The 144179-nt window shown below is 42.9% G+C and overlaps 1 gene segment (V, D, J or C); it reads left to right on the top strand.

Annotated features, from left to right (window-relative positions):
• Nucleotides 1-83797: 83797 nt before the first annotated feature.
• Nucleotides 83798-143105, top strand: LOC139235404 (Ig heavy chain C region-like). The segment is given in 8 exon segments: nucleotides 83798-83854; nucleotides 110641-110656; nucleotides 130906-131206; nucleotides 131697-131752; nucleotides 138471-138770; nucleotides 139227-139544; nucleotides 141506-141814; nucleotides 142714-143105. Coding segments are annotated over 8 exon segments (1749 nt in total).
• The last annotated feature ends 1074 nt before the right edge of the window (nucleotides 143106-144179 follow it).

Genomic DNA, 144179 nt, shown 5'->3' with positions numbered 1-144179 from the left:
TGCCTTCCAGTGTCCATCCAAAGTGCCAATGTGTGAGGGTATGCAGTGATTGTTGTCAGCCTATTCAACCTTGGGGGCATCATAGTCCCTTTAGCAGACTTGGCCTTTGCTGCTGTGGTGAGTGGACAGTGACCAGTGGAAGGAGCCCAGGACAGTGAGGTTAACTGCAGTCTGCCCACCAGCAGCCCAGCCTTGGTCAGCTGACACCCCCACAGTGAGCAGCTGGAATGTGCACCCTCTCCTGGTCTGCACTGGGGAGCAAGGGAGGTCAAGGGTCAGCACAAAATGTCATCAACCTTGACCTCCAGCCTCTCTCCCTCAGGAGAATCAAGTTGCATTGACGTCATGATGTCATCACGTTCCAGCGCACGTAACACTCGGCCCCCACAGTTCCGGCGAATTCAGTCACCATTGGGTGGAAGCTACTGTCAATCAGGCCGTGGGCTCTAGTCACATGCCCCTGGACCATAGACTGCCCAACGGCTGGAGGCGGAGAGAAGATTCCGGAACGGGGAGGCGGCGGGCAGCTCAGGGGAGCCTGGACCTGGCGGGGGGGCTTTCTAAACACCCGGGTTAGGCCTCAGGGCCCAAGCAAGAACCTGCAGCTGCGGCGTTTGCCCCGAGCTCGAGTGTGTCAGATGCTTCACGGAGGCGGTCGGAGATTGTAGGGGCGGGGAAGGATGTGGATCTGCGTGTGGGCCGGGGAGCCTAACATACATTTGTTGTAGGCCTCAGACTCCAATCACAGCCCACAGGCCCCGGCTATGCCCGGCGGTGGCAGGCCCGGCTTAGCGGGGTCACTGGCCACCGTCTAGCACAGGGCGGGGTCACAGCACATGCGCGACCACCTTGCCCAGGAACAATAAGTTGGCGGGCCTTCAAGGTCCCAGTGCCCGCGAGATGGAGTAACCTGGGCATCAGGCTCTTCATCACCTCACAACAATAACCTAGGCAACAGGCTCTTCATCCCCTCACAAAAATAACCTAGGCAACAGGCTCTTCATCTCCTCACAACAGTAACCTGGGCAACAAGCGTGTCATCACCTCACAACACCATCCTGGGCAACAGTTACAACATTAGCCTCGATTTATATAGTGCCTTCAACGTAGTAAATCGTCCAAGGGCACTTCATAGGAACGTTATTGGAGAATAATTTGATACCGAAGCGTAGAAACATAGAAAGTAGGTGCAGGAGTAGGCCATTCGCCTCTTTGAGCCTGCATCTCCATTTAATATGATCATGGCTGATCATGCAACTTCAGTACCCCATTCCTGCATTCTCTCCATATCTCTTGATCCCTTTAGTCATAAGGGCCACATCTAACTCCATTTTCAATATGTCCAACGAATCGGATTCAAAACTTTCTGTGGTAGATAATTCTACAGGTTCACAACACACTGGGTGAAAAAGGTTCTCCTCATCTCAGAAGAACATAAGAACATAAGAATTAGGAAGAGGAGTAGGCCATCTAGCCCCTCGAGCCTGCTCCGCCATTCAACAAGATCATGGCTGATCTGGCCATGGACTCAGCTCCACTTACCCGCTCGCTCCCCATAACCCTTAATTCCCTTATTGGTTAAAGATCTATCTATCTGTGATTTGACTACATTCAATAAGCTAGCCTCAACTGCTTCCTTGGGCAGGGAATTCCACAGATTCACAACCCTCTTGGAGAAGAAATTCCCTCTCAACTCAGTTTTAAATTGTCTCCCCCGTATTTTGATGCTGTGCCCCCTAGTTTGAGTCTCCCCGACCAGTGGATACAACCTCTCTGCCTCTATCTTGTCTATCCGTTTTATTTTCTTAAATGTTTCTATAAGATCACACCTCATCCTTCTGATCTCCAACGAGTACAGACCCAGTCTACTCAATCCATCATCATAGGTTAACCCCCTCATCTCCGGAATCAGCCTAGTGAATTGTCTCTGTAACCCCTTCAAAGCTAGTATATCCTTCCTTAAGTAAGGTGACCAAACCTGCTCGCAGTACTCCTGGTGCGGCCTCACCAATACCCTATACAGTGTGAGCAGGACCTCCCTGCTTTTGTACTCCATCCCTCTTGCAATGAAGGCCAACATTACATTCGCCTTCCTGATTACCTGCAGCACCTGCAAACTAACTTTTTGGGATTCATGCACAAGGACCCACAGGTCCCTCTGCAGCGCAGCATGTTGTAATTTCTCCCCATTCAAATAATATTCCCTTTTATTGTTTTTTTTTCCAAGGTGGATGACCTCACACTTTCCGGCTTACCCCTTATCCTTAGACTGTGCCCCCTGGTTCTGGACTTCCCCAACATCGGGAACATTCTTCCTGCATCTAACCTGTCCGGTCCAGTCAGATTTTTATATGTTTCTATGAGATCCCCTCATTCTTCTAAATTCCAGTGAGTATAAGCCAAGACGATCCAATCTTTTCTCTTATGTCAGTCCTGCCATCCCTGGAATCAGTCTGGTCGACCTTCGCTGCACTCCGTCAATAGCAAAAACGTTTTTCATCAGATTAGGAGACCAACACTGCACACAATAGTCAAGATATCGTCTCACCAAGTCCCTGTACAACTGCAGTAAAACCTCACTGCTCCTATACTCAAATCCCCTCGCTATGAAGGCCAGCATACCATTTGCTTTCTTTACTGCATACTTTACCTGCATGCCTATCTTCAATGATTGATGAACCATGACACCCAGGTCTTTTTACACCTCCCCTTTTACTGATCTGTCACCATTCAGATAATAATCTGCCTTCCTGTTTTTGCTACTAAAGTGGATAGCCTTAAATTTATCCCCATTATATTTCATCTGACATGCATTTGCCCATTCACCGAACCAGCCACTGTCCCCCTGCAGCCTCTTAGCTTCCTCCTCGCAGCTCGCACTGCCACCCAGCTTAGTGTCATCTGCAAACTTGGAGATATTACATTCAATTCCTTCGTCTAAATCATTAATGTATATTGTAAATAGCTGCGGTACCAGCACTGAACCCTATGACACCCCACTAGTCACTGCTTGCCATTTTAAATTGGACTCGTTTATTCTGACTCTTTGCTTCCTGTCTGCCAACCAGTTCTCTATCCACGTCAATGCATTACCCACAATACCATGTGCCTTAATTTTGGACACTAATCTCTTGTGTGGGACGTTGTCAAAAGCCTCTTGAAAGTCCAAATACATCACATCCACTGGTTCTCCCTTGTCCACTCTGCGAGTTACATCTTCAAAAAACTCTAGAAGATTTTTCAAGCATGATTTCCCTTTCATAAATCCATGCTGACTTGGATTCATCCTGTCACTGCTTTCCAAATGCGCTGCTATTACATCTTTAATAATTGATTCCAGCATTGTCCCCACCAACGATGTCAGGCTAATCGATCTATAATTCCCTGTTTTCTCGCTCCTTCCTTTTTTAAAAAGTGAGGTTACATTAACTCCCCTCCAATCATTAGGAACTGAACCAGAGTCAATGGAATATTGGAAAATGACCACCAATGCATCAACATTTTCTAGGGCCACTTCCTTAAGTACTCAGGGATGCAGACTATCAGGCCGTGGGGATTTATCGGCCTTCAGTCCCTTCAATTTCCCTAACACTATTTCCTGATTATTAAGGATTTCCCTCAGTTCCCCCTTCTCGCTAGACCCTCGGTTCCCTAGTATTTTCGTGAGGTTTCTCGTGTCTTCCTTAATACAGACAGAACCATAGTATTGGTTCAGTTCGTCTGCCATTTCCTTTTTCCACATTATGAAGTCACCTGATTCTGACTGCAAGGGACCTACATTAGTCTTCACTAATCTTTTTCTCTTCACTAATCTACAGAAGCTTTTACAGTCAGTTTGTATGTTCTCTGCAAGCTTACTCTCATACCTCTATTTCACTCCTCCTAATTAAACCCTTGGTCCTCCTCTGCTGAATTCTAAATTTCTCCCAGTCATCAGGTTTGCTGTTTTTTCTGGCCAATTTAGATGCATCTTGCTTGGATTTAACCCTATCCTTAAGTTCGCTATCTAGCCACGGTAGAGCCACCTTCCCTGTTTTATTTTTACTCCAGACAGGGATGTACAATTGTTTAAGTTCATCTATGTGATATTTAAATGTCTGCCATTGCCTATCCACCGTCAACTCTTTAAGTATCATTTTCCAGTCGATCCCAGCAAGTTCACGTCTCATACCGTCGAAGTTTCCTTTCATTAAGTTCAGGATCCTAGCCTCTGAATTAACTGTGTCACTCTCCATCTTAATAAAGAATTCTACCACATTATGGTCACTCTACCCCAAGGGGCCCGGCACGACCAGATTGCTAATTTATCCTCTCTCGCTACACATCACCCAATCTGGGATGTCCTGCTCTCCAGTTGGTTCCTCGACATGTTGGTCTAGAAACCATCCATTATACACTCTAGAGGATTTACTGTGATTGAAAGGCTGCATTCGAGGGAGCAGGGTGCGGCAGCACGGTCCCGGCCTGCAAGACCATCAGCAGGCCGGGGCCATCAGATGTAACTGCGTGCGGCGGTGGCATACCACTGCAGGAGGTCGACGGCTGTGAAGCCAGGTCGCTCATCGCAGTGCGAGCAGGCACAGCAGGAGGGGCCAAGGAGCTGCAAGAGATTGTAGAGGGAAGTGACCCGGGCCCAGGAGAGGCGTGAGTCTGGGGCCCAGAAGAGGCGAGTGCCCAGAGGCAGCATGGACCTGCCCACACTGCTACTTGTGTGCACGCTAGGTCCGTGCTGCAGAGCTGCTCTCCAGTCGTCTGAGGTAATCATTGCCAATTGACCAAGACCTAGCTCTATCAAGCCTGTGTGGTGGCTGGGGTGCAACGGCTATCACACGTTAAAAACATCCAAGCACAGGCATCGTCCACCCTCCAAAGCGTAGTTCGGGATCTGGAATATTAGGTCCTTCATTGAAACACCTGTGAACTCAACCCTTTTTGGCGCAGAAGCAAGTCAGCCTCGCTTCGAGGGACTGCCTATGGTGATGCTACACTCCAGGAAATCCTCCTCCACAGTATTGCTACCAGTTTGGTTAGCCCAATCAAATTATGGCTTAATGTCACCCATGATAACTTCTTTACCCTTATTGCACGTGTCCCTAATTTCCTGTTTTGTGCCATCCCCAAACTCCCTACTACTGTTTGATTGTCTGCACACAACTCCCACTAATTGTTTCTGCCCTTTGGTGTTTCGCAGCTGTATCCAGAAAGATAAAACATCATCCACGCTAATATCCTTCCTTATTATTGCGTTAATATCCTCTTTAACCAGTAACGCTACCCCACCTCCTTTTCCTTCCTGCCTGTCCTTCCTGAATATTGATTACCCCTGGATGTTGAGTTCCCAGCCTTGGTTACCCTGGAGCCATGTCTCCGTAATCCCAATTACATCATATCCGTTAACAGCTACCTGCGCAGTCAATTCATCCACCTTATTACGAATGCTTCTCGCACTGAGAATCCGAGCATTCAGGCTTGTTTTTTAACAATCTTTGTCCTTTTAGAATCATGTTGTAGTGTGCCCTTTTGTAGGCCCTTTTTGATTTTTGCCCTTGATTTCTCTGCCCTCCACTCTTGCATTTCTCCTTCCTACCTTTTGCTTCTGCCCCTTTTTATTTCCCTCTGCCTCCCTGCACAGATTCCCATTCCCCTGCATTGTAGTTTAAACACTGCCCATTTAGAATCATAGATTTAGAATGATAGAATCATATAAATTTATAGCACGGAAGGAGGCCATTTCAGCCCACCGTGTCCGTGCCGGCCGACACAGAGCTATGCAGCCTAATCCCACTCTGCAGCTCTTGGTCCGTTGCCTTGTAGCTTATGGCACTTCAAGTGCACATCCAAGTACTTTTTAAATGTGCTGATTGTTTCTGCTTCGACCATCCTTTCAGGCAGTGAGTTCCAGACCCCCACCAGCCTCTGGGTGAAGACATTTCCCCTCAAATCCCCTCTAAACCTCCTACCTGCAGAGGAAAGGAGTTCTAGAGCTTTAGGCCGAGGCAGCAGAAGGCAGGACCACCGATGGTTACGCGATTATAATTACGGTTCCTCAAGAGGGCAGAATTTGAGAAGCACAGATATATGGGGAGGGGGTGGGCTTTTGAGCCTGAAGGATATTACTGAGATAGGGAGGGACGAGGCCACGGAGAGATTTGTAAATATGATAAGAATTTTGAAATGATGCGTTGCATACCAGGGAGCCAATGTAGGTCACATGGATGTTGGGTGAACAGGACTTGGTGCGAGTTAGGACACGGGCTGCCGAGTTTTGGATGAGCTCGGGTTTACTTCGTGTAGAACATGGGAGGCCAGCCAGGAGTGTGTTGGAATAGTCAAATCGAGAGGTAACAAAGGCATGGTTGAGAGCTTCTGCAGCAGATGAGCTGCGGCAGGGGTGGAGACGGACAATATTATGGGGGTGGAAATAGGTGGTTTTGTTTAAGGTGCGGATATGTGTTCGGAAGATCATTTCAGGGTGAAAGTATGCGAACAGTCTCGTTCAGCCTCGGCCAGATGCTAGAGAGAGGGATGCAGTCAGTGACGAGTGAATGGAGTTTGTGATGGGGACAAAAGACAATGGCTTCAGTCTTCCCAATATTTAATTGGGGAAAATTTCTGCTCACCTGGTACTGGATGTTGTACAAGCAGTCTGACAATTTAGAGACTATGGAGGGGTCGAGAGAAGTGGTGGTGAGATACAGCTGGGCCTCGTTAGAATCATAGAATGGTTACAGCACAGAAGGAGGCCATTCGGCCTGTCGAACCCGTGCCGGATCTCTGCAAGAGCACTTCAGCTAGTCCCACTCACCTGCCTTTTCCCTGTAGCCCGAAAAATTTCTCTCCTTCAGATACATATCCAACTCCCTTTTGAAACCAGTGACTGAGTGAACCTCCACCATCCCTTCAGGCAGTGCATTCCAGATCCTAACCACTCGCTGTGTAAAAATGTTTTTTCTCATGTTGCCTGTGGTTGTTTTGCCAATCACCTTAAATCTGTGTCCTCTGGTTCTCTAACCTTCCACCAATGGGAACAGTTTCCCTCTAACTACTCTGTCCAGACCCCTCATGATTTTCAACACCTCTATCAAATCTTCTCTGCTCTAAGGAGAAAGCCCCAGCTTCTCCAGTTTATCCACGTTACTGAAGGCCCTCATCCCTGGAATCATTATCGTACATCTTTTCTACACTCTCTCTAAGCCCTTCACATCCTTCCTAAAATGCGGTGATCAGAATTGGATACACTACTCCAGTTGAGGCCGAATCAATGTTTTATACATGTTCATCTTAATTTCCACACTTTTGTACTCTATACCTCTATTCATGAAGCCCAAGCTCCCGTAAGTTTTTTTTAACTGCTTTCATAACCTGTCCTGCCACCTTCAACGATCTGTGCACATAAACCGTTAGATCTCTCAGATGTATTCTCGACCTGACATCTGTCATACGCACTCTTTTTCGGCTTCACCTTACTCCCAGACCGCATGTGATGTTCGCGGCCTAGAGAAGTCCATGGGCCATGTATATATTCAGTGTGAGAGGTTGCAGCCCCTGAATAGTTACCTGAAGGGGCCGCTCCTCAACTCTTGGTTACACGTGAGCCCCGTGCTCCTAATCTTTGGCCGCTTGGTGCTGAGGGGGGTTGGTAAGACGGAGGATTTTCTCCTGGACCTGTTCTTGGGCCTGGCTCAAACAGCAACTTGTAGGTCCGGTGTGGGCGAGGCCCAGAGGTGGATCACTTTAGCTGCCTGCCTCTCTTCCACGGTCAAGAAAGGAGGGAGAGAGAAAACGGGAAACTACAGAACAGTTAACCTGACATCAGTCCTTGGGAAAATGCTGGAATCCATTACTACAGAAGTGGTAACAGAGCTTTTAGAAAATCATGGTATGATTAGGCAGAGTCAATGTGAATTTATGAAAGGTAATCGTGTTTAATACAGTTATTAATTTTTTTGAGGATGTAACTAGCAGGGTGGATGAAGAGGAACCAGTGGATGTAATATTTTAGAATTTCCAAAAAGCATTTGATGTGCCACATAAAATGCAACTTAAGAGCTCATGGAGTTGTGGGTAATATATTAGTATGGATAGAGGATTGGTTAACGGATGGAAAACAGAGAGTAGGGATAAACGGGTCATTTTCCAGTTGGGAGGCTGTGACTAGTGAGGTGCCAGCACTTTACCTGAACTATTTACAGTCTATATTAATGACCAAGTGCATTGTATACAGGATTGCTGACGATTCAAATCCAGAAGGGAAAGTACGTTGTGAGGACGACGCAAAGAGCTGCAGAGGGATATGGACAGGTTAAGTGAGTGGGCATTAAGGTGGCAGATGAAGTATAATGTGTGGAAATGTGAGTTCATTCACTTTGTTAGCAAGAATAGAAAAACAGAATATTTTATTAATGGTGAAAAACTAATAAATGTTTTTAGGTGTCCTTGCACAGGAAACTCAGAGAGCTGGCATGCAGGTCCAGCAAGCAATTAGGAAAGCATGTTGGCCTTGATTGCCAGGTGGTTGGAATACAAGACTTACAAAGTCTTGCTACAATTGTAAAAGGCCTTGGTGAGACCACACCTGCAGTATAATGCACAGTTCTGGTCTCCTTAATCTGAGGGAGTGCAACAAAGGTTTGTCAGACTGATTAACGGGATGGGAGATTCTCCTAAGAGGAGAGATTGAGCAGAACGAGCCTATACTCTCTGGTGTTAATATGAACGAGAGGTGATTTCATTGAAACATATACAATTCTGACGGGGTTTGAAAGGATGGATGCTGAGAGGTTGTTTCCTCCGGCTGGAAAGGCTGGAACTAGGAGGCATAGTCTCAGGATAAGGGGTAGGCCATATAAGACTGAGATGAGGAGGAATGTCCTCACTCAGAGATTTGCAAATATTTGGAATTCTCTATCCCAAAGGATTGTGAGTGCTGAGGTGTTGAATATAGTAAAGAATGAGACAGGTAGAATTTTGGAATCTCGGGAAATCAAAAGATATAGAGAGAGGGCAAGAAAGTGGAGTGATGGTCAATGATCAACCATGATCTTATTAAATGACGGAGCAGGCTCGAGGGGCTGTATGGCCTATTCCTGTGCCAAATTCTTGTGGTCGTTTGTGTTGTCGGTGCCCGGATGGCCCTGGAGAGAGAGCATGCATTGTGCACTGGTTCCTTAATGCCTTCCACGACCAATGGTAACTCAGGGTATGGAGGGTCTCATACACACTGGGAATTACATTCAGGTTTCATTGGGAAGGTTCCCTTTGCTTTTGTTGCTTATGTTGACTTATTCTAGTTTAATTGGAACACATGTTTGTGGGAACGAGAGAGGAAAGAATATTCCATAGGAACTAGAATTGTCTGTTTAGATTTTCTATCCTGGACTTTTGTAAACTTAATTTTCGCGTGTTAGAAGGGGAGGATTTACAGACCAGAAATTTAAACCAATCAAGATCTGACAGTCACTCGATTCATCAGGACCTGAATATCATCAGCCTTTGAATGTGGAACAAGAAATGTTTGCCTATTCTGTTCGTGGGAAAATATTTCAAACATCAGTGTGACTGGAAAATCACCGAGACATGCACACACACCCGAGTGAGAATGTTCCAGTGAAATGACTGTGGAAAAAGCTTTAATCTTTTATACTGCGTGAAAAATATTCCACCATTCGCAGCGGGGAGTTCTACACTCACTGGTTCCCCTCCCCTGAATGTACTGACTCGGGCTGGGTTCAGTTCTACACTCACTGGTACCCCTCCCCTGAAGATACTGACTCTGACTGGGTTCAGTTCTACACTCACTGGTTCCCCTCCCCTGAAGGTACTGACTCTGGCTGGGTTCACTTCTGCACTCGCTGGTTCCCCTTCCATAAAGCTGCTGAATCTGCATGGGTTCAGTTCTACACTCACTGATTCCCCTCCCCTGAAGGTGCTGACTCTGGCTGGGTTCAGTTCAACACTCACTGGTTCCCCTCCCTCTTTGCCCCTGAAGGTGCCGACTCTGTCTCCATTCCTCTTCCCAATACTCTGTCTTTCACTATAAGCTTTCGCTCTGTAATTTTGGTGAGGTGCTCTCCTCAACTAATCACCAAAGTGCGGTTATTTACAGACTTTCCATGATTCACTTCCTGTCCTGGAGTTTGCCATGGGGCCGCTTTTTTGTGCTTCCGGCTGGGACGATGCAGGAGAAACCTGGAACTGGCGATTGAGGGGTGGATAATGTTAGATACAGAGTAAAGCTCCATCTTCACTGCCCCAGCAAACACACCCAGGGTACGTACAGCACGGGGTTGGGTGCAGAGTAAAGCTCCCTCTACACTGTCCCATCAAACACTCCCAGGGCAGGTACAGCGCGGGGTTAGATACAGAGTAAAACTCCCTCTACACTACCACATCAAACACTCCCAGGGTAGGTACAGCACGTGTTAGATACGAAGTAAAGCTCCCTCTACAGTGTCCCATCAAACACTCCCAGGACACGAACAGCACGGGCTTAAATACAGAGTAAAAATCAATCTGCACTGTCCGATCGGACATCCCAGGGCTGGTACAGCACGGGTTAGATACAGAGCAAAACTCCATATACACTGGCCCATGAAACACTAACCAGGGCAGGTACAGCACGCGTTAGATACAAAGCAAAGCTCCATCTACACTGCCCCAACAAACATTCCCTGGGTAGGTACAGCACGGTGTTAGATACAGAGTAAAGTTTCCTCTGCACTGTCCCATTAAACACTCACAGGAATGGTACTGCACGGGTTAGATACTGACACCAATCCCCACCTGTCTGATATAAACCAACCCCACAGTCACTGACACCAATCCCCTCCCGTCTGAAATAAACCAACCCACAGTCAGTGACACCAATACCCTCCTCTCTGATATAAATCAACCCCTCAGTCACTGACACCAATCCCCTCCTGTCTGATATATACCAACCCCACAGTCACTGACACTAATCCTCTCCTGTCTGATATAAACCAACCCCACAGTAACTGACACCAATCCCCTCCTGTCTGATACAAACCAACCCCACAGTCATTGACACCAATCCCCTCCTGTCTGATATAAACCAACCCCACAGTCACTGACACCAATCGCCTCCTGTCTCATATAAACCAACCCCACAGGCCCAGAAGGATTAAACTCAGCCCGTTACCTGGATTGGACTTGTCTCCAGAGCAGGAGTGCAGCAGCATAGAATGGCATTTGTGAGTTTGGTAAGTGGGTGAGTTTTAAGGGTTATTCTCTTTAAATCATTTAGAGGCTGGAGTAAATTGTTAGTGGCAATTGCCAGTAGCTTCGAAGTAAGTAGCAGTTTAATTTAAAAGGGAAACGTTAAATAGTTGGGAATCTTTCAGATTTAGACAGAGAAAAACAAGGTAACTGTCTAGTAGGAGGCAATTAGCAGTTAGTTAAAACAAGTTCTGTAAACGACTGACCAGTAGTGAGTCATCTGACCTAGATACAGTTTAAAAAGAGGCAGCTCGTGCAGAGCACGGAGTGCAGCAGCATAGAGTGGCATTTATGAGTTTGGTAAGTGGGTGAGTTCGGGCAAGTTGGGGTGGCTGGTGCTGTTTTGTCTTATTTTTCCTACCAGTGCTGACACTAGAGCAGCTGACAAGGAGTGCAAGAGTAGGAGACGGAGGCCCAGAGTCAAGCCCAACCAGCTGCAGACTTGATGGAGGGGTGTGAAATCGAAAGGTGACGTCACAGCCTAGCTGGTAAGTGGTTGGCTGTTCGACTGGTAAGTATAACTCTGTTTTAGACTAACTTTTAGATTGGTTTAATTGGCAGCGAACTACTAAGCAGCTGTTTGGTGTTTAAGTAAATTTTAGTAAGTAAATTAATTTAAGGGTTAAGTCATGGCAGGAGAGCTCGGACCCATGTTATGCTCCTCCAGTGCTATGTGGGAAATCAGGGACGCTTCCAGGGGAAGGCACCAGCAGCCAGGTTAATGGCAGCATGTGTGGCTCTGCTGCACAGAACGGCGGGAAAAAGAGTGGGAGAGCTAAAGTGATAGGGAACTCTATTGTAATGGGAATAGATAGGAGTTTCTGCGGCTGCAATCGAGACTCCAGGATGGTATGTTGCCTCCCTGGTGCAAGGGTCAAGGATGTCTCGGAGCGGCTGCAGAGCTTTCTGGAGAGGGAGAGTGAACACCAGTTGTCGTGATACATGTAGGTACCAGCGATATAGGTAAGAAGCAGGAAGAGGTCCTACAAGCTGAATTTAGGGAGCTAGGAGTTAAATTAAAAAGTAGGACCTCAAAGGTAGGAATCTCTGGATTGCTAGCAGTGCCGCGTGCTAATCAGAGTAGAGGGAGCAGGAGAGTTAGAATAAATACGTGGCTTGAGCAGTGGTGCAAGAGGGAGGGATTCAAAATCCTGGGACATTGGAACCAGTTCTGGGGGAAGTGGGACCTGTACAAAAGGGACAGTCTGCACTTGGGCAAGACTGGAACTGATCTCCTAGGGGTAACATTTGCTAATGCAATTCGGGAGTGTTTAAAATAATATGGAAGGAGGATGGGAACTTGTGCAGCGAGACAGGGCGAAGTAATATGGAGCCAGAAACAGACGGTAGAAAGGTAAAAAGCAATAGTGGAAGGCCGAGTAAACAAAGGCAAGAAACAAAAAGGGCCATACTACATCATAATTCTAAAAGGACAAAGGGTGTTAAAAAAAACAAGCGTGAATGCTTTGTCTTTTAATGCAAGGAGTATCCATAATAAGGTGAATGAATTAACTGTGCAAATAGACGTTAACGGATATTATATGATTGGGATTACAGAGCCGTGGCTCCAGGATAATCAGAGCTGGGAACTCAACATCCAAGAGTATTCAACATTCAGGAAGGATAGAATAAAAGGAAAAGGAGGTGGGGTAGAATTGCTGGTCAAAGAGGAGATTAATGCAGTAGTTAGGAAGGACATTAGCTTGGATGATGTGGAATCGATATGGTTAGAGCTGCAGAACATCAAAGGGCAAAAAATATTAGTGGTAGTTGTCTACAGACCTCCAAACAGTAGCAGTGATGTTGGGGATGGATTCAAACAGGAAATTAGGGGTGCATGCAATAAAGGTGCAGCAGTTATCATGGGTAACTTTAATATGCATGTAGATTGTGCTAACCAAACTGGAAGCAATACGGTGGAGGAGGATTTCCTGGAGTGCATAAGGGTTGGTTTTCTAGGCCGGAATGTCGAGGAACCAACTAGGGGGGAGGCCATCTTAGACTGGGTGTTGTGTAATGAGAGACGATTAATTAGCAATCTTGTTGTGCGAGGCCCTTTGAGAAAGAGTGACCTTAATATGGTGTAATTCTACATTAGGATGGAGAATGAAACAATTAATTCAGAGACCATTGTCCAGAACTTAAAGAAGGGTAACTTTGAAGGTATTGGGCGTGAATTGGCTAGGATAGATTGGCGAATGATACTTAAGGGGTTGACTTTGGATGGGCAATGGCAGACATTTAGAGACCGCAACAAATGTACATCCCTGTCTGGCGTAAGATTAAAAAAGGGAAGGTGGCTCAACCGTGGCTATCAAGGGAAATCAGGGATAGTATTAAAACCAAACAAGTGGCACACAAATTGGCCAGAAATAGCAGCGAACCCGGGACTGGGAGAAATTTAGAACTCAGCAGAGGAGGACAAAGGGTTTGATTAAGGCAGGTAAAATAGAGTACGAGAGGAAGCTTGCAAGGAACATTAAGGCGGACTGCAAAAACGTCTTTAGATATCTAAAGAGAAAAAGGTTAGTAAAGACCAGCGTAGTTACCCTGCAGTCAGAATCAGGGGAAGTCATAACTGGGAACAAAGAAATGGCAGATCAATTGAACAAGTACTTTGGTTCGGTATTCACGAAGAAGAACACAAACAACCTTCCGGATATAAAAGGGGTCAGAGGGTCTGGTAAGAAGGAGGAGGGTCTGGTAAGAAGGAGGAACTGAGGGAAATCTTTATTAGTCGGGAAATTGTGTTGGGGAAATTGATGGGATTGAAGGCAGATAAATCCCCATGACCTGATGGACTGCATCCCAGAGTATTTAAGGAGGTGGCCTTGGAAATAGCGGATGCATTGACAGTCATTTTCCAACATTCCATAGACTCTGGATCAGTTCCTATGGAATGGAGGGTAGCCAATGTAACCACACTTTTTAAGAAAGGAGAAAGAGAGAAAACAGGGAATTGTAGACTAGTCAGCCTGACATCGGTAGTGTGTAAAATGATGGACTCAATTATTAAGGATTTCATAGCAGCGCATTTGGAAAGAGGTGACATGATAGGTCCAAGTCAGCATGGATTTGTGAAAGGGAAATCCTGCTTGACAAATCTTCTCGAATTTTTTGAGGATGTTTCCAGTAGAGTGGACAAGGGAGAACGAGTTGATGTGGTGTATTTGGACTTTCAGATGCCTTTCGACGAGGTCCCACACAAGAGCAAAGTTAAAGCACATGGGATTGGGGGTAGTGTGCTGACGTGGATTGAGAACTGGTTGGCAGACAGGAAGCAAAGAGTAGGAGTAAATGGGTACTTTTCAGAATGGCAGTCAGTGACTTGTGGGATACCGCAAGGTTCTGTGCTGGGGCCCCATCTGTTTACATTGTACATTAATGATTTAGACGAGGGGACTAAATGTGGTATCTCCAAATTTGCGGATGATACTAAGTTGGGTGGCAATGTGAGCTGTGAGGAGGATGCTATGAGGCTGCAGATTGACTTGGATAGGTTAGGTGAGTGGGCAAATGCATGGCAGATGAAGTATAATGTGCATAAATGTGAGATTATCCACTTTGGTGGTAAAAACAGAGAGACAGACTATTATCGGAATGGTGACAGGTTAGGAATAGGGGAGGTGCAACGAGACCTGGGTGTCATGGTACATCAGTCATTGAAGGTTGGCATGCAGGTACAGCAGGCGGTCGAGAAAGCCAATGGCATGTTGGCCTTCATAGCGAGGGGATTTGAGTACAGGGGCAGGAATGTGTTACTATAGTTGTAGTATGTGTTACTATATTGGTGAGGCCACACCTGGAGTATTGTGTACAGTTTTGGTCTCCAAACGTGAGGAAGGACATTCTTGCTATTGAGGGAGTGCAGCGAAGGTTCACCAGACTGATTCCCGGGATGGCGGGACTGACATATCAAGAAAGACTGGATCAACTGGGCATGTATTCACTGGAGTTCAGAAGAATGAGAGGGGAACTCATCGAAATGTTTAAAATTTTGATGGGTTTAAACAGGTTGGATGAAGGAAGAATGTTCAAAAATGTTGGGGAAGTCCAGAACCAGGGTTCACAGTCTAAGGATAAGGGGTAAGCCATTTAGGACCGAGATGAGAAGAAATGTCTTCACCCAGAGCGTGGTGAACCTGTGGAATTCTCTACCACAGTAAGTTGTTGTGGCCAATTCACTAAATATACTCAAAAATGTGTTAGATGTAGTCCTTACTACTTTGGGGATAAAGGTGTAAAGCAAGAAAACAGGAATGGGGTACTGAAGTTACATGTTCAGCCATGAACTCACTGAATGGCGGTGCAGGCTCGAAGGGCCGAATGGCCTACTCCTGCACCTATTTTCTATGTTTCTATGTTACTATTCCCCTGCCGAGGAGATTGCTGCACCAGATGGAGGGGCAACATTTGGGACATTGATTCCCCACCAATTCCGATTCCCCTTCTTTCTGGTGGATAATGGAGGGGCCGCTGTGTGTAATGTACAAGTCAGTAAGCATTGTCAGCAAGGATTAATCAGCACTTTCTCATTGGAGATGTGCATCAGTGAATCCTTTCAGACACTGAATTCAGAACAGACAATTCTCTTTTCTATGGAACATTCTTTCCTCTCTTGTTCCCCCAAACCTGTAAATCCCCATCCCACACACTCTCCTTCCTCCCTGTGCTGAATTCCAAACCCATCGCACCATCTCCGACGTTTCTTTCCTGCACTCCCAGTTTTCTCCTTCCCTCTGCTCTGGATGGGTTCAGTTCTTCACCCGCTGTGTGCAGAGTGAGAATAAAATCAATGAGTCAATGGTTTTATCTCATGGTCACTGGGACACGAAATCCCTGCCCACTCTTCATTCCAGTACCAAGATGGCCGCACTGCGAGGGGAACCATTCGCTCTTTCCTTCACCAAGATGGCTGTCCGTAACGGGCCTGTCACCAATAAAAATCCTCACGTGCGCCGTCGGATGGAACATAGACCGGGCCGCTGGTTCACTTTCAGGCCTTGAGGCTGTTCTCCAACTTTATAAATCGTGCGGTGCGGCCTACCCGCAGTTTACTAATCACCCGCTCCCGCCCGCCCACACTATTTTGCTTGTGTTTTATTGCCCGCGTTGCTCAATATCCAAATCTGGAAACACAGAATGAGCAATTCAGATCTCATTGAAAGCTAAATGATTCTGAGGGGGGTTGACATGTTGGATGCTGAGAGGTTCTTTCCCCTGGCTGGAGAGTCTACATCTAGAGGGCATAGTTTCAGGATAAGTGGCGGGCCATTTAAGACAGAGAAGAGGATGAATTTCATCATTCAGAGCATTGTGAATCTTTGAAATTCTCAATCCAAAGGCCTGTGGATGTTGAGTTGTTGAGTGTATTCAAGGCTGAGATAGATAGATGTTTGGACTGTAGGATAATCAAGGGATATGGGGATATTGCAGCAAAGTGGAGTTGAGGTAGATGATCAACCATGATCTTATTGAATGGCGGAGCAGGCTCGAGGGACCGTCTGGCCTACTCCTATTCCTAATTCTTATGTTCTTATATAACTTCACACCTTCCCAATAAAACCTCCTCAGAATTGAAAACGCTAATTGTGTCCTTTGTCGCTTAACTCCCCCTGATCTCTTGGCCCTCTTGTGGTTTGCTCTGAGAAACTCCTCTGGGTGACCGTCACTGGGAGAATGTAAGTTGTTGTGTGTGGAATTATATAATCATGTTTAAAAAACTCTGGCGCCTGCAGTATAGGAATAGTGCAATCAAGCAGACGCAACCTGGATTCATGAAGGAGAAATCATGTTGAACTAATTTACTGGAATTCTTTGAGGATATAACGAGCATGGTGGATAGAGGTGTACCGATGCATGCGGTGTATTTAGATTTCCAAAAGGCATTCGATAAGTTGGCACACAAAAGGTGACTGCAGAAGATAAAGGCACGTGGAGTCAGAGGAAATGTATTAGCATGGATCGAGAATTGGCTGGTGAACAGAAAGCAGCGAGTCGGGATAATTGTGTCCTTTTCGAGATAATTGTGTCCTTTTCGAGTTGGAAGTCGATGGTTAGTGGTGTGCCACAGGGATCGGTGCTGGGACCACAACTGTTTACAATATACATAGATGACCTGGAAGAGGGGACAGAGTGTAGTATAACAAAATGTGCAGAAGACACAAAGATTAGTTGGAAAGTGGGTTGTGTAGAGGACACATGAGAGGCTGCAAAGAGATTTAGATAGGTTAAGCGAATGGGCTAATGTTTGGCAGATGGAATATAACGTCGGAAAATGTGAGATCATCCACCTTGGGAAAAAAACAGTAAAAGGGAATATTATTTGAACGGGGAGAAATTACAACATGCTGCGATGCAGAGGGATCTGGGGGTCCTTGTGCATGAATCCCAAAAAGTTAGTTTGCAGGTGCAGCAGGTAATCAGGAAGGCGAATGGAATGTTGGCCTTCATTGCGAGCGGGATGGAGTACAAAAGCAGCGAGGTCCTGCTGCAACTGTACAGGGTATTAGTGAGACCTGGAGCACTGCGTGTAGTTTTGGTCACCTTACTTAAGGAAGGATATACTAGCTTTGGAGGGGGTACAGAGACGATTCACTAGGCTGATTCTGGAGATGAGAGGGTTACCTTATGATGATAGATTGAGTAGACTGGGTCTTTACTCGTTGGAGTTCAGAAGGATGAGAGCTGATCGTTTTGAAACATTTAAAATAATGAAAGGGAGAGACAAGATAGAGGCAGAGTGGTTGTTTCCACTGGTCAGGGAGATTAGAACTAGGGGGCACAGCCTCATAATACGGGGGAGCCAATTTAAAACCGAGCTGAGAAGGAATTTCTTCTCGCAGAGGGTTGTGAATCTGTGGAATTCTCTGCCCAAGGAAGCAGTTGAGGCGAGCTAATTGAATGTATTCAAATCTCAGATAGATAGATTTTTAACCAATAAGGGAATAAGGATTACGGGGAGCGGGCGAGTAAGTGGAGCTGAGTCCACGGCCAGATCAGCCATGATCTTGTTGAATGGCAGAGCAGGCTCGAGGGGCTCGATGGCCTACTCCTGTTCCAATTTCTTCTGTTCTTATGTTCTTATGTTCAGTTGATGTTTATGATCAGCAGGTGGCGACAGTGAGTTTATTGAAACAGGAATCATGCAGAGGCTGCTGTTGCTGAGCAGATGCGTCACAGTCTGCATGGTCAGAACAAGTTATATAATTGTTATCAATCAATAATTACAAATACTCAGAATTCTGCTCAGTCTAATTTTAAAAGATCATTCGTCCTTATCATTAATCTGATAGAACAATAGAGATTGAATTAATTTCAAACCAGACTTTAAGATGTATATCAAGGCCGTGAAGATGGTGCAGAAAAGATTTACTAGAATTCTGCCAGGAATGTGATATTTCAGTCATGCAGAGACGAGGAAAACTGGAATTGAGCAGAGAAGGTTAAAGGATGATTTAATAAAAATGATTAAAACGATGAAAAGTTGTGACAGAATCATTGAGGTTTATGACACAGAGGGAGGTCTTTGTGCCCATCATGTCCGTGCCGGCCGAAATACAACGATGCGGCCGAATCACACTTTCCATTGGTCCATAGCTTTGTATGTTATGGCACCTCAAGTGCATATGCAGGTACTTTTTCAATGATATGAGGATTTCTGCCTGTACCTCCCTTTTTGGCAGTGAGTTCCAGACCTCCTCCATCCGCTCGAATCGTTCCAGCAATTACTTTACATCTATTTTCCCAGGTTATTGACCACTCTGCTCAGGGAAATAGTTCCTTCCTTGCAACTCTATCTCGGCCCCTTATACTAGAAACATAGAAACGTAGACATTTACAGCGCTGATGGAGGCCATTTCGGTCCATCGTGTCCACGCCGATTGACAAAGAGCTGCACAGGCCTTGGTCAGCAATCCTAAAATTTACATATAAACCTATGAAGAATGATCGAAAGGCAAAGAGCACCCAGCCCAACCAGTCCGCCCCACACAACTGTGACACCTCTTATACTAAAACATTCTACACTCCACCTCAACAGGAGCTATGTGATCTCAAAACCAGAGGCAAAAAACAGAAACAATCCTAGGCCAATTTAGGGAGAAAAAATCTGGGAAAATTACTCTCTGACCCATCCAAGTGATCGAAATTATTCGGAGAGATCACCCTGGCCGAATTCTGTTCCCCACAGTACTTACGATTATATCTGCTCCGTCCAACAAAAGGTCGTCCAGTCTACTCCCAGCTATCAGCTCTCGGTCTGTAACCTTTAAGTTCCCATCCAATCATCTCTTAAAAGTGGAGAGGTTCTCTGCATTCACCACTCTTCCAGGCATAGAGTTCCCGATCCCCAGAACCCTTTATGTAAAGAAACCCCCCTTTCAAATCCCCTCTGAACATTCCACCAACCATCTAAAAAGTATGCCTCCTCGTAATAGATTGCTCCACCAATGGAAATAGGCCCTTACTATCCACTATGTCCAGGCCCCTCAATATTTTGTACACTTCAATGAGGTCTCCACTCAACATCCTCTGTTTCAATGAGAACAAATCCAGCCTATCCAATCTGTCCTCATAATTAAGATTCTCCATTCCAGGCAGCAAACTAGTAAATTTCACCTGCACCCTCTCCAGTGAAATCAGAAATCACGTCCTTCCTATAACATAGCTATTAGAACTGCACATAGTACTCCAGCTGTGGCCTAACCAAAGTAGTATACACTTTAAGCATAACCTTCCTGCTCTTATATTCTATGCCTTGGCCAATAAAGGCAAGCATTCCATATGCATTATTGACCACCTTATCCACTTGGCCTGCTACTTTCAGGGGTCTGTGACAAGCACTCCATGGTCCCTTTGTTCATCTACACTATTAAGTGGCCTACCGCTTAATGTGTATACCCTTTCCTTATTAGCTCTCCCAAAATGCATCACTTCACACTTCTCTGAAATAAATTCCATTTGCCACTGCTCTGCCCACCTGACCAGTAGATTGATATCCTCCTGCAGCACATGACTTTCCTGTTCATTATCAACCACACAGCCAATTTTAGTGTCGTCTGCAAAATTCTTAATCATACTCCCTATATTCAAATTTAATCGTTGATGGTGTAGTGTATGGAGAAAGAGTCTGACTGAACACTGTTAGCTCAAAAGTAAAGTGTGAACTTAATCTTTTATTGCAGGTCTCCAGAATGCTTCTCCAACCTGTGAAGCCTTCTTAAATACCTGCGTTCCCAAGGAATTATGGGATCCCTTGGGACTCCGGGGAATGAGCCCTCTGGTGGTTGTACAGTATAGATACAAGTCCACAAATATAACAACACTCCCGCCCAAAGTCAATCGGGTAACTATTTACAATGTGAGTCGATCTGGGTCCCTTTTTGCCCTGGTTGATCATCTCGATGTGAAAGCTGGTGTTGTTGCTGTTGAATCATTTGTTGGGCCCTCGCTGGGCTCTGTGCAGCTGGCCTTGCTGGGCTGCCTAGTGTGTTGGGCTCTGCAGGGCTAGTGTGGATGATGGGTTCTGCTTCGTGGTCAACCGTGGTGTCATTTGTCACTGGCGTATATGTTAGGGGTCTACAAATGTAGGGTCCAAGGTGGGTTGCTCAGGGTAGTCCATGAATGTGAGTTTGGTTTGGTCCAAGTGTTTCCGGTGAATGAGTCCATTTGAAAGTTTGACCCGAAAAACACTGCTTCCCTCTTTGGCCACGACAGTTACGGAAAGCCACTTGGGACCTTGTCCATAATGTAATACAAATACAGGATCAATGACTTCAATCTCGCGTGACACATTTCCACTATCATGGTTTGCACATTGTTGAAGCCGCCTGCTCTCTACTTCTTCATGTAGATCAGGGTGAACAAACGAGAGCCTTGTCTTAAGTGCTCTTTTCATGAGCAGTTCAGCAGGTGGGATCCCAGTGAGTGAGTGGGGTCGCGTGCAGTCGCTAAGCAGGACTCGGGATAGGCGAGTCTGCAGTGAGCCTTCAGTTACCCTCTTCAAGCCTTGCTTGATGGTTTGCACTGCTCTCTCTGCCTGACCATTGGACGCTGGTTTAAACGTGGCAGATGTGACATGTTTGATCCCGTTACTCAGCACTGGTAAAACATGGCCCGCTGTCGCTCACCAGAACATTGGGTAAGCCGTGAATGGCAAACATGTCCTGCAGGCTTTCAGTGGTGGCAGCGGACATGCTAGCCGACATTATCTCACATTCAATCCACTTGGAGTACACATCTACAACCACACGGAACATTTTAACCAAGAACAGGCCTGCGTAGTCGACGTGTACCCTAGACCACGGTTTGGAGGGCCAAGACCATAAACTTAGCGGCGCATCCCTGGGTACATTGCTTAACTGCGAGCATGTACTACATCTGTGAACTCAGGATTCTAAATCCGCATCGATACCGGGCCACCACACGTGAGATCTGGCTATCGCTTTCATCATTATGATGCCTGGGTGGGTACTGTGAAGGTCATTGATGAACGTGTCTCTGTCCTTCTTCGGGACCACTACTCGATTGCCCCACAGAAGGCAGTCTGCCTGTATAGACATTTCATCTTCGCGCTGCTGGAATGGGTTTATCTCTTCCTGCATTTCCACTGGGACACTGGACCAGCTCCCGTGAAGCACACAGCTTTTGACTAGAGATAATACGGGTTCCTGGCTTGTCCAGGTTTTGATCTGCTGGGCAGTGACGGGTGATTGCTCACTCTCAAATGCTTCCATTACCATGGCTGGATCTGCAGGCTGCATCATTTCCACCCTCGTGATGGGCAACGGCACCTACTGAGATCATCGGCGCATTTTTCATGGCATAATTGTATGCAGACAACGTGAGCGCCCATCTCTGGATGCGGGCCGATGCGTTGGTATTTATCCCATTACTCTCGGAAACCAGGGATATAAGTGGCTTATGGGCAGTTTCCAATTCGAATTTTAGCCCAGACATGTGTTGATGCTTTTTTTTTACCATTGACATACGCTAACGCTTCCTTTTTAATCATGCTGTAGCCTCTCTCGGCCTTAGACAGACTTCTGGATGCATAAGCAACCATTTGCAGTTTCCCGAAATCATTAGCTTGTTGCAATACACACCCGATGCCATATGACGACGCATCACATGCTAGTACCAAATGCTTACATGGATCAAACAACACAAACAATTTGTTTGAGCACAATAATTTTCTCGCTTTTACTTGGCTTTTCCCCAAACCCATTCGCCCCCTTTTCGTAGGAAGAACTGTAGGAGTTTTAGCAGTGTGGTGAGACCTGGTAGGAAGTTATCAAAGTAGTTCAAGAGTCCCAAGAACGACCGCAGTTTGGTCACGTTCTGTGGGCTCGGTGCATTCTCGATTGCAGTCACTTCGAGCGTTTTAACCTGAGCCCCACACGGTTGAGTCGACGAAGAACCTCCTCCAGGTTCTGCAGGTGCTCGACTGTGATCCAACCTGTGACCAAGATTTCGTCCTGGAAGACCATGGTTTGCGGGACCGACTTCAGTAAACTTTCCATGTTTCTCTGGAATATTGCCGCCGCTGATTAAATTCCAAATGGACATCTGTTATAAACAAAAAGACCTTTGTGCGTGTTGATGCAGGTGAGGGCCTTCGATGATTCCTCCAGTTCCTGCATCATGTAGGCTGAAGTCAGATCCAGCTTCGTGAACGTCTTTCCTGCCGCCAGCGTTGCAAAGAGGTCGTCGGCTTTTGATAGTGGTATTGGTCCTGCAGGGAGAAACGATTGATAGTTACTTTGTAATCACCATAGATTCTGACGGTGCCATCCCCCATGAGGACTGGGACAATAGGACTGGCCCACGCACTGAACTCGATCGATGAAATGATGCCCTCTCTTTGTGGCCGGTCTAGCTCGATCTCTCCCCTTTCTCTCATTATGTACGGTACTTCTCTCGACTTGTGATGGATGGGTCGCGCCCCCGGAATTAGGTGGATCTGCATTTTTGCTCCTTGGAATTTCCCGAAGCCCGGTTCGAACAACGAAGGATATTTGTTTAAGACCTGGGCACAGGAAGTGTCGTCAGCGGGTGATAGCGCTCGGATGTCGTCCGAGTTCCAGCATATCTTTCCAAGCCAGCTCCTGCCGAGCAGCGTGGTACCATCGCCAGAGTGGTAGCTTGTGCACCGCTCAATCGTTAGAAACCTTTACGGTAGCACTGCCGATTACAGGAATCAGTTCTTTTGTGTAAGTTCTTAGTTTCCTGCGAATTGGAGTTAAGACTAGCCTTGAGGCCTTGTTGCACCACAACCTTTCAAAAGTCTTTTTGCCCATAATGCACTGGCTTGCACCCGCGTCCAGCTTCCTTGACACCGGGAGTCCATTTAGTTCAACATTCAGCGTTATCAGGGGACAATTCGTGGTGAATGTGTGCACCTCATGTACCTCTGCCTCCTCTATCTGAAGCTCTGCTTCGTCATGATCCTCCTCTGTAACCTGGTGGTTTGCAGGTTTAACAGGCTGAGCAGCTCACCTGCACACTCGTCGGAGGTGTCCCATTGTTCCACAGCCCTTGCAAACTTATCCTTTGAATCGGCATGAATGGAAACGATGATCACCCCCGCAGTGCCACAAGGTGTTAATGGCCTTGCATTCATCACCCTTGATGTTAGACTCTGAGACATCTGCCGACATGTAGCTGCAGGTATGTGTGACCTGTCCTGTACGTTCCGTTTCGAAAACAACGTGACTTTGTTCATCATACTTGTAGCAGCACTAACTGTATCTCGTCGCCAGTTCAGTGTATGGAGAAAGAGTCAGACTGAACACTGTGAGCTCAAAATGAAGTGTGACCTTAGTCTTTTATTGCACAGTGCCTCTCCAACCTGTGAAGCCTTCTTAAATACCTGTGTTTCCAAGGGATTATGGGATCCCTTGGGACTCCGTGAAATGAGCTCTTTGGTGGCTGTACAGAGTAAATACAAGTCCACATATAAAACAGATATATACCACAAAAACCAAGGGACCGAGTACTGAGCCCAGCGGAAACCCACTGGAAACATCCTTCCAGTCAAATGAAATCCATCAATCATTACCCTTTGCTTCCTACCTCCAAGCCAATTTTGCATACAACTTGCCACTTTGCCCTGAATTGCCATACTCTTTATACTTCATTGCATTTTTTGAGGAGGTAACCAAAAGGGTCGATCTTCCCTTAAGAAATCCGTGCTGGCTGTTCCTAACTAATCCTTGCCTTCCAAGTGTAGATTCATCCTGTCTTTTAGGACTTTTTTCCAATAATTTTCCTTCCACAATAATCTTGTACACGTCAATTAAATCTCTCCTCAGCCTCTTCTGTTTCAAACGAAACAACTCCAGCCTGTCCAATCCTTCCTCATGGCAAATATTCTCCAGTCCTGGCAACATCCTCTTCAATCTCCTCTGTACCCTCTATAGTGCAATCACATCTTTCCTGTAATGTGGTGACCAGAACTGCACACTGTGGCCGAACTAGTGTTTTATATTGTTAATCCCTAATCACGCTGCTCTTATATTCTATGCCATGACCACTAAAGGCACGTATTCTGTATTCCTTTTTAAAACACCGTATCTATCTAGCCTGCTACTTTCAGGGATCTGTGAACCTGTACTCCAAGGTCCTCGAAAACTGGGGCAGTTTGGGTCTCCTTATCTAAGGAAGGATATACTTGCCTTGGTGGTGGTGCAACTGAGGGTCACTAGATTGAATCCTGGGATGAGAGAGAGCTGTCTTATGATGAGAGATTGTACAGAATGGGCCTAAGCTCTCTGCAGTTTAAAAGAATGAGTGGTGCTCTCATTGAAAGATACAGGATTCCGAAGGGGATTGACAGGTTAGATGCTGAGAGGTTGTTTCCCCTGGCTGGAGAGTCTACATCGAGAGGGTATAGTTTCAGGATAAGGGGCGGGCCAATTAAGTCAGAGAAGAGGATGAATTCCATCACTCAGAGCGTTGTGAAGCTTTGAAATTCTCAATCCAAAGGACTGTGGATGCTGAGTCGTTGAGTATATTCAAGGCTGAGATAGATATATTTTTGGACTGTTGGAGAATCAAGGGATATGGGGATAATGCAGCAAGGTGGAGTTGAGGTTGATGATCAGCCATGATCTTATTGAATGATGGAGCAGGCTCGTGGGGCAGTATGGCCTAATCCTGCTCCTAAATCTTATGTTCCATACAACTTCACACCCTCCCAAGAAAACCCCCTCAGAATTGATAACACGAATTGTGTCCTTTCCCCCTGATCTCTTGACCCTCTTGTGGCTTGCTCTGAGAAACACCTCTGGATGAACGTCACTGGGAAAATGTAAGTTGTTGTGTGTAGAATTAATAATCATGTTTAAAAAACTCTGGCCCCTGCAGTAGATGTTTATCACCAGCAGAGGGCGAAAATGAGCTGATTGAAACTTTATTCATGCAGAGGCTGCTGTTGCTGAGCAGATAAGTCACAATCTGCATTGTTAGAACAAGTTATATAATTGTTATCAATCAATAATTACTAATACTGAGATTATTGCTCAGTCCAATTTTAAGAGAACATGCATACTTAGAATGAATCTGGTGGAACAATAGAGATTGAATTAATTTCAATCCAGACTTTGGAAAGTATTTCAAGGCCTTAAGATGGTGCAGAAGAGAATAACTAGAATTCTGACATGAATGAGGTATTTCAGTTATGCAGAGACTAGGGAAAATGGGATTGATCAGAGAAGGTTGAAGAATGATATAATAGAGGTGATTAAAATGATGAAAGGTTGTGACAGAATCATAGATGTTTACAACACAGAGGACGGCAATTGCACCCATCGTGTCTCTGCCTCCCGAGAAACAGCCATCCGGCCTAATCGCACTTTCCAGCTCTTGGTCCATAGCCCTTTAGGTTACGGCACCTCACGTCCATATCCAGGTATTTTTCAATGAGATGAGGGTTTCTGCCTGTACCTCCCTTTCAGGCAGTGAGTTCCAGACTCCTACCACCTTCTGGATGAAAAGTATTTCTCCCCAATCCCTTATAAGCCTTCTACTAATTACTTTACATCCATTCTCCCTGGTTATTGACGACTCTGCTGAGCGAAATAGCTCCTTCCTATCCACTCTATCTCGGCCCTATATAATCTTGAACATGTCAATTAAATCTCCCCTCAGCCTGCTCTGTTCCAAAGAAAACAACTCCAGCCTAACCAATCTTTCCCCATAGGTAACATTCTCCAGTCCAGGCGACATCCTCGTTCATCTCCTCTATACCCTCTCTAGTGCAATCACATCTTTCCTATAATGTGGTGACCAGAACTGAATGCCTTACTAGTGGCCTTACTAGTGTTTTATGGATTTAATGCATAACCTCTCTTCTCTTATATTCTATGCCACGACTAATAAAGGCACGTGTTCCTTTTTAACCACCTTATCTACCTGTCCTGCTACCTTCATGGATCTTTGGACCTGCACTCCAGAGTCGTGGAGCATTGGGCCGTTTGTGTCTCATTACCTAAGGAAATATATACTTGCCTTACTGGTCGTGCAACGGAGGTTCACTAGATTGAATCCTGGGATGAGAGATATGTTTTATGATGAGAGATTGTATAGAATGGGCCTATGCTCTCTGCAGTGTAGAAGAATGAGAGATGCTCTCATTGAAAGGTGCAATATTCTGAAGAGTAATGACAGGGTAGATGCGGAGAGGTTGTTTCCCCTGGCTGGAGAGTCTAGAACGAGAGGGCATTGTTTCAGGATAAGGGGTCGTCCATTTAAGACAGAGAAGAGGATGAATTTCTTCACTCAGAGGGTTGTGAGTCTTTGAAATTCTCAATGCAAAGGACTGTGGATGCTGAGTCGTTGAGTATATTCAAGGCTGAGATAGATAGATTTTTGGACTGTAGGAGAATCAAGGGATATGGGGATAATGCAGCAAAGTGGAGTTGAGGTCAATGATAAACCATGATCTTATTGAATGGCGGAGCAGGCTCGAGGGGCCGTATGGCCGACTCCTGCTCCTAAATCTTATGTTCTTATATAACTTCACACCTTCCCATGAAAACCTCCTCAGAATTGATAACACGAATTGTGTCCTTTCTACCTTAACTCCCCCTCATCTCTTGGCCCTCTTGTGGTTTGCTCTGAGAAACACCTCTGGGCTAACGTCACTTGGAAAATGCAAGTTGTTGTATGTGGAAATGAATAAACATATTTAAAAAACTATGGCGCCTGCAGTAGTTGTACATGATCAGCAGGTGGCGAGAGTGAGCTTATTGAAACAGGAAACGTGCAGAGGCTGCTGTTGCTGAGCAGACAAGTCACCATCTGCATTGTCAGAACAAGTTATATCGTCTTTATCAATTAATAATTCCTAATACTCAGATTACTGCTCAGTCCAATTTTAAGAGAGCAAGAATCCTTATAATTGATCTAATGGAACAATAGAGATTGAATTAATTTCAGTCCAGACTTTGGGAAATATGTCATGGCCTTGAAGACGGTGCAGAACAGATTAAAAACAGAAACATAGAAGATAGGTGCAGGAGTAGGCCTTTCGGCCCTTCGAGCCTGCACCACCATTCAATAAGATCATGGCTGATCGTTCACCTCAGTACCCCTTTCCTGCTTTCTCTCCATACCTCTTGAGTCCCTTAGCTGTAAGGGTCATATCTAACCCCCTCTTGAATATATCCAATGAACTGGCATCAACAACTCTCTGCGGCAGGGAATTCCACAGGTTAACAACTCTCTGAGTGAAGAAATTTTTCCTCAGCTCAGTCCTAAATGGCTTACCCCTTATCCTAAGACTTTGTCCCCTGGTTCTGGACTTCCCCAACATCGGGAACATTCTACCCGCATCTAACCTGTCCCATCCCTTCAGAATTGGGGCAACTTCATGCCCTAAAATTGCTTCACAGGAGCGTTATCAAACAAATTGTGGCACCGAGCCACAGAATGAGATATTGGGACAGGTGATCAAAAGCTTGGTCAAAGAGATAGGTTTTACGGAGCGTCTTAAAGAAGGGAAGACAGATGAAGAGTGTTAGGGAGGGAATTCCAGAGCTTAGGGCCTTGGCAGCTGAAGGCACGGCGATGGTGGGGTGATTCAAATCACGGATGCTCAAGAGTCAAATATAGGAGGAGCGCGGAGCTCCTTGGAGGGTTGTGGGGCATAACACAGCGGTTCCTACATGGAGCTTCAGCACGGCAAGCGAGCAGAGGAAACATTTCAAGGACACCCAAAAGGCCCCCTTGATAAAGTGTAACATCCCCACCAGCACCTAGAACTCTCTGGCCAAAGACCACCCTAAGTGGAGGAAGAGCATTCGGGAGGGCGCTGAGCACCTCGAGTCTCATCGCCGAGAGCATGTAGAAACCAAGCGTGGACAGCAGAAAGAGCATGCGGCAAACCAGACTCCTTACCCACCCTTTCCTTCAACCACTGTCTGACCACCTGCGACAGAGACTGTAGGTCCCGCATCGGACTTTCCAGTCACCCGAGAACTCACTTTTAGAGTGGAAGCAAGTCATTCTCGACTAAAATTCTACCAGGAATGAGGTATTTCAGTTATGCAGAGACTAGAGAAATTGGGATTGAGCAGGGAAGGTTAAAGGTTGATTTAATAGAGGTGATTAAAATGCTGAAAGGTGGCGATAGAATCATAGACATTTACATCACATGAGACCCTGTCTCAGTTTATATTCCACTAGACCCAGTCTCTGGTTTAATACACTAGACCTTGACTCTGTTTATATTCTACTAGACCTTGTCTCTCTTTATAATACACTAGACCCTGTCTCTGTTTATTTTACACTAGGCCCTGACACTGTTTATATTACACTAGACCCTGTCTCGGTTTATTTCACACTCGGCCCTGACACTGTTTATATTACACTAGACCCTGTCTCTGTTTATATTATACTAGACTCTATCACTGTTTATATTACACAACATCTTGTCTCTGTTTATATTACACTAGACTCTGTCTCTGTTAAAATTACACTGGGCCCTGTCTCAGTTATTACTGCCCTAGACCATGTGTGAAATATTATACAGTATAACCTGCCCCTGTTCATATTGCACTCGACTTTGTCCTAGTTATTACTGCACGAGACCATGCATCTATTTATAATATGCAAGGCTGTGTCTTAGTTACATTTATTGAGGTGATTAAAATGATGAGAGGTGGTGATAGAATCATAGACGTTTACATTACACGAGACCCTGTCTCTGTTTACATTACGCTAAACACTCTCTCTCTGTTTATCTTACAAGAAAACCTGTCTCAGTTATTACTGCACTATAACATGACTCTGTTTATACATTGTGCGGTAGCATAGTAGTTATGATACTGGACAAATCCACAGATCTAGAAGAATAATCTAGAGACGTGATTTCAAATCCAGCCACAACAGCTGGGCGAATTTAAATTCAGTTAAATGAATATAAAATTGGAATCATAAGCTAATATGAGTAATGCTGACCATGAAACTACCGGATTGTCCTTTAGGGAATGAAATCTGCCATCCTTACCCGGTCTGGCCTATATGTGACCCACAGTAAGGGTCTCTTAAATGCCCTCTGGAATGACCCAGCAAGCCACTCAGTTGTATCAAACCGCTAGAACAAAGTCAGCACTGAGTACTTTCACCACACGCACTGCAGCGGTTCAAGAAGGCGGCTCAGCACCACCTTCTCAAGGGCAAGTAGGGATGGGCAATAAATGCTAGCCTTACCAGTGAAATCCAGAAGCCATGACGAATAAATAAAAATGATTACATTAGGCAGTACCTCAGTGATTACAGCAAAATTATATTTATTATACAGCAGTACCTGTCTCATTTATTACTACACTATACCGTATCTCTGCTTATATTACACAAGGCCCTGTCTTTGTTTATATTACACTAGGCCATGTCTCTTTATATTATTCTAGACACTGTCTCTTTATATTATTCTAGACCCTGTCTCTGTTTATAATACACTAGACCCTGTCTCTGTTATTACTGCACTAGAACGTGTCTCTGTTTATATTACACTAGATCCTGTCTCAGTTATTACTGCACTAGAAGTTGTCTCTGTTTATATTACACTAGACCCTGTCTCTGTAAGATAGAGAGACAGATGATAGATAGATACTGATAATCGTCAAGATATATATTTGCGTGTGTGAGAGAATGCAATTATTTTTTTTTTCTTAGGAAAACATTTATTCTTGTTAACAGCTATCAGCAGCAGTGGGCAATGTTATAATGATCTGGTATTGTGACGGTAATATTTGTGTTGAGAGGATGGGGTGAATCTTGTAACAATCTCCCAGAGATGGACCGGGATTGAGGGACAGGACTGAAGGTGAGCAATTCACTGCACTTTGCATTACTTAGTGGCACTCTGTGTGTTAAATGTTACTAGTTCACACTTGTGTTGCCCTGTGCCAATTGCTCACAGTTTTTAATGTTAAGGATTGTTTTTCCTGCAGTATTTTCCATTCAGCTTTCACATGACCCACTGACTGTGTCAGACAGAGCCTGGAACAGTGACCTCACAGCACCGCCGGATGGGCAGCCGCAGGTTCCTAATGTCCACTCAGTTCAACAGCTCTCAGTTTGTTGAGAGGAACATAAAAAACACACACAAGGTGTTTGCTATATAAGAACATAAGAACTAGGAGCAGGAGTTATCCATTCGGCCCCTCAAGCCTGCGCCGCCATTCAGTCAGCTTATGGCTGATCTGATATTGGCCTCAACTCTACTTTCCTGCCTGTACCCCTAACCCTTGACTCCTCTGTAGTTCAAGAATCCGTCTGTCTCAGCCTTGAATGTATTCAATGACCCAGCTTCTACAGCTTTCTGAGGTAGAGAATTTCTCAGATCCGCGACCCTCTGATAGAAGAAATTCCTCCTCATCTCCGTGATAAATGGGTGACCCCTTATTTTGAAACTGTGCCCCCTAGTTCATGATTCCCCAACGAGGGGAAATATCCTCTCAGCATCTGCCCTGCCAAGACCCCTCAGAATCGTATATCCACCAATAAGATCACCTCATATTCTTCTAAACACCAATGAGTACAGGCCCAACCTGCTCAAAATTTCCTCATAAGGCAACACTTTCATTTCAGGAATTAACCTCATGAACCTTCTCTGAACTGCCTCCAATGCAAGTATGTACTTTCTTAAATAAGGAGACGACAACTGTACGCAGTACTCCAGGTGTGGTCTCACCAACACCCTGTGCAGTTGGAACAGGACTTCCCTACTTTTATACTCCATCCCCCTTGCAACAAAGCTCAACATACCATTTGCCTTCCTGATTACTTGCTGTACCTGCATGCTAACTGTTTGTGTTTCATGTACAAGGACACCAAAATCCCTCTGTCGCGCAGCATTCTGTAGACTCTCTCCATTTAATCAATATTTCCCTTTTCTATTCTTCCTACCTAAGTTGATATCCTCACATTTTCCCACATTATACGCCAGCTGCCATTTTTTTTGTCCACTCACTCAGCTTGTCTATATCCCTTTGCAGACTCTTTGTGTTCTCTTCAAAACTTGCATTCCCACCCATCTTTGTATAATCAGCAAATTTGGCAACATTACATTGTCATTTAATCCAAGTCATTAATATAGATTGTAAATATTTGCGGCCCCAGCATTGATCCCTGTGTGACCTCACTAGTTACAGTTGCCAACCTGAAAATGACCATTTTATCCCAACCCTGTTTTCTGTTAGTTAACAAATCCTCCATCCATATTACCCCCAAAACCATGACCTCTTATCTTGCGTAGTAACATTTATGTGGCACCTTATTGAATGCCTTTTGGAAATCCAAATACACTCCATCTACCAGTTCCCCTTCATCCACCCTGCTCGTTATATCTCAAATAATTCTAATAAATTTATCAAACACGATTTCCCTTTCATAAAACCAAGCTTATGCTGCTTGATTGCAATTATGATTTTCTAAATATCCTGCTACGACTTAATATATTTAAGGTGGACTTCGATAGATTTTTGAATGACAAGGGTGTGAAGGGTTATGGGGAGCGGGCAAGGAGGTGGAGCTGAGCTAGCAACAGATCAGCCATGATCTTATTAAATGGCGGAGCGGGCACGAGGGGCCAAATAGACTGCTCCTGCTTCTATTTCTTATGTTCTTACGACACATCGGGCCTGCTCCGCCATTCAATAAGATGATGGCTGATCCGATCATGGATTGAGGTCCACTTCCCTGTCCACTCCCCATAACCCCATATTCCCTTATTGTTTAAGAAACTGTGTATTTCTGTCTTAAATTTATTCAATGTCCCGGCTTCCACAGCTCTCTGAGGCAGCGAATTCCACAGATTTACAGCCATTTGCGGGAAGAAATTCCTCTTCATCTCAGTTTTAAATGGGCTGCCTCTTATTCTAAGATCTTGCCCTTTAGTTCTAGTTTGACGGAAAAAAAATCAAAGATCAAGTTATTATTTAAATGAAGAAAAATTGCAAAGTGCCACAGTATAGCGGGACCTGGGGGCACTTGTGCAATAAACGCAGAAGATTAGTATGCAGGTAGAGCAAGTGATCATGAAGGCAATCGAATCTTGGTCTTTGTCGCAAAGGGAATGGACTATAAAAGCAGGGAACGCTTGCTGCAGTTGTACAGGGTATTGGTGAGGCCACACCTAGAATACTGTGTGCAGTTTTGGTTTCCATATTTACGACCGGATGAACTTGCTTTGGAGGCAGTTCAGAGGAGGTTCACAAGGTTGATTCCGGAGATGAGGGGTTGATTATCAGGAAAGGCTAAGTAGTTTGGGCCTCTACTCATTGGAGTTCAAAAGAATGAGAGGTGATCTTATCGAAACGTATAATATTATGGGGGGCTTGACATAGTAGATGCAGAGAGGATGTTTCCACTGATAGGGGAGACTAGAATTGGAACTAGCGGTTTTCAGTCAGAACTTAAAACTGACTGCAAAAGCTTCTATCGATAGGTGAAGAGAAAGAAATTAGTTAATACAAACGTAGATCCCTTGCAGTCAGATTCAGGTGAATTTATAATGGGGAACAAAGAAATGGCAGACCAGTTGAACAAATGCTTTGGTTCTGTCTTCAAGAAGGAAGACACAAATAACCTTCATGAAATACTGGGGGAACGAGGGTCTAGTGAGAAGGTTATTAGGTGGGAAATTGTGTTGAGAAATTGATGGTGTTGAAGGCCGATAAGTTCCCGGGGCCTGATAGTCTGCATCCTGGAGTACTTAAGGAAGTGGCCCTCGAAATAGTGGGTACATTGGTGATCATTTTCCAACAGTCTATCGACTTTGGATCAATTCCTATGAACTGGAGGGTAGCTAATGTAATGACACTTTTTAACAAAGTAGGGGAGAGAAAACTGGTAATTATGGACCGGTTAGCATGCCATCAGTAGTGGAGAAAATGTTGGAATGAATCATTAAAGATGAAATAGCAGCGCATTTGGAAAGCAGTGTCAGGATCGGTACAAGTCAGCATGGATTTAGGAAAGGGAAATCATGCTTGACAAATTGTCTAGAATTTTTTGAGGATGTAATAATAGAGTAGACAAGGAAGAAGCAGTGTATGTGGTGCATTTGGAATTTCAAAAGGCTTTTGACAAGGTCCTACACAAGAGATTGGGGCGCAAAATTAAAGCGCATGGTATTGGGGGTAATGTACTTACGTGGATAGAGAACTGGTTGGCAGACAGGAAGCAGAGAGTCGGAATAAATGGTCTTTTTCAGAATAGCAGGCAATGACTAGTGGGGTGCTACAGGGCTCAGTGGTGGGACCCCAACAATTTACAATATACATCAATGATTTAGATGAAGGAATTGAGTGTAATATCTCCAAGTTTGCAGATGACACTAAGGTGGGTGGCGGTTTGAACTGTGAGGAGGATGCTAAAAGACGACAGGGTGACTTGGACAGGTTAGGTAAGTGGGCAAGTGCATGGCAGATGCAGTATAATGTGGATAAATGTGACGTTATCCACTTTGGTGTCAAAAACACGAAGGCAGAATATCATCTGAATGGCGGGGGATTAGGAAAAGGGGAGTTGCAACGAGACCTGGGTGTCATGGTACGTCTGTCATTGAAAGTTTGCATGCAGGTGCAGCAGGTGGTCAAGAAGGCAAATGGTACGTTGGCCTTCATAGCGAGGGGATTTGTGAATAGGAGCAGGGAGGTCTTACCGCAGTTGTACAGGGCCTTGGTGAGGCCTCACCTGGAATATTGTGTTCAGTTTTGTTCTCCTAATCTGAGGAAGGACATTTGGCTATTGAGGGAGTGCAGCGAAGCTTCACCAGACTGATTCCCGGGTTGACAGGACTGACATATGAGGAGAGACTGGATCGACTGAGCCTGTATTCACTGGAGTTCAGAAGGATGAGAGGGGATCTCACAGAAACATGTAAAATTCTGACGGGAATGCACAGGTTGAATGCAGGAAGAATGTTCCCGATGTTGGCGAAGTCCAGAACCAGGGGACAAAGTTCACGGATAAGGGGTAAGCCATTTCGGACAGAGATGAGGAGAAGCTTCTTCACTCAGAGAGTTGTTAACATGTGGAATTCTCGACCATAGAGAGTTGTTGATGCCAGTTCATTGGATATATTCAAGGGAAAGTTAGATATGTCCCTTAAGGCTAAAGGGATCAAGGGGTATGGAGAGAAAGCAGGAACGGGATACTGAGGAGAATGATCAGCCATGATCTTATTGAATGGTAGTGCAGGCTCAAAGGGCCGAAATGCCTACTCCTGCACCTATTGTCTATGTTTCTATGTTTCTATACTTTTATAATAAGGGGCCGCCCATTTAAAACTGAGATGAGGAGGAATTTTTTATCTCAGACGGTTGTAAATCTGTGAAATTCGCTATCTCAGAGAGCTGTGGAAGCTGGGTCACTGTATAAATTTAAGACCGGGATAGACAGTTTCTTAACTGATAAGGTAATAAAGGGGTTATGGAAAGCGGGGAGGGAAGTGGAGCTGAGTCCCTGATCGGAGCAGCTCTGATTATATTAAATGGCGGAGCAGGCTTGAGGGGCTGCATGCCCTAGTCCTGCTACGTTTTCTTACGTTCTTATGTAATTGGCTATAGGTACAGGATCGAGAGGCAGACCATCCTCCTCGTGTTCCTATGCTCCTGTCTAATAGAGGAGGGGAGTGTGGTGTTACAAGAGAAGAAATGGGATCTGGTTTAAGAATAACATCGGGAAGAGATCACAACAGAAGCGAGGTCTGGTGTAAAAATAAAGGGGTGGAAGAGGACTGAAAGCTGAAAGTTGATGTGAACCTCTTTGTGGCCTTGAGAAAACCTGCGGACCCTTGGTATTAAATGGTGCAGCAGGCTCGAGGGCCCTTTTGACCTACAACTGCTCCTATTTCTTATGTTCTTATGTTTTTATTACAGGTGATGAATCCTGCAACAGGGTTACCGCCCGAGCGTGACGATGAAAATGACTCCCAGGGTTCTTAGTGTAACCGCAACAAAGGGAGTTTCTTGTGTTAAAGCAGTCGGTTCAGTACCTTCTCCAGAAGGGACAGAAACTCCACTGGGAGAACATACTGGATTATTTTGCCCCGTATTTCCATTCTAAAGCAAGGACGTTATTGCTAAATGTTTATAAATCACAGGTTCGGCCCCAGCTGCAGTATTCGGCCCACTTCTGTAGTCTAAACTTTAATGTATGAAGCCTTGAAAGACTGATAAAGAGAGAAAGAGACGTAAAAAGAGGAGACACGAGATGGTGGGATATAAAAGCTGAGAAATAGAATCACAGAATGATACAGCACAGCAAGAGGCCGTTCAGCCCATCGTGCCTGTGCCGGCTGTTTGAAAGAGCGATCCAATTAGTCCCCCACCCCTGCTCTTTCCCCATAGCCCTGTGATGTTCTCCCTTCATGTATCTGCCCAATTCCCATTCGAGAGTTATTACTGAATCTGCTTCCACCACCCTGTCAGGCAGTGCGTTCCATTTCACAACAACTCGCCGCGTAAAGAAAAACATCACCATATAAAATGAAAGGGAGCGAGTGACTATCTCCCGGCTTCAGAGAGCAGAGGGAGCTCAGTGACCGATCCACACACACCGCCAGTCATTTCCAGAATGGACACTCTGAACAACAGGCTCATTTGCAAATGTCACCGCAATGTGTGGCTCTGCACCGACTCCCTGTCCAGATATAGATCTCTTGTCAGATGTTTCCACCAGATTGCGGCCCGTGTGTTTATTTACTGCTCAGAAGTGAGATGTGCGGTTTGGAGCCGGCAGCACAGAAACAGGAAGTTGTGTTGCCTGAGACTGAAATAACGTCAATTTGATGTTATCACCATGAACAGGCTTCCGGTCTGTGAGGGAGGCCTCACCCTGACAGCACCAAGACCCACAGAACAGATTGCCATTCATCTCAACATTACATTCACCTCTATTCTCATTTTAAAGATTAACACCCAAGAAATTATTTGGGGTTTAACACGGTCACCAAGGAGCGAGATGGACTGAATGTGATCACTGGGATAAAAGAGGGGCGATAAAAATGAATTTACCCCAAACAATGCTATTGGAAAATAGAAGGTTTTAGGTAATTTAGATGCTCTCTGAGAGATAGAGAGGGAGAGATAGGCGAGAGGTAGAGTGCGTTAGGTGTTCTCTGAGGCAAAGGCCGCTACATCTTTTAAGGGACAAAATAAAAACAGAAAACACTTTAAATCTCACCTGGTCAGGCAGCATCTGTGGAGAGAGAAACAGAGTTAACGGTTCAGAGAGAGGAGAGAGGTTGTGTGAGTTCGGTGATGTCTGAGAGAGGAAGACAGAGAGGAGATGTGTTAAGTCTGAGGCAGAGAGGAGAGAGGTTATGCGCGTGAGGCACTCTTTGAGACAAAGGCCGCTACATGTTTTAAGGATTAAAACAAAAACAGAAAATACTGGAAATCTCAGTGGGTCAGGCAGGAGAGAGAAACAGAGTTAACGTTTCAGGTCGATGACCCTTCATCAGAACATCTTTCAAGGGGACGGTGGAACAATTGTCTGAAGCAAGTATGATACCAAGCTATGCAGAAAGAGCGGACCAGCATAATTAGATTTGGGTTATTCCAGTACAGGTCCACTACAGATGCGGTGGGCCAAATGGCCTATTTCTGCGCAGTGAGCTACCAAGATTCTATGGTACAATATGAGGAAGGGAAGGGACGTATTTGGACATCCCGATTAAGACCTCTCGCTCTCCCAGCGCAAAATAATTTATTTCACTACCCCGTGAATAACTGGACTTTCGCTTTTGTTAATTACCAACATTTTAACACCATTTCTTGTATGTGGAGCACATTGATGTGTTTGTGGAGCACACTGATGTGTGTGTGTGGAACACGTTGATGTGTGTGTGGAGCACATTGATATGTGTATGCAACACATTGATATGTGTGTGTGGGGCACATTGATGTGTGTGTGGGGTACATTGATATGTATGTGTGGAAATATTGATGTGTCTTTGTGACACAGATTGATATGTCGGTGGAGCACATTGATGTGTGTGTGGAGCACGTTGATATGTGTGTGTGGAGCATATTAATGTTTGTGTATGGAACACATTGATGTGTGTGTGGAACACATTGATGTGTGCAGGGAACATTATTGTGTGTGTTGATCATGCTGATGTGTGTGGAACACATTGATGTGTGTGTTGCTGTCCATGTGCTGATATTTCTCCTTCTTCGGCGTGGAAATGCATCATTTGAACATCATTCAAAAGAAAATGCATCAATTAGAAAGAAAGACTTGCATTTACACAGGTCCTTTCACCACTTGAGCACGTCCCAAAGCGCTTTACCGCCAATGAAATTACTTGAAGTGTAGTCACTGTTGTAATGCAGGAAACATGGCAGCCAAATTGAGTGCAGCAAGCTCACACAAGCTGCAAGTGATCAATGAGCAGATAATCGATTTTCTCTGTGTAGTTCGTTGACTGGAAGTTATTGAACCGGACACTGGGGAGAAATCACCTGTTCTTCTGCACAATCATGCCATGGGACCTTTTAAGTAGATCTGAGGGGGCAGATGGGGCCTCGGGTTAACTTCTCAACCCAAAGACGGCAACTCCGACAGTGCTGCACTCCCTCAATACTGGCACCAGGAGTGATGTGCCTGGACTTTGCGCTCAAGTCTATGGATTGTGAGTTTATCCCAAAACTATCTTAGACCAAGGGGAAAGTGAGATACACTGAGCCTCGGCTGACACAAACAGACGTTGTCCTGTGCAGTGCAATGAACACATGCCCCCGGGTAATATAAACAGAGACAGGGTCTAACGTAATATAAGCAGAGACAGGGTCTAGTGTAATATAAACATGGACAAGGTCTAGTGTAATATAAACAGGGACAGGGTCTAGTGTAACATAAACAGTAACAGGGTACAATATAATATAAACAGAGACAGCTTGTAGTGTAAATTAAACAGTGACAGGGTCTAGTGTAATATAAACAGAGGCAGAGTCTAGTGTAATATAAACAGAGACAGGGTCCAGTATAATATAAACAGAGGCAGGTTGTAGTGTAATATAAACATTGACAGGGTCTAGTGTAATATAAACATTGATAGGGTCTAGTGTAATATAAACAGAGACAGGGTCTCGTGTAATATACACAGAGCCAGAGTCTAGTGTAATATAAACAGAGACAGAGTCTAGTGTAATATAAACAGAGACAGAGCCCAGGGTAATATAAACAGAGACAGGGTCTAGTGTAATATAAACAGAGACAGGGCCCAGGTTAATATAAACAGAGACAGGGTCCAGTGTAATTTAAACAGAGACAGGGTCCAGTGTAATATAAACAGAGACAGGGCCCCGTCTAATATAAACAGAGACAGGGTCTAGTGTAATTTAAACAGAGACAGGGCTTAATACAATATAAACAGAGACAGTGCCTAGAATAGCAGAAACTGAGACATGGCCTTGCGCAGTCATAGCTGTGCCCTCTGTTTAATGGCCCTGCTGCACGTGGAAACATTTTCACAGAATCGCAGGGCCCGAATTTGTTGGACTTATTGCCAGCTGCCACCGCGTTTTCTCCGCGCTCTCCCTGTATTTTGGGTGCCCTCCTCTCTGAGCGATTTTGATGAGGTCGCAACACCAACAAAAGACTTCCTGCCCGCTCCCTCCCGAGATTGGTCCAGCCAGTCCTCCACTGCGGCAGCAGAAGAGACTGTCGCATGTAGGCAGTTCTTACCTGAATGGTAAGTATGGAGACTTGCAAGAAAAGGTTAGTGCACTTGTTTTCTTCATTGCTTTTGTAGCCATTTTGTTGGTCCTCTGAAGAATTTGTAATAGTTTCCATTTCATTTGTTGAAATTTTTTTGTCCCGTTACCCCCTCCGTGGGCTGGACTCTATCCACGGCGTTGCTTTGCCAAGGATCGCATTTACCAGCCAGGATCCGAACCACGGCCCGCTGCTGCCTAGGATCGGCGTGTAAGGCCAATTTTTATCCACTGGGCATTATTTTTCCCATTTTTCCACCAAACTTTCACCCTGCACCGTGAGGAAATTCGTAGTCCTTTCAACGTTACATGGGCGGTATTTAGCTTTGACCAAACTGGGCCCATAGATTAGTACAGCACGGACAGTGGCAATTCAGCCAATAGAGTCTGAGCCGGTTCTTCCCAATACCAATCAAATTAGTCTCACTCCACCACTCTTTTGCTATATCCCTGCATTTTTCTCCTTCAGGTATTTATACAATTTCATTTTGAAAGTTAGTCTTGAATCTGTATCTACCACCCTATCAGGCAGTACACTCCAAATCCTAATCAGTGGTTGCATAAATAAGTTTGTCCATATATTGCCTCTGGTTCTTTTGTCAATCAGCTTACATCTGAAACAGTTTCTATTTATTTAGTCTATCTAAACCCTTGATGATTTTAAACACATCTATCAAATCTCCTCTTACTTCTCTCCTCTAAGGAGTAGAATCCCATCTTCTCCTGTCTCTCCACAATGACTGAACTCCTTCATGCCTGGTACTCAACTCGTGAATCACCTCTTAACCTTCTCTACTCCAAGGAGAATAACCACAGCTTATCTAGTTTCAGAATATATGAACGCCCGGTGAAGGAATTGGGTGCAGAAAATTCCAGCTGAGGAATCGTCATCGATGGAAACAGAAACACTGCAAAGGGAAAAATAGGAATCACTTGGGCTGAGAGAATGATGAAGGGAGGGAGGACTGGAGCAAGCGAGGGGTGGAGTGATGGAGGGAGGGAGGGGTGGGTGCAGGTAAGGAGCGATTGATGGAGGGAGCGATGGAGGGAGGGAGGGATGGGTGCAGGTAAGGAGCGAGTGATGGAGGGAGTGTTGGAGGTATGGAGGATGGGTGCGATGAAGGGAGAGAGGGATGGAGAGATGGGTGGAGGGTGAGAGGGATGGTGAGAGGGAGTGATGGACTATCTCCCAATTAACCTGAGCAAAACTCTCCATGATTTTGAACACTTCTATTAAGTGGCCCAAACCTGCTCGGCTCTAAGGAGAACAGTCCCAGCTTCCAGCTGCTCTGATGGTGTAGCTCACAGAGGGTAAAACTCAGGTTCCGTGAGTCCTTCTGCCTGGGGCACTTCGAGATGTTCCTTGCGGAATTGCCGACACTTTTATATGGACCCAGTGTAAATCCTAGTGTGGGAATGACATCCCAGGCAAGAAAAGAGAACTGGCCCCTGATAATAAATGGATCAGTGTAATTCTGGTCTCAGGCCCTCAACTTCAGACACGATGAGCTGAATGGAAATTTAAAAAAATACAAGCTGTGATATGTTCTTGCCTCGGCTCAGTGTGGTCGCTCTCGGCTCCTGACTCAGAATGTCACAGACACTAAACCCACTCCAGAGACCTGAGCACAAAATCTATGCCGACATGCGCAGTGCCAGTACTGAGGTCGTGCTGCACGGTCATATGTGCCATCTTTCGGGGCAGACATTAAACTGAGGCCCATATTCCAACTCAGTTGGATTTAAAGGACTCATGGCACTCTGTTAAAGAGCAGAGGAGTTCTCCATGGTTTCAAGGTCAAATATGTAACCCTCAAGCAACTTCTGAAAAATTGTTTATCTGATCATTATTTCATTGCTTTTTCTGGTCTCTTGCTGTGCACAAATTGGCTGCCCCATTTTCTACATTGCAACAGTTACCACACTTCCAAAGTAATTAATTGGCTGTAAAGCACTTTGTGACAACATGAAGTCATGATAGGCGATATATAAATGCACGCTGTTGCTAAATTTCAACATTTGAAAATACAATTTGCATTATGTGAAAAGTTCAGATATTAAAGTGATTGTAGGACACTCCTCTGGTCACTGGTTTAACTTGTTTAGTTTCAAAAGGTTAAATCCTCCACAAAATGGAGATCCAGTGGAATAGCAGCCTGTTCATAGATGATCCCAGCAGCAGAATATTTCGAACTGAATTATTCATTTTAATATTTATTCGCTTTGATAAAAATCACATCTGTTTTAATTGAACAAAACTGAAGCCAACATCACTGTTCGACATATTTCTATTAATGTTGTATCAACTGTCAATATTCTTTAAATAATTGCTTGTTGTGAGTTGAAACTAATCAATAACTGACTCTGTTAATCTGATTCTGCTGCCATGAACACTTCATGGGAACCAGTGAGTCGTTTATGTAAATAATCAGAGAAATAGAAGTCCCAGATTAGAGTATTGAGCGACGGAAACACAATAAATGTGTCCCCACCAACACAGCACAGAAATAAAGATAGAGAGAAATGCAAATCTCTCAACAGATTCCAGCAACAATTGTTTTTTGGTACATTTCACTAAATTATAGGAGAATAAAGTAAAGATGATACCCACGGACAAAATGGGGAAAGATTCTAATCACCGTACACAGCAACATCACAACTGTGACAGTGGAGATTTCCTGTATCCTCTCCCTCTCCTATTTCCACTTTCCATCTTGTCCCTCAAGAAGAGATAATTGGCCTTCCCGCACAACTAGATGTCAACATCTAACAAAGGTTTTCCTTGAGCCCCAATGATATGCCTCGGAACAAATTGATTGGGTTGCACAGAAGGAGCATTCATCCAAAATATGACACGTGTATTAAATTATCTGGGATTGTTTGATGGAACAGTGCAGAGGGATCTTTACACTGTATTTAACCCGTGCTATACCTGCCCTGGGTGTGTTTGATGGGACCGTGTAGAGGGAGCTTTACTCTGTTTCTAACACCGTGTTGTACCTGCCCTGGGTGTGTTTGATGGGAACATGCAGAGGAAGATTTACTCTGTTTGCAACCCGTGCTGCACCGGCGCTGGGAATGTTTGATGGGACGGTGTAGAGGGAGAATTACTCTGTATCTGACATATGCTGTACCTGCCCTGGGAGTTACTGGGTTGAGTGTAGTAATAGCTGAGGCAGGGTGCAGTGTAATATAAACACTGACATGGTGAATTATAATAAAAGCAGAAACAGGGTCTAGTTGAATAGAAACAGAGGCATGGTCTCGTGCAGTAATAATGGTGACAGGGTCTAGACTAACATAAACAGAGACATGGTCTAGTTTAGTAATGTGAAAGGATGGGTCCAGTGTAATATAAACAGTGTCCTTGTCTAGTTTAATATAAACAGATTCAGGTTATTGTGTAATAGAAACAAAGGCATGGCACATTCCAGCAATATCTGAGTCAGAGCCTAGAATAATATTAGTAGCTCTACTGCAAATTACTGAGGTGGAGCCTTGTGTCGTAATTACTGATACAGTGATACTTTAATTGGTTCCTGGCATGTGGGTGTGGGTGCCGCTGACGAGGCTAACATTGATTCTCTATCCATAATTGGCCTTGAGAAGGAGGTCATGTGCGGCCACCTTGAACCGCTGCTCTCCGTGTGGTGAAGGGACCCCCACAGTGTTAGGGAGTGGGTTCCATGAATTATACCCAGCGACGATGAAGGGACGGTAATAAATTTCCTAGTCAGGATGTTGTGTAATTTGGAGGGAACTTTGAGGTGGTGGTGTTCCCACGAGGCTACTGCACTTGTCCTTGTAGGTTGAAGAAATCGTAGGTTTGGAAACTGCTGTCGAAGATGTCTTTGCGAGATGTTGCAATATATCGTGTAGATAGTAATCTCTGCAGACATGGTGTGCCGGTGGTGGAGGGAATAAATATTTAACGTGGTGGATGGGGTAATATAAACTGGAGCAGGGTCTAGGGTATTAATAACTGAGACAGGCTCTGATGTATTACAAAATCATAGAATAGTTACAGCACAGAAGAGGGCCATTAGGCCCATGTTGCCCGTGCCGCTCTCTGCGAGAGTATTTCAGCTAGTCCACACTCCACCCTTTCCCGTAGCCCTGTGAATTTTCTTCCTGCAGGTACTTACCCAGTTCTCTTTGCAATGCCATGATTGACTCTGCCTCCACCACCCTTTCAGGTAGTGCATTCCAGATCCTAACCGCTCGCTGTTTAAAAACGTTTTCCTCATGTCGCCTTTGGCTCTGCTGCCAATCACCTTAAATCTGTGGTCCTCTGTTCTCGACCCTTCCGCCAATGGGAACAGTTTCTCTCTATCTATTCTGTCTTGACAGTTTATTTTTCTGAACACCTTTATCAAATCTGCTCTCAATCTTTTCTATTCTACAGAGAACAACCCCAGCTTCCCAGACTACCACGTAACCGAAGTCCTTTATCCCTGGACTCACACTTGTAAATATTTTATGAACTCTCTCTAAGGCCTTCACATCTTTCCTAAAATGAGGTGCCCAGAATTGGACCCAATACTCTAGTTGAGGCTGAACCAGTGTTTTATAAATATTCATCATAACATCCTTTCGTTTGTATTCTCTGCCTCTAATTATGAAGCCCATGGTACCGTATGCTTTTTAGCCACATTCTCAGCCGCCTCTGCCACATTCAATGAGTTGTGCATGTATACCCCCAGTTCACTGCGTTCATGCATCCTTTAGAATCGTATCCTTTAGTTTATTTTGCCTCTCCTCGTTCTTCTTACCAAAATTTATCACTTCACAATTTTCTGCGTTTAATTTGCCACGTGTCCACCCATTCCACCAGCATGTCAATGCCATCTTGCAGTCATTATTATCCTCCTCACTGTTCACTATGCTTTCAAGTTTGATGCCATCTGTAAATTTTAAAATTGTGCCCGTACACCCAAGTCTAAGTAATGAATATGAATCATGAAAAACAGTGTTCCTAATGACAACCGCTGCGAAACTCCACTATATACCTTCCTCCAATCCCCAAAAAAAACACTACTCTCTGATTCCTGTCACTCAGCCAATTTCATACCCTGCCGCCACTGTCCCTTTTATTCTATAGGATTCAACTTTTCTGCAAAGGATATTTTCAAGATACTTTATCAAACGCCTTTTGGAAGTCCACCACATCAACCATATAAACTGAGACTCGGTCTTGTGCAGTAAAAACTGCGACAGAGTCTGGTGTAATGAGAGAAACCATAATTGCAGATTTATTAACCGTATGCCAGGTACAGGTGCAGTTTCATGTTGGCCATCACTTGCACCAATAATCATACACTCGAGGTGTATAACAGGGCATTCTGTCTGGCGGTGAGGTGATCACTGGACAAAGAAGCTCAGAGACTGGTGGTGGCCTGCTCATTATCCTCGGTGTGAATTAATCCCCTTTCCCACTGAACACTGCAAACAGACATGGTCACCTTGGTAACGGAATGGTCAGTGTGACATCACTTTCTAAAGCAGAACACGCAAGACAATGTGTTATCAATAAATATTAAAGGTAATAAACGACCTACCATTAGCTGCAGAATAACATTTAAAGGAAAAAAAGTAATGGTTGAAGCTAATCATTTATCTTTGTTGATAGCACTTGCACATATTATACACACACACATACACAGACACACACACACACACACACACACACACACACATGCACACACGCACACATACACACACACATCATAGGCAGTCCCTCGGAATCGAGGAAGACTTGCATTCACTTTAAAAATGAGACCTTAGGTGGCTGAACAGTCCAATACGAGAACCACAGTTCCTGTCACTGGTGGGACAGAGAGCCGTTGAGGGAAAGGGGCGACGTGGTGTGGGACAGGTTTGCCGCACGTTCTTTCCGCTGCCTGTGCTTGCTTTCTGCATGCTCTCAGCGATAAGACTCGAGGTGCTCGGCACATTCCCGCATGCACTTCCTCCACATAGGGCAGTCTTTTGTCTTTGGCCCTGCTGTATGCCTCAGAGACATGGACCATGTCGAGTAGAACCCTCAAGCCGCTGGAGAAATACCACCAACGATGTTTCCGCAAGATCCTGAAAATCTCTTAGGAGGACAGACGCACCAACGTTAGCGTCCTCGACCAGGCCAACATCCCCATCATTGCAGCACTGACCACACTTGATCAGCTCCGCTGGGCAGGCCACACTGTTCGCATGCCAGACACTAGACTCCCAAAGCATGCACTCTGCTCGGAACTCACGTCAAACGAGCGAAAGGTGGGCACTGGAAGCGTTACAAGGACACCCTCAACGCCTCTCTGAAAAGGTACACACACACAGACACATATAGCGAACACTTTGTGTGTGCTATTTTCAGTTGTTCATCTTAACCAAATGAGCGATACAGTTTTTGAAGACATTAGGACCCTGAGGCCGCCCATCCAGTGGTGCTGTGAGGTCACGGTTCCAGGCTCCATCTGACACAACCAGTGGGTCACGTGACAGCTCCAGAGAAAATATTGCAGGAAAAACAATTCTTATCATTAATTAACTGAGAGAAATTGGCACAGCACACCACAAGTGTTAATTAGTAACCTTTAACACACAGTGTGCCACTAAGTAGTGCAAAGTGCAGTGCACTATTGCCCACATTCAGTCTTGTCCCTCAATACCAGTCCATCTCTGGGAGATTGTTACAAGATTCACTCCATCCTTTCAGCACAAATATTAACGACATGACACCAGATCAATTAGACATTGCACACAACCTTTGATAGCTGTTAAGGAATCGAAACATATGTTCCAACCAAAAAAGTATTGCATCCTCCTACCCACACACATGTATATCTTTATTTATATTAATATCTCTCCAGCGTCTATATATCTTCTGTGTTGCTTTGGCATTCTCGTGTCCTGGCATGCAAACTATGTGGCCTGCCCAGCGGAGCTGATCAAGTGTGGTCAGTTCTTCAATGTTGGGGATGTTGGCCTGGTCGCGGACGTTACAAGGACACGCTCAAAGCCTCCCTGATAAGGTGCAACATCCCCACTGACACCTGAGAGTCCCAGGCCAAAAACCGTGCTAAGTGGAGAAAGTGCATCCGGGAGGGTGCTGAGCTACTGGAGTCTCATCGCGGAGAGCATGCAGAAATCAAGTGCAGGCAGTGGAAAGAGCGCATGGCAAACCATTCCCACCCATCTCTTCCTTCAATGACTATCTGTCCCACTGTGACAGAGACTGTAATTCCTGTAATTGGACTGTTCAGCCACCTAAGAACTGATTTTAAGAGTGGAAGCAAGTCTCCCTTGATTCCGAGCAACTGCCTATAATGATGGTCTTCTGTCTAGCTAACAGACGCATGGTCAAGTGCCGAAATAACTGAGACAGGGTCCGTTGTGCAATAAATTGAAATATAGAGCCTGGAGTGGGTGTTTATCCCAAAAATATCTGAGACCGAGACAAAAGTGAGACATACTGAGCATCGTCTCACACAAACAAACATTTTCCTGTGAAGCGCAATGGATATATGGCCCAGTGTAACATAAAGCGACACAGGGCCAAGTGTAACATCAAAGGATACAGGGCCTCGTGTAATATAAACAGAGACAGGTTATAGTGTCATTTAAACAGAGACAGAGCCCAGTGAAATTTAAGCAGACAAGGCGTAGTGTAATATAAACAGAGACATGATGTAGTGAAATTTAAACAAAGACAGGGTCTAGTGTAATATAAACATGGACAAGGTATAGTGTATTAAAAACGGAGACATTGCCTCGTGTAATATAAACTTAAGAACACAAGAACATAAGAAATAGGAGCAGCAAGAGACCACCTGACCGCTCGAGCCTGCTCCGCCATTGAATAAGCTCATGGCTGATCAGATCATTGACTCAGCTCCACTTCTCTGCCTGCCCCCCTTAACCCTTTATTCCCTGATCACACAAAGATCTGTCTATCACCGCCTTAAATATATTCAATAACCTAGCCTCCACAGCTATTTCATAGATTTACAACCCACTGAGAGAAGAAATTCCTCCTCATCTCAATTTTAAATAGGCGGCCCCTTATTCTGAGACTATGTCCCCTTGCTTTATGTTGCCCTGTGAATGGAAATATCCTCTCTGCATCCACTCTGCCAAGCCCCCTGATTATCTTATACGTTTCGATAAGATCACCTCTCATTCTTCTGAATTCCAATGAATAGAGGCCCAACCTACTCAACCTTTCCTCATAAGTCAAACCCCTCTTCCCCGAAATCAACGTAGTGAACCTTTTCTGAACGGGCTCCGAAGCAAGTAAATCGTTTCTTAAATATGGAAACCAAAACTGCACGCAGTATTCCAGGTGTGGCATCACCGATACCTTATGGTGTTGGTTCAATGGTGTAATGGTGAGCACTCTGGACTTTGAATTCAACAATCCGTGTTCAAATCTTAAGATAGATATAGCTGTAGAAAGCCATCCCTGCTTTTATACTCCATCCCCTTTGCAATAAAGGCCAAGATACTATTGGCCTTCCTGATCACTTGCTGTACCTGCATAGTATCCTTTTGTCTTTCATGCACAAGTACCCTCCGGTCCCGCAGTCCTGCGACAATTTGCAATTTTTCTCCATTTAAATAATAACTTGCTCTTTGTTTTTTTCTGCCAAAGTGCATGAACTCGCACTTTCCAACATTATACACCATCTGCCAAATTTTTGACCACTAACTTAGCCTGTCTGTGAACTTTTGCAGATTTCTTGTGTCCTCCTCACACATTGCTTTTCCTCCCATCTTTGTATCATCAACAAACTTGGCATCGTTACACTCAGTCCCTTCTTCCAAATCATTTATTTAGATTGTACACTGATCCCTGCGGCACCACACTAGTTACTGGTTGCCAAACAGAGAATGAACCATTTATCCCGACACTCTATTTTCTGTTAGTTAGCCAATCCGCTATCCATGCTAATATATTACCCCGAACCCCGTGAACTTTTATCTTGTGCAGTAACCTTTTACGTGGCACCTTGTCAAATGCCTTCTGGAAGTCCAAACGCACCACATCCACTCGTTGCGCTTTATCCTCCCTGTTCGTTACATCCTCAAAGAACTCCAGCAAATTTATCAATCATAAATCCATGCTGACTCTGCCTGACCGAATTTTGCTTTTCCAAATGTCCTGCTACTGCTTCTTTAATAATGAGCTCCAACATTTTCCCAACTACAGATGTTAGGCTAACTGGTCTATAGTTTCCTGTTTTTTGTCTGATTCCTTTTTTAAATAGTGGCGTTACATTTGCAGTTTTGCAATCTGCTGGGACCTCCTCAGACTTCGGGCAATTTTGGTAAATTACAAGCAATGCATCCACAAACCCTGCCGGTACTTTTCTTAAGCCTCTAGGCTGCAAATCATCAGGTCCAGGGGAATTATCTGCCTTTAGTCCCAATATCCTACTGAGTACCACCTCCTTAGTGATTGTGATGGTCATTCGTAGATTAGTAGAGCACAGAAGGTGGCAATTCAGCCCATAGAGTCTGTGCCGGCTCTTTTGAAGAACAATCCAGTTAGTATCACTCAACCGCTCTTTCGCTATATCACTGCATTTTTATCTCCTTCAAGTATTTACACAATTTAATTTTGAAGGCTACTATTCAATCTATATCTACCACCCTATCAGGCAGTGCACTCCAAATCCTAACCAGTGGCCGCGTAAAGAAGTTTGTCCACATATCGCGTTTGGTTCTTTTGTCAATCACCTCACACCTGCAAAAGCTTCTATTTATTTACTCTATCTAAACTCTTGATGATTTTAATCTGGTCTTTCAAATCTGCTCTTAGACTTCTCTCCTCTAAGGAGGAGAATCGCATCTTTTCCTATCTCTCCACATTAACTGACGGCCCTCATCCCTGGTAACATTCTATTAAAGATGCCCTTAACCTTGTCCACTCCAAGGAGAACAATCCCATCTATTCCTGTCTCTCCACATTAATTGAAGTGCTTCATTCCCGCTGCTATTCCACTGAATTTCCTCTTAACCTTCTCTACTCCAAGGAAAACAACCCCAGCTTCTCCAGTCTTTCCACATAATTTTAATCCCCCATCCCTGATGCATTTCCAGTAATTCTCTTGTGCACCCTCCCGAAAGTCTTCACGTCCTTCCTAAAGTGTGGTGCCCAGAATTGGACACAATCCTCCAGCTGGGGCCGAACTCGTGGTTCTTGTCTTTCATCCTTGGTGCCAATCTGGTAAATCTCCCCTCACCCTTCTCTGCTGTAAGAAGAACAGTCCCAGATTCTACAAGATGTCCGTGTAACGAGAGCTTGCGTCCTACCTTCCAGTACACACAATGTCATCGAGCTCCAGGCAGGAACTGGCCCATCTTCAATAGCGAGAAGGGGCAGGAAAAAGGAGCAGCTGAAAGTCGCGGATGTCTAAAAACAATTTTTCAAACTGTTACCCTTATTTATTTAATTTATAAGCAGAAAAGGTATCCTCACTGCCCCAGCTAGAACTTCTACCCGGTGCCAGTTCCCCAGCCAACTCCCTCTCCGGAAAGGTCACCATTTCATTTCTTGTCAGTCTTTTTAGGTGGGGAGGTGGTGGGAGGTTAAATATAAATATTTGCCATCGCTCGCTCTTTTATTTTTTAATATATATGAAAGCCCGGTGAAGGAATTGGGTGCAGAAAATTCCAGGTGAGGAATCCTCATCGATGGAATCAGAAACACTCAAAAGGGAAAAATAAGAATCTGTTGGGCTGAGGGAGGGATGGAGGGACGGACGAGTGGAGCAAGTAGGGGTGGAGTGATGGAGGGGTGGTGGGAATGGACGGAGGGAGGGATGGGTGCAGGGAGGGAGTGATTGATGTAGGGAGGGATTGAGGAAGGGGGGAGTGGAGCAAGGGAGGATTGATGTGAAGAATGGGTTTAGTGTGGACAGAGGCAGGGAGCGGTGGATCCAGGGAGGGAGCGATTGATGGGAGGGGGGATGCTGGGATGAAGGGAAGGAGGGATGAAGGGAGGGAGGGAAGGAGATACGGGTGGATGGAGGAAGGGATGGTAGGAGGGAGTGATGTAATATCTCCCAGTTTACCCGATCAAAACTCTTCATAATTTTTAGCACCTCAATTAAGTGGCACATAACCTGCTCGGCTCTAAGGAGAACACTCCCAGCTTCCAGCTACTTTGATTGTGCAGCTCACACATTGTAAAACTCAAGTTCCGTGAGTCCTTTTGCCTCGGGCACTTCCAGATGTACCCTGCGGAATCGCTGACACTTTTATTTCGACCCAGTGGAAATCCCAGTGTGGGAATGACATCCCAGGCAAGATAAGAGAACTCGCCCCTGATAATAAATGGAGCGGTGTAAGACTGGGCTCAGGTCTTGAACTTCAGACACGATGAGCTGAATGGCAACATTTTAAAATACAATCTGTGATATGTTCAAGCCTCGGTTCAGTGGGATCACTTTCGCCTCTGACTCAGAAGGTCACAGATACTAAACCCCACTCCAGAGACCTGAGCCCTTAAGCTGTGCTGACACATCCGATGCCAGTACTGAGGGAATGCTGCATGGTCAGATGTGCCGTCTTTTGGGGCAGGCATTAAACTGAGGCCCCAGCTTCCCACTCAGCTGGATATAAAGGACTAATGGTACTATCCTAAAGAGCAGAGGAGTTCTCCACGGTTTCCCGCGCAAAAACCTATCCCTCAACCAACATCTGATAAATAGATTATCCGATCATTATTTCATTGGTGTTTGTGGGATCTTGCTGTGCATAAATTGGCTGCCACCTTTCCTACATTACAACAGTGACCACACTTCCGGAAAAAATAATTGGCTGTAAAGCTGTTTGGGACAACATGAGGTCAGGAAAGTCGCTGCAAGGTGTTTCTAAATGTCAACATTTGAAAATAGACGTTCCGATATGTGAAAAGCTCAGATATTACTGTGATTGTCGGGCACTCCTCTGGTCACTGGTTTAACTTATTATTTTCAATGGGTTAAATCTTCCAATAGATGGAGATCCAGTGGAATATCAGCCTGTTCAGGGATGTTCCACAGATTTCAGCTGCAGAACTTTCAGAACTGAATTATTCATTTTGCAATTTATTCCCTTTGATATGAAACACATCTGCTCTAATTGAACAAAACTGAAGCCAAATTCACAGATCGAGATATGTATATATCTGTGTACCAAATGTCAATATTCTTAAAATAAGCCCTTGTTGTGAGATGAAACGAATCAATAAGTGACTCTGTTGATCTGATTTTGCTGCCATGAACACTTCATGGGAATCAGTGAGACGTTTATGTAAATAAACACAGAAATAGAAGTCCCAGATTAGAGCATTGAGCGACAGAAACACAATAAATGTTTCCCCACCAACACAGCACAGAAGTAAAGATAGAGAGAAATGCAAATCTCTCAACAGATTCCAGCAACAATTGTTTTTTGGTACATTTTTCTAAATTATAGGAGAATAAAGTAAAGATTATCCCCACGGTCAGAATTGGGAAAGATTCTATTCACCATATATAGTGACATCACAAATGTGACAGTGGAGATTTCCTGTGTCCTCTCCCTCCCCTGTTTCCACTTTATGTCTTGTCTCTCAAGAATGGATAATTGGCCTCCCCCCCACAACTCGATGTCAATATCTAACAAACGTTTTCCTTGAGCCCTACTGAAATGCTTCGAACCATGTTGATGATAGTGCGCAGAGGTAGCTTTAATCCAAAATGTGACATGTGTATGAAATGATCTGGGAGTTTTTGATGGGACAAAGTAGAGAGATCTTTACACTGTATCTAACCCGTGCTGTACCGGCGCTGGGAATGTTTGATGGAACGGTGTAGAGGGAGCTTTACTCTGTATCTAACCCGTGCCGTACCTGCCCTGGGAATGTTTGATGGGACAGTGGGACAGAGAGCTTTATTCTGTATCTAACCCGAGCTGTACCTACCCTGGGAGTGTTTGATGGAACGGTGTAACGTTAGCATTACTCTGGATCTGACACATGCTGTACACGCCCTGTGAGTTACAGAGTTTAGTACAGTAATAACAGAGACAGGATCTTATTGAATATAAACAGAGGCATGGCCGAGTTTTTTAACATGAAAGAATGGGGCTAGTGTAATAAAAACAGTGTCTTTGTCTCGTTTATTATAAGCAGAGACATGGTTCTAAGTAATAGGAACAAAGGCATGGCATATTCCAGTAATATCTGAGACACGGCATAGTACAATATTAATAGCTCTAGTGCAATAATAACTGAGATAGGACATAGTGCAGTAATTATTGATACAGCGACAGTGTTTTATTCATGCCTGGCATGTGGGTGTCGCTGGCAAGGCCAACATTGAATGCCTAACCCTAATTGGACTTGAATATCAGGTGTTGAACTGCGACCTTGAACCGCTTGCAGTCCGTGTGGTGAAGGTACTCCCACAGTGTTAAGGAGGGGGTTCCACGAATTTGACCCAGCAATTATGAAGGAACCGTAATAAATTTCCAAGTCAGAATGGTGTGTGACTTGGAGGGGTACGTGGAGGTGATGGTGTTCCCATGAGCCCGCTGCTCTTGTCCTTCTAGGTGGAAGAGGTCATAGGTTTGGAAAGTGCTGTCGAAGATGTCTTGGCGAGTTGCTGCAATGCATCTTGTAGATAATACTCACTGCAGACAAGGTCCGCCGATGGTTGAGGTAGTGAATTTTTAATGGATGGTGCAATATAAACAGGAACAGTGTCTAGTATACTAATAACTGAGACAGGCTCTGGTGTAATTATACAATCATAGAATGGTCATAGCACATAAAAGTGCCATTGGACCCATATAGCCCGTGCCGCTCTCTGCAAGAGTATTTCAGTTCGTCTATTCCCACGTCCTTTCCCGTAGCCCTGTGAATTTTCTTCCTTCAGCTACATATCCAAATCCATTTGTAATGCCATGATTGACTCTGCCTCCACCACCCTTTCAGACAGTGCATTCCAGATCCTAACCGCTCGCTGCTTAAAAACTCTTTCCCCATGTCGCCTTTGGTGCTCCTGCCAATCACCTTAAATCTGTGTCCTCTGTTCTCGACTCTTACGCCAATGGGAACAGTTTCTCGGCAGCTACTCTGTCTAGACCCCTAATGATTCTGAATAACTCTCTCAAATTTCATCTCAACCTTCTCTGCTCTAGGAAGAACAACCCCAGCTTCTCCAGTCTGTCAACAAAACTGAAGTACCTTATCCCTGTAACCACACGTAAATCTTTTCTGCAACCTATCTCAGGCCTTCACATACTTCCTAAAGTGCAGTGCCCAGAATTGGACACAATACTGAATTGCGGACTAACCAGTGTTTTATACAGGTTGATCATTGCTTTTGTATTCTATGCCTCTATTAATGAAGCCCAGGATCCCGTATGCTTTTTAAAGCACTTTCTCAACCTGCCCTGCCACCTTCGATAATTTGTGCACACATATCCCCAGGTCGTTCTGTTCATCACGCGCTTTAGAATTCTACTCTTCCGTTTATTTTGCCTCTCCTTCTTCCTATCAAAATGTATCACTTAAAAATGTTTTCCGTTTTATTTGACACGTGTCCACCCATTCCACCAGCACATCTATGTCCTCTTGCAGCCATCACTATCCTCTTCACTGTTCACTATGCTTCCAAGCTTTGAGTCATCTGAAAATTTTGAAATTGTACCCCAGATACCAAAATCCATGTCATGAATATAAATCAAAAGAAGCAGAGTTCCTAGTACCAGTCGCTGCGGAACACCACTGTATAACTTACCCTCGTCCAAAAAAATCTACTCTTTGATTCCTGACACTCAACCAATTTCATATCCATGCTGCCACTGTCCTTTTTATTCTATTGGCTTCAACTTTGCTGGTAAGGAAGTGGACCACAGCAAACATATAAACTAAGACTGGCTCTTGTCCAGTAAAAACTGCGACGGGGTTAGGTTTAATGAGAGAAGCAATAAGTTAGATAATTACAGATTTGCTAACCTCATGCCAGGTACAGGTGCATTTTCATTTTTACCATCACTTACACTTTGGAAGTAAATCTCAGGAGCATCTGTGTGCTGATGAGGTGATCACAGGACAGTAAAGCGCAGAGACTGCTCATTATCCTCGGTGTGATTTAATCCCCTTTCCCACTGAATACTGCGGACAGACTTGGTCACCTAGGTAAAGGAATGGTCAGTGTGACAACGCTTTCTAAACAAGAGCACACAAGACAGTGGGTTATCAATAAATGGCAAAGGTATTAACGACCTGCAATTGCATTTTGAATACAATAAAATGCTGAAAAACAATGGTTGAAGCTTATCATTTATCTTTGTGGAATGCATACATTATGAATGATGTGTTTTGTACACACACATACACACACATACAGACACACATACTCTTTTCAGTTGTTCATCTGAACCAGATGAGACATTTTTTCCGGTGGATGTTAGGACCACGCGGCCGCCCATCCGACAGTGCTGTGACGTCACGGTCCTAGCTCTGTCTGACGCAATCAATGGGTCACGTGACAGCTAAATTGCAAACACTGGAGGAAAAACAATCCTTAACATTAAAGAACAGGGAGGAATTGGCACAGGAGAACACACGTGTGAATTAGTAACCTTTAACACACATAGTGCCACTAAGTAGTGCAAAGTGCAGTGAATTGCTGACCTTCAATCCTGTCCCTCAATCCCAGTCCCAGTTCTGGAAGATTCTTACAAAATTCACCCCATCCTCTCAACACCAATATAACCGACACAATAACAGACCAATTAGTAATTGCACATAGCTGTTGATAGCTGTTAACAAAATTAAACATATACTTCAAACCAAAAAACATTGTATCCTCACACCCACACACACATACATCTTTATTTATATTAATATCTATCGATCCCACTTTAAATCTTCTGCCGATGTAACAGACGCATGGTCAAGTACAGAAATAACTGAAGCAGGGTCTGTTGTATAATAAATAGAGGAAGCGTCCAGTGCACTAATATTGTAGACATGGTCTAGTGTAATATGAAGAGGGATGGGGTATATTATAGTATATTTCAGACATGGTCTATGTCAGAAATAACGGATACAGGGTGTAATGTAATATAAACAGAGATAGGGGCGAGTATAATATACACATAGGCAGGGTCTAGCGTAATATAAAGAGAGACAGGGTATAGTGTAATATAAACAGGGACAGAGTCTAGTGTAATATAAAGAGCGGCAAGGTTTATTGTAAAATAAACAGGGACAGGGCCTTGTGTAATATAAACAGAGACACGGTCTACTGCAATATAAACAGGGACAGGGCCTTGTGTAAATTAAACTGAGATAGGGTCTAATATAATATAAACAAAGACACGGTGTAGAGTGATAGAAAGAGAGACAGGGTCTAGTGTAATATAAACAGAAACAAGGTCTAATATAATATAAATAGAGACAGGGTGTAGAGTGATATAAACAGAAACAGGGTCGAGTGTAATATAAACAGAGACTGGGTCTATTGCAGTAATAACTGTAACAGGGTCCAGGGTCTCAATTACCAAGACAGGGACTGCAGGGTGGAAGAGTAAACTGACCACAGAACCGAGGTAAGGGGGCCATTCAAGTGGGGGAGCAAAACGAAATGTTGGGTGGGAAAGCAAATTGTGAGGAAGACACTAAAAAATCTGCAAGAGGATCTAGACGAGCTAAGTGAGTGGGCAAAAATTTGTCTCATGATGTATAATGTGGGAAAATGTGAGGTTGTCCACTTTGGCAGAAAAAATAAAAAATAAAATTATAATTTAAATGGAGAAAAATTGCTAAGTGCTGCGGTAAAGAAGGACCCTGAGGGTCCTTGTGCATGAACCACAAAAAGTTAGTATGCAGATAAAGCAAATAATCAGGAAGGTAAATGGAATTTTGGCCTTTATTGCAAGGGGGATAGAGTATAAAAGCAGAGATGTCCTGCTACAACTGTACACTGTATTGGTGAGGCCAAACCTGGAGTACTGCTTACAGTTTGGGTCTCCGCATTTAAGGAGGGATATACTTGCATTGGAGGCTGTTCAGATAAGGTTCACTAGGTTGATTCCGAAGATGAGGTGGTTGTCTTATGAAGAAAGGTTGAGTAGGTTGGGCCTATACTTGTTGGAATTCAGAAGAATGAGAGGTGTTTTTATCGAAACATATAAGATAATGAAGGGGTTCGACAAGATGGATGAAGAGAGGATATTTCCACTCATAGGGGAAACTAAACCTAGGGGGCTTATTCTCAGAATATGGGGCTACCCAGTTCAAATTGAGATAAGGAGGAATTTCTTCTCTTGGAGGGTTGTGAAGCTGTGGAATTCTGTGCTAGAAAGAGCTGTGGAGGCTGGGTCATTGAATATATGTGAGACGGAGATGGACAGATCTTAGAGCGATAAGGGAATAAAGGGTTATGGGAACTGGCAGGGAAGTGGAGCTGGGTCCATTATCAGATCAGCCATGACTAAATGGCAATGCAGGCTCAAGGAGCCAAATGGCCTCGTCCTGCTCCTATTTCTTATTTTCTAATATTCTTATGTCCTAGCGTGATTTAAAAAGATTCCTTGTCCATTGCAATAATAACTGCGGCAGGATCTAGTGTTTTATAAATAGAGACGGGTCTTAGTGTAATATGAACCTAGACATGATGTAGTTATAGAATAACAGAATAGAGAATGATACAGTAGATAACGTGCACATTCAGCCCACTTGTGCCTGCGCCGGCACTAAGCTGAAACAGCTAAGCAATTAGTCCCACTCCCCTTGCTGTTTCCCAATATCCCTGCATTTTTTCAAATACCATTATTTACCCAATTCCCCTTTGAAACTTATTACCGGAACTGCTTCCAGCACCCTATCAGGTAGTGGATTCAAGATCATAACAGCTCGTTGTGTATTTCTTTTTCCTCATTTCGCCTCTGGTTCTTTTGCCAAGTTCCTTAAATCTGTATCCTCTAGTTACAGACCGGTCAGCCAATGAAAAATGATCTTCTTATTTATAGTGTCAGACCCATTCCCGATCTTGAACATGTTTATCAAGCTCACTTTAGCCTTCTCTGCGCGAATGACAACAATACCAATGCCCCGAGTGTCTTCACTTTACTGAAGTCTTTAATCCAAAGTACTATTCTAGTAACTTTCCGCTGCACCATTGCCAAGGCCGTTCAATCGTTCCTAAATATGGCGCTCACAAAAAACAATGCCTTCCAGATGCTTAGCAATACGTTCCTTGCATTTGCACCCTATATCTCTATTTATAAAAACGAAAGATAAGGTATACATTCTGCAATTCAGATCAGAACAACTTGCTATATCAAAACATCTCCTCATCTCCCTTCTGTTATTTTTTTGCAAAGGATCTTAAATCTGTGCCCTCTGGTTACCGACACTCCTGTCAGTGTAAACAGTGTCTCACTATTAACCCTATCAAATCACTTCATAAAGGGAAGGCTATAACTGGCAGAGGCATTATTTTCTGATTGCTCCAGAGATTGATTGGTAGATTTTGGTTCCGTTAGGATGTCACGTGTGACGGAACTAATCCTGGTCGATGGAGTTAAGATGCCGATCATCCGTCATCTAATTGAGTAGAAGAATGGTATAGTTCAGTACTAATTGAGAAAGCGTATCGTGAAATTTAAACTGAGGAATGTTCTAATCCATTAATAACAGAGACAACACCTAGAGCAATATAAAGAGGAGACATCGTCTAGTGTAGTAAAAGCTGCGACAGTGCCTAGTGTAACATATATAGAGACATGGTATAGATTGTAATAACTGAGAGTGCCCAGTGTACTATAAGAATAACATTGCCTAGTGCATTATAACTGAGGCAAGATTTCGTGTAATATGAGAGATACATAGCTGAGTGCAGCAATAAATGAGACAGTATTTAATCTTAGACTATATGAATACAGGCACGGTCCATTACAATAATAAACTGAGAGAGGGCATCGTGTAATGTAAACTGAGACAAGGCTGAGTGAAATTTAATTACATGCATGGTCTAGTGCAGCGATAACTGAGACAGAGCCTAGTGTAATATAAAGAGACACGTGTTCTCATGCACTACTAACAGAGAGAGCCTTGTGTAATATAAAGAGAGACATGCTTAGTACAGTAATAACTGAGATATGGCCCAGTGTAATATGAACAGATGCAGAACATAGTGTAATATAACTAGTGACCGGGTCTAGTGCAATGATGAATGAGGCTGGACATTGTGCAATATTAACAGAAACAGAGTCTAGTACAGTACTAATGGAGACAGGACCTAATGTAATATACCAGCGATATGGTCTGGTGCAGTAATAACTGAGACATTGTCTCGTGTAATGTAAACAGGGACATTGTCTTGTGTAATATAAACAGAAACATTGTCGAGGACAATGTAAACATGCACATTGTCTTGCGTAATATAAATAGAAAAATTTTCTTGTGCAATATAAACAGAGACATTGTCTAGTAAAATATAAACAGAGACATTGTCTGGTGTAATATAAACAGAGATATTGGCTAGTGTAATATAAACTGAGACATTGTCTACTGTAATATAAACTTAGACATTGTCTAGTGTAATATGAACTGAGACGTTGTCCAGTGTAATATAAACAGAGATATTGTCCAGTGTATTATAAATTGAGTCATTGTCTACTTAAATATAAACTGAGATATTGTCTACTGTAATATAAACAGAGACTGGACCTACTGTAATATAAACAGAGACAAGTTCTATTGCAACAAAAACTAAGATATGCCCTACTGTACTTTTAACAGAGGCATTCTCTAGATCAATATAACTGAGGCAGGGCACAACTGTCTAAGTTATTATTGTAGTTAACCTGGTCTTCGTTTATATTGTACTGGACCATGTCCCTGTTTATATTACACATGGCCCAGTCCCAGTTATTCCTGCACCAGAACATGTTTAATTTAAATTATATCTGACAATATCTCTGTTTATATTACATAAGTCCCTTTATCAATTATTAGTGAAACAGATATTTTTCTGTTTATAAAATTCATGACCTGGTTTATATTATACTCGGTCCTGTCTGAGTTATACTGCACTACACACTGTCTCAGTTTAAGAAAATAAGGACATAACAATTAGGAGCAAGAATAGGCCATTCGGCCCCTCAAGCCTGCTCCGCCATTGTGGCTGGTCTTCGACCTCAACTCAACATTAACTGAAGTCTCTCATGCCTGATACTAATCTACTACATCTCCTCTTAACCATTTCTGCTCTAAGGAGAACAGCACCGGCTTCTCCAGTCTCTCCACATATTTGTTATCGCCCATCCCTGATGCGTTTCCAGTAAATCTCTTCTGCACCCTCTTAAAAGACTTCATGGACTTCCGATAGTGTGGTGCCCAGAATTGGACACAATACTCTAGCTGGGGCTGAACTAGTGTTTCTAGTCATTCATCCCTGGTACCAATCTGGTAAATCTCCCGTCAGCCTTCTCTGCTGTAAGCAGAACAGCCCCAGCTTCTCAAAGTCTGTCCGCGTAGTGAGAGCTTGTGTCCTACCGTCCCACATAAACAATGGCAGCGAGATCGAGGCGGGAACTGGTCCGTCCTCAACAGCGAGATGGGGGTGGGAAAAAGGGCAGCTGAAAGTCGACGATGTCTTGTAACAATTTATTCTTTTTATTTAAAAAAAGTAAAAATTTCCTGACTGCCCCAACTAGAATTTCTACCCAACACCAGTTTCCAACCAACTCCCACTACGGAAAGGTCAACATGTTATTTCACGTCACTTTTTTAGGGGAGCGTGGAGGGATTAAATGTATAGATTTAGCATCGTTCGCTCTCTCTTATTTGTTAAAATATATGAAAGCCCGGTGAAGGAATTGGGCACAGAAAATTCCAGCTGAGGAATCCCCATCGATGGAAGCAGAAACACTGCAAAGGGAAAAATAGGAATCATTTGGGCTGAGGGATGGATGGAGGGTGGAAGGAGTGGAGCAAGGGCGGGGTGGAGTGAAGCAGGGTTGTAGCGAGGGACAGCGGGATGGAGGGTTGGGTGTAGGGAGGGTGTAATTAATGGAGGGAGGAATGAAGGGAGGGAGAGAAGGAGATACTGGTGGAGGGAGGGAGGGATGGTGGGAGGGAGTGATGGAGTATCTCCCCTTATAGCCGATCAAAACACTTCATCATTTTGAACACCTCTATTAAGTGGCCCATAACCTGCTCGGTTCTAACGAGCGCAGTCCCAGCTTCCAGCTGCTCTGATGATGCAGCTCACACAGTGTAAAACTCAAGTTCGGTGACTCCTTCTGCCTCGGGCACTTCCAGATGTTCCCCGTGGAATCGCTGACATTTTTCTATGGACCCAATGTAAATCCCAGTGTGGGAATGACATCCCAAGCAAGAAAAGAGAACTGGCCCCTGATAATAAATGGAGCGGTGTAAGACTGTGCTCAGGCCCTGAACTTCAGACACAATGAGTTTAATGGCAGCATTCTAAATTACAAGATGTGATATATTCAAGCCTCGGCTCAGTGGGGTCACTCTCGCCTCTGACTCAGAAGGTCACAGATACTAAACCCCACTCCAGAAACCTGATCCATAATCTACGCTGACTCGCCCGGTGCCAGTACTGAGGGAGTGCTGCACGGTCAGAGGTGCCATCTTTCAGGGCAGACATTAAACTGAAGTCCATCTTCCCACTCAGTTGGCTTTAAAGGACTCATGGCACTATATTAAAGAGCAGAGGAGTTCTCCAGGGTTTCCAGCGCAAATACTTATCCCTCAACCAACATTTGAAAAATAGATTATCTGATCATTATTTCATTGCTGTTTGCGGGATCTTGCTGTGCACCAATTGACAGCCACGTTTCCTACATTACAATAGTGACCGCACTTCCAAAGTAAATCATTGGCTGTAAATCACTTTGGCACATCATGAGGCCATGAAAGGCGCTATATAATGCAAGGTATTTCTAAATGTCAACATTTCAAAATACAAGTTGCAATATGTGAACAGCTTAGATATTACTGTGATTGTCGAACACACCTCTGCTCACTCGTTAAACTTATTTAATTTTAGTTGGTTAAATCTTCCATTAAATGGAGATCCAGTGGAATACGAACCTGTTCAGAGATGTTCCACTGATTAAGCAGAACTTTCAGAACTGAATTACTAATTTTAATATTTATTCCCTTTGATATAAATCACATCTGTTGTAATTGAACAAAACTGAAGCCAAGGTGACTGTTCGACATCTTTCTACTTATGTGTACCCACTGTCAATATGCTTAAAATGAGCCATTGTTCTGAGTTGAGACTAATCAATAAGTGACTCTGTTGTTCTGATTTTGCTGCCATGAACACTTCATGGCAACCAGTGAGGCGTTTATGGAAACAAACACAAACATAGAAGTCCCAGATTAGAGTATTGAGCGACAGAGACACAATAAATGTTTCCCCACCAATACAGCATCGAAATAAAGATAGAGAGAAATGGAAATGTCTCAACAGATTCCAGTAACAATTGTTTTTCGGTGCATTTTACTAAATTATATTAGAATAAAGTAAAGATGAAACCCACGGACAGAATGGGGAAAGATTCCTTCTCGTCAGCATATAGAACAATATCACATGTACCGTCTCCCTCTCCTTTTTCCATTTTCTGTTCCATCTGTCAAGAATTGTTCGTTGACATTTCCCCACAATTAAATGTCAACAGATAACAAAAGATTTCCCTCAGCCATAAGGATATGCCTCGGACCAAATTGATTGGAGTGCACAGAGGGAGCTTTAATCCAAAATGTGAATTGTGCATTAAATGACATGCGAGCAGTTGATGGGACAGTGTAGAGGGATCTTTACTCTGTATCTAACCCGTGCTGTAATTGCCCTGAGATTGTTTGATGGGACTTTGTAGGGGGAGCTTGAACTCTGTGTCTAACCAGTGCTGTACCTGCCCTGTGATTCTTTGATGGGACTTTGTCGGGATAGCTTTACTCTGTATCTAACCAGTGCTGTACCTGCCCTGGGATTGTTTGATGGGACTTTTTAGAGGGAGCATTATTCTATGCCTCACCCGTGCTGTACCTGCCCGGGCAGTGTGTGATGGGACAGGAAAGAGGAAGTTTTCTTGTATCTGACACATGCTGTACCTGACCTGGGAGTTACATGGTCTAGAGCAGTAATAATTGAGACAGCGTCTAGTTAAATATAAACAAGGACATAACCTAATGCAGTGATAACGGTGACAGGCTCTAGTTTAATATAAACAGAGACATGGTCTCGTGCAGTAATGTGAACAGATGGGATTAATGTAATATCAACAATGTCCTTGTCTAGTTTAATATAAACAGATGCAGGGTTTTTTGCAATAGGACAAAAGGCATGGCATATTCCAGTAATATCCGAGAGAGCGCTGAGTACAATATTAGTAGTTCTATAAAGGGACATTGTTTTATTGGTCCCTGAAATTTGGGTGTCGCTGGCAAGGCCATCATTGATGGTCTATCCATAATTGGCCTTGAGAAGCAGGTGGTGAGCTGCCACCTTGATCTGCTGCAGACCGTGTGGTGAAGGTACTTGCACAGTGTTAGGGAGGGGGTTCCACGAATTTGACCCAGCGACTCTGAAGGAACGATAATCAATTTCCAAATCAGGAAGGTGTGTGATTTGAACGGGTACGTGGAGATGATGGTGTTCTCATGAGCCTGCTGCCCTCGCCCTTCTAGTTGGAAGAGGTCGTAGGTTTGGAAAGAGCTGTCGAAGATGTCTTGGCGAGCTACTGCAACGCATCTTGTGGATAGTAATCACTGCAGACATGGTGCGCTGGTGGTGGAGGGAGTGAATATTTAACTTGGTATGTGGGGTTATATAAACTGGAATAGTGTCTAGTTCAATAACAACTGAGACAGGCTCTGGTGTATTATAAAATCATAGAATGGTTACAGCACAGAAGAGGGTCTTTCGGTCCATATAGCCCGTACCGCGCTCTGCAAGAGCATTTCAGCTAGTCCACTGCCCCGCCCTTTCGCGAAGCCCTGTGAATTTTCTTACTTCATGTTCTGATCGAATTCCCTTTGCAATGCCATGATTGAATCTGCCCCTATCACATTTCAGATTCTAAACACTCGCTGCATAAAAATATTTCTGTTTTGTCGCCTTTGGTTCTTCTGTCAATCACCTTAAATCTGTGTCCTATTTTCTCAACCCTTCCGCCAATTGGGAAAAGTTTTTTGCCAGCTACTCTGTCTAGACCCCTTATGATTCTGAACACCTCGATCAAATCTCATGTCACCCTTCTCTGCTCTGAGGAGAAGAACCCCAGCTTCTCCACTCTAACCACATAACTGAAGTACCTTATCCCTGGAACCACATGTAAATCTTTTCTGCACCCTCTCTAAAGCCTTCATATCTTTACTAAAGCGCGGTGCCCAGAATTGGACACAATACTCCATTTGCGGCCTAATCAGTGTTTTATACAGGTTCATCATAATTTCCTTGCTTTTGTATTCTATGGCTCTATTTATGAAGCCAAGGATGTCGTATGCTTTTTAAAACACTTTCTCAACCTGCCCATTTAATGATTTGTGCACATATACCCCCAGATCTCTGTGTTCATTACACCCTTTAGAATTATATCCTTTTTTTTATTTTGCCTCTCCTCGTTCTTCCTACCAAAATGTATCACTTCACAATTTTCTGCTTTTTATTTGCCACGTGTCCGTCTATTCCACCAGCATGTCTATGTCCTCTTGAAGTCACCTACTATCCTCCTCACTGTTCACTATACTTCCAAGCTTGAGTCATCTGCAACTTTTGAAATTGTGCCCTTACACCTGAATCTAAGTCATGAATATAAATCAAGAAAAGGAGTGTTCCTGGCACCAACTGCTGAGAGCACCACTGTATACCTTCCTCCAGTCCAAAAAATCACTGCTCTCTGATTCCTGTCACTCAGTCAATTTCGTATCCATGCTGCCACTGTCCCTTTTATTCTATCGGCTTCAACTTTGCTGGCCAAGATATTGTCAGGGCACTTTTTCAAACACCTTTTGGAAGTCACCCACAACAACGATATAAACTGAGACTTGGTCTATTGCAGTAAAAACTGCGACGGTGTCTGGGTGTAATGAGAGAAACAATGAGTCAGCTATTTACAGATTTATTAACCTCAAGCCTGGTACAGGTGCAGTTTCATGTTTACCATCATTTGCAGTAATCATCACACACTGCAGGTGCATATCAGGGGATTCTGTGTGATGGTGAGGTGATCACTGGACAATAACGCGCAGAGACTAGTGGCTGGCTGCTCATTTTCCTCGGTTTAATTTAATCCCCTTTCCCACTGAAAACTGCGGACAGACATGGTCACCTTGATAACAGAAAGGTCAGCGTGACATCACTTTCTAAAGGAGAGTATGAAAGACAATGTGGCATCAATAAATGTTAAAGGTATTAAACGATCTGCAATTAGCTGTTCATTGAAATAAAATGCTGAAAAATAATGGTTGAAGATAATCATTTATCTTTGCGGCATGCAATTGCACATTTTATGATTTGTACATACAGGCACAGACACACATACATTTGCACATTCACACACAGACACACACACACACACACGTACACACACACACACACACAAACACACACGCACACACACATACATACGCACATATATAGCAGACACTTTGTCTGTACTCTTGTCAGTTGATCGTCTCAACCAGAGGAGATATGCTTTCGGTGGACATTAGGACCCTGCGGCCGCCCATCCGGTGGTGCTGTGAGGTCACGGTTCCAGACTCTGTCTGACACATACTGGTCACGTGAAAGCTCAATAGAAAATACTGCAGGAAAGATACTCCTTAAAATTAAGTAACTGGGGTAAATGAGCACAGTACAACACAAGTGTGAATTAGTAACCTTTAACACACAGAGTGCCACTAAGTAGTTTAAAGTGCAGTGAATTGCTCACCTTCAATCCTGTCCCTCAATCCCAGTCCATCTCTGGGAGATTGTTACAAGATACACCCCATCCTCTCAACTCAAATATTACCGTCACAATACCAGATCTAAAGTACTTTGCACACAACTTTTGATAGCTAGTAACAAAATTAAACGTATCTTGCAACGAAAAAAGTTTTGCATCCTCCCACCCTCACGCATATATATCTTTATTTATATTAACATCAATCCACCGTCTATATAGCTTCTGTCTATCTAACAGACGCATGGTCGAGCGCAGAAGTAACTGACAACAGTGTCTGTTGTACAATAAATCGAGATATAGTCCCTGGAGTGGGAGTTTATCCCAAAACTATCTGAGACTGAGGCAAAAGTGAGAAAAATTGAGCCCCAGTTGACACAGACAGACATTGTCTTGTGAAGTCAATGGATACATGGCCCAGTTTACCATAAAGGCAGACTGGGCCTCGTGTAACATAAAGGGAGACAGGGTCGAGTGCAACCTAAACAGAGACAGGGCCTAGTGTAATATAAAGAGAGACAGGATCCAGTGTAATATAATAAGAGATAGGGTCGAGTGTAATATAAAGAGAAACAGGGTCTAGTGTAATATAAAGATAGAAAGGATCTAGTGTAATATAATCAGATACAGAGCCCAGTGTAATATAAACTGAGACAGGGTCTAGTGAAATATAAATATAGACAGGGTCTAGTGTAATTTAAACAGAGACAACGTCTAGTGTAATATAAAGATAGACAGGGCCCAATGCAATATAAAGAGAGACATGGTCTAGTGCAATATAAACAGAGACAGGGTCTCGAGTAATACAAACAGAGACCGGGCCTAGTGTAATATAAACAGAGACAGGGTCTAGTGTAATATAAAGAGAGACAAGGCCTAGAGTAATATCAAGAGAGACAGGGCCCAGTGTAATATAATAAGAGACAGGGTCTAGTGTAATATAAACAGAGACAGGGCCTAGTGTAATATAAACAGAGACAGGACCTAGTGTAACAGAAAGGGAGACAGGGTCTAATGTAACATAAAGAGAGACAGGGTCTAGTGGAACATAAAGGGAGACAGTGTCTAGTGTAATATAAACAGAGACAGTGCCTAGTGCAATATAAAGAGAGACAGGGTCCAGTGTAATATAAAGAGAGACAGGGCCTCGTGAAATATAAAGAGAGACAGAGTCCAGTGTAATACAAACAGAGACAGGGTCTAGTGTAACAGAAAGAGAGACAGGGTCTAGTGCAACATAAAGGGAGACAGGGTCTAGTGTCATATAACTAGAGACAGGGCCTAGTGCAATATAAAGATAGACAGGGCGCAGTGCAATATAAAGAACGACAGGATTTAGTGTAATATTAACAGAGACAGGGCCTAATGTAATTAAACAACGACAAGGTTTAGTGCAATTTCAACAAAGATAGTGCCTAGTGTAATATAAACAAAAGAACATAAGCAATAGGAGCAGGAGTAAGCCACCTGGTCACTCGATCCTGCTCTGCAATTTACTATTATGGATGGTCTGATCATGGACTCAGCTCCACCTCCCTGCGCGATCCCCATAACCCTTTATTCTCTTATTGCTCAACGATATTTCTATCACCACCTTAAATATATTCAATGACCTAGCCTCCACAACTCTCTGGGGCTGCGAATTCCACATATTTACAACCCTCTGAGCGAAGAAATTCCCCCTCACCTCAGTTCTAAATGGGCGGCTCCTTATTCTGAGACTATATCCCCTAGTTTTATTTGTCCCTATGAGTGGAAATATCCTCTCTGCATCCACCTTGTTGAGCACCCTTATTATCTTATAAGTTTCAATAAGATCACCTCTCATTCTTCTGAATTCCAATGTGTATAGGCCCAACCTACTCAACCTATCTTCATAAGTCAACCCACTCATCTCCGGAATCAATCTTCGATGAAATGCCTCCAATGCAGGTATATCCTTTCTTAAATACGGAAACCAAAACTGGACGCAGTACTCTAAGTGTGGCATCATCAATATTCTGTACAGTTTTGCCCACTCACTTAGCCTGTCCATATCCCTTTGCAGATTTTTTGTGTCCTCCTCACAATTTTCTTTCGCACCTATCTTTGTATTATCTGCAAATTGGCTATATTACACTGCAGCCCTTCATCCAAGTCATTACTATCGATTGTAAATAGTTGAGGTTCCAGCCCCGAACCCTGCGGCACACCACGATTTACTGTTTGCCAACCGGAAATTGACCAATTGATTTCAACTCTCCGATCTGTTAGTTAGCGAATCCTCTATCCATATATTAACCCCAACCCCGTGAACGTTTATCGTTCAGTAACCTTTTATGTGGCACCTTATCGAATGCCTTCTGGAAATCCACAAACACTACATCCAATGGATCACCCTAATCCACCCTGCTCGATACATCCTCAAAGATCTCCACCAAATTTGTCAAACATGATTTCCCGTTCATGAAACTATGCTGATTCTGCTTGATTGAATTATGCTTTTCCAAATGTCCCGCTACTGCTTTCTCAATGGACTCCAGCATTTTCCCAATGACAGATGTTCGGCTCACTAGTCTATAGTTTCTTGCTTTTTGTGTGCCTATTTTTTAAAACAGAGGCACTACCTTTGCAGTTTTACAATCCGCTGGGACCGCCCCAGAACCGAAGGAATTTTGGTAGATTACAAGCAATGCATCCAGCATCTCTGCAGCCACTTCTTTCAGGACCTTTGGATGTAAGCCATCAGGTTCTAGGGAATTGTCCGCCTTAAATCCCATTATTTTACCGAGTACTACTCCATTAGTGATAGTGATGGTAATCATTTCCTCCCTCCATGTAGTACCTTGATTTTCCACTATTAAGATGTTTTTTGTGTCTGCTACCGTGAAGACCGATACAAAATATGTGTTCAACGTGTCTGTCATTTCCCGTTCTCCATTATTAATTTCCCAGTCTGATCCTCTTGGTGACCAACATTTAGTTTAGCATCTCTTTTGCTTGTTATGTACCTGTAGAAAGTCTTACTATCTGTGTATATATTTCGTGCTGGTTTATTTTCATAATCTACCTTCCCTCTCTTTATAATTTGTTTAGTTGTTCTTTCCTGGCTTTATAAAGTTTCCCAATCCTGTCGCCTCCCACTAGTCTTGGCCACATTGTATGCATTTGTTTCCAATTTTATACCATCCCTTATTTCCTTAGTTAGCCACGGATGGTTATCCCTACACTTACAGTCTTGCCTTCTCATTGCGAGATATTTTTGTTGCGATTTATGAAATATCTCCTTAAATGTCTGCCACTGCTCATCAACCATCCAATATTTTTATCTATTTTCCCAGTCCGCTTTAACCACCACTGCCCTCAGACCTTTGTTGTCTCCTTTATTTAAGCTTTGGACACTGCTTTGAGAACCAACTCTCTCACCCTCCAACTGAATTTGAAATTCAACCATATTATGGTCATTCATAGATTAGTACAGCACAGAACGTGGCCATTCAGCCCATGAAGTCTGTGCTGGCTCTTTCAAAGAGCAATCCAGTTACTCCCACTCCCGCGCACTTTCCCTACATCCCTGCATTTTTTTTCCTCCTTCAAGTATTTGTACAATTTCCTTTTAAGGGCAACTATTGAATCTATATCTACCACCCGACCATGCAGGACAACCCAAATCCTAACCAGTGGTTGCATAAAACATTTCGTCCATTTCGCATCTGGTTCTTTTGTCAATCACCTTATATCTGAATCAATTTCTATTTATTTACTCTATTTAAACCAGTGGTTCTCAACCTTTTTGTGTTCGCGACACACTTTTGTATACTAGAATTTTTGGTGGCACACTTGAAGGGATTAAAAGGTGAACACAGGTTAAAATAAGCAAGTTTCAGAAAATTTTAAAAACATTTTATTAATCACAGTATATGAAGATATACAACATTCTATGCATGTATGTTATTAATTATTTTTTATTCTGAATGTAACAATAAAATAATAAACTATAATAATAATTCCTCACGTTAATTATAGATTAATTAGTATTTTAATGTGATACTTGTGCCTGACGTTTTTTTAGATATGTCACTAATATTAGGGCATATAACCGATACGGCCTCTCTCATTTCGTGTTCAAGTTCGATAAGTTTTTCCCTTTTTTCGCATTTGATGTTCATAAGAGATGTGAATCCTAATTCGCAGAGATGTAGAAAACTGTATCAGAATTATCAAAGCTTTTTTTGATATTGCAGGATATTCTTCTTTAATAGAAATCCAGAATTCATCAAGAGACATATCTGAATGTTTCATTTTAAGACTGTGGTCTGTAGAAGTAGAAGTCAATTCTTCTTCTTCTTGCAATGTAAAATCAAAATCTGACGTATTAGTTGGAGAAAATGGAATCATATTCTCTACATCCAAAGATCGAAAATATTTTTGATGCTGTCTTCCAGTGATGCCAAATGCTCTATCACAATAGGAGCAACCTTTTTAATACTGTGATTTGGTATCAAAGGGAAGGTTTTAAGATTTTTTTTCTGTTGCTCTCTTTTTCCAGGGAGAATTGTTTTTCTGAAAAGCTAATAGCTTGTCTGTAGAGCTGAGAATGTTTTCATTTCGCCGTTGCATACTGGTATTAACTCTGTTTAGACAATTATATACAGCTGCCAAATATGCCAACTTAGCACACCACATTTCACTCTTCAGGTATTTGCAAAAGGTATCATTTCCTTCTTTTTCAAAAAATACTGACAATTCTTTTTTAAGTTCAAATACACGACATAAAACTTTTCCCCTTGAAAGCCATCCTACCTCTGTATGCAAAAGTAAACATTCGTGCTGTGCATCCATAGCTTTGCAGAGCTGTTTAACAAGCAAGTTTTTAAAGGTCTTGATTTTATATAATTTACAATATTATCAACCTGATCTAACACAGATTTTAATTCGAGCAGTAATGTCTTTGTAACAAGTGCTTCTCTATGCAAAAGGCATTGGGGGAATATATTTGGATTATGTTTTTTTGCAAGCGTAATGAACCCTTTGACAAATCCCACCATAGATTGAGCACCGTCCATGTAGATTCCAACACATGAGTCCCATGAAATTCTCAAGTCTTCTAAATATGAATTCACAGAATCAGATATGTCTTGACCTCTAATACTTTTGGGAAGTTTTCTTCAGCACAGAAATTGGTTAACTATCTCGTTTTCATGAATGAAGCGAACAAATGCTAACATTTATCACTAATGTTGGTGGACACGTCGATTTGCACAGCAAAATTCGAGTTTGTAAGTTTATTGGCTACATTTTCTTCAATGTTAGGTGACATTTCATTTATGCTTCTCCGAATTATATCGTCAGACAGCGGAATGTTTGCAATTTCTTGTTCCGCTGCATCACCAAGCATTATTTTGGCAATTTTACGACATGCATGCAACATACGTGACTCAGCTACAGTATGAGACTTCATTTTCTGCGCTATTAATTCAGCAATTTCCTAAGATGCAATTTGAAACTTACCTTAACATTTTTTTCAAAATATTTCACTTGTTTTGATTGCGTTGCCATCAATCTCTGAAAATACATCTGATCTTTTGTTGAAAGATGTGCATGTTTCGTAGTACAATGACGTTTGAATGTCCTGGGAACCATTGGACTGTTCTACAGTTTTTTTTGCCGCACAAACACACAGTGGAATGGGGCATTCTTCTTCTCCTGTCCATGAAAAAGTGAACCTCAAATAATCCTCAATATATTGACGCTGAATTTTGGATTTTTTAGGATTCGGTTTGGCGTTGGTTGTAGGCCTACTAGCGCCACTTGTAGTGGCATTGTCATTGATATCTCCTTGCTCATTTTTACGTTTTCTTATGATGAATTTGTCCATTGGGAGGACAAAATTTTTCTTCTGAATGATCCAAACTCCAGACAGATACGAACTGAGTCTTCCAATTTCCAAACTCCAGAGAGTCCAGACAGAAACGAACCTAGAGTTGAACAGGAAGTTTTGATTTTGACTGTGGTCAAAATATGCTAAAAGCGAACGCTCAGAAATCAAAGTAACCGCTAGAGTGGCGAGGCCAGGTCAAATTGGATGACGCTTACACCAAAGGAGCCGCTAATTGGCGCTATATCAGGTCAAAGCATCAAAGATGCCGCCAGTCCCGGCCAAACATCAAGCTGCAGATCAATAAACAAAAATAACAAAATATAAATAAGAATGTAATTAAATAGGGTTTGACATTTTCGTATAAAAACTACACATTTTACTGCATATGTGTTAGAGTCATCTTTCATTTCTTTCATCCAATATAATAATTACATTTTAAGCTTTTCAAATGAACAATTTAATACTATTATTTTGGATTGGGCATGGACATGGCCCAACTGCCCCCCTGGATAAGCCTTGGTACAGACGCACATACACACACAAGCACGCGCTTACACACACAGTTTCAGTCGATGGTAGGCACTCGCACTTCTTTATCAGTAATGGGAGGCAGTAAGGGAATAGAGAGGTGGGGTGGGGGGGGCGGGGTTGTGCGATGTCGAATACTCAAAGGAAACAAATTTTGCCAAAGGACTTTGTTCTGAGTATGGACATTTAAATTGTTTGTATGTGCTATCTCTTGTCATCATTACTTGTACAACTCTAGAACATAGTTTTTTTTTATAATAATAGAGATAAATAGATAGTTATTTGTCAATATTGGCAATGTTTACTACAGCAGTGGCGTCATAAATATAGATAGATGACATATGTGTCTCTCTGTTTCTCTCCCTCCCCCTCCCCTTCTGTTTCAGAGTGAAACGGTTTGTGTTTCATTGAGAAATCAGCTAAAGTCCACCATACTTTTACACAATTTGCCGGCACACCTGTGAAGGGTTCACGGCACACCAATATGCAGTGGAACACCGGTTGAGAACCATTGATCTAAACCCTTTATGATTTTAAACACGTCGATCAAATCTCCACTTTAACTTCTCTTCTTCAAGTAGAACAATCCCATCTTCTACAGTCTCTCCACATTAACTGAAGTCCCTAATGCCTCGTACTAATCGTGGTTGGAAAAATGTTGGATTCCATTATTAACGAAGAAGTAGCTGGACATTTGGAAAAACAAAATTCGGTCAGGCAGATGCAGCATGGATTTATGAAGGTGAAGTCATGTTTGACAAATTTGCTGGCGTTCTTTGAGTATGTAGCGAACAGGGTGGATAAAAGGGAACCAGTGCGTGTGGTGTATTTGGTCTTCCAGAAGGCATTTGACAAGGTGCCACATAAAAGGGTACTGCACAAGATAAAAGTTCACGGGATCGGGGGTAATATATTAGCATTGACAGAGGATTGGCTAACTAACAGAGAACAGAGAGTCGGGATAAATGGTTCATTCTCTGGTTGGCAACGAGAAACTATGGGGTGCTGCAGGGATCAGTGCAGGGACCCCAACTATTTACTATCTCCATTCACAGCTTGGAAGAAGGGACTGAGTGTAACGTAGCCAAGTTTGCTGATGATAAAAGGATTGGAGGAAAAGCAATGTGTGAGGAATATACACAGTATCTGCTAAAGGACATAGACAGGTTAAGTGAATGGGAAAAAAATTGGCAGATGGAGTATAATGTTGGACTATGTGAGGTCATGCACTTTGCAGAAAAAAAAATCAAACAGCATGTTATTATTTAAATGGAGAAAGATGGCAACGTGCCTCCGTACAGCGGGACGTGGGGGTACTTGTGCATGAAACACAAAAGGATAGTATGCAGGTATAGCAAGTGATCAGGATGGCCAATGGTATCTTGGCTTTTATTGCAAAGGGGATGGAGTATAAAAGCGGGGAAGTCTGCTAGAGCTATATGAGGTATTGGTGAGGCCACACCTGGAATACTGCGTGCAGTTTTGGTTTCCATATTTATGAAGGATAAAATTGCTTTGGAGGCAATTCAGAGAAGGTTCACTCAGTTGATTCCGTGGATGACGGGGCTGACTTATGAGGAAAAGTTGAGTCGGTTGGCCCTCTACTCATTGGAATTCAGAAGAATGAGAGGTGATCTTATCGAAACGTATAAGATTATGATGGGGCTTGTCAAGGTGGATGCAGAGAGGATGTTTCCACTGATAGGGGAGTCTAGAACTAGAGGGTATGATATTAGAATAGTTTTCATCTCATGAAAAACTGAGATGAGGAGAAATTTCTTCTCTCAGAGGGTGGTAAATCTGTGGAATTCCCTTCCTCAGAGAGCTGTGGAAGCTGGGACGTTGAATACATTTAAGACAGAAATAGACAGTTTCTTAAATAATAAGGGTATATGGGTTTATGGAGAGCGGGTGCGGAAGTGGACCTGAACCCATGATCAGATCAGCCATGATCTTATTGAACAGCGCAGCAGGCTCGAGGGACCGTATGGCCTACTCCTGCTCCTCATTCTTATGTTCTTATGTTCTTATAATTTACTAAATCTCCTCGCAAACTTCTCTGCTGTAAGGAGAGCAGCCCGAGATTATCCAGTCCCTCCACATAATTATAATCCCCATCCCTGATACATTTCCAGTAAATCTCTTCTGCACCCTAGCGAAAGTCTTCATGTCCTTCCTAAAGTGTGCTGGCCAGAATTGGACACAATACTCCAGCTGGGGCCGAACTCGTGTTTATAGTCATTCATCCCTGGTACCAATCTGGCAAATCTTCCCTCACACTTCTCTGCTGTAAGGAGAACAGCCACAGCTTCTCCAAATCTGTCCGTGTAGCGAGAGCTTGCATCCTACCGTCCGGTACACACAATGGCAGCGAGCTCCAGGCCGGCACTGACCCGTCCTCAACAGCGAGAAAGTGGAGGAAAAATGAGCGGCTGAAGTCGATGATGCGTTAAAAGAATTTCTAAAATTATTATCTGTTTTTTTAATTACATAACGGAAAAATATCCTGACTGCCCTGTCTAGAATTTCTATCCAGTGCCACTTCCCCAGCCACTCCCTCTCCGGAAATGTTGCCATTTTATTTCTTGTCAGTTTTTTTGGGGGGATGGTATTAAATATATATATTAGCCATCGCTCTCTCTCTTATTTGTTAATATATATTAAAGCTCGGTGAAGGAATTGGGTGCAGAAAATTCCATCTGAGGGATACTCATCGATGGGAGCAGAAAAACTGCAAAGGAAAAAAATAATAATCGGTTGAGCTGAGGGAGGGATGGAGGGGGGGAGAAGTGGAGCAAGGGAGGGGTGGCGTGTTGGAGGGGTGAGAAATGGACGGAGGGAGGGAGGGATGGGTGCAGGGAGGGAGAGTTTGATGGAGGGAGTGATGGAGGGAGGGAGGGAAGGAGAGACAGGTGGAGGATAGAAGGGATGGAGGGAGGAAGCGATGAAGGGAGGGAGTGAAGTAGAGTCGGGTGGAGTGTGGGAGGGATGGAGGGACGGAGTGATGGAGTATATGTCAATTTACCCGAACAAAATTCTTATTGATTTTGAGCACCTCTATTAAATGGCCCATGACCTGCTCGGCTCTAAGCAGAACAGTCCCAGCTTCCAGCTGCTCTGATAGTGCATCTGACACACTGTAAAACTACAGTGTAATCGGTGAGTCCTTGTGCTTCAGGCACTTCCAGATGTTCCTTGCGTATTCGCTGACACTTTTACATAGATCCAGTGGAAATTCCAGTGTGGGAATGACATCCCAGGCAAGATAGGAGAACTCGTCCCTGATAATAAACGGACCGGAGTAAGACTGGGCTCAGGCCCTGAACTTCAGACACGATGAGCTGAATGGCAACATTTTAAAATACATGCTGTGATATGGTCGAGCCTCGGCTCAGTGGGATCACTGTCACCTTTGATTCAGAAATTCAGATACTAAACTCTACTCCAGTGACCTGAGCCCATAATCTATGCCGACACGTCCGGTGCCAGTACTGAGGGAGTGCAGCACGGTCAGAGGTGCTGTCGTTCAGGACAGACATTAAACTGATTCCCCTTCTTCCCACTCAGGTGGATTTAAAGGACTCATGGCACTATGTTAAAGTGCAGATGAGTTCTCCAGGGTTCACAGCGCGAATATTTATCCCTTAACCAACATCTGAAAAATAGATGATCTGATCATTATTTCATTGCTGTTGGTGGGATCTTGATGTGCAGCAATTGGCTGCCACACTTCCTACATTACAACAGTGACTAAACTTCCAAAGTAATTCATTGTCTGTAAATCATTTTGGGATATCATGAGATCATGAAAGGCGCTATATGAATGCAATGTGTATCTAAATATCAACATTTCAAAATACAAGTTGCAATATGTTAAATGCTCAGATAATCCTGTGATTGTCGGCACTCCTCTGGTTACTGGTTTAAATTATTTAGTTTCAGTTATTTAAATCTTCCATTAAATGGAGATGCAGTGGAATAACAGCCTGTTCAGAGATGTTCCACTGATTTCAGCAGCAGATCTTTAAGAACTGAATTATTCATTTAAATATTTATTCCCTTTGATATAAATCACATCTGTTGCAATTGAACAAAACTGAAGGTAACGTCACTGTTCGACATATTTCTACTTCTGTCAATATTCTTAAAATAAGCCATTGTTGTGAGTTGAGCCCAATCAATAAGTGACTATGTTGATCTGATTTTGCTGCCATGGACATTTCATCGCCAGCAGTGAGGCATTTATGTAAATAAACACAGACATAGAAGTCCCAGATTAGAGCATTGAACAACAAAGACACAATAAAAGTTTCCCCACCAACAAAACATTGAAATAAAGACAGAGAGAAATGCAAATCTCTCAACAGATTCCAACAACAATTGTTTTTTGGTACATTTCTCTAAATTATAGGAGAATAAAGTAAAGATGATACCCACGGACAGAATGGGGAAAGATTGCTTCTCGTCAGCATGTACAGCAACATCACAAAGGTGATAGTGGATATTTGTGTATCCTCTGCCTCTCAATTTTCCATTTTCCTCCTATCTCTCAAGAATGGATCATTGACATTCCCCCAGAACTAGATGTCAACATCTAACAAAAGATTTCCTTCAGCCATAAGGATCTGCCTCGGACCAAATTGATTGGAGTGCACAGAGGGGGTTTTAGTCCAAAATGTGACCTGTGCATTAAATGGCATGGGAGTTTTTGATGGGACAGTTTAGAGGTATCTTTACTCTGTATCTGACACATGCTGCACCTGCCCTGGCAGTGTGTGATGGGACAGTATAGAGGGAGCATCACTCTGTCTCTAACCCGTGCTGTTATTGTTCTGTGCAAGTGTGATGGGACAGTATAGTTGGAGCTTTACTCTGTATCTGACACATGCTACATCTGCCCTGGGAGTTATATGTCTAGAGCAGTAATACCTGACACAGCGTGCAGTGTAATATAAAGAGAGACATATTCTCGTGCAGTAATAACGGTAACAGGGTCTAGTCTAATATAAAAAAAGAGACATGTTCTAATGCAGTAATGTTAAAGGATGGAGCTACTGTAATATAAGCAATGTCCTTGTCTAGTTTAATATAAACAGAGACAGGATCTTTTGTAATCGGAACAAACGCATGGCATATTCCATTAATATCTGAGACAGGGCCTAGTACAATATTAATAGTTCAAATGCAGTACGAACAGAGGTAGTGGCTAGTACTGTAATGACTGATACAGGGATATTGTTTATTGGTTCCTGACATGTGGGTGTGGGTGTCGCTGGCAAGTCCAATATTGAATGTCTTTTCCTAATTGGCATTGAGAAGCAGTTGGTGAGCTGCCACCTTGAACCGCTGCAGACCTTGTGGAGAAGGTACTCACACAGTGTTAGGGACGGGGTTTAAGAATTTGGCCGAGTGTCTATGAAGGAAAGATAATACATTTCAAAGCCAGATTGGTGTGTGATTTGGAGGGGTACGTGGAGATGATGGTGTTCCCATGAGCCTGCTGCCCTTGTCCTTCTATGTGGATGAAGTCGTAGATTTGGAAAGTTCTGTCGAAGATGTCTTGGCGAGTTACTGCAATGCATCTTGTGGATAGTAATCACTGCAGACATGGTACGCCGGTGGTGAAGGGAGTGAATATTTAACATGGTGTGTGGGGTTATATAAACTGGAACAGTGTCTTGTGTAGTTATAACTGAGGACAGGCTCTGGTGTATTATAGAATCATAGAATGGTTACAGCACAGAAGAGGGCCATTCGGCCTTTATAACCCGTGTCGCTCTCTGCAAGAGAATTTCAACCAGTCCAGTCCTCCGTCCTTTCCCGTAGCCATGTGAATTTTCTTCCTTCAAGTACTTATCCAATTCCCTTTGGAATGCCATGATTGAATCTTCGCCCACCCGCCTTTCAGGCATTGCATTTCAGATCATAACCACTCGCTGCATACAAACGTTTTCCTTATGTCGCCTTTGGTTGTGTCAATCACTTTAAATCTGTGTCCTCTGTTCTCGACCCTTCTGCCAATGGGAAAAGTTCATCTCCAGCTACTCTCTCGAGACCCCTTATGATTCTGAACACCTCATTCAAATCTCACCTCAAACTTCTTTGCTCTAAGGAGAACAACCCCAGCTTCTCCAGACTAGACCACATAACCGAAGTACCTTATCCCTGGAACAACACGTTAATATTTTCTGCACCCTCTCTAAGGCATTCACATCCTTCCTAAAGTGCGGTGCCCAGAATTGGACACAATACTCCAGTTGAGGCCTGATCAGTGTTTTTTACAGGTTCTACATAATTTCCTTCCTTTTGTATTCTATGCCTCTATTTATGAAGCACATGCTCCCATATGCTTTTTAAACCAATTTCTCAATCTGCCCTGCCACATTCAATGATTTATCCACATATAGCCTGAGGTCTCTGTGTTCATCATACCCTTTGGAATTGTACCCTTTGGTTCATTTTGGCTCTCCTCGTTCTTCCTACCAAAATGTATCACTTCAAAATTTTATGTGTTTCATTTTCCATGCATCCGTCTATTCTACCAGCAAGTCTACATCCTTTTGAAATATATAATAACCCTCCTCACTGTTCACTATACTTCCAAGCTTTGAGTCATCTGCAAATATTAAAATTGTGCCCTTACACCCAATATAATTCATGAATATAAATCAAGAAAAGCAGTGTTTCCTCCAGTCCAAAAAAAACACTACTCTCTGATTCCTGTCACTCAGTCAATTTCATATCCAGGCTGCCACTGTCCCTGTTATGCTATGGGTTTCAACTTTGCTGGCACGGATATTATCAAGGCACTTTATCAAACACCTTTTCTAAATCCACCACATCAACGATATAAACTGAGCCTGGGTCTAGTGCAGTAATGAGAGAAACAATTAGTCAGGTAATTACATATATACTAACCTCATGCCAGGTACAGTGCAGTTTCATGTTTACCATCACTTGCACCAATCATCATATACTTGAGGTGTGTATCAGGAGATTCTGTGTGATGGTGAATGATTGTTGGACAATAAAGCGCAGAGACTGGTGGCTGGCTGCTCATTATCCTCGATGTAATTTAATCCCTTTTCCCACTGAATACAGCGGACAGACATGTTCACCTTGGTAAGGGAATCGTCAGTGTGACATCACTTTCTAAAGTAGAGCGTGCAAGACAATGTGTTATCAATGAATGTTAAAGGTATTAAACGATCGGCAATTAGCTGTTGAATAAAATAAAATGCTGAAAAATAATGGTTGAAGATAATCATTTAACTTTGTTGAATGTTCTTGCACACATTATAATTTGTACATACACACACATACAAACATGTACATAACCACACACACATACACACACACATATACATACACATATAGAAAACACTTTGTGTGTTCTCTTTTCAGTTGATCGTCTTAGCCAGATGAGAGATTGAACTCCGGTGGATACTGGGAGCCTGCAGCCGCCCATATGGCGGTGCTGTGAGATCACGGTTCCAGGCTCGGTCTGACACAATCAGTGGGTCACGTGAAAGCTCAATAGAAAATACTGCAGGAAAAACAATCCTTAACATTAAAGAACTGGGAGCAATTGGCACAGGAGAAGACAAGTGTGAATTAGTGACCTTTAACACACAGGGTGCCACTAAGTAGTGTAAAGTGCAGTGAATTGCTCACCTTCAGTCCTGTCCCTCAATCCCAGTCCATCTCTGGGAGATTGTTATAAGATTCACCCCATCCTCTCAACACAAATATTACCCATACAATACCAGATCAATACGACATTACACAAAACTATTGATAGCTATTAACGAAATTAAACTGATGTTCCAACCAAAAAAAAGTATTGCATCCTCCTACCGACACACATAAATATCTTTATTTATAGTAATATCTATCCACCGTCTATATAGCTTCTGTCTCTCTAACAGACGCATGGCAAAAATAACTATCTGTTGTACAATAAATAGATATATAGTCCCTGGAGAGGGAGTTCATCCCAAAACTATCTGAGACCGCGGAGAAAGTTAGACACCCTGAGCCTCAGTTGACACAAACAGACATTGTCTTATGAAGTCAATGGATACATGGCCCAGTTTAACATAAAGGCAGACAGGGTCTAGTGTAACAGAAAGAGAGACAGGATCTAGTGTAATATAAAGAGAGACAGGGTCGAGTGTAATATAAAGAGAGACAGGGTCTAGTGTAAGATAAAGAGATACAGGGTCGAGTGTATATAAACAGAGACAGGGTCTAGTGTAATATAAAGAGAGACAGGGTCTAGTGCAAAAGAAACAGAGACACGGTCTCGTGTAATACAAACAGAGACAGGGTCTAGTGTAATATAAACAGAAACAGGGTCTAGTGTAATTTAAATAGTGACAGCGTCTAGTGTAATATGAACAGAGACAGCGTCTAGTGTAATTTAAGAGAGACAGTGCCAAGTGTAATGTAAGCAAAAGAACATTAGAAATCTGAACATGAGTGGGCCACCACGAGCCTGCTCGCCATTGAATAAGATCATGGCTGATCTGATCATGGACTCAGGTGCACTTCCCTGCCCGATCCCAATAACCCTTTATTCTCTTAGAAACATAGAAACATAGAAAATAGGTGCAGGAGTAGGCCATTCGGCCCTTCTAGCCTGCACCGCCATTCAATGAGTTCATGGCTGAACATTCAACTTCAGTACCACATTCCTGCTTTCTCGCCATACCCCTTGATCCCCCTAGTAGTAAGGACCTCATCTAACTCCTTTTTGAATATATTTAGTGAATTGGCCTCAACAACTTTCTGTGGTAGAGAATTCCACAGGTTCACCACTCTCTGGGTGAAGAAGTTCCTCCGCATCTCGGTCCTAAATGGCTTACCCCTTATCCTTAGACTGTGACCTCTGGTTTTGGACTTCCCCAACATTGGGAACATTCTTCCTGCATCTAACCTGTCTAACCCCGTCAGAATTTTAAATGTTTCTATGAGGTCCCCTCTCATTCTTCTGAACTCCAGTGAATACAAGCCCAGTTGATCCAGTCTTTCTTGATAGGTCAGTCCCGCCATCCCGGGAATCAGTCTGGTGAACCTTCGCTGCACTCCCTCAATAGCAAGAATGTCCTTCCTCAGGTTAGGAGACCAAAACTGTACACAATACTCCAGGTGTGGCCTCACCAATGCCCTGTACAACTGTAGCAACACCTCTCTGCCCCTGTACTCAAATCCCCTTGCTATGAAGGCCAACATGCCATTTGCTTTCTTAACCACCTGCTGCACCTGCATGCCAACCTTCAATGACTGATGTACCATGACACCCAGGTCTCTTTGCACCTCCCCTTTTCCTAATCTGTCACCATTCAGATAATAGTCTGTCTCTCTGTTTTTACCACCAAAGTGGATAAACCTCACATTTATCCACATTATATTTCATCTGCCATGCATTTGCCCACTCACCTAACCTATCCAAGTCGCTCTGCAGCCTCACAGCATCCTCCTCGCAGCTCACACTGCCACCCAACTTAGTGTCATCCGCAAATTTGGAGATACTACATTTAATCCCCTCATCTAATTCATTAATGTACAGTGTAAACAGCTGGGGCCCCAGCACAGAACCTTGCGGTACCCCACTAGTCACTGCCTGTCATTCTGAAAAGTATCGCTCAAAGATCTTTCTATCTCCGCCTTAAATATATTCAATGACCTAGTCTGCACAACTCTCTGGGGCTGAAAATTCCATAGATGTACATACCTCTGAGCGAAGAAATTCCCCGTTAGTTCAGTTTCAAAAGTGCAGCTTGTTTTTCTGAGACTATGTCCCCTAGTTTTATTTTCCCCTATGAGTGGAAGTATCCTTTCTGCATCCACAATGTCGAGTGCCCTCATTATCTTATAATTTGCAATAAGGTCACCTCTCATTCTTCTGAACTCCAATTTGTATTGGCCCAACCTACTCACACTATCTTCATAATTCAACACCCTCATCTCCGGAATCAACCTTCAACGGAAAGCCTCCAATGCAGGTATATCCTTCCTTAAATACAGAGGCTAATACTGGACGCAGTACTCTAGATGTGGCTTCACCAATATCCTGTCGAGTTTTGCCCATTCACTTAGTCTGTCTATATCCCTTTACAGGTTATTGGTGTCCTCCTCACAATTTCCTTTCCCACCCTTCATTTTATCATCTGAAAACTTGGCTATATTACACTGGGTCCCTTCATCCAAGTCATTACTATCGATTGTAAATAGTTGAGATTCCACCACCGATCCCTGCGGCATACCACGAGATACTGTTTGCCAATCGGAAATTGACCCATTTATCCCGACCCTCCGATCTGTTAGTGAGCCAATCCTCTATCCATGCCAATATATTGCCTTCAAACCCGAGAACTTTTATCTTGTGCAGTAACCTTTTATGTGGCACCATATCGAATACCTTCTGGAAATCCAAATACGCTATATCCACTGGATCCCCCTAATCCACCCTGCTCGTTTCATCCTCAAAGATCTCCAGCAAAGTTGTCAATCATGTCGTCCCGTTCATGAAACCATGCTGATTCTGCTTGATTGTATTTTGCTTTTCCAAATGTCCCGCTACTGCTTCCTTAATCGATTTCAGCATTGTCCCAATGACAGATGTTCCGCTCACTGGTCTATAGTTTCTTGCTTTTTGTCTGCCTATTTTTTAAAATAGGGGCACTACATTTGCAGTGTTCCAATCCGCTGGGACCGCCCCAGAATTCAAGGAATTTTGGTAGATTACAACCAAAGCATCCACTATCTCTGCAGCCACTTCTTTTAGGGCCATAGGATGTAACCCATCAGGCCTTGTGGACTTGTCCGTCTTTAGTCCCATTATGTTACCGAGTACAACTTCATTAGTGATAGTGATTGTAATAAATTCCTCCCTCCATATAGCCCCTTGATTTTCCACAATTTGGATGTTTTTAGTGTCTGCTACCATGAAGACCGATACAAAATATTTGTTCAACGTCTCTGTCATTTCCCTGTTCTCCATTATTAGTTCCCCAGTCTCATCCGCTTGATAACCAACATTTACCTTAACCTCTCTTTTGCTTGTTATGTACCGGTAGAAACTCTTACTATCTGTTTTTATATTTCGCGCTAGTTTACTTTCATAATCTATCTTCCCTCTCTTCATCATTTGTTTCGTTGTTCATTGCTGGCTTTTAAAAGTTTCCCAGTCCTTTGGCCTCCCACTAGTCTTGGCCACACTGTATGCCTTTATTTCCAATTTGAAACCATCCTTATTTCCTTAGTTAGCCACGAATGGTTATCCCCTCTCTTACAGTCTTGCCTTCTCATTGGGATGTATTTTTGTTGCGAGTTATGAATTATCTACTTAAATGTCTGCCACTGCTCATCAACCATCCCATACTTTTATCTATTTTCCTAGTCCACTTTAGCCACAACTGCCCTCATCCCTTTGTAGGCTCCTTTATTGAAGCTTTGGACAGTGGTTTGAAAGTCAACTCTCGCGCTCTCCAACTGAATTTGAAATTCAACCGTGTTATGGTCATTCATAGATTAGTATGGCACAGAAGGTGATAATTCAGCCCACAGAGTCTGCGCCGGCTCTTTCGAAGAACAATCCAGTTAGTCCCACTCCCGTGCACTTTCCCTATATCACTGCATTTTTTCCTCCTTGTAGTATTTGTACAATTTCTTTTTGAAGGAAACTATTGAATCTATATCTACCACCCTACCAGGCAGTACAATACAAATCTTAACCAGTGGTTGCATAGAAAATTGCGTCCAAATATCGCCTCTGGTTCTTTTGTTAATCACCTTACATCTGAAAAAGTTTCTAATTATTTACTCTATCTAAACCGTTGATGAATTTAAACAGATCTATCAAATCTCCTCTTAGACTTTTCTCCTCCAAGGAGAACAATCCCATATTCTCCACTTTGTACATATTAACTGAAGTCCCTCATGCCTGGTAATAATATTGGTTGGGAAAATGTCGGAGTCCATTATTAATGAAGCAGTAGCAGGACATTTGGAAAAGCAAAATTCGGTGAGGCAAAGTCAGCATGGATTTATGAAGGGGAAGTCATGTTTGACAAATTTGCTGGAGTTCCTTGAGTATGTAGCGAACAGGGTGGATAAAGGGGAACCATTGGATAGGGTGCTTTGGACTTCCAGAAGACATTTGACAAGGTACCACATAAAAGGTTACTGTACAAGATAAAAGTTCACGGGGCTGGGGTTAATATATTAACATGGATAGAGGATTGGAGCAAAGAACAGAGAATCAGGATAAATGGTCCATTCTCTGATTGGCAACCAGTAACTAATGGCATGCCGCAGGGATCAGTGCTGCGACCCCAACTAATTACAATCTACATTAACTACTTGGAGAAGGGACTGAGTGTAACGTAGCCAGGTTTGCTGGCGATAAAAAGATGGGAGTAAAAGTAGTGTGTGAGGAGGACACAAGAAATCTGCAAAAAGACATAGACAGGCTAAGTAAGTGAGAAAAAAATTGGCAGATGGAGTATAATGTTGTAAAGTGTGAGGGCATGCACTTTGGCCGAAAAAAATCCAAGAGCATTATTATTTAAATGGAGAAAGATTGCAAAGTGCCGCAGTACAGCGGGACCTGGGGGTATTGTGCATGAAACACAAAAGGACTGTACGCAGGTACAGCAAGTGATTAGGAAGGCCAATGGTATTTTGGTCTTCATTGCAAAGGGGATGGAGTATAAAAGCAGGTAAGCCTTGCTACAGCTATATAAGGTATTGCTGAGGCCACATCTGGAATACTGCATGCAGTTTTGGAGTCCATATTTACAAAAGCATATAGGTGCTTTGGAGGCAGTTCAGAGAAGATTCACTAGGTTGATTCATGGGATGAAGGGTTTGACTTATGAGGAAAGGATGAGTAGTTGGGGCCTCTACTCATTGGAATTCAGAAGAATGAGAGGTGATCTTATCGAAACTTATTAGATTATGAAGGGGCTTGACAAGGTGGATGAAGAGAGGATGTTTCCACTGATGGGTGAGACTAGAACTCGAGGGCACGATCTTAGAAGAAGGGGCCACCCATTTAAAACTGAGATGAGGAGAGATTTCTCCTCTCAGAGGTTGTACATCTGTGGAATTCGCTGCCTCAGAGAGCTGTGGAAGGTGGGATATTGAATAAATTTAAGACAGAGATAGACCGTTTCTTAAACGATAAGGGGATAAGGGTCTATGGGGAGCGGACGTGGAAGTGGAGCTGAGTCCATTGTCAGTTCAGCCATGATCACACTGAATGGCGCAGTAGGCTCGAGGGGTCGTATGGCCCACTCCTGCTCCTCTTTATTATGTTCTTATGTTCTTATAATTTACTAAATCTCCTCTTAACCTTTTCTAATCTAAGGAGAACAGCTCCAGTTTCTCCAGTCTCTCCACATAATTCCAATCCCCCATCCCTGATACATTTCCAGTAAATCTCTTCTGTACTCCATCGAAAGTCTTCACGTCCTTCCTAAAGTGTGGTGCCCAGAATTAGATACAATACTCCAGCTGGGGTTGAACTAATGTTTCTAGTCATTCATCCCTGGTACCAATCTGGTAAATACACCCTCACCATTCTCTGCTGTAAGGAGAACAGCCCCAGCTTCTCCAAGTCTGGCCACGTAGTGAGAGCTTCAATCCTACCGTCCCGTACACACAATGAAGCGAGCTCCAGGCGGGCACAGGCCCGTCCTCAACCGCGAGAAGGCGGAGGAAAAAAGAGCAGCTGAAAGCCGACGATGTCTTGAAATTTTTTTAAAATTGTTATCTTATTTTTTTTATTTAAAAAAGGAAAGGTATCGCGACTGCCCCAACCAGAATTTCTACCCAGTGCCGGTTCCCCAGCCAACTCCCTCTCCTGAAAGGTAAGCATTTCATTTCTTGTCAGTTTTATTTAGCGTGGGGGCTTCAATATATATATTTGCCATCGCGCTCTCTCTTACTTATTAATACATATGAAACCCCGCTGAAGGAATTGGGTGCAGAAAATTCCAGCTGAGGAATCGTCATCGATGAAGCTGAAACATTGCAAAGGGAACAATAATAATCGTTTGGGCTGAGGGAGGAAAGAGTGGAGGGTGGAGTGGAACAAGGGAGGGATGAAGTATGGTGGAGTATGGAGGAATGGTGGAGGGATGGACAGAGGGAGGGAGGGATGGCTGCAGGGAGGGAGCGATTGATGGAGGGAGGGATGGAGGTATGAACGGAGGTAAGAATGAAGGGAGAGAAGTAAGGAGAGACGGGTGGAGGGCGAGAGGGATGGTGGGGGGAGTGATGGAGTATCTCCCAATTTACCCGATCAAAACTCTTCATGACTTGGAAAACCTCTATTAAGTGGCCCATAACGCGCTCGGCTCTAAGGAGAACAATCCCAGCTTTCAGCTGCTTTGATGGTGCAGCTCACACAGTGTAAAACTCAAGTTCCGTGAGCCCTTCTGCCTAGGGCACATCCAGATGTTCCTTGCGGAGTCGGCGTCACTTTTATATGGATCCAGTGAAAATACCAGTGTGGGAATGACATCACGGGCAAGATAAGAGAACTCGCCCTGATAATAAATAAATCGATCAGTGTAAGACTGGGCGCAGGCACTGAACGTCAGACACGATGAGCTGAATGTGAACATTTTAAAGTACAAGCTGTGATATGTTCAAGCCTCGGCTCAGTGGGATGACTCTCGCCTGTGATTCAGAAGGTCACAGATACTAAACCACATTCCAGAGACCTGAGCCAATAATCTATGCCGACAAGCCCGGTGCCAGTTCTGAGGGAGTGCTGCACGGTCCGAGATACCGTCTTTCAGGGCAGACAATAAGATGAGGCCTCATCTTTCTGCTCAGTTGCATTTAAGGGATTCATGGCACTATATTGAAGAGCAGATGAGTTCTCCAGGGTTTCCAGCGCAAATATTTATACTTCAACCAACATCTGAAAAACAAATTATTTGATCAATATGTCATGCTCTTTGTGGGAGCTTGCTGTGCACACATTGGCTGCCACGTTTCCTACATTACAACAGTGAGCACACTTCCAAAGTAATTCATTGGCTGTAAAGCACTTTGGGACATCATGAGGTCAAGAAAGGCACTATATAAATGCAGGGTGTTTCTAAATGTCAACACTTGTAAATACAAGTTGATATATGTGAAAAGCTCAGATATTAATGTGATTGTAGGACACTCCTCTTTTCACTGGTTTTACTTGTTTAGTTTCAATGGGTTAAATCTTACACTAAGTGGAGATCCAGTGGAATAGCAGCCTGTTCAGAGATGTTGCATTAATTTCGGCAGTAGATCTTTCAAAACTGAATTATTAATTTTACTATGTATTTCTTTGATATAAATGACATCTGTTCTAATTGAAAAAAACTGAAGCAAACCTCACTGTTGTGGATTTTTCTATTAATGTTGTACCAACATTCAATATTTTTAAAATAAACAATTGTTGTGAGAGGAGACGAATCAATAAATGACTCTGTTAATCTGATTTTGCTGCCATGAACACTTCATGGGAACCAGTGAGGCGGTTATGTAAATAAACACAGAAATAGAAGTCCCAGATTAGAGTATTGAGTGACAGAAACAATTTAAATGTTTCCCCACCAATACAGCATAGAAATAAACCGAGAAAGAAATGAAATTTCTCAACGGATTCCAGTAGCAATTTTTGGGGGGACATTTCTTAAATTACAGGAGAATAAAGTAAAGATGATACCCAGGGACAGAATGGTGAAATATTCGATTCACCGTCTATAGTAACATTACAAATGTGTCAGTGGAGATTCCCTGTAACCTCTCCATCTCCTATTTCCACTTTTTGTATTGTCTCTCACGAATGGATAATTGGCCATCTCCCACAACTAGATATTAAAATCTAACAAAAGTTTTCCTTGAACCCTAATGATACGCCTCGAACCAACTTGATTGGAATGCGCAGAGGGAGATTTAATCCAGGATGTGACCTGTGCATTAAACGATCTGGGAGCGTTTGATAGGACAGTGTAGGGAGAGCTTTACTCTGTATTTAAACTGTGCTCTACCTGCGGTGGGAGTGTTTGATGGGACACTGTAGAGGTCGCTTTACTCTGGATCTGGCACATTCTGCACCTGTCATGGGAGTGTTTGATGGGACAGAGTCGAGGGAGCTTTAAACTGTATCTAACCCCTACTGTACCTGTCCTGGGAATGTTTGATTCAAATGTAGAGGTCGGTTTACTCTTTATCTGACGCATGCTGTACCTGACCCGTGAGTTACAGTGTTTAGTGCATTAATAACAGTGACAGGGTCTAAATTAACATAAACAGAGACATTGTCTCGTTTAGTGAAGTGAAATGATGGGGCTAGAGTAATACAAACAGTGTCCTTGTCTAGTTTAATATAAACAGAGACAGGGACTTGTGTAATAGGAATAAAGGCATTGCCTATTCCAGTAATATATGAGACAGGGCCTAGTACAATATTAATAGTTCTATTACTGTAATGACTGAGGTAGGGCCTAGTGCAGTAAGTACTGATACAGGGACATTGTTTTATTCGTTCCTGTCATGCAGGTGTGAGAGTCATTCGGCCCATATAGACCATGCCGCTCTCTGCAAGAGTATTTCAGCTAGTCCACTCCCCGCCCTTTTCCGTAGCCCTGTGATTGTTCTTCCTTCAGGAACTTATCCAATTCCATGCCATGATTGAATCTGTCTCCACCACTCTTTCAGGCAGTGCATTCCAGATCCTAAGTTTTCCTCGTGTCGATTTAGGTTGTTCTGCCAATGCGACAAATCTGTATCCTCTGTTCTCGACCCTTCCGCCAATGGGAACAGTTTCTCTCCAGTTGCTCTGTCTCGACCCCTTATGATTCTGAACACCTCTATCAAGTCTCATCTCAAACTTCTCTGCTCTAAGGAGAACAACCCCAGCTACTCCAGTCAATCCACATAACTGAAGTACCTTATCCCTGGAACCACAGGGAAATCTTTTCTGCACCCTCTCTAAGACGTTCACATCCTTCCTAAAGTACGGTGCCCAGAATTTGACACAGTAATAGCTTGAGGCCGAAACCGTGTTTTACACAGGTTCATCATAATTTCCTTGCTTATATATTATATGCCTCTATTTATGAAGCCCAGGATCCCATATGTTTTTTTAAAACACTTTCTCAACCAGCCCTGCCACCTTCAAATACTTTTGCATATATACCCCCAGGTCCCTGAGTTCATCACAGCTTTTAGTACTGTACCCTTTAGTTAATTTTAATCTCCTCGTTCTTCCGACCAAAATGTATAACTTCACACTTTTCTGCGTTCCATTTGCCACGTGTCCGTCTATTCCACCAGCATGTTGCTGTCCTCTTGAAGTCATCACTATCCTCCTCTCCTCACTGTTCACTAAACTTCCAAGCTTTGAATCGTTTGAAAATGTTGAAATTGTACCGAGTACACCCGAATCTAGGTCATGAATATAAATCAAGAAAAGCAGTGTTCCTAGTACCAACCGCTGCGAAACACCAATGTATACCTTCCTCCAGACCAAACAAAACCACAGCTCTCTGATTCCTGTCACTCAGCCAATTTCATATCCATGATGCCACTGTCCCTTTTATTCTATGGGATTTAACTTTTCTGGCAAGGATATTATCAAAGCACTTTATCAAATGCCTTTTGGAAGTTCATCACATCAACTATATAAACTGAGACTGGGTCTACTGCAGTAAAAACTGCGATGGGATCTAGTGTAATGAGAGAGACAATAAGTCAGATAATTACAGATTTATTAATCTCATGCCAGGTACAGGTGCAGTTTCATGTTTACCATCACTTGCACCAATAATCATACACTTGAGGTGTATATCTGCGGATTCTGTGTGATGGTGAGGTGATCACTGGAGAATAAAGCACAGAGACTGGTGCCTGGCTGCTCATTATTCTCGGTGTGATTTAATCCACTTTCCCACTGAATACTGCGGACAGACATGGTCACCTTGGTAATGCAATGGTCAGTGTGACATCACTTTCTAAAGAAGAGCACTCAAGACAATGTGTTATCAATAAATGTTAAAGGTATTAAACGATCTGCAATTAGCTGTTGAATAAAATAAAATGCTGAAAAATAATGGTTGGAGCTAATAATTTATCTTTGTGAAATGCACTTGCACACCTTATGAATGATGTGCATTGTAAATACACACACACACAAACACGCACACATATATATACACACACACACACATATACACGCACACATATGCACACACATACATACACAGACATACAACACACATACACACACACACATACATATACACACACATAAGCACACACACACACACACACACATGCACACACACACATACATATAGCAAACACTGCGTGTGTGCTCTTTTCAGTTGTTCGTCTTAAGCAGATGAGTTGTTCTTCCGGTGGATGTTTGGACCCTGCGGCCGCCCATCCGGCGGTGATGTGAGGTCACGGTTCCAGGCTCTGTCTGTCACAATCAGTGTGCCATGTGAAAGCTCAATAGAAAATACTGCAGGAAAAACAATCCTTAACATTAAAGAACTGGGAGCAATTGGCACAGTACAACACAAGTGTGAATTAGTAACCGTTAACACACAGAGTGCCACTAAGTATTGCAAAGTGCAGTGAATTGCTCACCTTCAGTCCTGTCCCTCAATCCCAGTCCATCTCTGGGAGATTGTTACAAGATTCACCCCATCCTCTCAACACAAATATTACCGACACAATGCCAGATCATTTCGACATTGCCCACAACTCTTGTTACCTATTAGTGAAACTAAACATATGTTTTAACCAAAAAAGTATTGAATATTCCCACCCACACACATATATATCTTTATTTTTATTAATATCTATCCACCGTCTATATATCTTCTGCCTATCTAACAGACGCAGAAATAACGGAGACAGGGTGTGTTGTGCAATAAATAGAGATATATTCATTGGAGTGGGAGTTTATCCCAAAACCATCTGAGACCGGAGCGAAGTGAGACACGCTGAGCCTCGGCTGACACAAACAGACATTGTAACATTAGAAGACCATAAGAATATAAGAAATAGAAGCAGGAGTAGACCATACGGCCCCTCGAGCCTGCTCAGCCATACAATACGAAGATGGCTGATTCGATCATGGACTCAGATCCACTTCCTTGCACGCTCGCCGTAACACATTAATCCCTTATCGCATAAGAAACTGTCTATCTCTGTCTTAAATTTATTCAATTTCCCGGCATCCACAGCTCTCGGAGGCAGTGCATTCCACAGATTTACAACCTTATGAGAAAATAAGTTCCTCCTCATTCCAGTGTTAAATGGACGGTCCCTTATTCTAAGATTATGCCCCTAGTTTTAGTCTATCCTATCAGTGGAAACATCCTTTCTGCATCCACCTTTTCGATAAGATCACCTCTCATTCTTCTGAATTCCAATGAGTAGATGCCCAACCTCCTCAACCCTTCCTCGTAAGTCAAGCCCCTCATCTCCGCAATCAACCTAGTGAACATTCTCTGGACTTCCTACAAAGGAAGTATAACCTTTCGAAAATGTGGAAAACAAAGCTGTACGCAGTTTTCTAGGTGTGGCCTCACCAATACTCTGTATAACTGTAGCAAGACCAACCTGCTTTTATACTCCATCCCCTTTGTAATAAAGGCCAAAATTCCATTGGCCTTCATGATCACTTCCGTTCCCTGCATATTAACCTTATGTGTTTCATGCACAAGTACCCCTAGGTCCCGGTGTACTGCAGCACTTTGCAATTTTTCTCCATTTAATTAAAAACTTGCTCTTTGATTTGTTCTGCCAAAGTGCATGATCTCACACTTTCTTACATTATACTCCATCTGTCAATTTTTCCCCACTCACATGGCCTGTCTGCGTCCTTTTGCAGATTTTTTGTGTCTTCCTTACACATTGCTTTTCCTCACATCTTTGTACTTTGTATCGTCAACAAACTTCTCTGTGTTATACTCGGTCCATTCATTCAATTTGTTAGTATAGATTGTAAATAGCTGGGGCCCCAGCACTGATCCCTGCGGCACGCCACCATTTACTGATTGCCAAACCGAGAATGAACAATTTAGCCCGACTCTCTGTTTTCTGTTAATTAGACAATCCTCTATCAATGCTAATATATTACCCCAACCCCGTGAAGGTTTATCTTGTGAAGTTATCTTTAATGTGGCACGATGTCAAATGCCTTCTGGAAGTCGAAATACACCACATTCACTGGTTCCCCTTTATCCACGCTGTTCGTGACATCCTCAAAGATTTCCACCAAATTTGGCAAACAAGACTTCCTCTCCATAAATCTATGCTGAGTCTGCCTGACCGAATTATGATTTTCCAAATATCATGCTACAGCTTCTTTAAAAATGAACTCCAACAATTTCCCAAACACAGATTTTAGGCTATCTGATGTATGGTTACCTGCTTTCTGGCAATCTCCTTTTTTTAAATAGGGGCCTTACATTTGCAGTTTTCCAATCTGCTGGGTTTTCTTGTGAAGTGCAATGATACATGACCTAGTCCAACATAAAGGGAGACCGGGTCTAGTGTAATATAAACAGAGGCAGGGCCTAGTGTAATATAAATAGCTACAGTGCCCAGTGCAATATAAATATAAAAATATAAGTACATAAGAACTAGGAGCAGGAGTAGGCCAACTGGCCGCTCGAATCTGCTCAGTCATATAGTAAGGTCATGGCTGATCTGATCATGGAGTCAGCCCCACTTCCCTGCCCGCTCCCAATAATTTTTTATTCCCTTATCGCTCAAAGATCTGTCTCTCTCCGCCTTAAATATATTGAATGTCTAGCTTCCACAGCTCTCTGGGGCATAGAGTTCCATAGATATGCAATCCTCGCAGAGAAGAAATTCCTCCTCATTTCAGTTTTAAATATACTGCCCCTTATTCTGAGACTATGTCCCCTAGTTTCTTTCTCCCCTTTGAGTGGAAATATCCTCTCTGAATTCATCTTGTTGAGCCCCATCGTTTTCCAATCTTTCAGTAAAATCAGCTCTCATTCTTCTGAACTCCAATCTGTATAGGCCCAACCGACTCAACCTATCTTCATAAGTCAACTACCTCCCCTCCAGACTCATGCTAGTAAACATTCTCTGGACAGCCTCCAATGTAAGTATATCCTTCCTTAAATAGGGAGATCAAAACCTTATTGCAGTACTCTAGTACAATATCGTGTACAGTTCTGCCCACTCACTTAGCCTGTCTATATCCCTTTGCAGATTTTTTGTGTCCTCACAATTTTCTCACCCATCTTTATATCATCAGCAACCTAGGCTACATTACACTCAGTGCCTTCATCCAAATTCATGATTATAGATTGTAAATAGTTGAGGACCAAGCACCGATCCCTGCGGCACACCACTAGTCACTGTTTGCCAACCAGAAAATGACCCAACTATCCCGACTCGCCGATCTGCTAGTTAGCCAACACTCTACCCATGCTAGTATATTAACACCAATCCTGTGAACTTTTATCTTGTGCAGTAACCTTTTATGTGGCACCTTATTGAATGCATTCTAGAAATCCAAATACACCACATTCACTGGTCACCCACTATCCACCCTGCTTGTTACATCTTCAAATAACTCCAGCAAATTTGTCAAACATGATTTCCCTTTCATTAAACCATGCTGACTCTGCTTGATGCTTTTCTTAATGTCCCGCTACTGCTTACTGAATGGAATCCAGCTTTTTTCCAATGGCTGACGTTCGGCTTATTGACCTATAGTTTCTTGCTTTTTGTCCGTCTTCTTTTTTAAATAGGGGGCGTTATATTTGCAGTTTTCCAATCTGCTGGGTCCGCCCCAGAATCCAGGGAATTTTGGTAGATTACAGCCAAAGCATCCACTATCTCTGCAGCCACTTATTTTAGGACCCTAGGATATAAGCCGTCAGGTCTAGGGGACTTGTCCGTCTTGAGTCCCATTATTTTACCGAGTACTACTTCATTAGTGATCGTGATTGTAATACGCTCCTCCCTCCCTATAGCCCCTTGATGTTCCAATATATTAATGTTTTTAATGTATTCTACCGTGAAGACAAATACAAAATATTTCTTCAACGACTTTGCCATTTCTTTGGTCTCCATTATTAATTGCCCAGTCTCATCCTCTCGGTGACCAATATTTACTTTAGCCAATCTTTTCCTTTTTATGCACCTGTAGAAACTTTTACTACCTGTTTTTATATTTCGGGCTAGTTTACTTTCATAATCTATCTTCCCTCTCTTTATGTTTCATTATTTCTTTGCTAGGTTTTTAAAGTTTCCCAATCCTCTGACCTCCCACTCGTCTTGGCCAAATTGTATGCATTTGTTTGCAATTTGATACCTTCCCTTATTTCCTTAGTTAGCCCCGGATGGTTATCCCTTCTCATGCAATGTTGCCTTCTCATTGGGATATATTTTTGTTTCGAGTTATGAAATATCTCCTTAAATGTCGGCCACGGCTCATCAGCTGTCCCATCCTTTTATTTATTTTCCCAGTCCACTTTAGCCAACTTTGCCATCATAGTGTCCTTCATTTAAACTTAGGACACTGGTTTGTGAATCGATTCTCACCGACCACCGCCCCCCCCCCTTCCCCCCGCCGCAACTGAATTTGAAATTCAACCATGTTATGGTCACTCATAGATTAGTACGGCACACAGGGTGGCATTCAGCCCATAGAGTCTGTGCCAGCTCTTTCGAAGAGCAATCCCATTAATGTCAATCCCCCGCTCCTTCCCTATATCCCTGCATTTTTTCTCCTTCAAATACTTACACAATTTCCTTTTGAAGACTACTGTTGAATCTGTATCTACCACCATATCATGCAGTACACTCTAAATCCTAACCAGTGGTTGCATAGAGAATTTCGTCTACATATCGCTTCTTGTCCTTTTGTCAATCACCATCCATCTGAAACAGTTTCTGTTTATTTACTCTGTCGAATGATTGATATTTTCAAAAAAGTCTATCAAATCTTCTCTTCGACTTCTCTCCTCTAAAGAACAGAATCCCATCTTCTCCTGTCTCTTCACATTAACTGAAGTCCCTCATCCCTTGTACCATTCTATTACACATGCCCTCAACCGTGCCCCCTCCAAGGTGAGCAATCACATCTTCTCCAATCTCCACTTTAACTGAAGTCCCTCATGCAGGTACCAATCTACTGAATCACCCCTCACCCTTCTCTGCTGTATGGAGAACAGCCCCAGCCTCTCCAAGTCTGTCCGTGTAGCGAGAGCTTGCGAGCTACCGTACCGTACACACAATGGCAACAAGCTCCAGGCGGGCACTGGCCCATTCTCAACAGCGAGAATGGGGAGTGAAAACGAGAAGCTGAAAGTCGGCGATGATTTAAAACAATTTTAAAGATGTTACCCTTCTATTTTTTATTTATGAAAAGGAAAAATATCCCGACTGACCCAACGATAATTTCTACCCAGTGCCAGTTCCCCAGCCAACTCCCTCTCCGGAAAGGTCACCATTTTATTTCTCATCAGTTTGTTTTTAGGCAGGTGGATGAAATATATCCATTTGCTGTGGCTTTCTCTCTTATTTGTTAATATAAGGAATTGGGTGCAGAAAATTCAAGCTGAGGAATCCTCATCGATGGGAGCAGAAAATCTGCAAAGGGAAAATAAGAAACGGCTGAGCTGAGAGAAGGATGGAGGTAGGGAGGAGTGGAGCAAGGAAGGGGTGGTGTGATGGAGGGGTGAACATAAGAACATAAGACTTAGGAACAGGAGTAGGCCATCTAGCCCTTCGAGCCTGCTCCGCTATTCAATAAGATAATGGCTGCTCTGGCCGTGGACTCAGCTCCACTTACCCGCCCGCTCCCCATAACCCTTAATTCCCTTATTGGTTAAAAATCTATCTATCTGTGACTTGAATACATTCAATGAGCTAGCCTCAACTGCTTTCTTGGGTAGAGAATTCCACAGACTCACAACCCTCTGGGAGAAGAAATTCCTTCTCAACTCGGTTTTAAATGGGCTCCCCCTTATTTTGAGGCTGTGCCCCCTAGTTCTAGTCTCCCCGACCAGTGGAAACAACCTCTCCGCCTCTATCTTGTCTATCCCTTTCATTATTTTAAATGTTTCTAGAAGATCACCCCTCATCCTTCTGAACTCCAATTAGTAAATACCCAGTGTACTCAATCTATCATCATAACGTAATGAGGTGGAGGGATGGTCGGAGAGTGGGAGGGATGGGTGCGGGGAGGGAGAGATTGATGGAGGGAGGGATGGAGGTATGGAGGGCTGGAAATGGAAGGAGCGTGACACGGATGGTGGGAGGGAGTGATGAAGGGAGGGTGGGAAGGTGAGACGGTGGAGGGTGGGAGGGATGGAGGGAGGGAGGGATGATGGATGGGAGGGAAGGAGAGACGTGTGGTGGGAGGGAAGTATATTGGGAGGGAGTGATGGAGTATCTCCCATTTTACCCGATCAAAACTCTTCATATTCTTGAGCACCTCTGATAAGTGGCCCATAACCTGCTCGGCTCTAAGGAGAACAATCCTAGCTTCCAGCTGCCATGATGGTGCAGCTCACACAGTGTAAAACTCAAGTTCCGTGACTCCTTCTGCCTCGGGCACTTCCAGATGTTCCTTGTGGAATCGCTGTCACTTTTATATCGACCCGGTGGAAACCCCAGTGTGGGAATGACATCCCAGGCAAGATCAGAGAACTCGCCCGTGATAATAAGCGGATCGAAGTAAGACTAGGCTCAGGCCCTGAACTTCAGGCAGGATGAACTGAATGACAACACTTTAAATGCAAGCTGTGATATGTTCAAGCCTTGGCTCAGTGGGATCACTCTCGCCTCCGACTCAGAATGTCACAGATGCTAAACCACACTCCAGAGAACTGAGCCCATAATCTATGCCGACATGACCGCTGCAAGTACTGAGGGAGTGCTGCACGGACAGAGCTGCCGTCTTTCGGGGCAAACATTAAACTGCGGCCCCATTTTTCCACTCAGGTGGATTTAAAGGATTCATTGCACTATCTTAAACAGCTGAGGAGTTCTTCAGGGTTTCCACGGAAAACATTTGTCCCTCAAACAATTTCTGCAAAACAGATTATCTGATCATTATTTCATTGCTGTGTATGGGATCCTGCTCTGCACAAATTGGCTGCCACATTTCCTACATTACAACACTTCCAAAGTAATTAATTGGATTTAAAGCATTTGGGACATTATGAGGTCACGAAGGGCGCGATATAAATGCTAGTTTTTTCTAAATGTTAATATTTTTAAATACAAGGTGCGATATGTGAAACGCTCAGATATTACTGATGGTCACTGGTTGAACTTGTTTAGTTTCAATGGGTTAAATCTTCCACGAAATGGAGATCCAGTGGAATAGCAGCATGTTCAGAGATGTTCCACTGATTTCAGCTGCAGAACTTTCAGAACTGAATTATTCATTTTAATATTTATTTCCTTTGATATAAATCACATCTGTTCTAATTGAACAAAACTGAAGCCAACGTCACTGTTCGACATATTGCTACTTCTGTGTACCCACTGTCAATATTCTTCAAATAAGCCATTGTTGTGAGTTGAGACTAATCAATAAGTGACTCTGTTGTCATGATTTTGCTGCCATGAACACTTCGTAGGAACCATTGAGGCCTTTATGCAAATAATCACAGAAATAGATGTCCCAGATTAGAGTACTGAGCATCAGAGACACCATGAATGTTTCTTCACCAACACAGCATTGAAATAAAGATAGACAGAAATGCAAATCTCTCAACAGACTCCAGCAACAATTGTGTTTTGGTATATTTCACTAAATTTTATTAGAATAAAGGAAAGATGATACCCACGGACAGAATGGGGAAATACTCCTTCTCGTCAGCATGTACAGCAAAATCACTAATGTGATAGAGGAGGTTTATGCTTAAAGTTGTACCTGCCCTGGGAGTGTGTGATGGGACATTGCAGAGGGAGTTTTACTCTGTATCTGACATATGATGTACCTGCCCTGGGAGTGTTTGATGGGGTAGTGTTGAGGGAGTTTTTCTCTGTATCTAACCCATACTCTACCTGCCCTGGGTGTATGTGATGAGGTAGTATAGAGGGCACTTTACTCTGTACCTGACACATGCTGTACCTGGCATGAGAATGTTTGATGGTGCGGTGTAGAGAGCGCTTTACTCTGTATCTAACACATGCTGAACCTGGCCTGGAAGTTACAGAGTTTAGTGCAGTAATAACTGAGACCGGGTCCAGTGTAATATAAACAGAGAAATGGTCCAGTTTAGTAATGGAAAACGTTGGGGCTAGTGTAACATAATCCATGTCCTGGTCTAGTTTAATATAAACAGAGACAGGGTCTTGTGTAATAGGAACAAAGGCATGCCATATTGCAGTAATATCTGATATCGGGCCTAGTACAATATTAATAGTTCTAGTGCAGTAATAACTGAGATAGGGCCTCGTGCAGTAATTACTGATGCAGGGACATTTCTTTATTCGCTTTTGGCATATGGGTGTGGGTGTCGCTGGCAAGGCAAACATTGATGGTCTATTCCTAATTGGCCTTGATAAGCAAATGGTAAGCTGCCCCTTGAACCGCTGCAGTCCATGTTATGAAGGGACCTCCACATTGTTTGGTAGCGGGTTCCAAAATTTGACCCAGCGACTATGAAGGAACGGTAATAAGTTCCTAAGTCAGGATGATGTGTGATTTGGAGGGATACACGGAGGTGATGGTGTTCCCATGAGCACGCTGCCCTTGTTCTTCTTGGTGGAAGAGGTCGCAGGTGTGGAAAGGGCTGTCAAGGATATCTTGGCGAGTTGCTGCAAAGCATCTTGGGGGTTTTAATCACTGCAGACATGGTGCGCCGTTGGGGGTGGGAGGGATTATTTAATGTGGTGGATGGGGTAAAATAAACTTGAGATGGGTCTACTGTAGTGTAGTGGAGTCTTTTTGTGTCCTCGTCACACATTGCTTTTTCTCCCATCTTTGTATCATCAGAAAACCTGGCTATGTTGCTCTCGATGCATTCTTCAACGTCGGTAGATTGTACATAGAGGGGTTCCCAGCACTGATCCCTGCAGCATCCCACTAGTTACTGAATGCCAACCCGAGAATGAACCTTTGATCCTGACTCTCGGTTTTCTGTTAGTCAGCTAATCCTCTATCCATGCTAATATATCAGCCCCAACCCCGTGAATGTTTATCTTGTGCAGTAACCTTTTATGTGGCACCTTATCAAATGCCTTCTAGAAGCCCAAATACATCACAGCCACTGGTTCCGTTTTACCCACCCTGTTTGTTACCTCCTCAAAGAATTCCTGAAAATTTGTCAAACATGACTTCCCCTTCATAAATCCACGCTGACTCTGCCTGACCGAATTTTGCTTTTCCAAATATCCTGCCACTGCTTCTTTAATAATGGACTCCAACATTTTCCCAAGCGCAGATGTTAGACGAACTGGTTTATAGTTTCCTGCTTTTTGCCTGCATCCTTTTGCAAATAGGAGCATTAAATTTGTAGTTTTCCAATCAGCTAATCACCTTAACTCTGTGTCCTTTGTTCTCGATCTTCCCACCAATGGGAACAGTTTCTCTCTACCTACTCTATCTAGACCCCTTATGATTCTGAACACTTCTTTGAAATCTCATCTCTACCTTTCAGCTCTAAGGAGAAAAATTCCAACTTCTCCAGGCTATCCACATAACCGAAGTACCGTATCCTTGGAACCATAATTGTAAATCTTTTCTGAATCCTCTCTAAGGCCTCACATCCTTGCTAAAGAATTGGACACAATATTCCAGGTGAGGCTTAACCAGTGTTTTATAAACGTTCATCATAACTTCCTTTCTTTTGTACTCTATGCGTGTATTTACGAAGCCCAGCATCATGTAAGCTATTGACCATTGTCTCAACCGGCCCTGCCACCTTCAATGATTTGTGCACATATACCATCAGGTCACTGTGTTCATGCACCTCCTTTAACATTGTACACTTTAGTTTATTTTTCCTCTCCTCATTCGTCTTATCAAAGTGATTCATTTCACACTTTTCTCCGTTTCATTTGCCACGAGTGTGCCCATTCTACCAGCATGTCTATGTCATCTTGAAGTCATCACTATCTCCTCACTGTTCACATCTACTTCCAAATTTTGTATCATCTACAAATTTCGAAATTTTACCCTGTACTCCTAAGTCTAAGTCATGAATATAAATGAAGAAACGCAGTGTTCCTAGTACCAATCGCTGCAGAATACCACAGTATTCCTTCCCCCAGTCCAACACAAAATAACTGGTCACCACTACTCTGTGGTTCCTGTCACTCCGCCAATTATGTACATCATGCTGCCACTGTTCTCTTAATTCTGTGGGTTTAAATTTTTATGGCAAGGATATTATTAAGGCACTTTATCAAACAACTTTTAGAAGTCCACCACATCAACCTTATAAACTACGACTGGGTAAATACTGCGACGGGGTCTGGTGTAGTGAAAGTAATAATGCCAGATAATTAGAGATTTATTAACCTCCTGCCAGGTACAAGTGCAGTTTCATTTTTACCATCATGGGCACTAATCATAGAAACATAGCAAATATGTGCAGGAGCAGGCAATTCGGCCCTTCGAGCCTGCAGCACCATTCAATATGATCATGGCTGATCAAACAACTTCAGTACCCCACTCCTGTCTTCTCTCCATACCCCCTGATCCCTTTAGCCGTAAAGTTCACATCTAACTCCCTTTTGAATATATGCAACGAACTGGACTCAACAACTTACTGTAGTAGAGAATTCCACAGGTTCACACTTCTCTGGGTGAAGAAGTTTCTCCTCATCTCTGTCGTAAATGACTTACCCCTTATCCTTAGACTGTGACTCCTGGTTCTGGACTTCCCCAACATCAGGAACATTCTTCCAAGATCTAACCTGTCCAATCCCGTCAGAATTTCATATGCTTCTCTGAGATCCCCTCTCATTCTTCTAAATTTCAGCGAATATAAGGCTAGTCAATCCAATATTTCTGCATATGTCAGTCCTGCCATCCCGCGATTCAGTCTGGTGAACTTTGGCTGCACTCCCTCAAGGTGTATATCAGAGTTTTCTGGGTGATGCTGAGGTGATCACTAGACGATAAAGCGCAGAGACTGGCGTTTGGTTGCTCATTATCCTCGGTGTGATTTAATCCCGTTTCACACTGAATACTGCGGACAGAAATGGTCACCTTGGTAACAGAATGGCCAGAGTGACATCATTCTAAACAAGAGCACGCAAGAGAATGGGTTATCAATAAATGTTAAACCTATTAAACGACCTGCAATTGCATTTTGAATGAAGTAAAATGCTGAAAAATATTGGCTGAAGCTAATCATTTGTCTTTGTGGAGTGCACTTGCAGACATTATGAATGTGTGCAAGTGTTTTGTACACACACACACACATACACTCACACACACACACACACACACACACACACATAAACACACACACACACACACATAAACACACAAACGGACAGACACACAAACACACATAAACATATACCAAACACTTTTGTGTTCTGTTTTCAGTTGTTCATTTCACAAGGTGAGAACATATTTTCCGGTCGATATTAGGACACTGTGGCCGCCCATCTGGCGGTGCTCTGAGATCACGGTTCCAGGCTCTGTCCTACATAATCAGTGGGTCACGTCAAATACTGGATGAAAAACAATCCTTAACGTTAAAGAACTTGGAGAAATAGGCACAGGACAACACAAGTGTGAATTAGTAACCTCAAACCCACAGATTTTGCCAGTAGTTCAAAGTGCAGTGAATTGCTCACCTTCCGTCCTGTCCCTCAACCCCAGTCCATTACTGGAAGATTGTTACAAGATTCACTCATCCTTTCAACACAATTATTACCGTCATAATAACAGATCAATTAGAGATTGCACACACGTGCTGATAGCTGTTAACAAATCTAAGCATATATTTCCAAACAAAAAAGTATTGCATCCTCACACCCACACATATATACATCTTTATTTATATTAATATCTGTCAATCCCTCTTTATATCTCCTGCCTATGTAACAGACGCATGTGCAAGTGCTGAAATAACTGAGCAGGGTCGATAGTATAAGAAATACAGACAGCGTCCAGTGCACTAATAGTTTAGACAAGATCTAATGTAATATGAAGAGAGACAGGCATTTATTATAATATATTTCAGCCTAGGTCTATGGCAGGAATAACTGATGCAGTGCCTAGTGTAATATAAACAGAGACATGGTCGAGTTTAATATAAACTGAGACGGAGGTAGGGATGGGTGCACGGAGTGAGCGATTGATGGAGGGAGCGATGGAGGAATGGAGGAGTGGAGCAAGGGAGGTGTAGTGTATTGGACGGGTGGAGTGCGGACGGAGGGAGGGAGAGGTGTGTCCAAGGAGGGAGCGATTGATGGAGGCAGGTATGGAGGGCGAGGGGGATAGAGAAATGGAGTGATGAAGGAATGGAGAGAAGGAGAGGCGGGTGGTCAGAGGGAATGATGAATTATCTCCCAATTTACCCGATCAAAACTTTTCCTGATTTTGAACACCTCTATTAAATGGCCCATAACTTGCTCGGCTCTGAGGAGAACAGTCCCAGCTTCCAGCTGCTCTGATGTTGCAGCTCACACAATATACATCTCTTAAGTCTGTGAGTCGTTCTGCCTGGGGCACTTCGAGATGTTCCCTGTGGAATCACTGACACTTTTATATGAACCCAGTGAAAATCACAGTGTGGTAATGATATCTCAGGCAAGATGAGAGAACTCGCTCCTGATGATAAATGGAGCGGTGTAAGACTGGGCTCAGACCCTGGTCTTCAGACATGATGAGCTGAATGGCAGCATTTTAAAATACAAGCTGTGATATGTTCAAGATTCGGCTCAGTGGGATCACTCTCGCCTCTGATTCAGAAGGTCACAGATACTAAACCCCGCTCGAGAGAGCTGAGCCGATAATCGAAACCGACACGCCTGGTGCCAGTACTGTGGCAGTGCAGGATGAATAAGGTGGATGAATTAACTGTGCAAATAGATGTTAACGGCTATGATATGATTGTGATTATGGAGACGTGGCTCCAGGATGATCAGGGCTGGGAACTCAACATCCATGGCTATTCAACATTCAGGAAGGAAAGAATAAAAGGAAAAGGAGCTGGGGTAGCATTGCTGGTTAAAGAGGAGATTAATGCAATAGTTCGGAAGGACATCAGCTTGGATGATGTGGAATATATATGGGTAGAGCTGCAGAACATCAAAGGGCAAAAAACGTTAGTGCGAGTTGTGTACAGACCTCCAAACAGTAGCAGTGATGTTGGGGAACGCATCAAACAGGAAATTAGGGGTGCATGCAATAAAGGTGCAGCATTTATCATGGGTGACTTTAATATGCATATAGATTGGACTAACCAAACTGGAAGTAATACGGTGGAGAAGGATTTCCTGGAGTGCATAAGGGATGGTTTTCGATAGCAATATGTCGAGGAACCAACTAGGGGGGGAGGCCATCTTAGACTAGACTAGAGAGGATTAATTAGCAATCTCGTTGTGCGAAGCCCCTTGGGGAAGAGTGACCATAATATGATGGAATTCTACGTTAGGATGGAGAATGAAACAGTTAATTCAGAGACCATGGTCCAGGACTTAAAGAAGGGTAACTTTGAAGATATGAGGGTGAATTGGCTAGGATGGATTTGCGAATAATACTTAAGGGGTAGACTGTGGATGGGCAATGGCAGACATTTAGAGACCGCATGGATGAACTACGACAATTGTACATCCCTGTCTGGTGTAAAAATAAAAAAGGGAAGGTTGATGAACCGTGGCTATCAGGGAAATCAGGGATAATATTAAAGCCAAGGAAGTGGCATACAAATTGGCCAGAAATAGCAGTGAACCTGGGGACTGGGAGAAATTTAGAACTCAGCAGAGGAGGACAAAGGATTTGATTAGGGCAGGGAAAATAGAGTACGAAAGGAAGCTTGCAGTGAACATTATGACGGACTACAAAAGTTTCTATAGATATGTAAAGAGAAAAAGATTAGTAAAGACAAACGTAGGTCCCCTGCAGTCAGAATCAGGGGAGGTCATAACGGGGAACAAAGAAATGGCAGACCAATTGAATATGTACTTTGGTTCGGTATTCACTAAGGAGGACACAAACAACCTTCCGGATATAAAAGGGGTCAGAGGGTCTAGTAAGAAGGAGGAAACGAGGGAAATCCTTATTAGTCGGGAAATTGTGTTGGGGAAATTGATGGGATTGAAGGCCGATAAATCCCAGGGCCTGATGGACTGCATCCCAGAGGACCTACGACGGTGGCCTTGGAAATAGCGGATGCATTGACAATCATTTACCAACATTCCATAGATTCTGGATCAGTTCCTATCGAGTGGAGTGTAGCCAATGTAACCCCACTTTTTAAAAAAGGAGGGAGAGAGAAAACAGGGAATTATAGACCGGTCAGCCTGACCTCAGTAGTGGGTAAAATGATGGAATAAATTATTAAGGATGTCATAGCAGCGCATTTGGAAATAGGTGACATGATAGGTCGAGGTTAGCATGGATTTATGAAAGGGAAATCATGCTTGACAAATCTTCTCGAATTTTTTGAGGATGTTTCCAGTAGAGTGGACGAGGGAGAACCAGTTGATGTGGTATATTTCGACTTTCAGAAGGCTTTCGACAAGGTCCCACACAAGAGATTAATGTGCAAAGTTAAAGCACATGGGATTGGGGGTAGTGTGCTGACATGGATTGAGAACTGGTTGTCAGACAGGAAGCAAAGAGTAGGAGTAAATGGGTACTTTTCAGAATGGCAGGCAGTGACTAGTGGGGTACCGCAAGGTTCTGTGCAGCGGTCCCAGCTGTTTACATTGTACATTAATGATTTGGACGAGTGGATTAAATGAAGTATCTCCAAATTTGCGGATGTCACTAAGTTGGGTGGCAGTGTGAGTTGCGAGGAGGATGCTATGAGACTGCAGAGGGACTTGGATAGGTTAGGTGAGTGGGCAAATACATGGCAGATGAAGTATAATATGGATAAATGTGAGGTTATCCACTTTGGTGGTAAAAACAGAGAGACAGACTATTATCTGAATGTTGACAGATTAGGAAAAGGGGAGGTGTAACGAGACCTGGGTGTCATGGTACAACAGTCATTGAAGGTTGACATGCAGGTACAGCAGGCGGTTAAGAAAGCAAATGGCATGTTGGCCTTCATAGCGAGGGGATTTGAGTACTGGGGCAGTTGCTACAGTTGTACAGGGCCTTGGTGAGGCCACACCTGGAGTATTGTGTACAGTTTTGGTCTCCTAACTTGAGGAAAGACATTCTTGCTATTGAGGGAGTGGAGCGAATGTTCACCAGACTGATTCCTGGGATGGTGGGACTGACCTATCAAGAAAGAGTGGATCAACTGGGCTTGTATTCACTGGAGTTCAGATGAATGAGGGGGTGATCTCATGGAAACTTTTAAAATTCTGATGGGTTTCGACAGGTTAGATGCAGGAAGAATGTTCCCAATGTTGGAAAAGTCCAGAACCAGGGCTCACAGTCTAAGGATAAGGGGTAAGCCATTTAGGACCGAGATGAGGAGAAACTTCTTCACCCAGAGAGTGGTCAACCTGTGGAATTCTCTACCACAGAAAGTTGTTGAGGCCAATTCAGTAAATATATTCAAAAAGGAGTTAGATGTAGTCCTTACTATTAGGGGTATCAAGGAGTATGGCGAGAATGCAGGAATGGGGTACTGTAGTTGCATGTTCAGCCATGAACTCATTGAATGGTGTTGCAGACTCGAAGGGCCGAATGGCCTACTCCTGCACCTATTTTCTATGCTTCTATCTTTCTATCTTAAATGTTAAAGCTATTAAATGACCTGCAATTGCATTTTGAATGAAGTAAAATGCTGAAAAATATTAGCTGAAGCTAATCATTTGTCTTTGTGGAGTGCACTTGCAGACATTATGAATGTGTGCAAGTGTTTTGTACACACACACACACATACACTCACACACACACACACACACACACACACACACACACACACACACACACACATAAACACACACACACACACACACAAACACACAAACGGACAGACACACAAACACACATAAACATATACCAAACACTTTTGTGTTCTCTTTTCAGTTGTTCATTTCACAAGGTGAGAACATATTTTCCGGTCGATATTAGGACACTGTGGCCGCCCATCCGCAGGTGCTCTGAGATCACGGTTCCAGGCTCTGTCCTACATAATCAGTGGGTCACGTCAAATACTGGATGAAAAACAATCCTTAACGTTAAAGAACTTGGAGAAATAGGCACAGGACAACACAAGTGTGAATTAGTAACCTCAAGCCCACAGATTTTGCCAGTAGTTCAAAGTGCAGTGAATTGCTCACCTTCCGTCCTGTCCCTCAATCCCAATCCATTACTGGAAGATTGTTACAAGATTCACTCATCCTTTCAACACAATTATTACCGTCATAATAACAGATCAATTAGAGATTGCACACACGTGCTGATAGCTGTTAACAAATCTAAGCATATACTTCCAAACAAAAAAGTATTGCATCCTCACACCCACACATATATACATATTTATTTATATTAATATCTGTCAAACCCTCTGTATATCTCCTGCCTATGTAACAGACGCATGTGCAAGTGCTGAAATAACTGAGCAGGGTCGATAGTATAAGAAATACAGACAGCGTCCAGCGCACTAATAGTTTAGACAAGATCTAATGTAATATGAAGAGAGACAGGCATTTATATAATATATTTCAGCCATGGTCTATGGCAGGAATAACTGATGCAGTGCCTAGTGTAATATAAACAGAGACATGGTCGAGTTTAATATAAACTGAGACGGAGGTAGGGATGGGTGCACGGAGTGAGCGATTGATGGAGGGAGCGATGGAGGAATGGAGGAGTGGAGCAAGGGAGGTGTAGTGTATTGGATGGGTGGAGTGCGGACGGAGGGAGGGAGAGGTGTGTCCAAGGAGGGAGCGATTGATGGAGGCAGGTATGGAGGGCGAGGGGGATAGAGAAATGGAGTGATGAAGGAATGGAGAGAAGGAGAGGCGGGTGGTCAGAGGGAATGATGAATTATCTCCCAATTTACCCGATCAAAACTTTTCCTGATTTTGAATACCTCTATTAAATGGCCCATAACTTGCTCGGCTCTGAGGAGAACAGTCCCAGCTTCCAGATGCTCTGATTATCCAGCTCACACAATATAAATCTCTTAAGTCTGTGAGTCGTTCTGCCTGGGGCACTTCGAGATGTTCCCTGTGGAATCACTGACACTTTTATATGAACACAGTGAAAATCACAGTGTGGTAATGATATCTCAGGCAAGATGAGAGAACTCGCTCCTGATGATAAATGGAGCGGTGTAAGACTGGGCTCAGACCCTGGACTTCAGACATGATGAGCTGAATGGCAGCATTTTAAAATACAAGCTGTGATATGTTCAAGATTCGGCTCAGTGGGATCACTCTCGCCTCTGATTCAGAAGGTCACAGATACTAAACCCCGCTCGAGAGAGCTGAGCCGATAATCGAAACCGACACGCCTGGTGCCAGTACTGTGGCAGTGCAGGATGAATAAGGTGGATGAATTAACTGTGCAAATAGATGTTAACGGATATGATATGATTGTGATTACGGAGACGTGGCTCCAGGATGATCAGGGCTGGGAACTCAACATCCATGGGTATTCAACATTCAGGAAGGAAAGAATAAAAGGAAAAGGAGCTGGGGTAGCATTGCTGGTTAAAGAGGAGATTAATGCAATAGTTAGGAAGGACATCAGCTTGGATGATGTGGAATATATATGGGTAGAGCTGCAGAACATCAAAGGGCAAAAAACGTTAGTGCGAGTTGTGTACAGACCTCCAAACAGTAGCAGTGATGTTGGGGAACGCATCAAACAGGAAATTAGGGGTGCATGCAATAAAGGTGCAGCATTTATCATGGGTGACTTTAATGTGCATATAGATTGGGCTAACCAAACTGGAAGCAATACGGTGGAGAAGGATTTCCTGGAGTGCATAATGGATGGTTTTCGAGAGCAATATGTCGAGGAACCAACTAGGGGGGGAGGCCATCTTAGACTGGGTCTTATGTAATGAGAGAGGATTAATTAGCAATCTCGTTGTGCGAAGCCCCTTGGGGAAGAGTGACCATAATATGATGGAACTCTACGTTAGGATGGAGAATGAAACAATTAATTCAGAGTCCATGGTCCAGGACTTAAAGAAGGGTAACTTTGAAGATATGAGGGTGAATTGGCTAGGATGGATTTGCGAATAATACTTAAGGGGTAGACTGTGGATGGGCAATGGCAGACATTTAGAGACCGCATGGATGAACTACGACAATTGTACATCCCTGTCTGGTGTAAAAATAAAAAAGGGAAGGTTGATGAACCGTGGCTATCAGGGAAATCAGGGATAATATTAAAGCCAAGGAAGTGGCATACAAATTGGCCAGAAATAGCAGTGAACCTGGGGACTGGGAGAAATTTAGAACTCAGCAGAGGAGGACAAAGGATTTGATTAGGGCAGGGAAAATAGAGTACGAAAGGAAGCTTGCAGTGAACATTATGACGGACTACAAAAGTTTCTATAGATATGTAAAGAGAAAAAGATTAGTAAAGACAAACGTAGGTCCCCTGCAGTCAGAATCAGGGGAGGTCATAACGGGGAACAAAGAAATGGCAGACCAATTGAATATGTACTTTGGTTCGGTATTCACTAAGGAGGACACAAACAACCTTCCGGATATAAAAGGGGTCAGAGGGTCTAGTAAGAAGGAGGAAACGAGGGAAATCCTTATTAGTCGGGAAATTGTGTTGGGGAAATTGATGGGATTGAAGGCCGATAAATCCCAGGGCCTGATGGACTGCATCCCAGAGGACCTACGACGGTGGCCTTGGAAATAGCGGATGCATTGACAGTCATTTACCAACATTCCATAGACTCTGGATCAGTTCCTATCGAGTGGAGTGTAGCCAATGTAACCCCACTTTTTAAAAAAGGAGGGAGAGAGAAAACAGGGAATTATAGACCGGTCAGCCTGACCACAGTAGTGGGTAAAATGATGGAATAAATTATTTAGGATGTCATAGCAGCGCATGTGGAAATAGGTGACATGATAGGTCCAAGTTGGCATGGATTTATGAAAGGGAAATCATGCTTGATAAATCTTCTCGAATTTTTTGAGGATGTTTCCAGTAGAGTGGACGAGGGAGAACCAGTTGATGTGGTATATTTCGACTTTCAGAAGGCTTTCGACAAGGTCCCACACAAGAGATTAATGTGCAAAGTTAAAGCACATGGGATTGGGGGTAGTGTGCTGACATGGATTGAGAACTGGTTGTCAGACAGGAAGCAAAGAGTAGGAGTAAATGGGTACTTTTCAGAATGGCAGGCAGTGACTAGTGGGGTACCGCAAGGTTCTGTGCAGCGGTCCCAGCTGTTTACATTGTACATTAATGATTTGGACGAGTGGATTAAATGAAGTATCTCCAAATTTGCGGATGTCACTAAGTTGGGTGGCAGTGTGAGTTGCGAGGAGGATGCTATGAGACTGCAGAGGGACTTGGATAGGTTAGGTGAGTGGGCAAATACATGGCAGATGAAGTATAATATGGATAAATGTGAGGTTATCCACTTTGGTGGTAAAAACAGAGAGACAGACTATTATCTGAATGTTGACAGATTAGGAAAAGGGGAGGTGTAACGAGACCTGGGTGTCATGGTACAACAGTCATTGAAGGTTGACATGCAGGTACAGCAGGCGGTTAAGAAAGCAAATGGCATGTTGGCCTTCATAGCGAGGGGATTTGAGTACTGGGGCAGTTGCTACAGTTGTACAGGGCCTTGGTGAGGCCACACCTGGAGTATTGTGTACAGTTTTGGTCTCCTAACTTGAGGAAAGACATTCTTGCTATTGAGGGAGTGGAGCGAATGTTCACCAGACTGATTCCTGGGATGGTGGGACTGACCTATCAAGAAAGAGTGGATCAACTGGGCTTGTATTCACTGGAGTTCAGATGAATGAGGGGGTGATCTCATGGAAACTTTTAAAATTCTGATGGGTTTCGACAGGTTAGATGCAGGAAGAATGTTCCCAATGTTGGAAAAGTCCAGAACCAGGGCTCACAGTCTAAGGATAAGGGGTAAGCCATTTAGGACCGAGATGAGGAGAAACTTCTTCACCCAGAGAGTGGTCAACCTGTGGAATTCTCTACCACAGAAAGTTGTTGAGGCCAATTCAGTAAATATATTCAAAAAGGAGTTAGATGTAGTCCTTACTATTAGGGGTATCAAGGAGTATGGCGAGAATGCAGGAATGGGGTACTGTAGTTGCATGTTCAGCCATGAACTCATTGAATGGTGTTGCAGACTCGAAGGGCCGAATGGCCTACTCCTGCACCTATTTTCTATGCTTCTATCTTTCTATCTTAAATGTTAAAGCTATTAAATGACCTGCAATTGCATTTTGAATGAAGTAAAATGCTGAAAAATATTAGCTGAAGCTAATCATTTGTCTTTGTGGAGTGCACTTGCAGACATTATGAATGTGTGCAAGTGTTTTGTACACACACACACACATACACTCACACACACACACACACACACACACACACACACACACACATAAACACACACACACACACACACAAACACACAAACGGACAGACACACAAACACACATAAACATATACCAAACACTTTTGTGTTCTCTTTTCAGTTGTTCATTTCACAAGGTGAGAACATATTTTCCGGTCGATATTAGGACACTGTGGCCGCCCATCCGGCGGTGCTCTGAGATCACGGTTCCAGGCTCTGTCCTACATAATCAGTGGGTCACGTCAAATACTGGATGAAAAACAATCCTTAACGTTAAAGAACTTGGAGAAATAGGCACAGGACAACACAAGTGTGAATTTGTAACCTCAAGCCCACAGATTTTGCCAGTAGTTCAAAGTGCAGTGAATTGCTCACCTTCCGTCCTGTCCCTCAATCCCAATCCATTACTGGAAGATTGTTACAAGATTCACTCATCCTTTCAACACAATTATTACCGTCATAATAACAGATCAATTAGAGATTGCACACACGTGCTGATAGCTGTTAACAAATCTAAGCATATACTTCCAAACAAAAAAGTATTGCATCCTCACACCCACACATATATACATATTTATTTATATTAATATCTGTCAAACCCTCTGTATATCTCCTGCCTATGTAACAGACGCATGTGCAAGTGCTGAAATAACTGAGCAGGGTCGATAGTATAAGAAATACAGACAGCGTCCAGCGCACTAATAGTTTAGACAAGATCTAATGTAATATGAAGAGAGACAGGCATTTATATAATATATTTCAGCCATGGTCTATGGCAGGAATAACTGATGCAGTGCCTAGTGTAATATAAACAGAGACATGGTCGAGTTTAATATAAACTGAGACGGAGGTAGGGATGGGTGCACGGAGTGAGCGATTGATGGAGGGAGCGATGGAGGAATGGAGGAGTGGAGCAAGGGAGGTGTAGTGTATTGGATGGGTGGAGTGCGGACGGAGGGAGGGAGAGGTGTGTCCAAGGAGGGAGCGATTGATGGAGGCAGGTATGGAGGGCGAGGGGGATAGAGAAATGGAGTGATGAAGGAATGGAGAGAAGGAGAGGCGGGTGGTCAGAGGGAATGATGAATTATCTCCCAATTTACCCGATCAAAACTTTTCCTGATTTTGAATACCTCTATTAAATGGCCCATAACTTGCTCGGCTCTGAGGAGAACAGTCCCAGCTTCCAGATGCTCTGATTATCCAGCTCACACAATATAAATCTCTTAAGTCTGTGAGTCGTTCTGCCTGGGGCACTTCGAGATGTTCCCTGTGGAATCACTGACACTTTTATATGAACACAGTGAAAATCACAGTGTGGTAATGATATCTCAGGCAAGATGAGAGAACTCGCTCCTGATGATAAATGGAGCGGTGTAAGACTGGGCTCAGACCCTGGACTTCAGACATGATGAGCTGAATGGCAGCATTTTAAAATACAAGCTGTGATATGTTCAAGATTCGGCTCAGTGGGATCACTCTCGCCTCTGATTCAGAAGGTCACAGATACTAAACCCCGCTCGAGAGAGCTGAGCCGATAATCGAAACCGACACGCCTGGTGCCAGTACTGTGGCAGTGCAGGATGAATAAGGTGGATGAATTAACTGTGCAAATAGATGTTAACGGATATGATATGATTGTGATTACGGAGACGTGGCTCCAGGATGATCAGGGCTGGGAACTCAACATCCATGGGTATTCAACATTCAGGAAGGAAAGAATAAAAGGAAAAGGAGCTGGGGTAGCATTGCTGGTTAAAGAGGAGATTAATGCAATAGTTAGGAAGGACATCAGCTTGGATGATGTGGAATATATATGGGTAGAGCTGCAGAACATCAAAGGGCAAAAAACGTTAGTGCGAGTTGTGTACAGACCTCCAAACAGTAGCAGTGATGTTGGGGAACGCATCAAACAGGAAATTAGGGGTGCATGCAATAAAGGTGCAGCATTTATCATGGGTGACTTTAATGTGCATATAGATTGGGCTAACCAAACTGGAAGCAATACGGTGGAGAAGGATTTCCTGGAGTGCATAATGGATGGTTTTCGAGAGCAATATGTCGAGGAACCAACTAGGGGGGGAGGCCATCTTAGACTGGGTCTTATGTAATGAGAGAGGATTAATTAGCAATCTCGTTGTGCGAAGCCCCTTGGGGAAGAGTGACCATAATATGATGGAATTCTACGTTAGGATGGAGAATGAAACAATTAATTCAGAGTCCATGGTCCAGGACTTAAAGAAGGGTAACTTTGAAGATATGAGGGTGAATTGGCTAGGATGGATTTGCGAATAATACTTAAGGGGTAGACTGTGGATGGGCAATGGCAGACATTTAGAGACCGCATGGATGAACTACGACAATTGTACATCCCTGTCTGGTGTAAAAATAAAAAAGGGAAGGTTGATGAACCGTGGCTATCAGGGAAATCAGGGATAATATTAAAGCCAAGGAAGTGGCATACAAATTGGCCAGAAATAGCAGTGAACCTGGGGACTGGGAGAAATTTAGAACTCAGCAGAGGAGGACAAAGGATTTGATTAGGGCAGGGAAAATAGAGTACGAAAGGAAGCTTGCAGTGAACATTATGACGGACTACAAAAGTTTCTATAGATATGTAAAGAGAAAAAGATTAGTAAAGACAAACGTAGGTCCCCTGCAGTCAGAATCAGGGGAGGTCATAACGGGGAACAAAGAAATGGCAGACCAATTGAATATGTACTTTGGTTCGGTATTCACTAAGGAGGACACAAACAACCTTCCGGATATAAAAGGGGTCAGAGGGTCTAGTAAGAAGGAGGAAACGAGGGAAATCCTTATTAGTCGGGAAATTGTGTTGGGGAAATTGATGGGATTGAAGGCCGATAAATCCCAGGGCCTGATGGACTGCATCCCAGAGGACCTACGACGGTGGCCTTGGAAATAGCGGATGCATTGACAGTCATTTACCAACATTCCATAGACTCTGGATCAGTTCCTATCGAGTGGAGTGTAGCCAATGTAACCCCACTTTTTAAAAAAGGAGGGAGAGAGAAAACAGGGAATTATAGACCGGTCAGCCTGACCACAGTAGTGGGTAAAATGATGGAATAAATTATTTAGGATGTCATAGCAGCGCATGTGGAAATAGGTGACATGATAGGTCCAAGTTGGCATGGATTTATGAAAGGGAAATCATGCTTGATAAATCTTCTCGAATTTTTTGAGGATGTTTCCAGTAGAGTGGACGAGGGAGAACCAGTTGATGTGGTATATTTCGACTTTCAGAAGGCTTTCGACAATGTCCCACACAAGAGATTAATGTGCAAAGTTAAAGCACATGGGATTGGGGGTAGTGTGCTGACATGGATTGAGAACTGCTTGTCAGACAGGAAGCAAAGAGTAGGAGTAAATGGGTACTTTTCAGAATGGCAGGCAGTGACTAGTGGGATACCGCAAGGTTCTGTGCTGGGGTCCCAGCTGTTTACATTGCACATTAATGATTTGGACGAGGGGATTAAATGAAGTATCTCCAAATTTGCGGATGTCACTAAGTTGGGTGGCAGTGTGAGTTGCGAGGAGGATGCCATGAGACTGCAGAGGGACTTGGATAGGTTAGGTGAGTGGGCAAATACATGGCAGATGAAGTATAATATGGATAAATGTGAGGTTATCCACTTTGGTGGTAAAAACAGAGAGACAGACTATTATCTGAATGTTGACAGATTAGGAAAAGGGGAGGTGTAACGAGACCTGGGTGTCATGGTACATCAGTCATTGAAGGTTGGCATGCAGGTACAGCAGGCGGTTAAGAAAGCAAATGGCATGTTGGCCTTCATAGCGAGGGGATTTGAGTACTGGGGCAGTTGCTACAGTTGTACAGGGCCTTGGTGAGGCCACACCTGGAGTATTGTGTACAGTTTTGGTCTCCTAACTTGAGGAAGGACATTCTTGCTATTGAGGGAGTGGAGCGAATGTTCACCAGACTGATTCCTGGGATGGTGGGACTGACCTATCAAGAAAGAGTGGATCAACTGGGCTTGTATTCACTGGAGTTCAGATGAATGAGGGGGGGATCTCATGGAAACTTTTAAAATTCTGATGGGTTTCGACAGGTTAGATGCAGGAAGAATGTTCCCAATGTTGGAAAAGTCCAGAACCAGGGGTCACAGTCTAAAGATAAGGGGTAAGCCATTTAGGACCGAGATGAGGAGAAACTTCTTCACCCAGAGAGTGGTCAACCTGTGGAATTCTCTACCACAGAAAGTTGTTGAGGCCAATTCAGTAAATATATTCAAAAAGGAGTTAGATGTAGTCCTTACTATTAGGGGTATCAAGGGGTATGGCGAGAAAGCAGGAATGGGGTACTGTAGTTGCATGTTCAGCCATGAACTCATTGAATGGTGTTGCAGGCTCGAAGGGCCGAATGGCCTACTCCTGCACCTATTTTCTATGCTTTTATCTTTCTATCTTTCTATGCTGCACGATTAGAGGTGCTGTCTTTTGGGGCAGACATTAAACTGAGGCCCCGTTTTACCACTCAGGTGGATTTAAAGGATTCATGGCACTATCTTAAAGAGCAGAGGAGTTCTCCAGAGTTTCCAAGGGAAACATGTATCCATCAACCAACATCTGAAAAATTGATTATCTGATCATTATTTCATTGCTGTTTATGGGATCTTGCTGTGCACAAATTGGCTGCCACGTTTCCTAAATTACAACCGTGACCACATTTCCGAAATAATTCATTGGCTTTTAAGGACTTTGGGACAACTTGAGGTCATGAAAGGTGCTATACAAATGCAAGGTGTTTCGAAATGTCAACATTGGAAAATACAATTTGTGATATGTGAAAAACTCAGATATTACTCTGATTGTCTGACACTCCTCTGCTCACTGGTTTAACGTATTAAGTTTCAATGGATTAAATATTCCACTAAATGGAGATCCAGTGGAATAGCCGCCTGTTCAGAGATGTTACACTGAGTATGGCAGCAGAACTTTCAGAACTGAATTATTAATTTTAAAATTTATTCCGTTAGATATAAATCACACCTGTTCTAATTGAACAAAAACTGAAGCCAAAGTCACTGTTCGAGATATGTATATATCTGTGTACCAACTGTCAATATTCTTAAAATAAGCCCTTGTTGTGAGTTGAAAAGAATCAATAAGTGAGTCTATTTATCTTATTTTGCTGCCATGAACATTTCATGGGAACCAGTAAGACGTTTATGTAAATAAGGACGGAAATAGCAGTCTCAGATTAGAGTATTGAGCGACAGAAAGACAATAAATGATTCCCCACCAACACAGCACAGAAATAAAGATAGAGAAAAATGCAAATCTCTCAACAGATTCCAGCAACAATTGTTTTTTGGTACATTTCTCTAAATTATAGGAGAATAAGGTAAAGATGATCCCCACGGACAGAATGGGGAAGATTCTAATCACCGTACATAGTGGCATCACAAATGTGACAGTGGAGATTTCCCGTATCCTCTCTCTCTCCTATTTCCACTTTCCGTCTTGTCTCTCAAGAATGGATAATTGGCTTTCCCCCACAACTTGATGTCAACATCTAACAAACCTTTTTCTTGAACCCTAATGATATGCCTCGAACCAAATTGATCAGAATGCGCAGAGGGAGCTTTAATCCAAAATGTGATATGTGCATTTAATGATCTGGCAGTTTTTGATGGGACTATGTAGAGGGATCTTTACACTGTATCTAACCCGTGCTCTACCAACTCTGGGCGTGTTTAATGGGACTGTGTAGAGACAGCTTTGCTCTGTACCTAACCCGTGCTGTACCTGCCCTGGGACTTATTGATGGAATGCTGTAGAGGGAGCATTACTCTGTATCTGACACATGCTGTACCTGCCCTGTGATTTACATAGATTAGTGCAGTAATATCTTAGACAGGGTCTAGTCTAATATAAACAGAGGCATGGTCTAGTTTATTAATATGAAAGAATGGAGCTAGTGTAATGTAAAGAGTGTCATTGTCTAATTTACTGCAAGCAGAGACAGGGTCTTCAGTTAGGAACAATGGCATGGCATACTCCAGTAATATCTGAAACAAGGCCTAGTATAATATTAGGGTTTCTAGTGCAGTAATAACTGAGGTATTGGCTCGTGCAGTAATTACTGATACTGGGACATAGTTTATTGGTTCCTGGCATGTGGGTGTGTGTGTCGCTGGCAAGGCCAACATTGATTGTCTTCCCTAATTTGCCTTGAAAAGCATGTGGTGAGCTGCCACCTTGAACCGCTGCAGCCCGTGTGGCGAACGTACACCCACAGTGTACGGGGGGCTGTTCCACGAATTTTACCCAGCGATTATGAAGGATCGGCAATAAATTCCAAGTTAAGATAGTGTGTGATTTGGAGGGTTATGTGGAGGTGATGGTGCTCCCATGAGCCCGTTGCCCTTGTCCATCCAGGTGGAAGAGGTCGTAGGTTTGGAAAGTGCTGTCGAATAAGTCTTGACGAGTTGTTGCAATGCATCTTGTAGATAATACTCACTGCAGACATAGTGCGCCGGTGGTGGAGGTAGTGAATATTTAATGTGGTGGATGGGGTAATACAAACAGCAACAGGGTCTAGTATAGTAATAACTGAGACAGGTTCTTGTATATTATAGAATCATAGAATGGTTATAGCACAGAAGAGGGCCATTTGGTCCATATAGCCCGTGCCGCTCTCTGCAAGAGTATTTCAGCTAGTCCACTCCCCCGCCCTTTCCCATAGCCCTGTGAATTTTATTCATTGAGGTACTTATCTAATTCCCTTTGTCATGCAATGATTGACTCCGCCTCCACCGCCCTTTCAGGTAGTGCATTCCAGATCCGAACCACTAGCTGTGTAAAAACGTTTTCCTCATGTCGCCTTTGGTTCTTCTGCCAATCACCTTAAATCTGTGTCCTCTGTATTCGACCCTTACGGCAATGGGAACAGTTTCTCTCCAGCTATTCTGTCTACACCCCTTATGATTCTGAACACCTCTCTCAAATCGGATCTCAACCTTCTCTGCTCCACGGAGAACAATCCCAGCTTCTCCAGTCTATCCACAAAACTGATGCGTCTAATCCCCGGAACAACACGTAAATCTTTTCTGCCCCCTCTCTAAGACCATCACATCCTTCCTAAAGTGCAGTGCCCAGAATTGAACACAATACTCCAGTTGAGGCCTAACCAGTGTTTTATACACGTTCATCATAATTTCCTTGCTTTTGTATTCTAGGCCTCTATTTATGAAGCCCAGGATTCCGCATGCTTTATAAAACACTTTCTCAACCTGTCCTGCCATCTTCGATAATTTGTGCAAACATACCCCCAGGTTTCTCTGTTCATCACGCCTTTTAGAAATGTACCCTTTCATTTATTTTCCCTCTCCGCGTTCTTCCTACAAAAATGTATCACTTCAATATGTTCTCCGTTTCATTTGCCACGTGTCCACACATTCCACCAGCATAGCTATGTCCTCTTGCAGTCAGCACTATCCTCCTCACTGTTCACTATGCCTCCAAGCTTTGAATGATATGAACATTTTGAAAGTGTGTCCCGTACACCAAAATCTTCGTCATGAATATAAATCAAGATAAGCAGAGTTCCTATTACCAAAGACAGCGGAACACCACTGTGTACCTTCCTACAGTATAAATAAGAACACTACTCTCTGATTCCTGTCACTCAGCCAATTTCATATCCATGCTGCCACTGTTCTTTTTATTTTATGGGCTTCAACTTTGGAAGCAAGGATATTATCAAGACACATCAACCATATAAACTGAGATTGTGTTTAGTGCAGTAAAAACTGCGACGGGGTCTGGTGTAACGAGAGAATCAACACATCAGACAATTACAAATGTATTAACCTCATGCCAGGTACAGGTGCATTTTCATTTTTACGAACACTTACACTAATCATCCACAGTGGAGGTAAATCTCAGGAACTTCTGTGTGACGGTGAGGTGATCACTAGATAATAAAGCGGGGGGCTGCTCATTATCCTCAATGGGATTTAATCCCCTTTCCCACTGAATACAGCGACAGATATGATCACCTTGGTAACGGAATGGTCAGTGCGACATCACTTACTAAACAAGAGCATACAGGACAATGGGTTATCAATAAATGTTAAAGTTATTAAACGACATGGAATTGCATTTTGAATATAATAAAATGCTGAAAAATAATGGTTGAAGCAAACCATTTATCTTTGTGGAATGCACACATAATGAATGATGTGTTTTGTGCACACACACGTGCACATACACATACACATATAGCAAAAACTTTGTGTGTGCTCTTTTCAGCTGTTCATCTTAACGAGATGAGAGAATTTTTTCAGGTGGATATTAGGACCACGCGGCCGCCCATCCGGCGGTGCTGTGAGGTCAAGTTGCCAGGCTCTGCCTGACATAATCATTGGGTCACGTGACAGCGAACTAGCAAGTACTGCAGGAAAAACAATCCTTAACATTAAAGAACTCGGAGGAATTGGCACAGGACAACACACGTGCGAATGAGTAACCTTTAACACACAGATTGCCACTAAGTAGTACAAAGTGCAGTGTACTATTCCTCACCTTCACTCCTGTTCCTCAATCCCAGTCAATCTCTTGGAGATTGTTACAAAAGTCACCACATCTTATCAACACAAATATTAACGAAACAATGCCAAATCAAGCAGAAATTTCAGATAGCTCTTGCTAGATGTTAACAAAACAAACATATACTTCAAACCAAAAACGTATTGCATCCTCACAGAGTCTAGTGTAATATAACATAGGCAGGGTCTAGTGCAATATAAAGAGAGACAAGGTATAGTATAATATAAGCAGGGACAGAGCCTAGTGTAATGTAAACAGCAGCAGGGTCTCGTGTAATATAAACAGGGACAGGGCCTTGTGTAGTTTAAACAGAGACAGTGTCTAGTGTAATATAAACAAAGACAGGGTCTAGTGTAATACGAAAATAGACAAGGTGTAGTGTAATATAAAGAAAGACAGGCCTAACATAACATAAACAGGGACAGGGTCTAGTGTAAAATAAACTGAGACAGGGTCTACTGTAAAATAAACTGAGACAGGGACTATTGTATTATAAACTGAGGCAGGGTCTAGTGTAATGTAAACAGAGACACGGTCTAGTGTAATATAAACAGCAACAGGGCCTAGTGTAATAAAAACAGAGACAGGGTCTAGTCTAATATAAACAGGGACATAATCTAGTGTAATATAAACAGAGACAGGGTCTAGTGTAATATAAACAGAGACAGGGTCTAGTGTAATATAAACAGGGATATAATCTAGTGTAATATAAACAGAGACACGGTCTAGTGTAATATAAACATGGACAGGGTCTAGTGTAATATAAACAGAGACACGGTCCAGGGTAAAATAAACAGGGACATAATCTAGTGAAATATAAAGAGAGACAGGGTCTAGTGTAATATAAACAGAGACGTGGTCTAGTGTAATATAAACATGGACAGGGTCTAGTGTAATATAATCAGAGACAGGGTCTAGTGTAATATAAAAAGAGACAGGGTCTACTGTAATATAAACAGAGACACGGTCTAGTGTAATATAAACATGGACAGGGTCTAGTGTAATATAAACAGAGACAGGGTCCAGGGTAAAATAAACAGGGACATAATCTAGTGAAATATAAACAGAGACAGGGTCTCGTGTAATATAAACAGAGACGTGGTCTAGTGTAATATAAACATGGACAGGGTCTAGTGTAATATAATCAGAGACAGGGTCTAGTGTGATATAAACAGAGACACGGTCTAGTGTAATATAAACATGGACAGGGTCTAGTGTAATATAATCAGAGACAGGGTCTAGTGTAATATAAACAGAGACAGGGTCTAGTGTAATATAAACAGAGACACGGTCTAGTGTAGTATAAACATGGACAGGGTCTAGTGTAATATAAACAGAGACAGGGTCCAGGGTAAAATAAACAGGGACATAATCTAGTGAAATATAAACAGAGACAGGGTCCAGGGTAATATAAACATGGACAGGGTCTAGTGTAATATAATCAGAGACAGGGTCTAGTGTAATATAAAAAGAGACAGGGCCTAGTTTAATATAAACAGAGACAGGGCCTCGTGTAATATAAACAGCGACAGAGTCTAGCGTAATATAAACAGAGACATGTCCTCGTGTAGTAGAAACAGAGACAGCGGCTAGTGTAATGTAAACAGAGACAGGGCCTAGTGCAATATAAACACAGACAGTGTCTAGTGTAATATAAACAGAGAGAGGGTCGAGTTTATTATAAACAGAGATGGCCTAACGTAATAAATTCAGGGACAAGGTCTAGTATAATTTAAAGAGAGACAGGACCTTGTGTAATATAAACAAAGACACGGTATAGTGTAATAAAAATAAGCACATATAAACATAAGAACTAGAAACAGGAGTAGGCCGCCTGTCCCTTCGAGCCTGCTCTGCCATTTGATAAGATCATTGCTGACCTGATCATTGACTCAGCCCCACTTCCCTGCCCGCTCCCCATACCATCTATTCCCTTATCGCTCAAAGATCGATCTATCTCCGCCTTCAATATATTCAATGACCTAGCCTCCACAGCTCTCCGTGGCAGAGAATTCCATAGATTTACAGCCCTCTGAGAGAAGAAATTTCTCCTCATCTCAGGTTAAATGGGCAGCCCGTTATTTTGAGGGTCTAGTATATTATATACAGAGAGAGGATCTGGTGTAGCATAAGCAGAGACAGGGTCTAGTGTAATATAAACATAGACAGGGTATAGTGCAATATAAACAGAGACAGGGTCGAGTGTGATATAAACAGAGACAGGCTCTAGTGTAATATAAACTGAGACAGGATCTAGCGTAATATAAATAGAGAGAGGGTCTAATGTAATATAAATAGTGGCAGAGTCTAGTGTAATATAAACAGAGACATGGTGTAGTGGAGTAATAACTGAGAAACAATCTGCTGTGATTTCATAGTGTCACAGACAATTACGGCATAAAGGAAGCCATTCGTTCCATCGCACATCTGCTGAATCTGAGTGAAAACAAATTCTGCTCTTCTCCGCTCTAGATCTTTTGCCAATGCTTTTAAATCTATGACCTCTGCTTAGTGAGAGCCGACACACTATATCATAGAATCTTAGAAATTTACAACATTGAAGGAGGCCATTTCAGTTCATTGTATCTGCGTCAGCCGACCAAGAGCTATCCTGCCTAATCCCACTTTCCAGCTCGTGTTCTGTCACCTGTAGGTTACGACATGTTAATTGAACATCCAAGTATCGTTTAAATATGGTGAGAATTCCAGCCTCTATCAATATTTCATGCATTGCGTTTCAGACCCCCACCACCCTCTCGGTGAAGACATGTCCCCTCGTATCTCCTCTACATTATAAAAACAAGCTGGCATGTTGGAGAGATCTATTAGCTCGCTAATTAAACTACTCTGTTACAAGGAGAACAGTTATAACTTTTGAACTCTCTAATTGAAGCCCCTCATCCCTGGTAACAACCCGTTAAACCTCTTCAGTCGCCTTTCTAGTGTCTGTACATCGTTATGGAAATGTGGTGCCCAAAAATGTCAATAATATTCCATCTGAGATCTAAGGCCTAATATAAGCAGAGATGAGTTGCAATACATTAATAACTGAGCCAGCGCGTAGAGTGATTTAAATAGAGACTGGGTCAAGTGCAAGATAAACAGAGAGAGGCTCTAGTGTAATATAAGCAGAGACAGGGTCTAGTGTATTATAAACTGAGACAGGGTCTATTGTAATATAAACAGAGACAGGGTCTAGTGTAATATAAACGGAGACATTATCTAGGGTAATATAAACAGAGACAGGTTCTAGTGTAATATAAACAGAAACAGGGCCTGTTGTACTATAAACAGAGACAATGTCTAGTGTAAAATAAAGAGAGATAGGGTCTAGTGCAGAGAAGTGTCGCATGTAATGTAAACAGTGACTAGGTCTAGTGTAATATAAACAGAGACAGCGTCGATTGTAATATAAAGAGAGACAGGGTCTCGTGTAATATAAACAGAGACAGGGTCTAGTGTAATGTAAACAGGGACAGGGTCTCGTGTAATATAAACAGAGACAGGGTCTAGTGTAATGTAAGCAGGGACAGGGTCCAGTGTAATATAAACAGAGACAGGGTCTAGTATAATGTAAGCAGGGACAGGGTCTCGTGTAATCTCAGCAGAGAAATGGTCTAGTGCAGTGGTTACTGTACGTCCTACCAGTGGAAAAGATTTCTAACTATTTACTCGATTAAAACTTCTCATAATTTTGATCGCCTCTATTAAATCGCCCTTAACATTCTCTAATCTAAGGAGCATCGTCGTAGTTTCCAGCTGCTCTACTGATGCACCTGATGAACATCCAGATGCGGAGTCGCTAGATTTGATATGGAAATCCCACTTTACAACAGTGTCAGAATATCATCCCAGGCAAGATAAGAGCATTATCCCCGGGAATTAAACCGACATGTAAGACTCGTCTCAGGCACTGAACTTTGGACACTCTAAACTAAATGACAACATCTAAAAAATAAAGCAGTGGTGTGCTAAAGCCCCGGCACAATGGATCACTCTCGCCTCTGAGTGAGAAGTTTGTGGGTCCAAACCCCTCTCCAGAGAATGAGCACATAAGCTCGGCTGGCACTCCCGGTTCCAGTACCAAAGGGGAAGGGTTGGGGGCGGGGGGGAGGGCTATATTGACGGTGGTGCAGTCTTTCTGATGAGACGTTACATCTGCTGAGTCTCCCCTCACAGTTGGATGTAAGAGATTGAATGGCACTATTTTAAACAGCAGGGGATTTCACCCCGGTGTCCATTACACATATTTATCCATTAACCAGCATCACTAAAGAACAGATTCTGTGGTTATTATCACAATACATTTGTGGGAGCTTGCTGTGCGCAATTTGACTTCACATTTCCTACATTACAAAAGTGACTACACTTCAAACGTACTTCATTGTAAAGCGCTTTTAGACATTCCGAGGACGTGAAAGTCGTGAAAGTTATTTCTAAATGTCAACATTTAAAATATACGTTGCAATGGGTCACTCCTCTGCTCGCTGTTGTAACTTGTTTAGTTTAAATGGCAGGAATCTTACTCAAAATGGACATCCAGTGAATCACTGATCTGTTCAGAGACGTTCCACTGACTTAAGTATCGCAATTTTCAGAGATGAATTTTTCATTTTAATATTTTCCCTTTGATATAAATCACATCTCTTCTGATTAAACAAAAAAAAACGATGTCACTGCTGGAGATATTTCCATTTATTTGTACCAGCTAACAATATTCATAAAATAAACCCGTGCTGTGAGTTAAAACTAATCAGTAAAACTTTGTGGATCTGCTTTTGCTGCCATGAACACTTCCTGGAAACCAGTGAGGTGTTTATGTAAATAAACACAGAAATAGAAGTCCCAGATTAGAATATTGAACGACAGAAACACAGTAAATGTTTCTTCATCAATACAGAATAGAAATAAACAGAGAGAGAAATGCTAATGTCTCAACGGATTCCAGCAACAATTGATGTTTTGGAGATTTCTTTCAGTTATTGGTGAGCAAATCAACGATGTTATCCGCGGTCAGAATGGGGAAATATTCTAGTCACCGTATATAGTGACAGCTCAATGTATTAGTGGCAATTTCCTGTATCCCCTCCCTCTCTGCCTCTCTGTACTATCCACACCTTCTGCCTTGCCTCTAAAGAATGCCTCATTATCTTTACCTCGCAATAAGAAGTCAATGTCTAACAAAAATGTTCCCTAAGGTCTATTTCCAGGCCTCAAACCAAATTGGTGGTTGTGCGGAGAGGCAGCTTTATAATAAAATATGTCGTGTGAACTCAAAGATCTTTGGTGTTTGATGGGACTCTGTAGAGGGAACTTTACTCTGCTTCTAACCCCGTGCTGTACCTGCCCTGGGAGTGTGATATGTGACGGTGTAGAGGGAGCTTTAGTCTGCATAGACCATTGCTGTACCTGCCCTGGGAGAGTTTGATGGGACGGTGTAGAGCAAGCTTTACTCTCTATCTAAACCGTGCTGTACCTGCCCTGGGAGTGTTTGATGTGACGGTGTAGAGGGAGCTTTACTGTTTCTCGAATAGTGCTGTACCTGAGCTGGGAGTGTTTAATGGGACATCATCGAGGGAGCTTTTCCCTGCATAGACCCGCGCTGTACCTGCCCTGGGAATGTTTGATGGCACAGTGTGACATCTCTTTCCCAGAAAAATGTTATTATCAGTGCAACTTCCTGTATATTGCATTTCCTTTTTACCTTTTTGACATAATTACGTCATAAACACGTAAACAATGGGTGAAGTCATTTTTCACAACAATGCAGCATCATCAACTTGACTTGGTCGCAACAGCAACATCAGTGCGACCTCTGACCTTCAGCCACACAAATTGCTCGATTTGACCGATATAGACACATCTATACCCCAGGGTCCAGTGCTGTAATAACCGAGACATGTCCAATTGTAACATAGATAGAGAGGATATAGTTTAATATATACATTTACAGGGTCTAGTGTAAAATAAACAGACACAGCATCTAGTGTAATATAAACAGAGACAGTGTGTAGTGCCATATAAACAGAGACAGGGTCTAGTGTAGTAAAAACAGAGACAGTGTCTAGTGTAATATGGAAAATACAGGGTCTAGTGTAGTAAAAACAGAGACAGTGTCTAGTGTAATATGGAAAATACAGGGTCTAGTGTAACATAAACAGAGACTGTCGAGTGTAATATAAAAAATACAGGGTCTACTGTAACATAAATAGAGACAGGATCTAGTGTAATATAAATAGAGACAGGGTCTACTGTAATATAAATAGAGACAGGAGCAATCTATTATAAAGAGACAGGGGATAGTATAATATAAACAGGGTCCAACATAATATAACAAAGGAAATCGTGCTCTAATAATAACTAATACATGATCTATTGTATTAGAAACATTGACATTTCCTAGTGCAATATAAACTGAGACAGTGTCTAGTGTAATATAAAGAGAGACAGGGACTAGGGAAATATTGACAGAAACAGGGTGTACGGTAATATAAACAGAGACAGCGTCTAGTTCAATAGTAACTGAGACAGGTTCTAATGTATTATAACAGAGGGTCGAGTACTGTGATAACTGATACAGAGCTGAGCATAATATAAACAGAGACAGGTTCTAGTGCAGTATAACTGAGACAGAATTTACAGTAATAAAATAGATCCCGATGGAGTGCAGTAATAACTGAGACAGTGCCTTGTGCAATATGAATAGAGAGAAGGTCCAGTGCAGTTATAATTATACAGAGTCTAGAGTAATTTAAACATATCGAATATCTAGAGTAATTTGAAAGCAACATTCCAGCCATGCAAATCTTCATGTCTGTCTGACTGTCTATCTGTCTGTCTGTCTGTTGTTCGGTCGATCGGTCCGTCCATCTGTTACTTCCGTCACTCGATTCGGACTTCTGTCCATCTATCTGTACTTCTATCTAATATTATGCTAGACCCTGCCTCTGTTTATATTACACTAGACCCTGTACCTGTTTATATTACACCAGGTCCTGTCTCTGTTTATATTACACTAGACCCTGTCTCTGTTTATATTGGACTAGACCCTGTCTCTGTTTATATTGTACTAGACCCTGTCTCTGTTTATATCACCCTGGACCCTGTCTCTATTTATATTACACTAGACCCTGTCTCTGTTTATATTGTACTAGACCCTGTCTCTGTTTATATCACCCTGGACCCTGTCTCTATTTATATTACACTAGACCCTGTCTCTGTTTATATCACACTGGACCCTTTCTCTGTTTATATTAAACCAGACCCTATCTCTGTTTATATTACACAAGACCCTGCCTCTGTTTATATTACACTGGACACTGTCTCTTTTTATATTCTTCCGGACACTATCCCTGTTTATATTACATTAGGCCCTGTCTCTGTTTATATTACAGTAGATCCTGTCTCAGTTTATATTACGCCAGACACTGTCTCTGTTTATATTATCCTCGACACTGTCTCTCTTTTTATTTCACCAGATCATCTTTCCTTTTCAAAAATATATTGATTTCCCTATTTGAAAGTTATAATTGAATCTGCTGCCATCACCCTTTCAGGCACTACATTCCAGGCTATTAAAACTCTCTGCATAAAAAATCTCTTTATCTCCATCGTCTGGATTTATTTTATCAATCACCTTAATCTTTGTCCTCTGGTTACCGATAGACCTGCCGATGGAAACCCTACCTTCCTATCAACTCTATGAAACCCCTTCACAATTTTGAAAACATCTGTTAATTCTCCCCTAAGCATTCCCTGCTATAATAAGAATAATCCCATCCTCTTTCGTCTCCACATAACTAACTCCCTCATGCCTTGCAGCAATCTCCTCTGCATCCTCGGCAAGAGCCCAAAATTCTTCCTAAAATGTGGATTGAAATAAATTTATTGGCCCTTCAGATTATTTCTAAGGATACATGCTTCCTTCAAATTTGATAGACTGAGAAGCATTCATTATATTGTTTTACTTGTTTTGACAATGCAGACGGTGACTGAAATACTCAGCAACATTCGTCTCCACATGACTCATGTATCAATATGATCACTGTCGCCACCTGCTGATAAACGACATCTACTGCAAACCCCAGAGCTTACTTTAAACATGATTCATAATTCCAACCACAATAACTTGCTTGAACGTTTACCCAGAGGATTTTTTTTAGAACAAACAACAAGAGGTGCAGATGATCAGGAAGTATCAAGGGCGGAATTAGCAAAATTACTGTTGCAAATTCACCTTCAGCTCATCACACAGAGCCGTCAGATTAGATAAACTTCCATAATGAATAAAAACCTCACAGGAAAAATGGTGCAACCGTGGATAACAAGGGACGTTAAAGACAGTATTAGATTAAATGAACAGGCTTAGAATGTTGACAAAAAGTGGAGTAAGCCCGACAATTGGGAAGATTTTAGAATTCTGCAAAAGATGCACACGCAACTGATAATATGGGAGAAAATATAAAATTAAATAAGCTATCAAACACATAAAAACAGATTGTTAGAGCTTCTACACGTGTATAGAAAGATGACTTAAATGAGCGTACTATGCAATACAAAGTTATGTGGGACAGTAAACAGTGAGGAAGAAGGAAGAAGGCTGCAATGTTAAGTGAGTGGGCAAGAACATGACAGCTTGAGTATAATGTGGTGAAGTGTGAAGTTACGCACTTTGGTAGGACAAATAGAAACGCAGATTATTTTTTGAATGCTGAGAAACTGGGTAATGTTGTTATTCAGAAAGACCTGGATGGTCTTGTACACGAATCACAGAAAGCTAAAATAGAGCCAAAGTGAGCAATTAGGAAAGCAAATGGTAAGCAACATTTTATTGCAAAGGGATTGGAGTATTAGATCAAAGAAGTCTTCATGCACTTCTATTGGGCCTTGCTGAGACTACACCTGGTGTATTGTATACAGTTTTGTTCTCTTACCTAAGGAAGGATACACTTGCCTTCGAGGTAGTGCATCTAAGGTTCATCAGACTGATCTGATTCCTGCGAGGCGGCGGTGTGGGGGGCGGGGAGGGAGTGCGCAGGGGGGTGGGTGGGTGGGATGCTGTCCTATGAGAAGAGATTGAGTATCTAATGTCCATATTTACGAGAAAATCAGAAGATAAGAACATAAGAATTGGGAGCAGAAGTAGGCCATACGGTTCCTCGAACCTGTTCCGTCATTCAACGGGATCATGGCTGATCTTCTACCTGAATTCCACTTCCCTGCACTGTCCACATATCCGAATGAAAACATATGCAGGGCTTCGGGGAAAGGGCGGGGGTTGGGTCAATTATACAAAGTACTTCAAGTGTGGTCTAACCAAGTTTCGTATAACTTTTGCACTTTTCAATTCAATCCCTCTAGAAATAAACCCGAGTACAGTTTTTATTCTTTTTATGGCATTATTAACCTGCGTCGCTACTTTTAGTGATGTGTGTATTTGCATTCTCAGAGACCTTTGTTCCTCCATCCCACTTAGATTCTTATTTTAAACGTGATAAGTGACCTCCTTATTTTTCTTACCAAAATGTAATAACTCATGCTTGTCTGTGTTGGAACTAATTAGTCAATTCATGCATTCTTGTAATTCGTTGCAGTGTTCCTCAGTATTTACACACCGACCCGCCCACCCCACGTGCATTCGAAAATTTAGAAGTTGTGTTTTTGACTCCAAAATCTAAAATGTTAATATAAGTTGTGAACAATAGTGGACCCAGCACTGATCCTTGTGGGATCTCTCTTTCTTTCTATCTATCTATCTATCTATCTATCTATCTATCTATCTATCTATCTATCTATCTATCTATCTATCTATCTATCTATCTATCGATCTATCTATCTATCGATCTATCTATCGATCTATCTATCGATCTATCTATCGATCTATCTATCTATTACAGGGTTATTTGCGGTACTGATACTCCAGCTGACTGCTGCTTTTGACATGGTGTCTGAGGCATTGGATATAATTCTTTTCCTGGGATATGGGAACAGTTCCACACATTTACACAACGAAAAAATTAAATTTAACTCCAGTACCATTACTGGGTAGATGTGTATATTAATAGGTCTTTTGACAATGTAAAGGTTTTGAAGTTGGCTTCCAGGCATGCGGTCAGCAGTGAGAAAACAGACCTTTGATGGACTGCAAAGAATCCCAAATGCTTCCTGTAAATGACACTGGTGTTCGAGGCTCGCTGAAGGCAGTCGGTTGGGTTACTGCCAAATATTGTGTCGGTCAGAATAGCGTGAACAAGAATGGGAGAAAGATGGTATTTAACTACTTGAACATGAAATTATTCAGTCGAACTTTTAAAATAAGAAACATTTTACATGGTATAACATCACAAGAATGATTTTCCGTAAATTCCTTGCTCACCATATTAAAAATAGGATCGGAAAATAATGAATTGATCAACACGGTATCTAATGAAAACTATTTCCAAATAAATACCATTCTGGACCATTCAGTCCCTTTATTCAGTACAGGATGAAGTTTTGGAGAGAGGTTTAATGGCCTCACCCCACACTATGATGAGATGAGTGGGATTCGCAAAGTAACTAAAACAGGTTGAATTGCCTTGAATATTCTCACAGAGAAGTGCCAGCTGCACTTCTTTAATATTATCACAGAATTTAGAGCCAGGTCTAACCTCATGTCTCCATTATTCCTGATTAGTAGCCGCGCAGTGTGCGGTATAATTTGATCTGATTTGGGTTCCTGAACAACCCCTCTCATAGCCAGGCTACCATTGGGTGGTGAAATGCCCAGATTGTGATCTGTTGCTGCTGGAGATGAAGCATTTATTCCTGTGAAATTCTGTAACATATCGTTATGTCCTGATACACCGTGTTCCTGTTACCCGTGTCTGTTACACAGTCGGTCGCTATTAAAGTTAGCTGCAAGGATTTGGATATCGAGGTTTGCTGATCACATTATCGGTTCTGATTCACAAGCTTCTCTCATAAAACGCAGGTCTGAAGCGGGAGGGACCCACTTTCTTATGTGTCTCCGTCAACTCACTCCTTAATCATCAGTCAAGCGGACTTATTTGACAGCTAATTTTACAAACGGCTGTCGTCGGGTCACAGACTCAGGGGCAGTTAGTGAAATGCAATGAGAGACAATTGTGTAATGTGAGGAGTATGATCTCATCTCCAGACCAAAAGTGTGTAGCTTTAGCCAAGTACACCGTAAATAGAATCACATTACCCATCTCCCGCACTCGGTTACATAGAGTGATAACAATTCAGATTATAGGGGATACTTTATTGGTACAGATGCATGGATAGATAGCGGGAGATGGAGAAACACAAACTGGCAGTATCTTTAGACCCTGATTATGTAATTCAATCTCAGAGATTCACATCCCCTTTGAAGGAGTGAGGAAATAAGGGATTTAATTTACAGTCCAGATGTGAGTCCATTCTGTTGGTGATGTGGAAGGTGTGATGTGAATCCAGAAACCGCCTCTATCAGTGAATCAATGGGCGGCGCCTGTAACCTCGCCCCCAGCTCCCGGGTATTTAACTGCTGTCACTGGGACCGCAATACAACAGTCTGGGAGTGGGTTTGTTCAGTGAGTTCTTGCCGGTACCATTCACCACACATTGCCAGGAGGATGAGGTCGGCGATTTCTCTCAGTCTGTTGCTGGCTTTCTTTTCCCGTGAGTAGTTTTTATTGTCCAATGTCTCACTGTTACTGTCTCAGTGTTAGTCTCTCTCTGGAATGTTACAGAGTCAGGAATCATTTCACCAGGATTGAATCTTCGGGTATTTTGATTATTTTTACAGGTGTCCAGTCGGATGTGGTGTTGACTCAGCCCGAGGCAGAGATCAGGTTTCCCGGAAGCTCCCTGAGACTGACCTGTAAAACCAGCGGCTTCGATCTTGGTGGCAGCTACATGTACTGGATCCGCCAGATTCCCGGACAGGGGCTGGAGTGGCTGGTTCAGTATTACAGTCCATCGAACAAGTATTACGCCGCAGGGATTGCGAGCCGATTTACTGCGTCCAAAGACATTTCAAACAACATCTTCGCGCTGGACATGAAGAATCTGAAGAGCGAAGACGCCGCCATCTATTACTGTGCAAGGTACCACAGCGAGAGGAACCAGGGCTGGACCTGTACAAGAACAGATCGAGGGGGAATTCAACAACTTACATCATAACCTGATGGTCATTAATTGTGTCAAATGCAATGTTACCGGCAATGTACAGAACAAGACCATAAACCGCTTCTTACAAAACTAACACACTGAGAATTCAATGGTAAAAATCTAACACACTAACCCATGTACAGAACGGAGGTGTTCATTATGCTCCTGTTTAATGTTAACAGTGTCAGCAATTGCAGAGCTGGAGGTGATGCTCGATTCACTGTGCCTGGTACATGCAGGGAGCTGGTTAGAACTGTGTTCACTTTCAATTGTGCTATGTAAACTGTTGGCTAAATTCTAAACTTGATCAGAAGCGAATGAGTATTTGAAGTGAATGTCTATTTGACGTGAATGTTGAGAGTCAGTACTGAGCAGAGAGTGAGTGCAGTATGTGTGCGGGTTCCTGTCACTGTGGGACTGCGGGAGTGGGTACATTGCCAAGGACTACTGGGGACAAGGGACCATGGTAACGGTGACTGCAGGTAAGGAACATTCACTCATTCAGTAACTCTTGTATTTGTGTCTTTATTTTATATTTCTGTTTATTTTAATAATTATTTCGTTCACTGAAACTTAGGTTCAGTGGATTTTGTTTTGAGATTTTTTGCAATTTTCAATGTGATTCTGCTGCAAAGTGATTATAGAATTCAACTTTTTCTCCACAGAAAATGTTGTTCATGTGATTTGCTGTTTATTTGCTGACGAGACATGTGCCTGGGTTACTCTAAATACATTATGGTTTTTACACTGTTTGATGTTTCTGCAATGTTTAATTTTGGTGACCACTAATTGCTGCAGTTTTTCTGATCGAATGCAAACATTGTGTTTAAATGTGTTTAAAAGAACATTGTAGGCACAAAACAGAAAGCTTAGCGACCAGTAAATAATCTTAAGGAATTTTAAGTTTTTTAATGAAAATTGGATTGTCATCTACTGACCGAATGTTCCCGAACTCTCAGATTCAATACGTGAGCTGTTACTGTAATTAAGTACTGAAAAATTAACATATTTCACGCTGGGACACACTTAAATTAATATTATTAACATTATTATAATGTAGCAATATCATCACGTTTTATTAAATATGCTATAATATCAACATTAATGTATTTAACATGATCTGTCTAATCACAATTCTGCTCTCATTATTTTATATTTCTGTTGAATTCAATCTTTAGTTATTTCAGTGTTAGGCGGGTTCAGTGATTTTGTAATGAGATTTTTTGCAATGATACATTTGATTCTGCTGAAAGGGTTGATGAAATGAAGGATCTGCTCCATGAAAGGTTCTGTCGAGGGATTCCGCCCCTCAGTGATGTGATTTAGTGTTGATCTGCTGAGGAGAGATGTGCCTGTGTTACTCAGAATACCTAGAATTTGTGAATCTAGGCGTTTCTACAATGTTCAATATGGGTGTCAGCGGGCAGCAGCAGGTTTCTGCTCGAATGCAAACACGATATGTGTTTGAAACTGTTTGAAAACAGTTTATAGACAGAGAACAGGACGGGTTTAGAAATCAGAAATCATTGAAAGGTATTTTAATATAACAATTATACAAGTGATAATTATATATTCAACTATTAATTTATGTTTACGATGCTGATATTTTATTGTGCGAAATGTAACTAATTGCCATCTGAATAATTAACGTGTTCAGGATGTAGTTGAATTAAATTAATATTAACCAACCGATTATAATGCGATAATATCTCCCAGTGTTATTAAAATATGCTATAAGTCCAATGTTAATTTACTTAATATTATTCGCCTTCCAAAATCCTGCTCTACACTGGGCTCCATTAAAGGAAGCAGAAACTTTTAGAGGCTGGATACAGTTATTAATTATGCCTGCAATTATTTCATTAATAACATACTGATTCCACCGCTGTGTTCAGTTTGAGTCGGGAGTTCAATTACTTGCTACCTCCTGTTTACACAGATGAATGACTGAGTGCAATTAATTATAACTTAAAGCCGTGTTGCAAATTGCATTTTGTCAATTTAATATATCTGCTGGGGTATGACATTCTCACTGTGCAGCCGAAAATTGTTATTGAATCAATATTGTGTGTTGTTTGATAGAATTATTACTAAATTAATCTTGAACACTTTGCAAGACCAAAAGCTGAGAGACAGGCGTCGCTGGCAGTCAAAGAATTATTCATGTAATTATATTTAAATTCAAGGCAGGTTCCGACTGTGTATGGATGGAGACAGGCAAATAATCCATTGAAATTCAAGCAGATTAATTTACTTACAAAAGGTCCATCTTCTTTTGAATTTAAAACAAAATCCTATCTCCCAAAACGCTGCTGTATGCGGAATAGAACGGTAGACAAAGCACAGATAATATCTGAGAGTTATGTTTAATTCTTATGAATGTTAAATTGATGAACAAAGTCTCACCTCATTCAGTTTCAGTGTCGCATATGGTCTGAATGATTTGTTATCCTCCAGTTTTACACTCACCATTCTGGAAACTATTTTCAAGAAGTAGCAGAGTATATTTAATCATTAATTTGCGGGCATTATGTGAATAACGGGAGTGAACTATAAAAGATTGTCTGTGTTATTAAACAGCGGAGGCTCTGCTATTGACTTTAAGCTGCACGGGTGGGTTTTAATTAATAAAACCATTTTTGGGGTTTAAGATTGAGGAGAATATTTCAGCTCGAGATTCCAGTATTAGTAAACAAGCGGTTTACAACCATCGGAGTTGTGACCTCGGCTGGACAGAGAACTATTTAAAATAGTCCTCCCCTAAATCCATCATGTGAAATGTTCTCTGCGAATAGACTCAGTTTTTGCTATATCAGAAACATGCAGAGTTTAAAAAGATGTCGGTCGAGAGCGGGACAGTGGTAGAACTGCGTGATTATTGTCAATTATTCAAATTTGATTCGATATAAGTAAAAATAAGGTATTTTTCTGAGAATGTATGTATTAATATGCTGCTTAATATTTTAATATTCATGAATTGTTATTGTAAGTTAAGTTAATCTTAATATATCACAAGTTACCAGGCAGAAAAAGGTTTTAATATTATTATTAATTAATTGCATTAGTAAGGCAGAAATTCAAGAACGTTAATTTAATTTCAAAAGTTCCAGGTACGTGTGCTTCTGAGCAGGAAGAGCCAGATAAGCACTCAGATTATTTTCAATAATCAGCTAACATGAACATTAACTTAGACAGTAACATCAGTGCTAATTCATTAAACATAAACGATCCATTACAATTGTGTTGCATACTGGTCAGTATTACAATTATTGCAAAATCTCAAGGGTTGCAGATAATGTTTAATTAATTCATAAGTTAATTTACAAAACAATGCATGTATAACCCGGCTGTGCTGAGTTTGATAAGGTGTCGCTGCAGATTTTAGTGAATTAACTTCTTGTTTTGCCTCGATGATTTTACAGGTTATATTTACTGATGAAAATATATAAAATCAGTGGGTGATCAGGTTTCAATGTAGATGTCCCCTGGATTGTGACATTCTGAATATGTCACCAAGTCCCGTGTGACGGGCAGCAAATTGCCGTGGAATGTGAATTATTTCCAGATACTTACTTTCAGGGAAGTTAATTTTTACACGGTTTACAAGATAGTTGACAGAGATGGAAAAATGGCTGGATGTTGAAGTTTCTCTCAAATTAATATCAGTTTAATTTCAAAGAATCTGCAGACTTGCGGTGGTTGGAAATTGGCAAGAAATAAATTAGAAATCAAACAACTTCATTGAAATTAATAGATTGAACTGGTCTCTCTGCCTGGAGCACCGTTTGTGTCTGTTCTGTTTATGTGCGCCTGCTCACTGTGTGAGAATCAGGAGTCCTCCTGACGGGTTGTAAAACTTCTCGATTGTGATCCTGTATTGCGGGGAGTGTCATTTAACTCAGTTATTTAAGAAACTGGCATAGGTGAGAAACGTGAAAGATTGACTTTGAGGTTGTGGAGTCTCCGCAGAAATGAGATCGTTAATCCAGATTATGATAGCCAGAAGAAGCAGTTCCGAAACACCATGGGGAGACAGTAGAAGGAGCTTTAATCAGTTTCTAACCCGGTAGTACCTGCCCTGGGAGTGTTTGATGGGACAGGGCAGAAGGAGCTTTACTCTGTATCTAGCCCATGCTGTACGTGCCCTGGGAGTGTTTGATGGGACAGTGTAGAGGGAGTGTTACTCTGTATTTAGCCCATGCTCTACGTGCCCTAGGAGTGTTGATGGGACAGTGTAGATGGAGCTTTACTCTGTATCTTGACCCATGTTGTACCTGCCCTGAGAATGTTTAATGGGACACTGTAGAGGGAGCTTTACACTGTACCTGTCTTGGGAGTATTTGATGGGACAGTGAAGAGGGAGCTTTACTCTGCAACTAACCCGTGCTTTACCTTAAATGGCAGTGCTTGATGGGACATTGCAGAGATAGCTTTAATCAGTATTTAACCTTTTATTTACAAGGACGTGGAGCTTAATTGGGTCCTTCAATATAGATTGATCTTCTATTTAATCAGAGCTCTAGGTGAGCTGGTGCGCTTTAATGGATCAGTGTATCGGAAGCTTTTATTTGTACTTGTGATAATTGTGCTTAATCTAATCGGTCAATTTGATAACGCATTTTAAGGGAAGACATTTCGTAGCACATCTCTGCAGTACTTCAGCTGGGAATGTTTGACGGGATAGCACAGATAACGTATTACTCTGTGTGCAACCCTTGCTATACCTGTCCTGACCCACACGGCAGCATAGCGGGAGCTTTGCTCTCTTATCCGTGCTATATCTGACCTGAGAGTGCTTGGTCAGGCAGTGTTCAAGGCACCGTTATCTGCGTCTAACAGATAGCAGATAAACTGCTCGTGCCAGATATATACAATGAATCGTTCCATTGCCCAGATTAAACAACGCACATTCATTGATGTTTATATTCTTTCTGAAAAAAATGCCCAATTTTTAATGAGTTATTAATGTTTGAACATTTTGAGCATCAGATTACTATTGAACACGATTGGCCTGATCCTCAGCTCACTTTCAGAACAAACCGTTTCAGGAAGTGAATAACGCTCCAGAAAGCAGCGCCTGTTCTGATCTGTTGGGAGGCTGTAAGATATTTTCACAATTTAAATGGAGAATATCGGGACTGCCGCTTCAAATGACCGTCATGAGGACCTCATGTTTAGAAACATTATGTTGTTCAATTCTTCCTGAGAAGGTTAAAGGCAGGGACAAACTATGACGAGATGCAGCTATTGGCCTGGGTCACAAGACAAGGCACACAGTCACTGAGCTGCAATTCTGTGAAACATTTAAAGAGATAGAGTCAACCTGCAATACGTCATCATTCACAATGAACTTTAAGCCTTTATAACAGCATGCGATTGACTAATTTGCGTCAGATTTATAAGATCCTTTTCTGAAATATCCTCTTTCATTCTAATGAACAATAAAAGTAGATCTGGTAGAGGTGTCCAAAATATGAAGCGTTTCCTTCCATTAAATCTAGAAGAACTATTCCCATGACTCGTATAGAATGATAGCATCTCACAACACTGAAAAGACCATTCAGGCATCGTGCCTGTGCCGGCTCTGAAAGAGCTGTCCAATTTAGTCCAACTCCCCAGGGTTTTCATTGTAAACGTGCAAATGAATCCTCCTGACGTACAGGATGAACTGCCTGGAGCATTCCTGAAATTACCAACCCTCTGTGTGAAAAAATTACCCCAATTTCCCCTTTCGATCTTCTGCCAATTATTTTAAATCTGTGACCTTTGGTTACGCAACTTCTTTCCAGCGAAAGCTGTTTCTCCCTACTTGCTCTATCAAAACCTGTCATAATGTTGAATATCTCTCTTAGGTCTCCTCTTAACCTCTGCTCTAAGGAGAACATCCCAGCTTCTCCAATCTCTCCACATAACTGAAGATCCCATCCCTGGCATCATCCTGGTAAAAGCCTCCCCTCTACACTCCCCAAGGGCTTGACATCCTTCCTACATTGTTGTTCCAGAATTATGCACAATACTCCAGCTGAGGTCTAACACGTGATCTGTAAGTTTAGCATAACCGCCTTGTTTTTGTAGTCAATGTCCCATTTACAAAGTCAAGTATCCCATACGCTTTCATAATAGTCTAACCAGTTTGCCCTGCCCCCTTCAAAGATTTGTGAATATATACATCTAGATATCTCTGTTCATGCATCCCCTCAAAATAATACTATTTAGATTATACTGCCTCTCCATCTTCCATCCAATGTGTATCGCTTCTCAATGATTCGCATTAAATTGCAATTGCCATGTTCCGGCCCATTTCACTGGACCATCTGTCTCCTCATGGAGTCTGCTGCTATCATGTTCACTATTGGCTACGTTGCCAGGTTTTGCATTATCTTCTAAATTCGAAATTGCATTCCCTATACCCAAGTCCATGTCATTGTTACATAACAAGAACAACAATGGGAATTGAAATGGGCCATTTAAGGAGAAACTTCCAATTAACCGGAATTTGGAATGGTATTTTATTCGGATTATTAATTGAGTGGCAGGGAGGAGGAAACTCAAGAGACATGCATTCAATAGGATGGGATAGAGTCCAGATCACAGTGCGCTGAAGGACATCGCTCTCCCTCAAATACTGAGAAAGAAAGAGAGAGATTCAACTCAATCGCGATTCATCTACAGACTGAATCTTAGAAACTAGACTATGGAAATGCTTCCTGTTGAATTATGTGGCAGGCAAATTTAGAGGGTTTTTTGCTGACGCGTGAGGCAGGAATTCCGCTGTTACTTTGAAATGCAGTCACTGTTGTTTTGTAGGGATACGCCGCAGGCAATGTGCACAGAGTAAATTTCCCCAAACTGCAATAAAGGACCAAAAATGGTGCTGATTGAGAAATAAATGATGGCCGAAAAAGCAGGAACACGTCTCTGTTCTTCGATTGTATGATCCAATGAAGGATTCTTTATTGACGAGTTATGTAAAAGTTCTTGTTGTGTAATGTGATAGAGCTCGGGGATAGAGAGGTGTGTTCCTGACAGGGGCATCGACAGGTGCTTATGATGGAACTGACAGAAGCTCAAATGCCCGTGTAGTCTTTGATGGGGAAATGGTGGAATTAGTTTATTCTGCAGTAAAATTTCGAGTTGTTTCTTTCTTTTATAAGCACGGATTACAGAGTCTAACTTGTTCAATGGGCCATTCCTTCCCAGTAACACCGTCTCCCCCCACCCTCTACGCCCTGCTCTCCTCCTGTGAACAACCCAGCACCGATGGCTCCATCACGTACGGCTGTTTGGCAATGGACTATTCCCCCGACATCACCAGCCTTTCCTGGAAGAAAGATAAAGAGCCGATCACCACTGGATTGAAGACCTACCCGCCAGTGCTCAACAAGAAGGGAATCTACACCCAGAGCAGCCAGTTAACCATCACCGAGTCAGAGGTGGGGAGCAGCACAATCAACTGCGAGGTTCGACGTGGTGTGTCGGTCTGGGCCATCACAATGCCAGGTTAGTGGTGTGGGATACAGGGCAAATTGTGATAAGATGAGAAATTATGTTTAACTTGCATCGGAACTTGATCAGACAACACTTAGAGTACTGTGTGCAATTCTGCTCTCTGTAACATACTTATAATGCTGTGCACAGTTCTAGTCTCCTTATCACATTTAGAATATTGTTTAAATTTCTGGTTTCCATCTCGTACTTAGAATATTATGCATAATTCTGGTCTCCATATCACACTTAGAGTACTGTGCATGGTTCTGGTCCCCATATCGCACTTAGAATATTGTGCACAGTTCCGGGCTGCATATTACACTGAGAATTCTGTGCACAGTCCTGCTCTCTGTAACTGCCAGGTTTGTGTTAGTCTGACAGCAAAGAACCCGTTAAAATATAAGGACACTTTGCATTTCTTAATCATTTATTTTGCAAGCAATGTCAGTAATATGTCTTCTCTTGAAGATCCTGAACGGGACATCGTTCCTCCAACTGTTCTCCTCACACTGAGTTCCACTGAACAAATCACCAGCAGCAGATATGCAAGCGCCGTGTGTTCAATCATCGATTTCAGGCCAAAGTCACTGACTGTGAATTGGCTGAAGAGTGGACAACTCATGGATTCGGGCTTCCTCACCTCTCCCGTCTTTGAGGTGAACGGGAACTTCTCGACAGCCAGTCGGCTGACAGTCCCCGCCGAGGAATGGTTAACCGGCTCGGTCTACACCTGCCAGGTCACTCATCAAGGGGTCACGCAAAACCATAACTTCAGCAGATCTCAGGGTAAGAGGTACAATCCCGGGAGGTTCCAGACCATTCTGAGCGCTGATCTCAGTCAAGACTTTTATTGGAATTAGTAAAAAGCACAGAACTATTCCTAATTTCCAATCATGCAGTTTGTGTATTCTTGTGATACAAACTTGCCTTTATACAGCGCCTTCAGCGACCACAGACTGAACCAAAGCGCTTGCCAGCCAATGAATTAAGTTGTGAAATGTGGTCACAGTTGTAATGTACAAAGTGCGGCAGTCATTTAGTGCACAGCAAGCTCCCACAAACAGCAATGTGATAATGACCATTTTTTTTGTTTAGTGATATTTCTTGAGGGATAAATATTTCCAGGCCACCAGGGAGAACTCCTCTGCTTTTCATTGAAATATTTCCAGGGGAACGTTTATGTCCACCTGAGAGGCCAGACGGATCCTCGGTTTAACACCTGATCTGAAAGCCGGAACCTCCGATAGTGCACCACGCCCCCAGTACTGCACTGGGAGACTCAGCTTACATTTTGTGATCAAGTATCTGCAGTGGGACTTCAACCCACGATCTTCTGGTTCAGGATTCCTCATTGTTCAGGATATATTAACCTCGCCAAAGAAGATTTCTCCCTGCTCTAACTTCAGGCAGTGAGTGAAGTGTCCTTAGTCTCAGGTATATCCTGAGTTGGCTGATCATATACGGAGTGGCAGTAGGAGTCTGGAACCCTTTACCGCTAACTGTCCAGGAACCCACTGCTAGAATGGACATTTACCCTATTCAGAGCACTGAGCCCAATTCTGGGTTGCGCACCTCAGGAAGGATATACTGGTCGTGGAGGCGGTAAAGTGCATGTTTACCTGAATTATACCGGGACTAATAATATAAAATGAGCAGGAGACGAATATAGAACGTTAAGAGATGATCAAATTGACATGTTTAAGTTGATAAATGGAATTGATCGAGTAGATATAGAAAACATTATTTAGTTTGATGAAAGAATCGAGAACAAGTAGCAGAACCTTAAAATTAGAGCTAGGCCGTGCAGAGGTGATGTCAGAAAGGATTTTCTCACAGGAAGAATAGTGCAAGTCGGGATTTCCCTCCCCAAAAGGTGCTGACGCTTGCTTTCAATTGAAAAGTAGAAAAGTGAGATTGATAGATTTTTGTTCGGCAATATTATCAAGGGTTACATAACCAAGGCGTGAAGATGGTGTTGATGATCTAACTGGATGGCAGGACAGGATGGATGGGCTGAATGGCCTCCTCCTGTTCCTATGTTGCTATTAATGCCCTGAGGTCATATTTCACCCTGGATCTCTCTCACCATACATGATAAATGTTCAGTAATTACAGATATTAACAAACTACCTCACATCATTACAAATGACGCCCGACCACAAAGATTCCTTGGAACTCCATTCTCCCGATATTGCACTTCTCCTCTGACGGGGGATGTGACTGGTACCTGCACATTTTCACCGCAACAAAAAACGCAGCAAGAGACCAGAAATTTAACTTTGTTTCCTGTTGACCTATAAATCCTGAAATTAATTTGACACTGGTTTTGAACGAGTATAATGCTGGTGTAGACCTCTTGAACTTCGGGCTATTCGGGCTTCAGCTTTTATAACCAGTGGAGATGCATTTGGGTGCAAGGATCTATAGACGGGTGTAAAGGAGCAAGGGATTTCAGGAAGAGCGCTATTCAAAGCCGAACACAATTGCACCCCAGTCTATTCCCATTTTACGCCGGGTATTTGCTTCACAGCCCATTACAGGTGGCTCTGGCTGAAAATACACAGGAAATGTTACAGATCTACCGGAATCGTTGCCAATTCATTGTCTTCCAATAACGCTGGTGTTGAGGCAACAGCAAGAGGTTGATATCTTAAAAGTGATTTATTCCCCTTAAAGAGTAAAGGCTAAATATTGGTATCCTGATTCTGAAGCTGCAGCTTTTCTTGACTATCATTCCTGTTTTGCAGTGGATGTCCCATGCAGCGATTCAAAAATCACTCTTCGCTCACCATCACTGGAACAGATCTTACTGGAGGCGACGGTGACCTTAACCTGCGTCGTGTCAGACGCTCCTTATGGGCTCACTGTGACCTGGACCCGAGAAAAGGAGGCTTTGAAATCAGAGATTGCCGTCCAACCGGGAGAGGATCCCAACAGCGTGATCAGCAACTTAAACATCTCGACACAAGACTGGCTGAGTGGGGATAAGTTCTACTGCGTGGTGAGCCATCAGGATATGCCGACACCGATCAGAGAATCCATCCACAAGGAGAAGGGTGAGGGGGAAGATTGTTGCAATAAGTGACTATTTCTGCTGCATGTGCAAGGGCCAATTCATTATTTAAAGTGTTTAATGGGCTAATCTGATCATTCAGTTTGGTAATTCCACGAACTCAGCACTCTGGGACCTGATGTTGTGTATGTTAGGGGAAACTGGATAAGTCCATGGGTGAGAAAGGGTATGTTATTAGGGTTAGATTAAGTGAGCTAGGAGGAGGCTTGTGTGGAACATTCACACCGGCATAGACCAGTTGGCCAAATCTCCTTGTTATGTGCTGTAAATTGTATGTAATTTTCCACACCAATCCTTCAAGATTTCAGAGTGAAAGGTTGTGTTCCCTCTGCTGCGGGATGGAAAACCAGAGGGGCCCCAGAGGGGAAAAGGAAAAGCTTTAAAATTCAACGCAGTGTCCATTTCTTTCACATCTAACCACCTGAAATTGGCTGAATTTTAATGAGGAAGGCGAGTTGTGGGCGGTGGTCTCACAGGCCACCCGGGAGAATGGGAGGATTGTAAGCCGAGTGAGGAGGTCTCGGATCACGGGGGGTGGGTTAGATAGGGACCCTGGATCCAGGGAGTATGTGTAAGGGCAATTATCACCTGGTTGCAGAAGTCCCCGCCTCGCTGTAACTGCAGGGATTTACACAGTGTGTCAACCGGACCAGCGACAGATAAACACCAAATGGTGGTTAAAAAAGAGCATTCCAGCCTAATTTAAATACATTACTCAAATATAATATTACAACTGGGAGTGGGCTAGTTGATGTCGGGATTACAATTTTTAACAATTTATATACCTCCACGCCCAAAACCTGCCCGCTGTATTCGTTTAAAGTTCCCCCATTGTCTCTGGAACTGTCCAGTTCATTGGTCTTTATTGTAACTGTTCGACAGCGAAAGATCCACGGGAACCAGCCGTGTCTGTCCTCCTGCCCTCGGCAGAAGAAGTCTCCGCTCAGGGGTTGGTCAGCCTCACCTGCTTAGTGAGAGGTTTCTCCCCCCGAGAGATCTTCGTCAAATGGACCGTCAATGACAAGCCGGTGGATTCGGGCAACTACAAGAACACCGAGGTGATGGCGGAGAACGGCAGCAGATCCTTCTTCCTGTACAGCCTGCTATCCATTGCAGCCGAGGAGTGGGCCAGCGGCGCTTCTTACTCCTGTGTGGTGGGACATGAAGCGATCCCCTTGAAGATCACCAACAGAACCGTCAATAAATCCAGCGGTAAACCCAGTTTCGTCAACATTTCCCTTGTTCTGATGGACACCGTAAATTCTTGTCAATGAGAATCTCTCGATTGCATTTCCGTTCTTAAATTAAAAACAATAAAGGGTTTTTTTTCCAATCGTGAGTTAAACACACAGCCGCTCAATCAACTATGTTTCCTATTTTTGCCAATGTGAGGGCTGTTTATCTGAAGTAGGGTGTTTGCGCGCCTCGGTCCCAAGGCTTGTACAGCCAGCGCTCCCAGCTCAGATACACCATGGGTTGGAGACTGCGTGAAGTTCTCTCATTACAGAATTCCTGAAAGTAACTTCAGCAGAGAGAGAGTAAAGGCTAATTTTAATTCACTGCACCTCTCACAACCACCAGCGAGAGGGGAATGGGAAATGTGTAATTCACGTAACCCCCCACTGCCCCTCCTGCAGGGAGATGGGAAGTGAACCACTCTCTTTTAAATGCACTAAGTTGTTATCAGTACAATGTCACATTCTAACCCATGGTCTAAAGATTTTAAACTTGCCACATGAGTATTATATTCTGAAATAACTGTTTATTCCACGTAATATTTTTAAATAGGGTTGGGGGTGCAACAGTCCCTGTTAATTGTAAACTAACATGCTGAATTCTAATGGGCCATATCTAAACTGGTGATTTAATCCTCTGCGGGTTTCTCACAGTTGTGTCCCTGATGTTTCTGAGGCCCATCGGTTGAATTGTTGCATTCCTTCGGCTGACGTCACATTGCGCCTCACACAGGACACATTTACACAGAGCAGGGAGAATACTTGTGAAAGTGAGTTTGTCTGTGTTCACATGTAAGTGTGTTGATGATTTTTTATAAGTGTGTGTGTTTTTGTGTAAGTGCACAATTGCACACAAACACACATAGACTTACATATAAAGACATACATTAACACTCTGACACATAATATTTTACGTAACTAGAATATAATGAAAACCATCATTGTCAAATCCAGTTCTTGATGCTCTCTGAAAATGTTAACAATAGCAATAATACACGTCAATCTAAACGCACACTTACACAACGGATACTTACACACACTTACACACACATAGACACACACATCAATCCACACAGACACTGACACAAAGCACACCTACACACACATAAACAC

This window comes from Pristiophorus japonicus, chromosome 23 (assembly GCF_044704955.1).
Source record: "Pristiophorus japonicus isolate sPriJap1 chromosome 23, sPriJap1.hap1, whole genome shotgun sequence".
NCBI lineage: Eukaryota > Metazoa > Chordata > Chondrichthyes > Pristiophoridae > Pristiophorus > Pristiophorus japonicus.
This window is presented reverse-complemented; position numbering and strand designations above follow the sequence as displayed.